Below are 142,448 nucleotides of genomic sequence, written 5' to 3'. Positions count from 1 at the left end.
ATACAAAATATTCTGGTACTGTTGTAGGAATGGCCCCCTGCCTCATCTGATTCATCAAAAAGCGTAAGTCCACATTTTATATAATCTATCTCTTCCATTAAAGATACTGAGGGAGGTTCTGAAGTGTGCATGTACAATTATCCTTAAATGGTATCGTAGGTTTTTAAACTGTATTACAGAAAGTGGCAGCCTATTGCAAATTGTGTAATACATTCTCTGGGAGGTGGTCCAGTGGTATGGTGTTTGTGGTTTTCGTTTTATTAAGCCTGTAGAAATCAACTGCCTGAAATATTCTAATGCTTGAGTCTATATAGCTACCACGTTTCCAATAAGCTTGGTGGTGGAAGAGCACAGTAATTTATGTTATATATTGACAAATCAGGTCCTCCCTTAAAGAGGGCACGTATTGCGGTGAGACCTGGAAAACCAACACCCTGTATTGTGGATGGGTACGATTGGTCAGCCACAACACCCGATTGATAGGTCCCTCATAGCTGGGTACAATCTGGCCAATGGGACGCAGTCAAAATGGTTCGAGGGACCTATTTATACCCACGTACGTGACCCAGAGCTTCCTCTTTCGGCACGTGCATTCGTAACACCCGCCCACCTCTCCCTACTTTTAGGGCTTTGCGCTTGACCTTGCTATGTCGTCGTGTGTCGTCTGTCCTTGGGACAGGGGCACGGCAGGAATTTTCCCCACTTGGCTGATTGGCTGTTGCCATTTGGGTTTCGCCTGCCACGTAGCAAATCGCCACAACTTGTAAGGTTGCGAATAGGCTCTGGTTCAGGTGATAGGGATGGGAGAATGCTCTTGCCATCCCTATGTGAAGGGTATTCCGTTAAAGGAATCCAGGGACTCGATGGTTTGGTCAACCCCTGAGAGGGGGTTGTGCCTGTGCCTGAGTCCAGGGGGACATTTGGGTGGCAGAGATAGCCTGTTCCCAGCTTTCCGCTTATCCAGGTGTTCACCCTTGGCTGACCTATGCTGGTGTCCTGGGTCACCGCTACCTGCATGGCAGGGAGCTAGTTGAACCAGAGCCTATGCAACCAGTCACTTTCTGTAATCAATAAAGTTGTGGCCTAAATTCTGCCAAAAACCAAAACCAAAATTTCAGTCAAGTGTGAATTTATTTAGGGGGGAAGTTTCTGGGTCTGAACATGCAAAAAAGCTGTGCCAGAGGCACTCAATAGAGCTTTGCCCACCCTGACTTTCTCCATATCTCATAATGTAACCAAGGGAAAATATATTGAACTGCTGCTTAGCCTCTTTATTTTAAACAATCACCTGATGAACAGGTAGGGGGGCACCTTGCAGAGTCTGATCCTACGAGGGATTCTTTCTGATGCAGACAATACAGCAATCCTTACACATGATGACTGAGATAGTCTTGGTATAGGGGAGCAGCTGTGTGAATCTACTGTGTGGGCATTAATAAACAGAGATGCCATCTATCTCTACTTACGTGTCTGCTTTTGAGAACCTCTTTTTTCTCTCTTCAACAGCTCTTCACAGAAGTTTCTCTTAGAAGCTGTATGCGAAGAAGGAACCTCTTGGAGGACTTCTCTGTTCCTGACTGTTCCTGACTTCCACCAATTGTAGGAGGCAGTGTTCTAGATGGGTTACAGTGGGGCTGTATTGATGTCTTATAAAACCACCTGACAATCAGGCCAGCCTACTATATCAGGATTAATGACCCCTCTGCCGCCACCTCCCGCTCCTCAATTTAGTCCAGGACATTTTTATGATGGGCATCGCTGTGCTCTTTATTATCCCGATGGCAGACCACTAAATCACCCAAAGGTTAAATAATCAGAGCACATTGCTTAACAAGGTTAGATAATATCTGCTTGTATATGCTCCAGCAATTTCTAGTCATCAGTTACATCAGATAAGAGGCAGATAATTTCTTCATTTGATAACAATTTGTGGCTCTTCTGAAGATGGACTGTTTACATCTCCAAAAGCTTAGATTATCCCTTAAAGTCAGATATCTGCTTGTATACTTTCCATTAACCTGCAGTGATCAATTATGTCTGATAAGCATTCCTACCATTAGCCAAATGAGGCAACAGATTTTGTATATCCTTAAGCACAGCTGAACAGGAAGCAGATCTGACCTATGGGGCGCAACCCACCATAAAGTTCTTCTATGTAAGCCCCACTGAAAAGAACAGAAACTGTGCCCATGGAGTTCCTGTGGAGTTCCAGAGTGAGCTAAGATAGGGTCACTTTTTTGATATGTCACTGCCCAGATTAAAACTCCATCTTGCCAGAGGGTGGTGATGTCACCCAGGTAAGATGGCGTCTTAGCTTGCTGCTCCAATTGCTCTGAAGGCATTTCAACACCCTGACTGCAAAAGAGATGCACCTCATTCGCCCTTTGGATTGCCCCAAATGAGCTATGATTAGCAGAACCTGTGGAGCACAAAACAACACACTAGATGGTTAGCTTCCTCAGAGCACTTGTGAAAAAGAAAGTATTCTTCAGGAATTCTCAGAATTGTGTGCCAAACTGTGCACACTAGGCTCCTCAGAGTGGCTGGGGAAATCCAGCCAGATGGGCGGGGTATAAATAAATTATCATTATTATCATTATTACAGGTGCTATGGAAGTACAGCACTATTTAAATAATCTCACTCTTCCAAAATTAACACCAGACCACCAAAAATATATGGATAGACCCTTTTCATCAGAAGACATCCAAGCTGGAATAAACAGAATGAAACTTCATAAACAGCCTGGTATTCTTTATAAGACCTTTTCTGAACAACTGGCTCCTTTTCTTTGAAAGCTTTTTTAAGACGTACAAAACAAGGGGCAAACCCCAGAAACATTAAAAACCTGCACTGTAAGAGTGTTGCCTAAACCATATCAAGACTGTGAACAAGGAGGTTCCTTCTCTGTTGTCCTGGACTCCCTCCGAAGCGAAGGGTTATGTGAGGATGTATGTGCTTGGGTAGAAAGATGAGAAGTCTGCCACTCTATTGGGCTAACATGTGTAATGTCTGCTCCCTGAAGGCCTTAGAACACAAACTGGGCAAACAGAAAGGGCGTGGAATCGTGAGAAGTAAGAGCAAAATCCACAAACTATTGACACGTGCTTTGGATAAGACCTGGAAGTGTGGGTAGAGAAAGTCCAAGCCATTTATTCTTCCATCTATAGACAGTTTAAACCATGGGTAGGCAAACTAAGGCCAGGGGGCCGGATCCAGCCCAATCGCCTTCTAAATCTGGCCCGCGCTGTCGGGGAATCAGCGTGTTTTACATGAGTAGAATATGTTATGTACTGAAGTTCTCACCCTGGGTCAGCAGGGGGATACTGTAGATAGTTATGCAAATAAAGGATCGAAAGTGACGTTCAGTGATTGGATAGTTTTAGAAAATTGTTACAGTTACGTTGTACTGGAGCTCTATATAAGCAGGCTGACTGAACCCTTCAGTTCAGTTCTGTCCTGGCCTGTGAATAAACAAGAGCTGTTTGAAGAATCGCTGTGTCGTCTGATATGTTCACCCACAACTTAACAGAATGTGTCCTTTTATTTAAAATGCATCTCTGGGTTAACTGTGGGGCCTGCCTGGTGTTTTTTACATGAGTAGAATGTGTGCTTTTATATAAAATGCATCTCTGGGTTATTTGTGGGGCATAGGAATTCATTCTTCTTTTTAAAAATATAGTCCGCCCCCCCCCACAAGGTCTGAGGGACAGTGGACAGGCCCCCTGCTGAAAAAGTTTGCTGACCCCTGATTTAAACTGACACACCAGTTTAAAGCAAAATCGTGGGCTGAATCCATGGGCTGAAAACCTGGCACAATGTTTCTTCACAATTTGGGGCTGCGTTACTGAGTGTTTAAACATTTCTGACAAACATTGTTGAGAAATTATGGATCTCTTTTGCCTGTTAGTATTAAGGAGTCAACTCAAATATATCAGAGTCATTCATTCTTATGAAAGTATGCTTGTTGGTTTAAAATAAAATAAAAAAAGTTATTGATTTATGCACATTTGCTTGCATGGAGAGCCTTGAATGTATTTTGGAAAATAAATCAATATATTTCTGCTCCCCATAAATATATGAAAATGCATTCCAGAGCTTGATAATTCACTTTAATCGACAACTCAGGGTTGCAGAGTTAATTTTTTAATAAATAACGTACTTTGCCGTGTATAAGACTAGGGTTTTGGGTTTTTTTACTAAAAAATAATGTTAAAAAGGGACGCGGGTGGCGCTGTGGGTTAAACCACAGAGCCTAGGACTTGACGATCAGAAGGTCAGCGGTTCAAATCCCTGCGACGGGGTGAGCTCCCGTTGCTCGGTTCCTGCTCCTGCCAACCTAGCAGTTCAAAAGCACCTCAAAGTGCAAGTGGATAAATAGGTACCACTCCGGCAGGAAGGTAAACGGCATTTCCGTGCACAGCTCTGGTTCGCCAGAAGCGGCTTAGTCATGCTGGCCACATGACCCGGAAGCTGTACACCGGCTCCCTCGGGAAATAAAGCGAGATGAGATCCGCAACCCCAGAGTCAGTCACGACTGGACCTAACGGTCAGGAGTCCCTTTACCTTTACCTTAATGTTAAAGGGGGGGTTGCCATATACACAGGGGCAATCTCCCCCCATTTTCTTAGTTTTGAGTCCCCCAAAATAGGGGGCATCTTATACATGGAAAAATACGGTAATTCAGGCATCTTATTCATTGCTTGGGTGAGACTTTGTGGGGAACTTTCTCCCTACATTGGGTCAATATGTGTAAAATAAACCATACTTCTTAAAGACCCGGCAGTCTCTAACCACATCACTGCAAGCCTCTTGCCACCGAATCATGACACAACAGCTTGAGCATTGAGTTTGCTTTATGATCCTGTTCCCTTTTCCCTTTTCCCTTATGGGCATAGCTGCCAACTTACAGATTTGAAAATAAGGGACCAGCAGCCTCAAAAATAAGGGATCAGCAGCCAAAATAAGGGATTTTCAGAACACAGCTAGGTTCAACTTCTGAGCCCCTCCCAGCCAAAGGCAGAAAGCCCAGCCAGCAGCCAAACGAAGCCTCAAGCGGTGGTTCCCACAGCACAGCAACCCGGCAAAGGGGATGCAGCAAGGAAAACCACCGTCACCTCTCCGCTGGGAAGCGCTGAGCAAAGGCGAGTCCCCAGGCAACGCGGCCGATTAGATCGGCACAAGGCATGCAAGCTCCACCCCCCAGTCGTTCTTAGACTCCTTATTGGCTGAGCAACGCAGCCAAGCAACACAGTTGGAGCCTCCCTGCTCCCTGGCCGGCAGGGAGGGAGGGAGAGGAGCTGCTTCCTTTGAAACCCGGGAAATTTAAGGGACATCATCAATAAGGGACAGCAGCGGGAAACGGCGCTGGGATAAGTTTCCCACCAAATAAGGAACGGTTGACAGCTATGCTTATGGGGTATCCAAGAGCCTGTATAGAGTCCTTAAGTGGGTTCCCTATCAGTAGGAGAAAATAACAGAGGCCAGCCAGAGAATATTGAGAAGCAAAGTGGCTAGTCAGCCTGATCTTTATTCAAGGAACTGTTGCAACAGGGTCCCCATTCCCCACACATAGGAGGAAGGAGAGAACCCAGAACAATGGTGTGCAAGCCCTTATATAGGCTTTTGAAACTGTCCGTCCTGTAGCCCCAGACCACCCCCCAAAACATCATACATACATCACAGAAGGAGGCGGTTCTACAGCAGAAATCCTGTCTGCCAAGTTACCTGATAATGGTCACTGATTGCGTAACCTGGGTAGCCTGGCCATGGTAAATACTTTAGTTCCTGAATTCAGGTCGCAGGCTCACCCTATTCATGCACAAATACGCCCTTAAGACAGGATTTGTAAGCAAAAAGACTATGGGAAGGCTTTCACCATTTGCCTCCCTTACTGCAGAGGAATACTTTTCCAGGTCACTGGGAGAGTCAAAATGGCTTCAGGATTGCTCTCCTGTACTATTTCAGACATGTATTTTATATAGTTATGTATGTGTTTGCCTTGTACATTTATGAACATTTATTTTATATTTGAGACCTTAGAATTCTTATAACAATCCAAATGAAGGTTCACGCTGACGTTTGTTGGTCGCGGACAAGCGGACCTCAAGGAGGCCAAGGCATGTCAAGGAGGTCTACTGATGAGTAAATTATTTATTCTGTCAATAGCTTCAGGGAAAGGATTGAAATTACCAGCTTTTCTGTATCACAAGTAGTTTTCATCCAGTAAATAAAGGACTGCTAAAGAAATGTGTTCTTGCACATCACACCACTGAGTTTATGGCTTCTGTAGCCTCAAATGTGCATTAGGCTATTCCAGGAGATCTGTTTCCGTGAACCGAAAAAACAAAGCCCAGAACAGTCTACAGGGAAGAAAGACCTTCAAATAGTGTAGGGTGGGGCTGAAAACTATTATTAATTATTATTAATAATAATAAGCTTGTGACTTCCCTCCTTCCATTCAGCTGGTTTTCTATTTTCGAGTCTATATATCACACTTTAAATTTTTGACTTCTGACCTGTAGGTATGATTGCGGGGTCCGGAGGGAGAAAACTCCCCAACCGCAGGCAGCCACAGTCTGCCTGCACGCGTGACCTTGGGGTGCGGGGCACACACCCCCTCAGAGACAAAGCCACAGCTGAACATCGTACCCTCTGTCTAACCTTTTGCGGTCTCAGTAGTCTGCAGTGTCCTGTCTGTGACCTTTGTTTCTGAGACCTTTTGTCTCCGTCATACACTGTGCAAGGGGAAAATGGCATGGTGGAAACAGGTGCCAAAATAACCTTCTACCACCCCACGATCTCGGAACTGGAAGATGTGTAAAGGTCACAGCCCAAAATCTATCTGCCTGGGTTTGCATATTTGTGTCAATAAAAGGAGGCTCCATAGAGCTGGCCGGCAGCTTGCATTCAGCCCACCTGTGCACAGCCCACCTGTATTGCGTGGACAGGCGGAGTCCCCAGATCCCCCGCGGTCCCCCCGTCATGCGGAATAACGACTCGAGACAACGTGCTATGGGATTAAATTGGCCACAACTTTATTGAATTTCAAATGTGGGTAGACCTTGGCTCAGGCATTGGGCGTTCTCCCTCCCCAGTCCCCAGCCGGGGATCTAGGGAGCATCAGGGTTATCCAGTGTGTGTGGGGGGGATGGGCCGGCTCTGGAGAACATATGTTCAAGCAGAGACAGCCGCCCCCGTTACGCCGCCGCCGCAGGGGAGAGCAATGACAACCTTTCGGCGCACGGCCAAAGCCTCCCTTCAGAAACCCCTTTAACGGGGAACCCTGGTATCGCCGCCGCAAAGAGGAAGATGGACTAAAGGATTCCGCCCAAGGCCTGATACTGCCAAAGTTGTGACGTTTTGCTACGGGAAAGGCGAAACCTGCCAATGCAGGGAAATTCCTTTCCGGCCCTTTAACAGCGACCTTACGTAGCAGCGCCCGCATACCTGTGAAGAAAAGTTAACCTGCGAAACCTGTGAAGAAAAGTTAACCTTCAAAATAAGACATTAACTGAGGGTGGGTAGGGTGGGAGAAGCTCTGGAGCCAAGTGAGGATTCCCAGGTAAGATCCTCCCTCTATTGTGTGGGCAGGTAATCCCTCCCCTACCTGGACTGGTCTCCTTGGCAACGCTTCCCCCAGGTGGGATTGGGCAAATGACTGAGGTAGGCGGAGACCTCCAGGTACCCCACCTGAGGGAAGGCAAGGCCAAGCCTAAGCTATTGGAGCCGCTCGAGATCCAGGGGCTGCACGCGTCCACGCAAAGGGCGCCCCCCGTTTTTAAGCGGGGAGCGGTCATTATCAACTCTTGCCTCATGTCCTTCACTTCACTGACCTTTGTATCCTTATAGGTAATCAACTCTGTCTCTTGGGTCTAAAAAGTTTTAAGATTTTTTCGTTGGATTTATTTCAATCCCGCTAGTGTCTTCACATTTTTACAGTAATTATTCATATACCAAAATAAATTTCCTCTAGTCCCTTTGAAATTTTTGGTCATCTTGGTTCCGGATTCTACAGGTCAGCTTGGCTAGTTCCGCACAGTCCATCATCTTCATCTGCCATTCCTCAATCGTTGGTAATTCCTGCAATTTCCACCTTTGGGCTAATAAAGTTCTTGCCGCCATCATGGCGTACATAAATAATCTTTGGTCTACCTTTGCAATTTCCTCTTCCATCAAACCCAGCAAAAACGCTTCTGGATTTTTGGGGAAGGTATATCTAAAAATTTGTTTTAACTCATTGTAGATCAGTTCCCAAAATGCTTTTGCTTTATCACAAGTGGGTGGGGCTGAAAAAGAAGTTTCTACAGGTTTGCCATCCCTAAAAGTTAAGTTCTTGAGCTGTATGTTTTTATAGGATTTATTCTACTGGATTTAGCTGCTGGAATACAATCCGATGTCCTTCTTATAGTATTAGCCAATGCTTTAGTAAATTAAATAAACAAATGGGTGGTGATTATCCTCTCCTAATCTTTTGTTTAAAAAACTTTGACACTTTGTCACTGGGGTGGAGATGCCTTGTCAGCTAAATAAGCCTCTCATACCTGACTAAACTCCTGGTTTTCTCAAGGCCTTCAGAACTGAAGGCAATGTTATGCCTCCCAAGTTGAAAAGGGGCTTCTGAGTCCTTAGGCAAACATCATTGTGGGAACCACAGCAGGCCTGTAGCAAAGCTCTTCTCAACAGGAGCTTAACAAGGCCAAGTGGGTGTGCGCATGCACACATTTGCAGATCTCCTCTAAAATACACTTGACACCTTCTTTAATACGATAAACGTTTTGTTTTGACAAGCCTATTTTTATTATCTGCTTACATGCAGCTTGCTGACAACAACTCTTGGAGTCGGAACAAAATTCCCTATCAAAATCTAAGCGGTGAAAACATTGACGTACATGTGCGAAGAAAGGCTGGCTCCTGTGCTACTCCCCTTCTTGTTTCTTGCAAATGCTGATCCATCATTCTTGGTAGCTCAGCTATGCGGGAAGGAGGTGGGGTGTAAAAGAGTTGAGGCAATAGCCTCCTTCTCGGAAGAAACTTGCCTCGAACATGCAAATGGGGCTGCATTGACCAGCGGCCCCTTTGGCATTGCCTAGGCCAGCTTGCCACTGCTTCTGGACACCTGCACAGAGAGGAAACCTTCCTAGAAATGCCAGAAATTGAACCTGACCTCTCTAGGAAATGTTGCTCCATGTGCAAGTGCCATGTGTGATGTCAAAGGTGGGGAGCACTAGTCAGTGCAGCCCTGCTCACTGTGGGAATGTTGAGGAGAGGACATTCCCCTGTATATTGCAGGAAGCTAGTTGGTAGATGTGGGAATGTTCAGGGATGCAGGAGAGGATATATTGTCTGATTATATCCTTATCCAACAAGTTATGTTAACAAGTTCCACAATTTCCGCAGAGTAACATTCCCCTTATTTTAAACTTTGCAACGGATGCGTTTGCTCAGGCTCGCTAAAGCCTCTATAATAACTGTTCTGGTAATTTCCCCTTATTCCCTCATAAAATATAAGAGACGACACCGTATTTTACAAAAGTATAAAAAGAGTTTACTCACGTTCTGTTCACAATCTGATCCCAGAAAGCAGACTTAGCTTAATGAAGTAACATACACTTGGAATCTATCTTATAACAAGACAGTCCCTTTGTCCTCTCTTGGCTGGAAGCCGAGAGGGCCTCTTTGGCTAAGCAGATGTTGCTTCTTTGACGAAAGTAGTCACAGAAAGAGAGATGGCTGCCCTGCCCTGCGCTTTTGTCCTTACCTGCACAGGTGAGGCCACACCCACCTCTAGTCACATACAGAGGAAGTCTGTCCCAGCCCAGAAGGAAACAGGAAGTTTACCTGCTGGCTGGACAAACCTTCCTCCCCATGCGTAAACATGTTCACTCTAGAAATGTTGTACTTGACTGTTCTTGTGTTTCACATCCTACAGTAGATTCGTTTGAATCTCTTGAGTTACGCAATCCAGTGTGGCTTGTCCAGATCGGATTTGTTCCTGGTAAATCCCCTTTATTCCCTCTTAAAAATAAATAAAGACACAACAGTCTTCTCTTAAAAGTAATAAGAAGTTTACTTACCATATGTGGTGGACATGTCCAGAGATCTGAAAGTTCTGGGACATGATCCACGAAGAAATAAAACAGTTACTAAGAACTTCACATAGCAAAAGACCAGAAACATACCTTTTGGGAATATTGAATAGTGATATTTCTAGAGAAAATACTAAATTCTTTCTGTACGCAACACCAGCAGTGAGAATACTGGTGGCTAAGTAATGGAAGGGTAACCAGGTACTGACCAAAGAGGAATGGTTATGTAAATTAAGTGAATATTTGGAACTGGTCAAATTGACAGATATAATAAGACTAAAGCCAGTCAAGAAGGAATGGAAGTGCTTAAATGATTATTTAGAAAGACAAGGTTCTAATGTAAAAATGTGTCTGTGTCTAGAATGACCTCCTGAATGGAAAAGGGGAAACATACATATATACATATCTATATATTAAGATGAAAATAATACTGAAATACAGATAAAACATGAAATGTGAAAGGAAGTGTTGTGAGAGTGATGGAAGTCTATTATTACTATTTTTTTGTAAAATAGTGTTTATTGTATTGAAATATTATACTTTTCTTTATTCTTTTACTGTCTACTTTTCTTTGCATTTTTTTCCTTTTTCTTCTTTATTTTTACCCCTTATATTATTCTTTATGTATGGTTTGGTATTGTTGTATTTACTTTGCAATAATATAGATGATAGATTAGATTGATAGATGAAGTTTACTTACATTCAGTTCACAGTTTGATCCTGAAGGCAGGCTTTAGCTTAGAGTTACAGAAGAGAGTGTGGGTTCATCCCATCATCATTTTATTTGTATGCCGCCTTTCCACAGTTAAAGCAATGCTCAAGGCGGCTTATAATATGAAAAGATTTACATAGTTACAAACATAGCAAGGTAGACATAAAAATAAATAAAACACACCAAAAACTACATAACCAAACTGAACAATTTCCACACAAAAGATACAAAAAATTAATATTTTTGTATAATAAAATTAATATTAAAGCGAATATTAAAATTAATATTAAATATTAAAATTTTAATTTTTAATTATTTTTAAATTTTTAATTAAGAATTAATTAAATTAAATTAAATTAAAATTAATTAAATTATTAATTATTAATTATTAATTAACATTAAAATTAATATTTGGGCAGCAGTAGCAGCAGTTCTTATGAAGCCTGTCAGGCCCCACTCTAGGCCAGGTGGAGAGAGGCAGGAATGGGGCCCTCCAGCTCCCAGCAGGTCAGACTTCCCAGATGGGGACTGAGCCCATTGGCTGCTAGCTGAGAGCCAGCAGACAGCAAAAGCATCAAGAGAGCAGCATCCAGAAAAAGGAATGGCATCAAGAGAAGATGGCTGCATGACCAGCCCTTTTATGGGGTCTCACAGGGTCACGCCCATCTACCCGGTCATACACAGGGGGAGGATGCTCCAGACAGGCGTGACAGGAAGTCCTCCTGGCTGGAGTAACATCCTCCTGTGTGTCCACTCTGGGCAAATAGGAAATGTTGTACTTGACTGCTACAGTGATGTTACATCCCACGCCCACATGTTGATTCAAGGCATGTACAGATTGCATGGATGTCTACCTGCATGGGTGATGCAAGCATGGATGCCGGGGGATGCAGCAAGCCAGCATGTGTGATGATGGAGACAGGGATTCTTTTACACACACTAATGGAGTCATTTGCTTCTTATAGGAGAGGCAAAAGAGGCTGGGAGGGCAAAGAGGGGTTGTTTGGGGTGGTTGCGAGCTCACCCACTGTGGGTCCTCTGCAGAAGATGCGCTAATGTTTCGTTGTTCTTGCCCCTGCGGTTTCTTTATTACCCCCTATCATAGCTGTCAACTTACAGATTTGAAAATAAGGGGCCAGCAGCCTCAAAAATAAGGGATCAGCAGCCAAAATAAGGGATTTTCAGAGCACAGCTAGGTTCAACTTCTGAGCCCCTCCCAGCCAAAGGCAGAAAGCCCAGCCAGCAGCCAAACGAAGCCTCAAGCGGTGGTTCCCACAGCACAGCAACCCGGCAAAGGGGATGCAGCAAGGAAAACCACCGTCACCTCTCTGCTGGGAAGCGCTGAGCAAAGGCGAGTCCCCAGGAAACACGGCCGATTTGATCGGCACAAGGCATGCAAGCTCCACCCCCCAGTCGTTCTTAGGCTCCTTATTGGGTGAGCAACGCAGCCAAGCAACACAGTTGGAGCCTTCCTCCTCCCTGGCCGGCAGGGAGGGAGGGAGAGGAGTTGCTTCCTTTGAAACCTGGGAAATTTAAGGGACATCATCAAAAAGGGACAGCAGCGGGACACAGAGCTGGGATAAGGGACTTTCCCGCCAAATAAGGGACGGTTGACAGCTATGCCCCCTGTTAAGGAGCAACGTTGTAAAAGAGCAGCATCTCTTGCTTGGCTCCCTCAGAGCAATCTTTATCTCCCTCCCCAGAAAGAGCAAGTGATTTATTTACACACCCCACTACATCAATGAATTACCGTATCTGGTTTGCCTCGAGTTCATGCTCTGAAGAACGTCGTTTGCAGGCCAGAAAAAATTAGGAGCTAATTTTGTGTACACAGCGATTCACTAAACCGAATGCATCCCTCTAGCCAAGTCAGATTCCTGACATATCCACCCACCTACTTTGTTTTTGCTGTCCCAGGCAAACAGCTAAAGCTAGGTGTTTATCAAACCCCTGATAGCTAGAATGCTGTGCTGAGTTCGTTGTACAATCTTAGATTGATGCGTCTTCATCCCCACCCAAGGGCCCAAATAGCATCCTCCTGTGCAGCTCTGTGAGGGCGTGGAAGGCAACGCCCCACTATATTTAAAGACACATGCTAAAAAAACACACATAATGGAAATCAGCAACAGCTAATCTGATGGAGAAGTCGTATTCTCAGATTTGCTTGTTGGCCTTTATCTTTGAATCTACTTGCCAAATGAGGGAATGGCAAACTCTGAGGAAAAGAGAGAAAATACGTTTTATGTGAAATAGTTTTGTTTTGTTAAATATGTTTTGGTAAAAGAGTACAACCGGCTTCCTCCATCAATTCATTCAGCTTTACGCGTGTGTAGGGATATTGAAGGGGTTGCCTGAGTTAATTTGCCCCCTCTTCTGTTTATATTTGGCAGCCTGGATACTTCTATGGTGGTTCCCTGATTGCTTCACTTAATGTTTATTTCTATAAGCACTAGCATTGTATATTTGTGGGAGGTCTTATGTTGTCTGCTTGTTTTGCTCCTACAATTGTTGTAGCCAAATGTGTAGGTACGTTCCGAGTTTTTGTTGTTTTTTTGCTTTTCCTTTTTTTACATGAAAAGTCTTAATAAACTGTTCTTAAATACCATTAAGTACTGGCTGAGAAATGCCTTTCCAAATAGAGGTACAGTGGTACCTCTAGTTACGAACTTAATTCATTCCGGAGGTCCGTTCTTAACCTGAAACTGTTCTTAACTAGAGACATGCTGTTATGTATTGAGCTTGGATCCTAGAGCAATAGGCAAGTAGGATCCTAGAAGGCAGCATTCTTATTGGTCGGCAGAAGCCACCCAATCCGGCTCCAGGAGGAAGTGAATCAGCAACCTGATTGGCTTGCAGCAGCAGCCCAATCAAGCTCCAGGAGGGGAGTTGAATCAGCCAATCACACAGGACCCATTGTGTAAATAATGTATTTATAGCCAGAGGTTTTTGGGAAGACGCACTCCCTGTTGGCCATGAGCTGAAATAAAGAGCGTAAAATCAACACTCAACTCCGAGTATATTTCACGTGCTTTCGCTAATGGGGCCTCTTGCTGCCGCTGCACTGCTGGCACACGATTTCTGTTCTCATCCTGGGGCAAAGTTCTCAACTCGAGGTAACTCTTCAGGTTAGCGGAGTTTGTAACCTGAAGCGTTTGTAACCTGAGGCGTTTGTAACTCGAGGTACCACTGTACTGATTTTTCAGATGCAACTCCATGAATGGCTGCCTGGAAGTGGAGGCACAACACATAGATGCTTGCGACTTTTTTTGCGGCCGTTTCCTTGGGAAGCAGCAAATATTTGAACCGTACTTACCATTTGGTTTCTAGTGCACTGGATAACTTTAATAATAATAATAATAATAATAATAATAATAATAATAATAGTAATAGTAATAAAGTTTATTTATACCTCACCCTCCCCAGCCAAGACCGGGCTCAGGGCGGCTAACAACCGATAATAAAAAGATTAAAATACAACATTAAAACATTAAAATTAAAATTAAACTTTAGCATATTCAGGAAGTTTTGCGTCTCTTTTGTAGGGCATGTTTGCTTTTGGTGCCTTCAACAATTTCCTGACTAGTAACTTGCATTGACACTAGAAGTTTGGAGATATTCCTTGTTATTATGCACTGTTCATTATTGTTCAGTGGGCTTGCAAACAGAACAAAATCTGGTGTAGCAACGACGACAGAAGAATGCCGCATCACTAAGGCATTGGTGTTGCTCCAAACCCCACAATCAGGTAATTCGGACCAGGGTCCCTGGAAGAAACGTCACATACTAAACACACCAACGTCTTTGCCTTTTTGAGACAGCCCAGTCCTGCACATATCCCAAGATGGAAAACAAATCTGAAAAGGATATATTTGTAAAGCCAATTTGCTTCAACAATGTCACAGAAAGAAAAATGTTTTCTTTCTTTGATTCCAACCTACTTAAGGACAAATCTGCTTTTCATAAGATCCATAACCGCAAGCAGAGAGGGCCTTCCCATTTGGAAGCAGACAGCGTGTGGGTACTGTATAATTCATATATACACTACACTACAACACACACACAAAATAATTAAAGAAATATGTGCTGGCATCATCAAATGCTGTTTTCAATTACAGCCGTGGCCAGGACATTAAGGAGAAATATTTTAAACAAGGCCACTGCAAAAATAGATTTTGTTTGTCATTAGCTTTGAAACAACGTTTGAGCTAAAGGGCTGAAATTTCCATATGCCAAGTTTCCTGATTGGCCATCAGGAGAATGTGGTTCGTTCTGGTACTGAAATTATGAGCAGATCTTCCTATATAAGGACTTATTTTTGAGACTTGCTCAGTCTTTCTGAGTCCAATGGGAATTAAATTATGGCCCTGTGATATTATTCTTAACTAAGCAGTTTGGCGTGCTAGTAATATAATAAAAGTGCGGGTGGGTTTTTGCCTCCCCCCCCCCAAAAAAAACCCACAGCCCTACCACAAGGCAACATGAAATGGCCTCACCTCTCAGGGAGCAAATTTGGGCTGTATTAAAGGTGAGTCAATGGGAGACAATGGATATTAAAGGCTGTATTAAAGGTGAGTCAATGGATATTCTTGTAAAGAAGCTGGTAAAATGCGGTCTTGACTTCGCTACCACTCAGTGGATTTGTAACTGGCTGACTGACCGAACCCAAAGGGTGCTCATCAATGGTTCCTCTTCATGCTGGAGAAGAGTGACTAGTGGGGTGCCACAGGGTTCTGTCTTGGGCCCGGTCTTATTCAACATCTTTATCAACGACTTGGATGATGGACTCAAGGGCATCCTGATCAAATTTGCAGATGACACCAAACTGGGAGGGATGGCTAACACCCCAGAGGACAGGATCACACTTCAAAACGACCTTGACAGATTGGAGAACTGGGCCAAAACAAACAAGATGAATTTTAACAGGGAGAAATGTAAAGTATTGCACTTGGGCAAAAAAAATGAGAGGCACAAATACAAGATGGGTGACACCTGGCTTGAGAGCAGTACATGTGAAAAGGATCTAGGAGTCTTGGTTGACCACAAACTTGACATGAGCCAACAGTGTGACGCGGCAGCTAAAAAAGCCAATGCAATTCTGGGCTGCATCAATAGGAGTATAACATCTAGATCAAGGGAAGTAATAGTGCCACTGTATTCTGCTCTGGTCAGACCTCACCTGGAGTACTGTGTCCAGTTCTGGACGCCACAGTTCAAGAAGGACACTGACAAACTGGAACGTGTCCAGAGGAGGGCAACCAAAATGGTCAAAGGCCTGGAAACGATGCCTTATGAGGAACGGCTAAGGGAGCTGGGCATGTTTAGCCTGGAGAAAAGGAGGTTAAGGGGTGATATGATAGCCATGTTCAAATATATAAAAGGATGTCACATAGAGGAGGGAGAAAGGTTGTTTTCTGCTGCTCCAGAGAAGCGGACACGGAGCAATGGATCCAAACTGCAGGAAAGAAGATTCCACCTAAACATTAGGAAGAACTTCCTGACAGTAAGAGCTGTTCGACAGTGGAATTTGCTGCCAAGGCGTGTGGTGGAGTCTCCTTCTTTGGAGGTCTTTAAGCAGAGGCTTGACAACCATATGTCAGGAGTGCTCTGATGGTGTTTCCTGCTTGGCAGGGGGTTGGACTCGATGGCCCTTGTGGTCTATTCCAACTCTATGATTCTATGAGACTGGTCTGACCCGCTAGGATGGCGGTCTACAGTGCAAGCCCCATTTAAGTGACAGGGTGCTATGCAAGAGCATGACTGGACTCTTGTAGAACATCACCCCAGGAGAGAGAACAAGTGGTGGTGGCAGTGGTTCCTCCTCCTCAGTGGCAGCAGGTCAAGGGATGGCAATGGATGTCCTCATTGTACAGGAGCCTCAGCTATTGCTTGAGAACCCCAGTCCCTGACTCCAAACCTGGGCCAGTTGTTTCCTCCTTCCCTAAGGATTTATGCCTAGAGGTTGTGGAACAAGCAGGAGAAGACCCTGTCAGACTCAGAGCCTCTAAGCAGTTACTTTACAATCCATTCGGCCTTTAGCCCCATGAGATCCTTGAGTTTATTGTGAACCATCTCATGTCCTTTACCAATGGGTTAGATTCCAAATTAGTGTAAATTTGATGTGATATGCCTTTTCTCCTCCTGGTGGAGCTCTGATAGGATTTCCTCAGCATTGTTGTAGTTGTTGTTTAGTCGTTTAGTTGTGTCCGACTCTTCGTGACCCCATGGACCAGAGCACGCCAGGCCCTCCTGTCTTCCACTGCCTCCCACAGTTTGGTCAAACTCATGCTAGTACCTTCGAGAACACTGTCCTACCATCTTGTCCTCTGTCGTCCCCTTCTCCTTGTGCCCTCCATCTTTCCCAACACCAGGGTCTTTTCCAGGGAGTCTTCTCTTCTCCTGAGGTGGCCAAAGTATTGGCACCTCAGTTTCAGGATCTGTCCTTCCAGTGAGCACTCAGGGCTGATTTCCTTCAGAATGGAGAAGTTTGATCTTCTTGCAGTCCATGGGACTCTCAAGAGTCTCCTCCAGCACCAGAATTCAAAAGCATCAATTCTTCGGCGATCAGTCTTCTTTATGGTCCATCTCTCACTTCCATACATCACTACTGGGAAAACCATAGCTTTAACTATACGGACCTTTGTTGGCTAGGTGATGTCCCTGATTTTTAAGATGCTGCCCAGGTTTGTCATCGCCTTTCTCCCAAGGAGCAGGCGTCTTTTGATTTCGTGACTGCAGTCACCATCTGCAGTGATCATGGAGCCCTCAGCATAGCTATGGCATTTCAGCACGCAGGCATCTCCATCCCGCTATTTTCTGGTTCTTTGTCCACAGGGTGGTGCTGCAGGCTGTCACTGCAACCTTGCAGAAAAAGGGGAGATCTAAGCACTTCCCTTGACGCTCATTCAAAAAGCAGTGCTCCCTCCACACAAGTATTAACTTCTGTAGGATATGCACATAGGATGTGTGATGTGTCAGATGCTTCTCTCTGAAAAGTCCACAGGCAGGGCGCAAAGGCAGCAGCTTTCATCTTCCACTTGCCTCCAGCACATGATATTCAGGGGTGCACAGCCTCTGAATGTGGAGGTTCTGGTTAGCTATTACATTATGGCTAATTGGCGTGGGTAGATCTACTTTGCTATACAGTGGTACCTCGGGTTACAGACGCTTCAGGTTACAGACGCTTCAGGTTACAGACTCCACTAACCCAGAAATAGTACCTTGGTTTAAGAACTTTGCTTCAGGATGAGAACAGAAATCGTGCTCTGGTGGTGTGGCGGCAGCAGGAGGCCCCATTAGCTAAAGTGGTGCTTCAGGTTAAGAACAGTTTCAGGTTAAGAACGGATCTCCAGAACAAATTAAGTTCTTAACCCGAGGTACCACTGTATTAATCTGCCTGTTTAAAGCCATCTAAGGCATTAACCTTCACCTCATCTTGCAGCCATGAGCACCAAACATTGGTCATATATTGTGCGAAGGAAACTATTTCATTTGTCCTTCTGCTAGTCAGTTTCCTTGACAGGGTGATTTCTGGTATGATGAAATCATACCAGAGTCTTAAAATTGTAGAGTCAGAAGGGACCCTGAGGGTCTTCTAGTGAGTGAGGGGGAAAAAATCCCTCTTTCTCTTCCTAAGGGATAGTTTTATACAGTGCCTTTTTTCTAAAAAAAAATGTACTCTCATTTTAACTCAAGAAAATCACCATTTTATAGTTCAGATCAGGGAAAATAAACACAGTAAATGGACAAAAGTACAAAGATTCACAAAATGTTTAGGGGTTTGCGTATCCCTGCATCTCCCCCCCAGAAAAAATAACCTGGTTTTCTAAACCTCTTATCAATTGACACCCTGATCTCAAAAATTCATAAACCTCTATTAATTCCAGAAGCTTTGATTCAGCACCAATGCTTCTGTATCTCATCTCCATGAAATGTAATGAAGAGAAGACAAACATTCTCCACTTTGGGGGGCGGGGGGGGCAGACCCAGACACGGAAGGTAAACTTGCTAAGAGATGGTAGTAAAATGCTGCTGAAATGTCTTTGCTACCGTGGTTGCCAGCTGGGTGGAACAACATGGATTCCCCCACATAAAAGAGTATTCATCCAGGATAAGAGTTTGTTTGTTTTTGAAGCAGGTATAAAGATGGGGAACAAACTCTGGTGCATCTGATCAAATGTGATCATGGAAGGTGGAATATAGCAGCTTAAGGTAAAGGGACCCCTGACCATTAGGTCCAGTCATGACCGACTCTGGGGTTCCGGCGCTCATCTCGCTTTATTGGCCGAGGGAGCCGGCATACAGCTTCTGGGTCATGTGGCCAGCATGACTAAGCCACTTCCGGCGAACCAGAGCAGTGCACGGAAACACCGTTTACCTTCCCACCAGAGCGGTACCTATTTATCTACTTGCACTTTGACTTGCTTTCAAACTGCTAGGTTGGCAGGAGCAGGGACCGAGCAACGGGAGCTCACCCCGCCGCGGGGATTCGAACCACCGACCTTCTGATCGGCAAGTCCTCGGCTCTGTGGTTTAACCCACAGCGCCACCCGCGTCCCTATATAGTAGCTTACATAACACAATTTGGTGCGTTTGTGACAATGGATAGGTTTGACCTATGGGTGTTGTGGTTGGCGGTCCTGTTTCTTGACTGCTACATTATAAGAGCTCTGTAACTAACATAGTTAATATAGCTCTCCCAATAGCAATCAAGCTACAGCGGAAAACACAGCAAATGAAACATATCGGTGTACAGAAACACCAGCGGTTCCTGCACTCAATGCGTCTGGAGACGGCATGATTTTCAATCAGCTCCAGGTCTCGCAACATCTCTCCCAGACGCTCGCTGTAACCCTGCCTCCCTTGGGCCAAAGAAACTTTTCTCAGATTGCCGTGGGACATAAATCTTTCTGAGGAACCACCTGACACTTAAGGAACATTATTGTATTATTAAGGCATAAATCCCATGTCATCGCAGCAAAAAGTCTCTGGCTGTTGGGTTAAATGAATCAAGATGGACACTTAACTATTCCCAAACATGATTGGAGGGAAGTTGCACATGATAAGCCAAAAGAAAGAAAGGTTCTGAACAGGCAGTTATCATGTTTCCTCACATCATAAACTGATCTGCTGAACTGTAAATCAGAAAGTTGAGAGTAGTCTCAAAGGTCGTCTAGTCAAACGATGCCCCCTCCAACTGTGGCATTATTTTCCAAATCAGAGGATTTTTTTTTCATTGCATTCTGTGGGAATATATTTAAGGGCTCAGCGATAGTTGACCACTTTCCTTGATATTCAGCTCCCCTTCCCTTCTCCCTGCCCTGCTATTGAGCCTCCCATTGGGATGAATGTGCACCTTCAAACATTTCCCAGAATTCTCTGCAGTACACTGTGGTTCTGTGGCAACTGTATAGGGGTTTCTTGGAAGATAATTTGACATTGAGTCTTTGGGGGCAGGATGTGGGTGGCACTGTGGGTTAAACCACAGAGCCGAGGACTTGCCAATCAGAAGGTCAGCAGTAGATAAATAGGTACCACTCCGGTGGGAAGGTAAACGGCGTTTCTGTGTGCTGCTCTGGTTCGCCAGAAGCGGCTTAGTCATGCTGGCCACATGACCCGGAAGCTGTACGCTGGCTCTCTCGGCCAATAAAGTGAGATGAGCGCCGCAACCCCAGAATCGGCCATGACTGGGCCTAACGGTCAGGGCTCCCTTTTACTTTGGGGGCAATCCAAATCCCTGGCTGGCAATGTTGGGGTGTAATGGAGAGGTGTAGCTGCCAAAATCCACATCCACAGCCCCACCATTCATGGCAGCCAGCACAGAATGGTTACAGGGAGAAGGTAACAAGGAAAAAAATCCCCTTTACTGTACCAGCTTCCCAACTGGGACAGAAAAGAGACCTGTATCTGCAGGCCCATTGCCATCAATAGACAATGGCAGCAGGGCTGGCTCAGGATCCTTAAGTTCCCTGATCCCAACCCACCTCAAAATGTCCCATTTTGGCAGTTTCTTGTGGCTACTGCTGTTTGTTGAGGCGCATTGAGGCGCTCTTCACCAGTGTTTTCCACCAAAACTGACAAAATGGCTCTCTCAAAGCAGGTCATGTGGCCTACTCATAGCACGACCACTTTCGCATCACAGAAATAAGAGAAGAAAGGATGCCGATTTTTAATAAACCTTTGCATATTCTCAGTTATATGCATAGGTGCAATTAGAAGCCATTGCTATTGTTTAAACAGAAATGCAATAAATCTCATCATAGTGGGGAAGTTGACCTGTGTACTTTTTCAATCTTGGTCAGTCTTTTCTTCTGTCCAGGTGCTAAACCTTGCTGAGAACTTCAAGGCTTTCAGTTTGAGAAAGCAAACTGTGCAATATAGAAAGAAGCACATTGCCAGCAGGGGGAAATGCAGGCATCTCTGTTCATACACAAACATGGGGGGGGGTGTCAAAGAACTATAACTCTATGTGTAATTAAGGTAAAGGTAAAGGGACCCCTGACCGTTAGGTCCAGTCGCAGACGACTCTGGGGTTGCGGTACTCATCTCGCTTTACTGGCCAAGGGAGCCGGCGTACAGTTTCCGGGTAATGTGGCCAGCATGACTAAGCCGCTTCTGGCGAACCAGAGCAACACACGGAAACGCCGTTTACCTTCCCACCGGAGCGGTACCTATTTATCTACTTGCACTTTGACGTGCTTTCGAACTGCTAGGTTGGCAGGAGGAGGGACTGAGCAACGGGAGCTCACCCCGTCACGGGGATTCGAACTGCTGACTTTCTGATCGTTAAGCCCTCGGCTCTAAAACAAGGCTTTGTGCGATAAACAGCCTCATATAACTAACATGCTTAAGTCTACTTAATGCATGAAGGGGTTAATGCCATAGAGTAAGCTGTCCTGCCAGGCTTAGCTAGGTCACTCCCCCTTAGCTTGGGAGGAAGGTAATCAAACCTATCGATCCCCTTCAGTCTACCTGAGAAGCTCAGTGTGTAAAGAAGTCTGAGCTGGTTGCTCTGTGCTGAGACCGCATGGCTTTTACAAGCCATTCTTGTGTTCCTATACCAAGCTGGCTGGGTTCCACCCCACATTGGGGTTGCCCAGTGTTTGTGTGTGTGTGTGTGACATCGCACACATCGCACGCATGACATCACACAGTGTGGTGCAGCCAGACGTGTCACGCGCATGATGTCTCACGGTGTGACGGACCCCATCAGACCCTCCCATGGCTGCAATGAGCCCCGTCAAGCCTCGGTGCATCATGTGACCTCATACACACGTGTTGTGTTGCCTAGCCAGGCACCCTCAATGAAAAATTTGTGGGTGCCTTGGTACCCAGGGCACCCCAGAGATGGCGCCTATATCCTATACCAATAATTTAGGAACCTTCACCACTGCAACCAAGCCAAGTTTTTCTGCTTGCACAACTTTTTCTGAATGCAGTATGGAAAAGCACATGAATCTGACCTTTGGAGAGTTTGTAAGTCAACCATTTTTAACTTGATCTTTTTCTATGCTAGGGGAAGAGGGAAATTTTGGAACTCACAATGGCATGTTTTAAAGGTCTAGCAGACTGTATTTCCACACTTTACTTTGCGCATGTTTTGTGATTTTAAATCTCTGCTGGGGTTCTCTCATCCAAGTGTACCTGCACCAAACTTGGATCTTGGCATCCAAGGAATTTCCTTTTAATACCTACCGTATTTTTCACTCCATAGGATGCAGTTTTTCCCTCTTAAAAACCAAGGGGGAAAGTCTGTGCGTGCTATGGAGCGAGTGCAGGGGGCGGGCAGGCAGGAAAAGCCCCTAAGAACCGCACACAAGCTTCGCGCGGCTCTTGAGGGCTTTTCCCCCAGGAGGGAGAAGGGACTAACACAGCCAGTCAGTTCCTTCTTCCTCCTTGTAGAAAAGCCTGCAGGAGCCGCGCGCTCCTTAAAGGGTGCGCGGCTCCTGTAGGCTTTTGCGGGAGGTGGGTGAATTGCCATAGCCACGCGCAGCCTCTCCAGCCGGGGGAGGCTGCACAAGGCTAAAGCAGCCAAGGCAGCGAGCACGATCCATCCCGCTCGCTGCCTTGGCTTCTTTAGCCACACTTCTGTAGGCACGCTAGAGAGGTTTAGCTCCCGGCTGGAGAGGTTGCGCGGCTATGGCAGAAGCCAAGACAGCCAGTGGGATGGATCCTGCTCACTGTCTTGGCTTCTTTGCTCTTTGGGGCTGGGGGGGGAATTTTTTTTTTTCTTGATTTCCCCCTCTAAAAACTAGGTGTGTCTTGTGGTCTGGTGCATCCTATAGAGCAAAAAATACGGTATTTTTCCCCTTCACACCAACCGGCTTGCCATGAAGCTCTCATTCCGTCGATTCCAGGCGATCGTACTGCGTTTCATCTGTTACATATTTAAGTGTACACTTAAAAACCATAAATATACGCTCCAGAAACAAAATGTAGAAAGTGATGCTCTTGTGTCCTGAGAACACTGTTTGGTCCATTACCTAACCCTGGTGTTAATGTCTTCATATTGTGATGGGAAGCATGTAGTTGCACTGTGGAGCCAATATAAACCAACATATTTTCACTAATACGAAAGTTCCTATTTTAATAACCTTTTCACATTTGTGGTGTTTGAAGAAGGTCCTTGGGGAAATGGCCTGCCAGTTGAAGCACAGTTACAGCTTCATGTTACACTTTACTTTTGGGCTCATAGAAGGTTACGGAACTGTGTGTGAGCTGTAGGGTCAGTCCTTGCCATTGTCGCAAGTGTCGTCTCCTCAATTTGTTCTTCCTTGTTTCCACATTAACATGCATTTTTTAAGAAATCCACATGAAATTTTGTATTTAAATGAGGGTCCTCAGCAGTGCCGCCTGCCCAGAATGAACAGCCAGTAGAGAAAACATGCATCCCAGACTACAATTCCTCTGGTGTGTTTCATTTTCGTTGGCTCATTAATATTCTGTGTCCTTTTAAATGTGTTGGGGGGGCGGGTACAGTGGTACCTCGGGTTACAGATGCTTCAGGTTACAGACGCTTCAGGTTACAGGCTCTGCTAACCCAGAAATAGTACCTCGGGTTAAGAACTTTACCTCAGGATGAGAACAGAAATCGCACGGTGGCAGCAGGAGGCCCCATTAGCTAAAGTGGTACCTCAGGTTGAGAACAGTTTCAGGTTAAGAACAGACCTCCGGAACGAATTAAGTTCTTAACCTGAGGTACCACTGCATTGGCTTGTTTTTGCTTTGTTCTTGTTTTTACGGGGGGGGGGGTGACCCATCCTGTGATCTTCAGATGAAGGGTGGTACAGTGGTACCTCAGGTTAAGTACTTAATTTGTTCCGGAGGTCCGTTCTTAACCTGAAACTGTTCGTAACCTGAAGCACCACTTTAGCTAATGGGGCCTCCTGCTGCCGCCGCACCACAGGAGCACAATTTCTGTTCTCGTCCTGAAGCAAAGTTCTTAACCTGAAGCACTATTTCTGGGTTAGCGGAGTCTGTAACCTGAAGCGTATGTAACCTGAAGCGTATGTAACCCGAGGTACCACTGTATACAATTTTAATTAATTCATTAATAATCCCATAATGCGCTGAGTGCAGGGCCAACACACCCTGTATCACTGCTTGAGGCAAAATAGGGAATGTGTTGCGCTAGATGACTAAAAATAATAATAATATATTATTTTGTACCCTGCCCATCTGGCTGGGTTTCCCCAGCCGCTCTGGGTGGCTCCCAACCAAATATTAAAAACACGATAAAACATCAGACATTAAAAACTTCCCTAAACAGTGCTGCCTTCAGATGTCTTTTAAAAGTCAGATAATTGTTTGTTTCCTTGACATCTGATGGGAGGGCGTTCCACAGGGCAGGCACCACTACTGAGAAGGCCATCTGCCTGGTTCCTTGTAACCTCACTTCTCGCAGTGAGGGAACCACCAGAAGACCCTCGGAGCTGGACCTCAGTGTCTGGGCTGAACGATGGGGGTGGAGACGCTCCTTCAGGTATACTGGGCCGAGGCCGTTTAGGGCTTTAGGTCCATTCCAACTCGATTCTTTGATTCAATGACTATATGAATCTTTCCCCTGATCCAACAGGGATCTTCTTGTGTTCTTTAAAATGTCGCATCTGGGTAACATCAGTGCTTTCTGTTTTCCAGAATGGGGATCTGCCATTGCTTCTTGGTGTAACCTGATACCTGCAAGGGGCTAATCCAGTCCGCAGTCTCCATCCTCATACTTAGGCCACTTTTAGATTGTTGCTCTTTTGCAGGTAGGGTTCAGTCTCATGCCGGCAAGTTCAGATTGTGCCATCAAAGTGGATTTGATACTGTTCCAAACAAGGTTTTCTATCCCCTGCTTCACTACACTTGAGCATGATTGTATTGTGATACTCTTCTGAACTCCTTTGAGAGACTCTTGGTGCTCTAAAGAGGGATGTCAAGAGTGTGTGTGTGTGTGTGTGTGTGTGTTGGGAATTGGGCAGCAGTGAGATCACAAGAGGAGAAACTACCGTATTTTTTGCTCTATAAGACTCACTTTTCCCCTCCTAAAAATTAAAGGGAAATATGTGCGCGTCTTATGGAGCGAATGCAGGCTGCGCAGCTATCCCAGAAGCCAGAACAGCAAGTAGGATCGCTGCTTTCGCTGCACAGCGATCCCTCTTGCTGTTCTGGCTTCTGAGATTCAGAATATTTTTTTCTTGTTTTGCTCCTCCAAAAACTAGGTACGTCTTATAGAGCGAAAAATACGGCATATTATATTTCAGAATGTCCTGAAGTCTAGAATATCTTATTATATTTCTAACCTTCTGGTTAGCTGGAATACTAAAAGGGCAAGAGAAAAATCACCACGATTCTCTAATTGTTACTTGGCATCCAATCTTCATCTTGTGTCATTATATGAAGAAAAACACATGGGCCTCTGATTCTGGGTAGGCTTCTGTTTCCCCGCTCCATATTATTTATACGGCTAGTTTTATATAAAATATAAATACACTTACTGAAACGTGAAGGCTCTTTTTCTCATATTCTGCCTGGGAACTTGTAGCTTTCAGAAGCTTTAGGGTATCATACCAATTCATTGGCTTCGGAAATTTTCCTCTATCGCTGCATCAGGGGAATGATGATTAAAATAGAAAGAGACAACCCTGTCGCAAGTCTGCAGTCCATTTAAGTATTCAGAAGGTAATGGAAGAAGCTTCTGGAAATTTAAGATTAGGATTTTGCCTTGGGCAGAGGATCTCAGGTTACATAGAAACATAATGGGATACATAAGCAAACGGAAAATCCCCTTCTGGAAACAAAACAAAACAAAATATCCATCACGTAGTCAAGCCAGTCTCCAGTGATCTTGGCTACCTGCTGGGGTTTAATTTCCAAAAGAAGATACAGGAGAGGTAGCCAGGACCAAGGTAAAAGATAAAGGTACCTCAGGTTACAAACACTTTGGGTTGCAAACACTTCGAGTTACAGGCTCCGCTAACCCAGAAGTAGTACCTCGGGTTAAGAACTTTACTTCAGGGTGAGAACAGAAAGCACACACCGGCAGAGTGGCAGCAGCGGGAGACCACATTAGCTAAAGTGGTACCTCAGGTTAAGAAAGGTTTCAGGTTAAGAACAGACCTCTGGAACGAATTACGTATTTTTTTGCTCTATAAGACTCACTTTTTCACTCCTAAAAAGTGAGGGGAAATGTGTGTGCATCTTATGGAGTGAATGCAGGCTGCGCAGCTATCCCAGAAACCAGAACAGCAAGAGGGATTGCTGCTTTCGCTGCGCAGCGATTCCTCTTGCTGTTCTGGCTTTCGAGATTCAGAATATTATTTTTCTTGTTTTCCTCCTCCAAAAACTAGGTGCGTCCTGTGGTCTGGTGCGTCTTATAGAGCGAAAAATACGGTAAGTTCATGACCAGAGGTACTACTGTAAAGGTAAAGGACCCCTGGACGGTTAAGTCCAGTCAAAGGCGACTATGGGGTGAGACGTTCATCTCGCTTTTCAGGCCAAGAAAGCCAACTTAAATGAAAGGCGTGTGTGTGAAGGTTTTATAGTCATATTTGCAGGGCTGGACTCGATGACCTTTGGGGTCCCTTCCAACTCTACTATTCTATGATTGGATGGTATTTTGGGAGGAGGGGATAATCCTGATGTATATTTTGCTCTGGGAGTTTGGTCAGAATTGAGCATACACATGGCGGCTGCCATGTTTTTCAGTTGTTATCATCATGTTGATTCAAAATGCTTTGGAACCGTGCTGCATCCAGTCCTTTTGGAGTGAAGAAAGAAAGAAAGAAAGAAAGAAAGAAAGAAAGAAGCCACCCCAGCCACTGGTGCAAAACATAAGGGGTAAATTTTTAGCCCCCAGCCTCAGAGAAATAGCCCCCCATTTTGGAGCCTGCAAAACAGGGCTGCAATATGTGTTGGCAATTGTAGCACAACCGTAATATTACAAAGACATTCTGTTCTTGCACCATTGTGACCCCAAGCCAGCAAAACCAGGGGAGGGGCTGAAAATCATATTTATGTTAATTAACCGTCCAGTTTGTTTGCTGCTGGCTTCTCGATTTGGGGTGTCTGTGGTTTTTAAGGGGTGTGTGTTTGTTTGTATTTGGCATGGGACATTCCCGGCATATGTGATAGAAGTTTCTATAAAACTTTAACATCATGGCTGTGCCCAGGATTCTGTAAATTTCTCCCAGGTCAAACCCATCCGAGCTTTGCATGGGGACCAAAAGTGTGCAGTACATCGCTGCTGCAGCAGCTGTGTACAAGAAAGGCCCAAATGTTTTTTTCTCTGTTCCAAAGCAGGTTGGAGAGGAAGCACTTTGCACTGGGGAAGGGGTGAGGAAGATGTTAACCCTTCCTTTGTCCACTCAAAGCGTTTTTCACACACACTTACACACCCACCAGTGTCCTGGACTCTCTCACCTCCCCCCCCCCCTCCGCCCCCTCGTTCCAATGCAAATCGCTCTCTCCCCTGGGCTGCATTCCAGGTATGGGATGTAATAATTTTTAAATGCATTGCTTTTCCTTCTTCTGGAATGTTTTCCCTCTTGTATTCCAAACAAAGTACTCTTCCAGTTCATTCCAGCAATAGATTTGATGAAGGATGTAGAGGCTGCAGCCCCGCCTATTCCTTCTTCCTTGTCAAACAATTGCCTTTCACACTCCGCTTTTCTCTCTGGTGAGAAGAAACGGAGCCTTTTGCAAATTCCTTCATGAAAGTGTTAGCTGAAAGCTTCTGCAGTCGCAGCAGCGAAAGGGAAATAGCTCAGGCTTTGATGTGAATGTCTGAAATGTCTGATGACAGAACAGATTGACCAAAAGTATTTCTTTCAACAATAAACTGTAGGAGTTTAGAAGAAACTATACATTTTAGAAGTATACCATTGCAACCTTTGGACACAAGGAACCTGTTGCAGATGTTGCCTGAATAATTCCAAATGACTTCCACTTGGAGCACTAGAAACTGGACGTCATGTGCCACAAATGCCTATGATTTTCCATTCCCAAACTAAAAATGACTGTTATGGACGAGTGTCCCAAACAAACTACAAATCTGTGAATAGTTTGCACAGATCACAGGGCAGAGGAAGGATTGGTGAGCGAGACACCAAGCAATGAAGGTAGGCCTGTGGTTTTTAAACTAAAGAATAATGTAAAAGCGAGACAACCGTGCCTTCGATGTACAACACAAATTCATAAGAAATTAGGAAATGACTTCATGATTTAATTCATATGTATTTATTTCATAAAAATTACACACCTATTGACTGTGAAACAACTCAAAGCAGTTTACAAAAGACAAAACAGTAAAATTGAGGGTGGAAATCACAAGTCTACTTTAAAGCATACAGAAGTTTAAATACTAAAATGGATTAAAACTACCTCAACTATCTAAGCATCTTAGCGGGCTTGTCTGAAAAGGAATGTTTTTGGCAGGTGCTGAAAGAGTACCATGAAGGCAGAGAGTTCCAAAGTGCAGACGCTGTCACACCAAACAATCGAGTTATGACAAATGTGGAACAGGTCTTATGTGGCACCTGCAGCAGTGCCAGTTTTGACAATCAAAGCAGTCAAGAGTGTGGGATGTGACCCATGAGAGGCAGTCAAGTACAACATTCCTTGTAATGCTAGAAAAGACATGCGAGGGAATGTTTGGTCCAGCCAGTCGAAAACTTCCTGTTCCTCCTGGCTGGAGCATACTTCCTTTTGCATGTGGGCGTGACCTAACCTGTCCAGGTAACAAAAGGACGAGTCATGCAGCACACCTCTCTTTTTGACTTCCTTCTTCATTTGACCAGCTTTGAGCTAGGACTGCTCTGCTAGCTCTCAGCTAGCAGAAGCACTGGGATTATTCCCCCATATGGGGTAGATCCACATGTACGTATTTGTAACTAAGTCTGCCTTCAGGAATCCAACTGTGAACTGATGTGAGTAAACTTCTTTTATTGACTTTGAATAAGATTGTTGTGTCTTTATTCTTTTAAGAGGGATTCAAGGGAACTTACCAGCAATGTACAATTCAGTCTGAGACAGATTGAATTGTATAATAGTGAGAGGCTCACACGAGCCTGAAACCAGCTATCTGCTGTGCATATAAAAAGGGGGAATGTCACTCTGCTACATAAAGGAACTTGCTAGCACAAGTTAGGAAGGATATTAATAAACAGTATATGCTCTCCTGTCTCCCTGAACATTCCCACAAAGAGGGTACAAGTTGGGTGAGACGATCTTGCAGGCAAACTGGACCCAAGTTGTTAATGGCTTTGTACAAATAGTAATACCTTGAGCCTGGTCTGGTAGCAAATCAGTGCAGATCTCTGAACCCAGGGATGGACCTACTGTACCCACATGTTTTTTAACATTAAGGAAGGGTATGGAATGGTTTTCATAACACAGATGGACACATGACGTCCTAAATCTAAAAACATTGGAGCAGTCCTTGTACTCAGCTACACAGGTCAATTTATAATGTTATAAATGTGTTATAAAAATGTGACACCAGATAGCACTGTAGAGCAGCAATCCGAAGTCAATGAAAATTTCCATTGGGTGCTGTGTTTTTTATAGCGTTTTCTTTCATGGCGGTTTTTTAATATCTGTGTAGATCCTTGTGGAAGCCGGTGTGACAACACTGGAAAACCAAACACCACAGGCAAAAATATAATAAAGGCAGAGAGATATGGTGGAGCAGTCCATGGACATAAATGGGAGCGTTCCACACATTTCTACCAGAAATGTTCTGTAAAAGACAAGCTAAGATTCTTGAGATGCTTTGTTCCATATCAGGGGGAGAAACGCACTTGGTTCACATTAAGCCAGCCAACTGATCATCCTCTAAATGTGTTGTAAAAGAAAAGCAGATAAAATAAGAGGACAGGACTCGATATGGCGGTCAAAGTTTCTTTTCATATTATGGTTTAGAGCTCTCCTGATGTGCTCCAGAGAGCAGCACTACTTCAGCCTAGCAGAGAATGTGCTCAGGAACTCAGCCAAGGTGGTAATTGGCAGTTTGGCAACATCTCAACATCTCCAGACCATGCTGAAGCAACGCTAGAGCCACATTTTGTTTCCTAATCTCCATTTGTATAAATGTTCTACACTTTTCCATTGGCCCCAGAGGTGAGGACAGATATACAGGCCCAGAGACCGGGGTTAGTTAAAAAATACACCCACCCCAGAGTCTCAAGTAGATGCCAAACCATGGCGCCTGGAATGGTTTCAGCCTCCTCCTTCCATTTCCCCCCAAAGCTTCTTCTCTTCTTCATTTCAACTCAGAGGCAACAAAGCCAACAGGAGAACAAACAAGTCTCTTTGTCACACTAGGCTGTGCCTATTATGTCCTGTGATTTTGGGTCCTGAACATAATTTCTCCCCAACTAAGAGGGGGTTCACGCATCTGATCTCTGAGCACCCTCCTCTTCGTGCTTTGTAAAGTCACAGTTTGGAGTCATTTTTTAGAGTCAATATTTTAGAAGTAATGCACATACAGTGGTACCTCGGGTTAAGAACTTAATTTGTTCTGGAGGTCCATTCTTAACCTGAAACTGTTCTTAACCTGAAACACCACTTTAGCTAATGGGGCCTCCTGCTGCCACCACGCCACCGGAGCACGATTTCTGTTCTCATCCTGAAGCAAAGTTCTTAACCCGAGGTACTATTTCTGGGTTAGTGAAGTCTGTAACCTGAAGCGTCTGTAACCTGAAGCGTCTGTAACCTGAGGTACCACTGTATATGATTCCCATTAAGTTTATACTCTGCCTATTTGAATGATACTAATCAGCTTTGTCATATTGCTCTCTCCTGCAGCCCCAGAAGACATTTAGGATACATATTCAACATCAGTTTTATACTGATTCGTCACCCTTTGGCTTAGCCCCATTTTATTTTTTTTAATATAAAAAAGGGAAGGGAAAGAAAGTAGATGGGGAGATTTTATAACAAGCAAACTCCAAATCTGCACTCAAGATAAATTAAAACAAATAACCATTCAAGGACTGATCGTGTGTTACAAACTATGCCAGAATGAGTGAAACTTGATGGTGGAATCTGCTCTCCAGAGAGGGAGCTTTTCATTACCGGGACTTGTAATTTAACAGGCATGGGAAAGTTATTCTGCGGCCTGGTCTGCACCAAGGGATTGGGGTGTCCCGTTTTGCCGCTTGAGGTGAAACGGGAAGTTCCACTGTACCCCACCACCAGAGAAGTGGTGTAGGCGCCGGTGCTGATTTCTGGTAAGAAGGCTGGGGTCTTCAGTCCTCACAACTGCTTCCCTGTGGCAAGACCAACTGGGAAGAGGTGCTGGAGTTACTAGGCCTGCACTGGTTTGGTTGTTTTGAATGAAGAGTTAACTTCACTGGCACCATGTTTTTATTGCTTATCTAAACTTAACTCCATGGGGACACAGGTGGCGCTGTGGGTTAAACCACAGAGCCTAGGACTTGCCAATCAGAAGGTTGGCGGTTCGAATCCCCGCAACGGGGTGAGCTCCCGTTGCTCGGTCCCAGCTCCTGCCAACCTAGCAGTTCAAAAGCACATCAAAGTGGAAGTAGATCAATAGGTACCGCTCAGGCGGGAAGGTAAATGGCATTTCTGTGCGCTGCTCTGGTTCACCAGAAGTGGCTTAGTCATGCTGGCCACATGACCCGGAAGCTGTACGCCGGCTCCCTCAGCCACTAAAGCGAGATGAGCACCGCAACCCCAGAGTCGGCCACAACTGGACCTAATGGTCAGGGGTCCCTTTACCTTTACCTTAAACTTAACTCCAGCTCCTGACCCTCCAACCGAATGAAAATCCATTTTCAATTTAGGACAGAGGAGAAGTAATCTCTTGATGTGGAGAAAATGAGGCGTTCTCTGTGTGCTCACTCAGCGTTTATCTCCACTTTCCAAACTTCATATTTCCATGCCAGGGCCTGGATTTTTAGGACAATTTACAAGAGGCTCCTCTCCAACAGCAACAGGAAGGCAAGGAGAATTTGGCATCTTCCCTCGCTTATCTTGGAGGCTGTCTGTGCTCACACAATGCGGTCACCCCGCCCCAGTTCACACATGCAGGGGGTTGAAAATGGGGTTGTGCCCTGGAGTCAGATCCAGCTCAGATCCTGCCTTGGTGCTTCACAAAGCAGGTCAGTTCAGTTTGGACTGCTTTGGAAAACATCCACTTTTAGACTTAGCTCCACAGTAGATCTGTGCTCTGGAAAATCTGAGGCTTTGTACGTCTCCTGTTAGCTTACATGGGAAAACGGAGAAATGGCTGTATGACTTATAAATTTCCAGAAGGAATTACATGGAATCTAGAGGCATCATGTGACCCTGTGGGTGAATGGAGGCTGCTAAATTTCAGATAGATAGGTGCAAGGAAGGCTGTTAACATTGTTTGTGTGGGAATGTTCAGGGAGGCAGGAGAGGATACATTGTTTAATAATATCCTTCCAAACTTGCATTAGAAGAAGCGTCTCCACCCCCATCGTTCAGCCCGGACACTGAGATCCAGCGCCGAGGGCCTTCTGGTGGTTCCCTCAATGTGAGAAGTGAGGCTACAGGGAACCAGACAGAGGGCCTTCTCAGTAGTGGCACCCGCCCTGTGGAACGCCCTCCCTTCAGACGTGAAGGAAATAAGCAGCTATCCTATCTTTAAAAGACATCTGAAGGCAGCCCTGTTCAGGGAAGTTTTTAATATGTAACGCTGTACTGTTTTTAACACTTGATTGGGAGCCGCCCAGAGTGGCTGGAGAAACTCAGCCAGATGGGCGGGGTATAAATATGTTGTTGTTGTTGTTGTTGTTGTTGTTGTTGTTGTTGTTGTTGTTGTTGCAAGTCCCTTTACTTAGCAGAGTGCATTCCCCTTTTAAACACACAGCGGTTAGCTTGTGGCAAGCTTGTTTAAGCTTCTCAATATAGGATTCCTGGTAATCCCCTTTTCTCCCCCTTAAAAAGAATAGACACTGCACCATCTTGTGTAAAGTATTATAAAAGACATTTACTCACACATTCAGTTCACGGATGGATCCCTGAAGACAGACTTAGGTTACAAAGTATATACACGTGGAACTACCCCATATGGGAGTTAGTCCCAGTGACTGCAGACAGGCAGTCACTGCTGCTCACACGGCGAAAGCAAAATGGAAAAGAGAGAGAGTGTGCTGCCTGCCTTGCCCCTTTTGTCACCTGGGCAGGTAAGCTCACGCCCACCTCTAGTCACATGCAGAGGAAGTTTGTCCCAGCTCAGAAGGAAACAGGAAGTTTTCTACTGACTGGAGCAAACATCCCCTTTCATGTCCACTCTAGGAATGTTGTACTTGTCACATCCCACAGTTTGTTTGTTTGTTTGTTCACTTATTTGCCTCATAAACTTTATGTATCACTTGAGTGTAGCCCTTTGGCCACCTGAACAGTCCAAGTTAGAGCTTAGTAAACAGAACACTTTGCTGTGCCTTGAACAGCCATTTGATCTGCAAGAATTACCATATTTTTTGCTCTACAAGACTCACTTTTTCCCTCCTAAAAAGTAAGGGGAAATGTGTGTGCGTCTTATGGAGCGAATGCAGGCTGCGCAGCTATCCCAGAAGCCAGAACAGGAAGAGGGATTGCTGCTTTCACTGCGCAGCGATCCCTCTTGCTGTTCTGGCTTCTGAGATTCAGAATATATATTTTCTTGTTTTCCTCCTCCAAAAACTAGGTGCGTCTTGTGGTCTGGTGCGTCTTATAGAGGGAAAAATATGGTAACAGCTGATGTGATGTTTGCCTTGATTTTATGGAAAGCTTCACCGATTGATTTGTGCATCTCATGTGGCTACTAAGAGTGGACCATGCAGGATTTATTTTCCTGATCAGCTGGCAATTCTACTGCCAAGTAATGTTGACCATGGATTAACAGGTCTCCGGAGGCTCAAACACTGAGAGGGTGGAGACTGGCAAGACAGGAGTGGGGCCGAGAGATACTTGATGACGGCAGAAGATGGTACAGGACCAATCAGAGGAAGATCTTAGCTTTGCCTGCTGCCTTGGGGGCTGACCCTGATTGTCATAGGCTGGTAGGAAACTGAATAGCAGCAAGTCAAGCAGAAAATACCCTGTGCCCCTAGGTTCTGACCCTGAGCTGTTACGTCTTCCTCTGGAAATCCCAAAAATAATGATGCTGAAACCCTGAAACTTCAGGTCCAGTCCTAACGCCTAGTCATTAGTCACCTTTTGACACCAACTGCAGGCACTTTTTATTGAGGCTTATGGGGCGTAGTAATGGAAGCCATCGCTGTGAAGTTTTTACGCCGTTCATTGCATATAATGTTTTGATTCTGCTCTAGATTTTATTGCTGTAGATTTTAAGAGTCCCTCCACATTGGTGTTTTTTTTTTATTGTGGGTGTATTCCTCAACATTCCTGAAAGTTGACACAATAACAGGGCATCAATGGTGGATTTATTTTGCTTTGATTTGTTCTGCAACACAACCCCACCATGACTGCCTAGAGGAGCTATGGCGCCACAAAGGCAGGAGAAAACAGGAGAAAACAGAACATTCATGATATAAAAAGTTACAGGATTTCAGGAGAACGTTACAGGATATGAACTGATTAGAAATGAAGCAGTGTGCTGGTCCCAAAACCTTTGTAGGCACATGCGTTATGAAAAGTGGGATGGCATCATGAACAAAAATCATCATGTGCATAAAAAAGGAGGGACCCTGTGCTATATTTTATGAAATGCATCTGAGGGATTGGTACTGTAAGCCTCAATGTGGTCTGGTGAAGCATAGCATAGAAAATACTGATGCCTCTGGCCCAGGTTGACACACATTTCCTGTCCTGCCCCACCTTTGACTCCCAGGACACTTCACCCAATAACCCATTAAGCTTTATGACATACATATTGGACCAGTTCCTCCACCCACCAGGACCAGATAGCTGCCCATGAAAGGTGAGTCTTCTTCACTTGTTGATCCTCATGCTGCTCATTCACCAACCTCTTGGTACACTGGGCCAATCATCTGGGGTTGCTGATTTTTTAATTATTATTATTTATTTTTGATATCCCGCTTTATCACTACCGTAAGGAGTCTCAAAGCGGCTAACAATCTCCTTTCCCTTCCTTCCCCACAACAAACACTCTGTGTGGTGAGTGAGGCTGAGAGACTTCAAAGAAGTGTGACTGACCCAAGGTCACCCAGCAGCTGCATGTGGAGGAGCGGGGAAGCGAACCCGGTTCACCAGATTACGAGTCCATTGCTCCTAACCACTACACCACACTGGCTCTCCTTTTTGATGGCATAAATATTTCCTTGCCCAGACAGGACACAAATCAGAGCCTGAGGGTCCAAGGCATAGCCATAATAGTACTTGATGGTCTGTAGGTATCTCAAAACGTGACTCGGCAGTCTCTAGTGATGCAAAGGAACCAATAAAGGGAACCCTATAAATCCTCAGAGATGCAGGTGGCGCTGTGGTCTAAATCACTGAGCCTAGGGCTTGCCAATCGGAAGGTTGGTGGTTCAAATCCCCGTGACAGGGTGAGCTCCCATTGCTGTGTCCCAGCTCCTGCCAACCTAGCAGTTTGAAAGCACCTCAAAGTGCAAGTAGATAAATAGGTACCACTCTGGAGGGAAGATGAACGGCGTTTCCATGCGCTGCTCTGGTTTCGCCAGAAGCAACTAAGTCAAGGGGCCACATGACCTGGAAAAACTGTCTGTGGACAAACGCTGGCTCCCTCGGCCAGTAAAGCAAGATGAGCGCCACAACCCCAGAGTCATTCGCGACTGGACTTAACTGTCAGGGGTCCTTTACCTTTACCTTTTTATAAATCCTCAACTTCTGGCCTGTTCTGGGCAATTCAGCTTTACTAACAAGAGCATGTTGCTGTCAGAACATATTTCCCGCTTACCTGCCAGAGATTAATCTACACTTCTTTGTCTACTAAGTGAAAACCTTAATGGGTCCTCTAGATACATGATAAATGTGGGGTCAAGGCTGATGATATCTGGCTTGTCATGCCTGAATCCTTGGGGATCTGAGGATGGGCCCAACAGCAAACAAACAACTTTGCTGAACCAGCTCTCAACTTTTGCGGGTTCTAAACTTGACCCCTATACTACATATATTTGCTGCACACAACTTACTAATAATAGTTAGCTAGCAGTTTTGCCATCTGTTTGTTTGATGCATATATTCTAAATATACACCCTCAGGTTATCTATTCCTGTTGTTTCTGAGCATCAAGTGCTTGTGTGCTAAAAGCTTGGCTGGAAGAGTCTCTTACATAAGCCACGCAGGAATAACCTTATGGCAAAACTGGTCTCGGGCTTATCAATACCTCTGTATTTAGCTGCTAGCATTCTCAAGCTCTGGTAAAATACCAGAAGGTACTTAGTATTTTATGAGATGAGAGAATCAGGTGATTACTAGGGAAGTATGGTATAGGCAGGGGACGTGGGTGGCGCTGTGGGTAAAAGCCTCAGCGCCTAGGACTTGTTGATCGCATGGTCGGCGGTTCGAATCCCCGCGGCGGGGTGCGCTCCCGTCGTTTGGTCCCAGCGCCTGCCAACCTAGTAGTTCGAAAGCACCCTCGGGTGCAAGTAGATAAATAGGGACCGCTTACCAGCGGGAAGGTAAACGGCATTCCGTGTGCTGCGCTGGCTTGCCAGATGCAGCTTGTCATGCTGGCCACGTGACCCGGAAGTGTCCTCGGACAGCGCTGGCCCCCCGGCCTCTTAAGTGAGATGGGCACACAACCCTAGAGTCTGGCAAGACTGGCCCATACGGGCAGGGGTACCTTTACCTTTTATGGTATAGGCTTTTTTCTCTTACTAGATTAATAATAATAATAATAATAATAATAATAATAATAATAATAATAATATCATTTCTACCCCGCCCATCTGGCTGGGTTTCCCCAGCCACTCTGGGCGGCTTACAACACATAAAAAATTGTAAAACATTAGACATTAAAAATTTCCCGATATAGGGTTGCCTTCAGATTTCTTATAAAATTCAGATAATTGTTTATTTCCTTGACATCTGGTGGGAGGGTATTCCATAGGGCGGGTGCCAGTACAAAGAAGGCCCTCTGCCTGATTCCGTGTAACCTCACTTCTCACAGTGAGGGAACTGCCAGAAGGCTCTCGGAGCTGGCCCTTCAGGTATACTGGGACGAGGCCGTTTCCCTTGAGTGGTCAAAATGACTGTCTTAGAATTTTAGAATCATAGAATTGTAAAGTTGGGAGGGATCATGAGAATTATCTAGCCCAACCCCCTGCAATGCAGGATTTTCTTGCCCAACGTGCACTCTAATCCACAACCTGGAAATTAGAGTCTCACGCTCTACTAACTGAGCATCCTTAGTGCTGGACTGGCATGTAGCTTAGTGCTCCTGTACACATGCTCTGCCATAAGGAAACACCGTGCTGGGGACACTGTGAACATCACAGACATGGGATAAATGTTGACCTCTACTTGGAAATCAAGTCAAGAGTAAACCAGCAGCCCTAAATGTTAATAAATGTGGCAGGGTTTCTGCCTACTAACTGAAAGTATAAGGGGAAAAGGAAGGCATTTCTTCCCTGGGAGATCTGATGTGATCTTCAATAATAAGGAACGTGCAATGTGACAGTGAAGATCTCTCAGGCAAGCTCCATTATAGTTGCAGTGAACTGAATGGCCCCAAAGGGGAGAGCATTTGTTTTGTCACCTTACACAGAGGGAAATTTGAGGTCCACAGAGGGACTGCAGGTGAGCGGGGGAAACGGAGGCCTGGTAGGAAAAGTCAGGAGATACAGAAAGACAGGCAAAGTACAGAACTGAGTAAGGCAGGGAGCAAAACCTTCTAAAGGAGGCAGGGGAGGATGGGAGGGCTGGTGAAGGCAGAGACATCAAAATATTATCTGAGCCACTGGCTCCTTCGTCAACATATGAAACTGAGTTAGACCATGTGGTCTGGATTGTGCCGTGTGCTAATATGGGTTGAACTAGTGGCATTGATTTAAAAAACAAAACAAAAACAGCAGCAGAGCAACAGAAGGAGTGGGAGAGATTGGGTGCAACGGAAGGCAATGTTGCTTTATATAACTAAAGGAGAACAGCTGATAGCTGCACCTGCCAAAATTCCCCCTTTGGAGAACCAATAGAGGTGAAAGGTGGCTGGCTGCTGTTCTCCCTTGAAGTTCATCACTCTAGAGCAGCGAATTCATTCACACCTCTTCATTCACAAGAAGCCTGTCTTTCCACCAGCAGAGGTGGAGAGGGAAGGGAGTTCCAGAAAGTTCGTGCTCCCACTCACTATTTGCTCTGGCCCTGCCCATCCCCAGCACGTGGCCCCTCGCAGATTATCCTGCAGGAAATGTAGCTACCCATAGAAAAAGGTTGCCCATAGCAAAGGATGGACTTAACCTGGAAGGTGGGTGGAATAAAAGTAGATCTCATGTTGCAAGATGGAGTGAAGGTTGGATCTGAGAAGGCTGAAAGGGAGACTCCCCAAGGTCTTGCACAAATGTGTCTTCCTTCCTGGTCCTTAAGAAGATCCTTCCTTGAAACAGATGCAAAAAAGGGACTCAGTATGGGGGTTCCTACATATAAAGCATGTTCTCGTCCACTGAACTACAGCCCTTTCACGGTGTGGAGCGATGCACTTTCAGGTAGGTGCTGAGAGGGCAGCTGGCCATCTCTCCTTTCTCCTTGAGGACACTTCAGCAGTGTCCTCACCTCCATCCAGGGCGAATATTCTTCCAAAATAGGCCTAAAAGGATGGGAGTGGAGTCCCAATGATCAGGGCCCTTGGGTAGAAGAAAAGTATCTGTTGATAGGAGCATGAGGGGGTCTTGGGGAGAGGGGGACAGTCTGCAGAACGCCCTGCTATGTTTTGCAGTTTGCTGCATGACCACTTACAACCAGAATGCTCTCTCAGTTCATTTTATTTTGTTTAATAAAAAAAAAGAAAACTCACAAAGCTTGCATGTATATTTTATATATATAAATATATACAGTATATATAAATCAAATGATTCTGGACAACACTGTTGAATGTGGCAAGAAACAGAAGTAGCAAGAAAGTTACGTGGGGCCACAATCCAACAGAGGTGCACACATTTAAGCCCACTGAAATCCAGGGATGTAAGCATGTGTAGCTCTGTGCCAGATTAGGCCTCCAATTTTTAAACAGAAAACTAATTCCCATGGACAGCACCTGCAAATCTGGACTCTGCTCTTCTTTGGGTTTTCCAAGAAGCTGGAAGCATACACAGGCTTTTGAGTGCCTCAAGTGCACACACTTACATTCTCATAAAATGAGTTCTGTGAGACTTGAAAACTTGCATATTCCTACATCAGTAAAAATGGGTTCAAAATAACATACTTTCGTATGTGGCGTTTTTAAATCTCCTGCAACCAACATAACAGTATCAAAGAGACTGTGGCAGAACAAACAGTGACACACACACACAGACACACACTTCTAAATCAAGATTGGCCTCAAATTACTAACAAGAAGAAGGAAAGAAGAAAAATAATTTCCAGGCAATGGATATAAAGACTTGAACACGAAGGCACCCAGTGTGTGCTGGCAGTCACAACTTTAAATGTGATCCACTATTGCTTTTGAGTGATGGAAGTGGTGATGAACAATGGGGTCTTTGGTTCCAGAAATCCATTTTTCCCCCAAAAGGCCTATGAACAAAAGGGGTGAGTGGCTGGCACAGAAACTAATGAATGGTCCATGGGGCAGGTGGGGGAAGGAAATGGATAAGTTTAAGTGCAGTCATAAGCCTTGCATCCTTCACTGAAGAAGCTCATGCTATATTGAGCTACAATAGACTTGCTGGTACTTTAAGTGGCAATATTTTCCAGGAGAGAGAAGAGTCACCTTTGAAGCTATTTCCTTTGAATTTGGATCCTGCTGTTATTCCCAATACTGAGTCCTAGTTTGGGCTGACTGGCTTTCTGGGCATGGACGAATTGCCAAGCAAGATGGCGGCCCTTTTGACCTGTTGCTTCCCTTTCGGCAACGGAGGCCACACTCCTCTGCTGTCTCTAATTCACTGTTGGCACCTGGTTCCTCTGTAAACTGTATTCCTTTGCCTTCAGTCTCAGGTTAGCAATGCTGTTGGCCATATTCATGCCCTGAGCAGGGCTGGCATTGGTACAGGAGGCAGAATAAGAAGCCATGGCACTGCTGGAAGAAGAAAAAGAGGGGAGAAAAAGAAAAAAAATGACATCAGAATATGGCCTTTGTAAGCCACCAGGTTGCATTAGATGTCTTCAGGTAAAGGAAAATGCACAGCTAGCCTGATCTTGTAATTTTTAACTGCAGTTCGATTTTCAGCAGGCCCAGCTTTGCGATGCAAATGGTCATAGATTAAGCTACCGTATTTTTCGCTCCATAAGACGCACTTTCCCCCTCTTAAAATCTAAGGGGAAATGTCTGTGCATCTTATGGAGCGAATGTGTGGTCCCTGGGGCTGGAGGGGGCCAGGCTTCCCCCACCAGCCCCGACCTGCTCTTTGGGGCTGGGGGGGGGAGCCGGGTTTCCCCCACCACCAGACCCGCAAGCCCTGGGGAGGCTTCGCGTGGCTATCCCTGGCTTTTGCAGGAGGTGGGATGCATACAGGCTCTGCTCAGCGCTCCCTTTAAATAATTTTTTTTTCTTGAATCCCCCCCCCCAAAAAAAAGCAGGTGCGCCTTGTGGTCAGGTGCGCCTTATGGAGCGAAAAATACGGTAATGTGAAAGGCTAAAGACCAGGGGCAGGTGGAAACGTTTGCAGATACTTGGCAATCGTATCTGCCAGTATTTGCAAAGCTCGGAGCGGGCTCATGATTTGAAGCATGGAAAGCAACCCTGGAAAAAAGTAAATATGGTTTCTGGGACACTTTACACACACACACACACACACACACACACACACACACACACCACTTTTCACCATGTCTGGATCTCAAGGCAACTACCTGAGAGCAGGAATAACCAAAGCGGTCCTCTACAGGTGTGGTGGACTATAGCTTCTATCATCCCTGGACCCTGGCCCTGTTGTCTGGGGCTGAAGGGAGTTGGGGTTCAAAGCATTTGGAGGGTGCCACAGTGACAACCTCTGCTTGAGAAGGTGGGGATTTCAGGAAGCCGGCTTCATATACTGGGCCTCTATCTTTCTGTGTTGGATAGTCAGACCAGTGTGGGTTAGAATAGGACCAATCACTTACAGGTGTGAGGCAGAGATTTGGGAGCACGGAGGAACACACTACCTGTGCACACCTGGAACGAGAGCTGCTGGGCAGCTTCTGTCTTCCCTTGCTGAAGATAAGGGGAGGGAAGTTGATTCATCTCTTTTAAGGGCTCTCTGATGCCATTGCTAGGACAACAGTAGGAACAGCACAACTCCTGAACAGGTAGGATCTAATTTAAATAACTACTGGGGAGAGATATCTCTGAGCCTAAACAGCTACCACTCCTTAGACTCAGTGACAGCCTTCTCCTCCCACAACACACTTCCATGTGGTAAGGAAATGCATATTATAACAGTTGACATGTTCCTACTGCACATTCAGAAGAATAACATGGCGTCATCTCTCTTGGGTCTGCCTGATTTGGGAATACACAATACAGGTGGTAGATTCTTCTTCCTTTTAAGCTGAGGTTAAAAGCATCTGACAGGGATGCTCTAGTTAAGATTCCTGAGTTGCAGGGAGCTGGACTACGTGACTCTTGTGTCGGGATTCACAGAATGCTGTGTGAGATAGTAAGTCTGCAAGCTGGAGTTTGCTAGCTGATGCAACGGGCTGATGCAATCAGCCTGCAATACTTTCTGTGAAAGTGCTGGGTCAGAAAGACTCAGCAGTAATGTGCTGTCAGTTGATTGGCTGTCATTGGTTTAAAGGGGAAACCTGTCCAGCAGTAAGTGGGTGGTATAGAAGAGTGTGGTCAGAGAGATAGATAGATAGAAAGGTCTTCCTATTTGCCTTAAGGTGCAGCAAGGTACTCTGTTTGACTGTATGAACTGCTCGTGTATTATAGCCTGTAGATTATTGTATATATATATTTTTGTGTGTGTGTGTATATAAAGTGCCGCAGAGAATTCACGACAAGGTTATGGGCCCATCTTGGGGTCCCTTTTAACTGTACAATTCTATGACTATGTTCTACTGTTGTGTGTTGACATTGAAAATCAAGTTCTAAAGCTCTATAAGTTGCATCCAACCATAAGACGCACCTAGTTTTTAGAGGAGGAAAACAAGAAAAGAAATATTCTGAATCAAACATTGTTGAAGTGGCTTTGCGTGGCTATCGCTAAAGCCAGAACAGCAAGAGGGATTGCTGCGCAGCAATCCCTCTTGCTGTTCTGGCTTCAGCGATAGCCGCGTAGCTTGCATTCGCTCCATAAGACGCACACACATTTTCCCTTACTTTTTAGGAGGGAAAAAGTGTGTCTTATAGAGCAAAAAATATGGTAATCTACCAATCAAAGAGAATAGAAGTTGCAAGTAAGTCACTGCTGAGTCAATGGATACTTATGGACTGCATTGTTTAATTCCCCCCCCCCTTGCTGATTCTGCTGCTATTAATTACTTTCTTTATTAAATACAAAGCATGTCACGGAATCCTTCGAAACAACACTTTTGAAAATGAAAGGATCAAGCCACTAACAACAACAACAAAATTAAACCAAGCACTAAGTATCACCTTTAATCATGGGCACTGATTATAGTTGTACCTTGGAAGTCGAACGGAATCCGTTCCGGAAGTCCGTTTGACTTCCAAAATGTTTGAAAACCAAAGTGCGGCTTCTGATTGGCTGCAGGAAGGTCCTGCAGCCAATCAGAAGCTGCGGAAGCCCCATCGGACATTCGGCTTCCAAAAATAGTTCGCAAACTGGAACAGTCACTTCTGGGTTTGCGGCGTTCGGAGGCCCAAACATTCGGGAACTAAGCTTTTCGACTTTCAAGGTACGACTGTACTAGGAAACTCACTTCTTTCAGTTTGTTCATGGAGTTTGGCTAAGTATTCTTCAAAATAGCCCTATTATTCAAATTTTATAGATCAGATAAGCTGAGTAATGATGACTTGCACCTGGCTATTATAAGACAGGAAGACAGATATCACATATTAGTAATATTCAGAGTTTCACTCAAGCACCTGTATGTTAATGCATAGTTCTTTAGAGCGCCCCCACCTGCTCAAAAAAAAAAGAAACGAAAGAAGGTGGGAGTTACATTCTTGGCTCATGATCAGGCATCCCCAACCTGCGTCCCTCCAGATATTTTGGCCTACAAATTCCATGATCCCTAGCTAACAGGACCAGTGGTCAGGGATGATGGGAATTGTAGTCCAAAACTTCTGGAGGGCCGAAGGTTGGGGGTGACTGCTCTAGGTTTTCCCCAATAAATTTATATCTACAGTGCATTTAGCCAGGGTAGCCCAAAGGAACAGGTGAGAGTTGATGAATTTGGGGTGGTATCAAAGACAGTTGATGAGGATATAGAGAGATTGTCCACATGGCAACAACCTGCAGTTTGGATTAATGATGTAATAAAACGTTTGGAACTAAATTGGAAGGTATTGGAAAAAGCAGGTGTCTTCCTTTTCCCCTGGAGCAGCCTTCATCAATGTTCTGCAAAGCGTACAGACCCATAACTGCTGTCTTCAAATGTGTGGGTTGGTATGTGTTACAAATCAACACTCGCTGCAAAGTTGGAGATGAACTAGGTGTGCACATCAGCTCTGTGCAGGTGTTGGAAGATAATTGTCTTATAACTGGATATCTGGTGGTGTTTCTAGAACCCTCTATATTTTAGACCAGGAATGAGGAATCTGTGCTTCCCACCCCCCAATGTTTTTGGACTCTGGTTCCCATCATCCCTGACCATTGTCCATGATGACTGGGGCTGATGGGAGCTGGAGTCAAACAATTTCAGAAGCTGTGCTTTTTTCTGGGGGGACGCATACCCCTAAACATTTTGTGAATCTTTGTACTTTTGTCCATTTACTGTATTTGTTTTTCCCAATTTGAACTTTAAAATGGTGATTTTCTTGAGTCAAAATGAGAGCACCCCTAAACATTTTTTTTAAAGAAAAAAAGCACTGATCAGATGGGTCTAAGGTTTGCCACCCCTGCTTTGGATGGTGGAAGGTTCTGATGGTATCTAACTCATTGCAAAACTATTTTTGGAATACACAACCTCTTTGGGTAAGAGTGGCCATTAAGCTGTGATGCTTTCTGAAGCCAATATGGAGCTGGCCCACACATTCATAATATAATCACTCAGTTGCTCTCCTCTGAATTCTACAATGACTGGCAAGTTGAACATGTCAGCTGTCTCCATTTTGAAAAGCACAGAGCCTTGAACTGATATAAAACTTCTATTGCCTGTTTGTTCTGTGATGACTCAAACACATGGACAAGAATCTTAACTCCACGAGTCTCTTATAATATTCTGGGAAGGCTTCAGTAACTGAGTAGCATTTTACAAGGCTGAATTTAGGCAGCCATCCTTGGAGCGAAGGGTTTTGACCAAGGTGTGGGTAGAGAACGCTTTGACTGCCACTGCTGCCATAATCTTTTCATATTCCACCAAGCAGGGGAATCAAAGTACGAAGAGGTGAAGGCTGCTTCTACAAAGTTCTCAGAAAACTGAGCTAAGCCTGCTGCCATTGGACCTATCTAGATAGGAACTTTGACGCAGTCTAAGGACTCAGCTAGATTGGTTTTATATGCATTGTACATGCATGTACACCACCAGATGGCACTGTGGAGTCCTGTCTTTCCCTACTGGATTTCCCTGTATGAGTTTACCATGCTTTTAACTGAATCACTTCTTTGACATGTCTAGATCCAGCCTAAGAGATTAGCAATTTGTAATGTAAACTGGAGTTAATGTCTTCACATGCATGCATGAAGGACCTAACTAGAAGCTTGCTGGTGGTCTGGGCAGGGCAAGGGGGGAATTATTGTTCACTAAACCCACCCTCAGGGGTCATTTTATTAGGCTTTTTCCTGCTTTTATCATTATTGTGCGTTCTGTTGCGGTGACTTCATTGGAGGCTAAGGCAAAGAGAAGTTAAGCTTGAGGCTTCTGTTACACACGTCTCTTTTGCATCTCCTCATTCTGTCTAGCACCTGACAGAGTCGAGAGACCCTACAAAATTGGCCTGGGAGTGGAGTTGGCACCCTTTTCCCAGAAGAACTCCAGGCGACTATGGACAGCCCCACAACCATGACACTTCTGCCCAGAAAGTTACCTTTGTAGAGTCTTCGCTTAGAATCCATTAGGGACCCCCTCGTGCAAACAACATCTTAGGAGGGATGAGGAGCTATTTTAGAAAGTGTGAAAGGAGGGAGAAATAATAAGGCAAGTGAGTTCATCAGATACCTTGTACTTGAGGGCTCACCCACCGTGACATTAAGGTGCCCTTGCAAGATGGTGGCACAGTCCAATGGCATTAAAGTATGATGATGTCACCCGCCAGTTCTCAGTATGACTTGGGAGCAGCCAACATGGCGCTCTTTAGATGTTGTTTCCCATCATCCTTGACTATTGACCATGCTGGCTGGGGAGGGTGGGAGTTTGGTATCCAGGAACTTCTGGGGGGCACCAAGTTGGCTGTTCCTGGTCTAGCAAGAGAGTGTTGGAACTATATGTGTTATGTACTGAGTTGAATAGGATCCAAAATGCAGCAGTCTGATTGGTCCTAGAACAATAGGATTCAGAATGCAGCAGTCTGATTGGTCCTGGAACAATAGGATTCAGAATGCAGCAGTCTGATTGGTCCTAGAACAATAGGATTCAGAATGCAGCAGTCTGATTGGTCCTAGAACAATAGGATTCAGAATGCAGCAGTCTGATTGGTCCACAGGAGCCACCCAATCCCGCTCCAGGGGGAAGTGAATCTGCAACCTGATTGGCCTACAGGAGAATCCCGGAATTAGCCAATCACGTGGGGCCCATTGTGTAAATAATGTGTATAAAGCAGGCATTCTGGGGGAACTTCCATTCCTCCTCACCACTATGAGCTGAATAAAGAGCATGAAATCCACTCTCAACTCCGAGTATATTTCAATATGGGAGGGAAGTACTGAACTGGGGCTCTGCAGAGGGTAGACTTTAAATGAATTGGCCGTGCTTCTCTCTTGGCCCAAATTAAGGCCAGGGCCGTTTCACACCAGCTTGCTATCAAGGGCTTCAAAGTTAGGACGTAGCTTGTTGAAAATAAGCAAAAGTGAGCGAAATCAACATAGCACACAGGAGCCTTTTGCTAGCAGAAGCAATGAGGAGAGCTGACAACAATTTAAATGAAATCAGATGAGTCTGTTTGAGCTGAATGACTGTTGAGTCATTCTGTCACTCTGTAATGCTAAGCAGGTCCCCAAGGCTTCCTCACTAGGAGCAAATGAGACCCTGCAGCCCACGGCCTCCCTTTGTTACTCACCCCGCTCACTTTTTCCTACATCAGCCCAAAGGTGGATGGAGGGCTCCTGTAACTGCCATTGAACATCAACAGAAACTCTACGTAGATCCACTCTTCTTTCCAATGCACAAGCTAAGCCACTAGCAAATGGAAGTGAGAAGCTGAGAGGCACAAAGGGAGAGCTTCGCTGAAGTCTCTTGTTGTGGTTCACACTTAGAAGAAGGAGGTTATTTCACCATCTTGGCTCATACAGAAGTGAGGGGATGGAGCCAATATTGATGGTTTTTCGGTCAGCTCTAATTATGGCCTCTCTCAGATATTAGTTGCTCACCAGGATAGTGTCTCTTTTGCAAAATGGCTATTCGCTATCTTACTATATAATATACAACATTATAAAGATCTTTGTGAAACATCCTGCCTGAATTTAGCTGCGGGGAAAATATTGTTACATCAAATGAGTGTATTTATTTTTTTTTTGCTCTTGAACCAGGAAAATTAGGTGTCTTTCTCTATTTGTGTTGGCTGCCAGGAAATTAAAAGCAAAATTTGAGGCTCAACTCTGGATGTTTTTAATCTTTGCTATGGCTTACAGCTAAACAAATGGAAGAATTACTACTACTAATGGTAACACTTCCTAAACTGCCCAACTCCAGCCACTCTTGCAGACCAGATTCTGGTCTGTGTGGACCATTGCTTGACTCATTAAAACATCCTTACATCCTAAGTCAGAAGCCACTATTCATATATTGAAGATATCCCCATCCTCTTTGACCTCAGTACCCCAAATTGGGAATTGGGAATTGTAGTCCCAAACATGTGGAGGGCCGGAGTGTGCCTATGCCTGGTTTAGATCAAGCTTATACATGTGATGTCTATGCATACGAAATATCTCTGGGAACTGGTGTACTGAACTTGAGTTTCAATGGTTCAGGGTACTTCTTTGAAGAGGAGTAGCCATTAAGTTTACAATGCCCTCAAAATAAACCATGTACTTCAAAGAGGCTGGTACAGGAGAACTGGTTTCTTTGTCTTTTTAAACATTTGGATCCTGTCATTCTCCAGTATAGAATACAAGAATAAATCTATGTGGTCTCTTAGCCAGTCACCCATCCTGGCACTGACAACAGCCCTGCTTCGCTTCTGCAAGGCAGTGGAACCCAATGAATTTAGCCCTCTGTGTGATTGGCCCAGCCAGTGCAACTTTGGGAACACATGCCTTGTCTTTCCCCATTCTTGCTGGAAATTAAAAAAAAAAAGGTAATTACGTACCAAGCAAAAGCTTTTGATTTCCCACACGGTCCACATTTGTTATGTTTCACTCAATTGTACAGGGTTTTGCCAAGAGAGTTTCCCACAAGTTTTGTGCAATTTTCCCATTGACTTTTTTTTTTGTGTTGTTTTTTTGGAAGAAATAAGAAAAAGTATTTCAAAGGATGACCTACAATGGTGGCTGCCAGTGATGTGGGAGGAAAAAACAACAATACTTAAGCCTGGGAACAATCTTCCTTTTGGCATGGGTTGCCCATTGCAGTGGACACAGGGAATTTGCTTATAATTTGGCAGTAATTAAAGGAGATTGTCAGATACAAATATGATACTGATGCTGGGACCAAAAGGAAGAAGGAGCCGTTTTGGGGAAAAAATATGTTGATGTGAAATGAAAGATTGTGCTCCTCATCTTTGCAATTTGCCAAGGGTTGTTGTAAAAGGACTGAGAAATCGATTCTTAAGAGTGAGCTCCAACTGGCTAAACTCTAAAAGGCTTCATTTACCCTCAGCAATGTCAGCACATGGCTAAATATTTTTAAGTGATTTATTGGTCTATCTTTTTTTTGTAAACCGCTTTGAGGTAGTCTACCATCCAGTGGCATATAAATTTTATGAAACCAATAAATCAATCTGACTGGCGGTGTTTGATTCAGGTTTTGAACTTCCCTTGGGCAAGCTGCTACAAGCTGCTTTTCCCACACTGAGTTAACCTTTACACGGCCATTATCACCAGTTACCTCTCCTCTTGTTCCTCATCACATCTACCACTGATTGCTTGCTAGCTCAATGCAGCCAGATGATCACGAACTACAACTCCCATAATCCCTTGCCAGTGGCCATGCTCACTAGGGAGGATGGGAGTTGTAGTCCAACAACATCTAGGACTCAAACATTTAGAAAGGCTGAGCTAGAGAGTCAACAGCCAGCCAGACCGTGATGTGATCCCCTGCTTCTGCTTCTCGCCACCACTGTCGTCTGGGCCAGAGCAAATGGCGGGTGAACAAGCAAGCAGGCTCCAAAGGTCCAGGAAGCTCTTGCCTGTGGCCCCCAGCAGATACTCAACCATGCCACCCTTTGACAGCAGCTCTGCTGATCGTCTACAGGGCAATGTGGTCTAGTATGAAATTCCTAACTGGCTCGGATGAATTGAGGACGGATAAAATTGTGGGAATCTTCAGGGAGGCAAGAGAGGGTATATTGTTTATTAATATCCTTCCTAACTTGGCACTAGGAAGTTCCTTTACTTTGAGTTTCACATTCCCCTTTTAAACACACAGCAGGTAGCTGGTTGCAGGCTTATGTAAGCCTCTCACTATTAGGTTCCTGGTAAGTTCCCTTATATCCCTCTTAAAAGAATAAACATGCCACCATCTTGTGTAAAGTATATAAAAGTAGTTTACTCACATTCTCTTCACAGTTGGATCCCTGAAGGCAGACTTAGTTACAAAGTATATACATGTGGAGCTATCCCATTTGGGGATAATTCCAGTGTCCTCTATTGGCTGAAACCCAATAGAGAGCATCTCTAGATAAGAGCTGCTTCAACGACAGAGGAAGTCAAAAAGAGAGAGGGTGCTGCGTACCTTGTCCCTTTTGTTACCTGGACAGGTAAGGACACATGAAAAGGAAGTATGTCCCAGCCAGGAGAAAACAGAAAGTTTTCAACTGGCTGGATCAAACATTTTCCTGCATGTCCACTCTAGGAAAACAAGGAATGTTGTACTTGACTGCTACTTACGTATCACATTCCACAAAAACAGGGAAATGGCTGCCAAAGCAGCAATGGGGAAATGAGTGACTGTGAACAGCATTCCAAATCCCCCCCCAAAAAAGTATGATCAGGTGTTTTTCAGAAGATGGCCCCCCATTTCCCCAAACCACTACTTCTAGAGGGGGCAGAAATAAAATGTGGAGCATGTGTCTTAGTATATGGCAAAGTGACACTCATAGGAGATTATATCTGTGAATAAATGTTTTTCAGCCTCTGTTATTCATCTCTAGCAGCTTCACCCTCCTCCCTTGGTGGCTCCAATGTCTGAGGTGAAAGGCAGGATTAGCCACCTTTCCACTCTCTCCTGGATGGTAGACGCTTGACTTTGTCTCAGATGGGATTCACTGAAAACAAACCTGTCCATTTTGGCTTCTCTCCATTTCTCATTTTTCCAACATTGCATTTCTGCACTGGTTTGTGATATACATTTTTAACAAGTCCTCACAAACCATCGGCAGTTTAGCACACATTTCTCCCAATATTCACGATTCGTTCCTAATATTTCCTAATATAATAATAATAATAATAATAATAATAATAATAATAATAATAATATTTATACCCCGCCCATCTGGCTGAGTTTCCCCAGCCACTCTGGGCGGCTCCCAATCAGTGTTAAAAACAGTACAGCGTTACATATTAAAAACTTCCCTGAACAGGGCTGACTTAAGATGTCTTCTGAATGTCAGGTAATTATTTATCTCTTTGACATCTGATGGGATGCGTTTTTGCTCATTCTTTTCCCAAATACATGCATTTTTATGGATAAAGGTAAAGGGACCCCCGAACCATTAGGTCCAGTCATGGCCGACTCTGGGGTTGCGGCGCTCATCTCGCTTTATTGGCCGAGGGAGCCGGCGTACAGCTTCCGGGTCATGTGGCCAGCATGACTAAGCCGCTTCCGGCGAACCAGAGCAGCACACGGAAACGCCGTTTACCTTCCCGCAGGAGCAGTACCTATTTATCTACTTGCACTGCGTGCTTTTGAACTGCTAGGTTGGCAGGAGCAGGGACCGAGCAATGGGAGCCCACCCCGTTGCGGGGATTCGAACCACCAGCCTTCTGATCGGCAAGTCCTAGGCTCTGTGGTTTAACCCACAGCGCCACCTATTTTGTATATACTTTTTTCTAGAATTGCATTTCAAAATTCAGATAAGTACAAATTTTGAAGGATAGCTGTGATTTCGGTTCACATGTTAGTTTGGGAAGTGTGAATTAGATTGCACTGAAGTGTGGACTGAACCTGCACGACCCTGTTCTTTGATGTTCTCTCTCTCTTTCTGTGTGTGAGAGACAGAGTGAGTCATGATGATGTATGATCCTTTCTGAAGAAAAAGTCTCATCATCAGGAATGTGTTTATTTCATCCACAAGTAGTAAGAATGGATTAAAACAAAGTAATTTACTTAAGCAAATGCACATCGTGTCAAGTGTTCTGCCTGAAGCTCCAGCTCTGCCACCATCTTGTCTCTGCCTTCTTGGTTTTCCAGAAAAGGCTACCAAAGCTCCTTAGAACCACATTTCTTCAGGGGTGATTCTTTCACATGCACAGAGCAGATTTGGTATCTAGGATACCATCTTTTTCTAGCTGCCCCAGCTGTATTGGGTGGCGCTAACCCGGAAGTCCAAACATATGTTGCTTTGAAGCTAGTTTGTTAGCCATTGCTTTCTCCAAAGAATCCTGGGAATTGTAGTTTGGCGAGGGTGCCGAGAAGTCTGTGAAAGATCCATCTTCCCCCTTCCCCATGAACATACAAAGAACAACAGGTCCCAGGGCTCCCTGGAGAGAGAAGGAATGGCTTGAACACCAGGTTGACAATGCAATCCTATTCACACTTCAAGAAGTAAATCCAACTGTCTTAAATAGGGCTTACTCCTGTGAGCAAGCATGGATAGGATTGCAACTTTGGTGTGTCCCTGCGTCTGCATTGCCTACTTGCTCACAGAAGAGTAAAGGAGATCAGAATAGATCCGAATAGTTTTCTTCTTAATAGATGAGAGGCAGTGGAGAGTCTTGGCTCAGGCCTTTGTTCCATTCCCTTTCCTCCCCAGAGGAAACTGGCCGGACACAGCAAGAGAAAAACTGGCAGTGTAATATGGATGTGTTAAGGTCACCTGTAAGGAGAGGCAGTCCCCCAGGAGAGATAGTCGGTGGGCCTTGGAGCGGGTCGAGGTACAATCGGCTGCTCCACTGCGGTCACATCCCCAGAGTAGGACTTGAGGAGGGATGCGTTCTTGTTGGCCAGCATGGCTCTCTCATTCCTGCGAAACTTTGCCCGTCTGTTTTGAAACCACACCTAAGACAGGAGGACAAACACAGCAGTGTCAGCACCGCAGTCAGTGTCAGGCGGCAGGGGGACCCGACCCCCACGGCAGGTTGCCAGGAACGGATAAGACAAGGAAAAGTCCTTACTGTTATATACTGAAGTTCTCACCCTGGGCCAGCAGGGGGATACTGTAGATAGTTATGCAAATAAGGGATCGAAAGTGACGTTCAGTGATTGGATAGTTTTAGAAAATTGTTACAGTTACGTTGTACTGGAGCTCTATATAAGCAGGCTGACTGAACCCTTCAGTTCAGTTCTGTTCTGGCCTGTGAATAAACAAGAGCTGTTTGAGGAATCGCTGTGTCGTCTGATATGTTCACCCACAACCTAACACTTACCACCTGCTTTTTATTCAATATCTACAGAGAGAGAGGCTTGAGAATGCAGCCGCTTGGATTAATGACGTTGTCCCGAGTAAATCTCCACCCTTCTTTTCTCCCGCTTCCTCATTCGTCAGCAGCACGCACCCACCCCTACGGTTGCCTCTTAGGACCATCTGTCTCCGAGCTCTTTGCTCTCCTACTTGTATTTTATATATATATAATTTTTATTAATTTCTTTTTAAAACATAAAATATACGAACATTGCAATAACAATTCATACAGGTTTTGCTCCGCCGAGCTTGTGACTTCCCTCCATCCCTTCAACTGGTTTTTTATTTCCACATAGATTCCACTTTGACTGTAAGTTCCTGACCTTCTTTACACTTGAAGATACTATTTTCACATTTCGTTGCAAGGTTTATTTCAATCCCGCTAGTGTCTTCACGTTTTTACAATCATTATTCAAAGACCAAATAAATCTACTCCAGTCTCTTTGGAATTTCTGATCGCTTTGGTTCCGGATCCTACCAGTCAGCTTGGCCAACTCTGCATAGAACATCATCTTCGTCTGCCACTCCTGCTCTCCTACTTTCAAGGCTCGCCAGGTTCTGGGAAATGGAGGGACTGGAAGGCTTTCTAGTGATAAAGTGTCAGCCAGCTGCTCCAGCTCTGCCTCCTCCTCCGCTCCCATTCTTTCCCAACTTTCCCCCTCATCTTCCCCTGAGCTGTGACCTCCCTCAAAACCCTGTTGTAATTCTGAACCATCTTCCTCTTCTCTGGAAGGGTCAGGCTGGGAAGGCCGATCCATCATTCCTCCTCTGCCCAGTCCCTGACATGGGACTGTCCCCACATGGGTGGGCTTCTTGAACAGCCAGTTATTTTAATTATTTCACCCATTAGTCACAAGCAAGAGATAACAGACCAAGGCAACAATTAAAAGGCAAATAATGGCAGAACAAGAACTAATTACAGTGGTAAAAAGGTAAAGGTAAAGGGACCCCTGACCATTAGGTCCAGTCATAGCCGACTCTGGGGTTGCGGTTCTCATCTCGATTTATTGGCCGAGGGAGCCAGTGTACAGCTTCCGGGTCATGTGGCCAGCATGACTAAGCCACTTCTGGTGAACCAGAGCAGCACACGGAAACGCCGTTTACCTTCCTGCTGGAGTGGTACCTATTTATCTACTTGCTCTCTGACATGCTTTCGAACTGCTAGGTTGGCAGGAGCAGGGACCAAGAAACAGGAGCTCACCCCATCGTGGGGATTTGAACTGCTGACCTTCTGATCGGCAAGCCCTAGGCTCTGTGGTTTAACCCACAGCGCCACCTGCGTCCCTTCAATTACAGTGGTACCTCGGGTTAAGAACTTAATCGTTCGTTCTTAACCTGAAACTGTTCTTAACCTGAAGCACCACTTTAGCTAATGGGGCCTCCCGCTGCCGCTGTGCCGCTGGAGCACGATTTCTGTTCTTATCCTGAAGCAAAGTTCTTAACCCGAGGAACTATTTCTGGGTCTGTAACCTGAAGTGTATGTAACCTGAAGCGTATGTAATCCAAGGTACCACCGTAAAACAAAAACCCTGCCTAGAGACAGCAGCATAGGTAGCCACTCAGGTGCCTGGTGCGGGGGGGGGTCCTGCAGCCGGGGGCGGGGCTAGCTGTCTGTGGGGGCGGGGCAAGACATTCTGGTGCTTCGAGCCTCTTCGCCGCCTCCCCCTCAAGCTGCAGGGTGGCTGAGGGAGAGGCAGTAGCAGACGCAAGTCCCACGCTGCCGTTTCAGGCACCTAAGCCACCACGTCACTCGTAAAAAGTTTTGTGAGGCCAACTTTAAAAAAAAATAATAATTTTGTCACCCCCTTCAGTGATGACACCTGGGGCGGTCCGCACCCCCCCCCCCGCACCCCCTTCCTCCGCCACTGCCTAGAGAAGCACATCCTGCATCTGTAACTCAACCTGAATTCAGTTAGCATCTAGCCACAAACGCCCAGATTGCTCTCCGCTACACACAAATCAAAACAGATCTGTTATCGCTTTGAAAGTCAGCAAGGCAAAGGTAGCTTTGGTTCAAGTGGCCTCTTTGTTTTCAATGGCCACAAGAAAATGCTTAATGTCATATCTGACTAGAGGTGATGATTATTAAATGATGAGTAAAGGGATCCTGTACATTCATTGGGCGAAATTAGATGGGCATGTGCTGGCCCATGAGGCTATAAATCAGAGATGTGGCTTTGCTCCTTATATTGCACTGAGCACACAGGAGAAGGGAATGAAGCCCAGCTCCTCCCATCCTCTTCAGCAGGTCTACTCTGAATAGGGCTAGAGATGAATACAACCCAACATGGAAAAATATACCAGAGGGCATGTCTTGTTTATTATGCAGGTATGCTTCTTGTCAGGGAATTGAGAGTTTGCAACACCTCGCTGTTTAATAATAATAATAATAATAATAATAATAATAATAATAATAATAATAATTTATTTATACCCCATCCATCTGGCTGGGCCTCCCCAGCCACTCTGGGCAGCTTCCAACAAAATATTAAAATACAGTGTTTGTCCATCAAACATTAAAAGCTTCCCTAAACAGGGCTGCCTTCAAATGTCTTCTAAAAGTCTGGTAGTTGTTGTTTTCTTTGACATCTGTTGGGAGGGCGTTCCACAGGGAGGGCGCCACTACTGAGAAGGCCCTCTGCCTGGTTCCCTGTAACTTGGCTTCTCGCAGCGAGGGAACCGCCAGAAGGCCCTCGGCGCTGGACCTCAGTGTCCGGGTAGAACGATGGGGGTGGAGACACTCCTTCAGATATACTTGAAGTGTGTGCTAAGAGCTTAGCTACACATTGCATACAGCTGGACTCACACACAGCTGCTTATACAAAGGTCTCCCTTGTACAACTACCCTTGTACAAAACAAGGGGGCTCATCCAGACTTCCTTTTGTGTTACGTTTCTAGGCACAGGTCCGGATTTTAAAGCTCCATGCCGAAGCAGCTTCGTTGTTTGTTTTTGTCTGGGGAAACTCGCATTTTGCTGCTGAATTGGAGCAAATGGCAATCAAGTTTCCTGCAGATTGCTGTTTGATCCGATTCAGTAATAGAATGAGGATTTTCCCGGGGAAAGTGCCAAGCCAAAATAAAAACTCTCTCTCAAGCAGAGAGCTCATCCATGCTTTTCTGCAGGTCTTGTTGGGTTTTCTGCTCCTCTCGTGTTGTCTAGACACAGGTCCAAGCCTTTCCCCTGGAAACCCTGCTTTGTGCCCGCTAAATCAGAACCAGCAGCAATCTGCAGAAAACCCAATTGTTTTGTTTTTTTCTGATTCAGCACTTAAACTGCAAGTTTTCCCTGGGGGAAAGTGTTGGGACAAAAGGAAGTGTGGACCTGGAAAAGGTAAAGGTAAAGGGACCCCTGACCATTAGGTCCAGTCGTGACCAACTGTGGGGTTGCGGCATTCATCTTGCTTTACTGGCCGAGGGAGCCGGTGTACAGCTTCCAGGTCATGTCGCCAGCATGATTAAGCCGCTTCTGGCGAACCGGAGCAGCACACGGAAATGCCGTTTTGCTTCCCGCTGGAGTGGTACCTATTTATCTACTTGCACTTTGACATGCTTTCGAACTTCTAGGTGGGCAGGAGCAGGGACCGAGCAACGGGAGCTCACCCCATCAGGGGATTCGAACCGCCGACCTTATGATCGGCAAGTCCTAGGCTCTGTGGTTTAACCCACAGCGCCACCCGCGTCCCTGGACCTGGAAAGCACGGTGCAAAAAAGAAGTCTGCATGAGCCCAGGCAGGGAAGGCTAGAGTGTTTTGAAGTCTCACTCTTCATGAAGGAGAAATAGTCTTGGTTAATCAAAGGAATAATAGCTCATGGCCCAAGGATTAAAGGAACTATGCAATGATATGGTTGCTTGTGATTGAGAGTTAACCACTCCTTCTCTACCAAGTTGTGGAAAGCTTGACTCCTTCCCTCAAGCAAGTGTCTATTTCTGCTCTCTTTAGTTGCTGGGGCTTTTCCTGGAAAGAGAAGGAGACAGGAAAAGGATCACTGGTGAGCCAGCACTTCAAGCCTCTCCAGTCTCCCCTGACTGTCAGGTTAGCAGTAGGAAAGAGACTCTTGGATAAACAGTCAACCCTGTCTGCTTTATACATGAGCAGCTGCAATGTGTAGCTAACTTTTGGCATACACTCCATCCACAAGGAGGCACCGCTAATACCTGCTCCCAGACAACTTGGACTTCCCTGCTCTCCCATTGTCATGTGAGACTTCGAACATCAGAACAGGGTTGAAGTGTGAAGTAGTCAAAAATACCGATCTATGATGGGTGAGGGGTTCTGTCTCTCTCTCCATCCTCCCTGCCCAGGGTAGTTAGGAAAACGTAGCTCTTACCCCAGTGCATCAGTTGCTATTTTGACTGCTGTATGGATTGTTCCTCTCGGCCCCTGTCCCAATTTCCTAGCAGTTCCAGAAGGTTTTCCTGCTCCTCAAAGACAACCGGTATACCATTTCTCCAGCACATTCAAGAGCCATAGCTGTCAACTGTCCCTTATTTGGCGGGAAAGTCCCTTATCCCAGGGCCGTGTCCTGCTGCTGTCCCTTATTGATGATGTCCCTTAAATTTCCAGGGTTTCAAAGGAAGCAGCTCCTCTCCCTCCCTCCCTGCCAGCCAGGGAGGAGGGAGGCTCCAACTGTGTTGTTTGGCTGCGTTGCTCACCCAATAAGGAGTCTTAGAATGACTGGGGGGTGGAGCTTGCATGCCTTGTGCCGATCAAATCGGCCGCGTTGCCTGGGGACTCGCCTTTGCTCAGCGCTTCCCAGCGGAGAGGTGACGGTGGTTTTCCTTGCTGCATCCCCTTTGCCGGGTTGCTGCGCTGTGGGAACCACCGCTTGAGGCTTCATTTGGCTGCTGGCTGGGCTTTCTGCCTTTGGCTTGGAGGGGCTCAGAAGTTGAACCTACCTGTGCTGGGAAAATCCCTTATTTTGGCTGCTGATCCCTTATTTTCGAGGCGGCGGGTCCCTTATTTTCAAATCTGTAAGTTGACAGCTATGTCAAGAGCCTCTTCTACCTACTGCTACTCAGTTGAAATCTCCTAGATGAGAAGCCAGCTGTGATCCGTTCAAGTCCATGTTAACACTGCATTGACTTGGGAAGCAATTGCAATCAGGAATTATAAAGCCTTGAACGGTGCAGGGGCACAATATCTCAAGGACCCCTCACTTCAGATGAACCTCCCCAGACTCTGAGAACATCCTCAGAGACCCTTCTTCGTATGCCTCCTCCACAAGAGGCTCAGAAGGTGGCAATACAACAGTGGGGCCTTTTCTGTGGTGGCTCCCCGCTTGTGGAATAGGCCTAATATACATACTAAAGGACCCCTGACCATTAGGTCCAGTCGTGGCCGACTCTGGGGTTGCAGTGCTCATCTCGCTTTACTGGCCGAGGGAGCCGGCATACAGCTTCCGGGTAATGTGGCCCGCATGACTAAGCCGCTTCTGGCGAACCAGAGCAGCGCACGGAAATGCCATTTACCTTTCCGCCAGAGTGGTACCTATTTATCTACTTGCACTTTGACGTGCTTTCAAACTGCTAGGTTGGCAGGAGCAGGGACCGAGCAACGGGAGCTCACCCCGTCGCGAGATTCGAACCGCCAATCTTATGATCGGCAAGTCCTAGGTTCTGTGGTTTAACCCACAGCGCCACCCACGTCCCTAATATACCAGTACATACTATACCATTTTAAATGTGTTTGTAGGAGGGGGTGGGGGTTATTGGATTGTTTTTAAAAAATTATGTATTTTTATGTTTTGAACTGCCCTGAGATATACGGATGAAGGGTGGTGTATTATTATTATCATGGAATAGGACATCCCTATTTTCATTGGAGAAATGTTGGAGGGCGTGCAGTTATAAAATGATGGCTGCTGGGTCAGGGTTCGTTCTGCAGTGGCAATCTACAGGAAATAACTCCTGTAACCCACAGAGATGCTTGCTTGCCTGCCCACACCTGCAGGCCACCTTTGTCCCCCTTCTTTAAAATATAGTTGACAGTCTAGGGAGGCCCCTGGCTCTCACCTTTGCAAGCATATGTTTCTATGATTAAAAATAGATAGGGCACCTCTATGGGAACTTCAGGAAAGTCCATGGCCCTACAAGATTTGTTTTGGCAGCCCTACTTGGCTTAGAACTTTGCCTATGCCGTAAATTCAACTCAAAAAAAAGGCATAAATTTCCTATGCATTTTTCCTATTTCCACAGAGTTTCTTCTGATTGTTAAAGCAGAGAAAACCCACAGCTGCTTCTAGACTTTAATAGCTATCCCCGCCCCCACAACTCTAGAATTTCATATGTTAGATTTAAGTCTGCTGCAAAAAGAACACACCTCTCTGAAAAAACATCAGGATTGTCAGTTCCCGAGAACAAAGACTTGGAGCGCAATTCAGCCCAAACTAAAGCCCTTTCCATTTCCAGTGGGACTGATCTAAGCATTGTTTGATTTTGCCTCACTAAAATCACAGAGGACTTTGGTTGGACTGCAAGCCTTGCCCATTTACGCATGAGACCTCCCTCCTAAATGGGTTGCCTTAATTGTTATACAAATTCTTTTTTATTATTATTAAAACAATTCTTTATTACAAAACAATTTACATATAACATAGACAACAACAACACATAAACAAACATAGACACTGACAACGTATCATTAAGTTCCGATTCACCTAACTGTACTTTTTACACCTTATGAATCTATACGCACTTCATTATTATTATTTTTTCTGTTACTTATCACAAGAATTTTTACTTTTATGGTTTCCTTATACTTTAAGATTCAATCTAAATCTGTCAGGAGATTTGCATTATCATAATACTTTCTAAGGTATTCTTTAAATATTATCCAGTCTTTGTTGACTTTCTGGTTTGAGTTTCCTCTTATTCTCCCAGTCATTTTCGCGAGTTCTAAATATTCTATCATCTTCGCTTGCCAGTCAGTTTTTGTGGGGATTAAGTCTCCTTTCCAATTTTCTGGGTTCATGGCATTTGTAAACCGAAATATTAGTCAACGGAGACATTAAAAAACCGAGGTACCACTGTAAATGGATGGCTTTCAGTCTCACTCAGCTATACAGCTGCAAATAAACCGTTTGAACGTGTTTCAAACTGCAATATACAGTTGTGACCCTCAGTGGTGAAGGTGAGCTATGGAAAATTCAATGCATTTTTTCAAAACCATTAAAACAAACAAAAAAGCATTTTCATAACGTTTTTAACATGCCTGTAGATTCTACCTCAGGCCCATTCCTGACTGACAAAGAGTTCCAAAGCCAAGAAGAATGGAGACAAAAACTTATGGAATATGCAGAAATGGTGAAACTTACCAGAAAAATAAGAAATTGAGATAACAAACTTTTTATAAAACAATGGAAATGGTTTATTGAATATTTACAAATAAGCTGTAAACAGATAAGAACATTGGCAGGATTGTTGTAATAACCTGCAGTTTTGTAAGAGTATGTATTTAAAGGAGATGAATAAATGAGCAAATTAAGTTAATTTGGATATGCAGAAAATTAAAAAAAACAAATTTAAGGAACCACAGAAAGAGGGGGAAGGAAGTCAAGTTTTGAATTGCTAAAATGATTGTGAAATTATTGAAATGTATAAAATTGAAAATAATGAGAAGAAGAAGAAGAAGAAGAAGAAGAAGAAGAAGAAGAAGAAGAAGAAGAGGAGGAGGAAGAAGAAGAATAATTTTCAAAAAGACAAAGAGTTCCAAAGTTAAGGGTCCTTTTGAAAGAGTGGCTTTTCATCTGTGACAGAGGGAGGGAGGGAGGGAGGGAGGGAGGGAGGGAGGGAGGGAGGGAGGGAGAAAGAAAGAAAGAAAGAAAGAAAGAAAGAAAGAAAGAAAGAAAGACTGGGAAGAATAAGATCCATCAGATATGTTACTTTCCAGCCTCACAGTCCAGTTTTAAAGCAAACCCAGAAAATTACCATCAATAGCAACCTTGAGCAGAGAAACTAGAATTATTTTTATCCTTTCTTTTCTAAATTGCCGTATCTGCAGCTCAGGGCTTGTCCACACTTCCCCTTCCCCTGGGGAAAGCCGCTTTTTGCCGCTGAATCAGAGCAAATGTCCATTGGGTTTCCAGTGAACTGGCATTTTCTCAAATTCAGCGGTAACTAGCAGGTTTCCCGGGGGGGAACAGAAAACCTCTCAGCTGTGGTGGAGGAACCCTCTCCGGCACCTGGGGCGGGACACCGAGGGGCGGGGCAAACTGCCCAGTGATACATGCGCGGCGTCCGTACAGACTGTGCATGTGTGGCATCCCATACAGTCGCCATGCGAGAAGCAGCCCATACAGACGCCGCGAGAGCAGCGCCCATACTGACTGTGTGTGCCCTCAGTCGCTCTACAGCTGGGGGGTGGCAGGGGCCACCTTGTCACCCCCAGAGTGGCACCCAGTACATACCACCCCCTCCGCCCCCCACTTCGTATTCTACTTTCTAGGCTGTGCTTTCTAGGCATGGGACAAGTGATGATGACCCCTCAGTTGCCAGTAGAAGAGCCCTATTAGAACGGATCAAAGGCACACACAGTCCAGCATCTTGTTCTTCCAGCGGCCAATCAGATGCCTCTAGGAAGCCCCAAAGCAGGACCTGGGTACCACATCCTCTCTTCTCTCTTCTGATTCTCAGAAACTGGTATTTGGAGACACAGTGCTTCCAAGAGTGGAGGCATTGCAGCTGGTACCAATGGACAGCCTTATCCTCTCATTAACACATATATGAGATTGTTCAAATACGGTACTAAATTAAATGCAAAGCATTTGCAGTTATTAACAGCATCCTCATGAGGGTTCTTTATCTATGTCACCACAACGGTTCCTATAGCCTATCGCCCTGATAAGCTATCTCTTGGGTCATGTGTGTTGCAATCAAGGCTAGATTCATTACCTGGACCCTGGCTTCAGTGAGGTTGACCCGGCGTGCAAGGTCTTCTCGTACAAAGGCATCTGGATAGTGTGTCCGCTCAAAAACTCTCTCCAGGGCCTGCAGCTGACTGCTGTTGAAGGTAGTTCGGTTCCTTCTCTGCTTTCTCTTCTTCTTCTCTTCAGAATTTAGCTGGTCACCTGGCAAAAGCAGAGAGCAGAGAAGATGGTTATCCTGGAGGGGATTTTACAGGTCAAGAGGTCTGTCTTCATTGGGAGAAGATGATTCATCATCCCTCTTAATTACTTCTATTTAAATACATTCACCTGTGGCTTGAATAGAGACAACAGCTCTTTATTTCTCTACAGCTTTCTTTATTTCTGGTATCTGAAGATGTGTGCATGCACACAAAAGCTCATACCAATAACTAACTTAGTTGGTCTCTAAGGTGCTACTGGAAGGAATTTTTTAATTATTATTTTATTTTATTTCGTCTACGGCAGACCAACACGGCTACCTACCTGTAACTTTCTCTACATTTGTTAAGTATCCTAGCATTGGGAAGGCAATTGCATATTGAATGGACACTGCAGCAATGGCATTAATAATAATAATAATTATTATTATTATTATTATTATTATTATTATTATTATTATTTTATTTATACCCCGCCCTCCCCAGCCAAGACCGGGCTTAGGGCGGCTAACAACCAATTATAAAAACAAGTTGATTAAAATACAATTTAAAATATTAAGATGCAACATTAAAACATTAGGGGGCAATCTCTTCATAGGAGGAGAAAGGAAAAAGAAAGAGGGGGAGTGAATCAAACTGATTCTAAGCCAAAGGCCAGGTGGAACAACTCTGTCTTACAGGCCCTGTGGAAAGAGATCAGATCCCGCAGGGCCCTGGTCTCATGAGGCAGAGCATTCCACCAGGCCGGAGCCAGAGTTGAAAAGGCCCTGGCTCTGGTTGAGGCTAATCTAACTTCCTTAGGGCCCGGGACCTCTAGGGTGTTGCTATATATGGACCTTAAGGTCCTCTGTGGGGCGTAGCAGGAGAAGCGGTCCCATAGGTACGAGAGTCCTAGGCCTCTCCTATTACAGGCTGGACTTTTTGCATTGCCCTCTAACCTCACTGCTTTCAATGTTCTGCCCCCACAACCTTGTATAGCTATTTCTACCAACTTGGGGCAACACATGTTTCTCATGAAGCAGACTGTTCTCCACCCAGCTGCAGGGGAAGCCTCTCGGGCACCTAGGGTGGCGCGAACCGCCCATGGCACCCATAGGGACAGCCCATCCCTATGGGCACCGCGCGCCCCATCCCATCCGCTGTCCACCCGCTGCCTCCCCCCCCAGCTGTAGGGCGGCTGAGGCCCCACGGCGCACCCCATCTCTATGGGAGTCACATTTCCCATTGCTATGGGCATCCCTATTGCCCAGCAGCGATATGCCCGGGGGGTTGTCAAACCCCCCCTCAGGAATGACACCCGAGGCGGCCCGCCCCCTCCACACACCCCTTTCTCCGCCACTGTCTCCACCAAAGCTGACATCATTAAAAAATGGTTAGACTTCAACCACGCTCCTCTGGAACGTGTCCAGAGGAGGGCAACCAAAATGGTCAAAGGCTGGAAACGATGCCTTATGAGGAATGGCTAAGGGAGCTGGGCATGTTTAGCTTGGAGAAGAGGAGATTAAGGGGTGATATGATAGCCATGTTCAAATATATAAAAGGATGTCACATAGAGGAGGGAGAAAGGTTGTTTTCTGCTGCTCCAGAGAAGCGGACACAGAGCAATGAATCCAAACTACAAGAAAGAAGATTCCACCTAAACATTAGGAAGAACTTCCTGACAGTAAGAGCTGTTCAACAGTGGAATTTGCTGCCAAGGGGTGTGGTGGAGTCTCCTTCTTTGGAGGTCTTTAAGCAGAGGCTTGACAACCATATGTCAGGAGTGCTCTGATGGTGTTTCCTGCTTGGCAGGGGGTTGGACTCGATGGCCCTTGTGGTCTATTCCAACTCTATGATTCTATGTACTGCAGAACTTTTTGCTCTCTGCTTTTTGCATGTTCCCTGACTGCAGCCAAGCTGGTGCCAAACGTCTTGCTCTGCTTTCCTTTGGACCACATCAGCCAGGCCAAGAGTCTTGTCATCTGGGCAGCCCAGGATCTCCATACATATTGGCAAAACCTATTGATGTTTTGCAACTTTCTGACTAGTTGCAGGACCTTAGCCAGACCTAGCAGAGTACACGCCGAATCCACGGAAGCAATTGGCGACTTGGCTGCAGACAGGATAGATGAAGCAGGAACCAGGAACTTGTAGTTAGGTGTTTATTATATACAGTGGACTATTTACAGGAACAGAACATGAATATTTAGCTTACTCTCCTATACACGACTCACAACTCCTACACTGACACAAAACTCTGAACACTGAACTCCAAACACTGAACTAACACATTCCAGTTAGTAGGCCATTAATTATCACTCCCTTGAGAGAGCTTGACCAATCAGGGAGCTGTCTCCATGCCTCTGTTATCACCAGGCAGACTAACTCCTTCACATGACCTTCTGGCTGTCTGCCAAACCTTAATTGCCTCTGTGTGAGTAGCTGCTTGTACACAGTTTCCCAACAATACATACTGCCCAGGCTTGTGCCCCAGGGAGGTCACTTCAGTGCTGATAGCCCAATGGTTTGACATCACCCTTGGAGGTGCACTCCATTGTCTTTTGAGATAGATGGATGCCAACAACTCAACAGGCCAGTAATGCAGCCTAAGATTTGGCTGATTTTTCACGTCATTGTGTCAGCTTGAACCTTCTGTCGGCATGCAGAGGTCCGGGAGGCGAGCTGGCTAGCCCTGGCTGGGCCGTCTCCTTCCAGCAGCCCTGTGAGAAGACCATCACCTCTGCTCCGACATAAATCAGCGACCCGGGCTTACTCAGCCAGGGCACACTATCAGCAGATCCAACTGCGCACACAGAATAGGCGTGAGGCTTATGGAAGGATACTACAACTACAGATTTATTAATCATAAATCAGGCCAAATAAACATGTCATCTCTCTCTCATGTCGTCTCAGAGAGAACAGTGAAAGCAAAAGCTATACACACAACAGAAGTTCCCAGCATACTGTGCTGGAATGTAAACAGACATGTGATACATTTATGACAGGGGAGAATGTCTAGAGAGGGCAAGAATTAAGACACGAAAAGTTAGTGATAAAAATATATATGTGATGCTTATTTGGGGTGAGCTCCCATTGCTCAGTCCCTGCTCCTGCCAACCTAGCAGTTCGAAAGCATGTCAAAGTGCAAGTAGATAAATAGGTACCGCTCCAGTGGGAAGGTAAATGGCATTTCCGTGCGCTGCTCTGGTTTCGCCAGAAGTGGCTTAGTTATGTTGGCCACATGACCCAGAAGCTGTCTGCGGACAAACGCCTGTGTGGCGATCACACAGGGTCCCCGGACAATTCATCGTATATTGATCCCTGTGCCACCACTTTATTTCTCGCTGCCACCACCCAGGCCCTACCTGGTACAATACTAAGTCCAGTCAGGGTTAAACTGGAACATAAACTTCTGTTTATTTATTGCAGTCTAACAAGCGTGTGGTTTCATAAACAGTATTGGTCAATTACAATCATGGTGTGCCTATCCAGACCTATAACTTCCACTACCTGCTCTCACTCACTAAACCACCTCTCAGATATTTACTTGTCTTCCTAGTTCCTAACTGTTCCTGACTCAGCTTATTTCGCTACACTAACTCAACCTACCCACAGCCTCTATCCCAATTCACTCCCACTCCAACCAACCACCCAACACCCAACGAACTCTTCCCTTTGCCCCTCCCAGAGCTGGTTTTATAGTCCCTCTGACTCCACCCCTCTCGGTTCTGATTGGGTAACCTGTTTAACTATTTCACCTCCAGCCCTCTCATATGTTAACGTCACAGCCGGCTCCCTCGGCCTGTAAAGCGAGATGAGTGCCGCAATCCCAGAGTCATTTGCAAGTGGACCTAACGGTCAGGGGTCCTTTACTTTACCTTTGAAAGGAAAAAAAGGCTCTCTGATACAGAAACCAGCTGATCTCAGTGGGAAAGCAGAATCCCATTGCTCATTCATTCTTCTGTTTGCCAGTCAACTGAGAGCAGATATCAAAGCACGTCGTTGTGGGTTATCAGTCTCAAATAGCATTTCCTGGCTCGTAGCTATACTGTACATCTTGCTCTAACACCTGGGAATTTTGATGCATGCAACATGTGAAATAGTCTTATATAAATGCAACTGGTTCTTTCTTGTTCAGTACTGTGTACTCAGACTGGCTGTGACTTTCCTTCCCAGTCTTATCATGGAAGATCCTTTAATTGGAAAATATGGGTTCAACCCAAGGCTTTTGACTTGGAAAGTTTCCTAACCAATGCAAATACAGTGGTACCTCTGGTTAAGAACTTAATTCGTTCCAGAGGTCCGTTCTTAACCTGAAACTGTTCTTAACTTGAGATACCACTTTAGCTAGTGGGGCCTCCTGCTGCCACCGCGCTGCCGGAGCACGATTTCTGTTCTCATCCTGAAGCAAAGTTCTTAACCCGAGGTATTATTTCTTGGTTAGCGGAGTCTGTAACCTGAAACGTCTGTAACCTGAGGTACCACTGTACTAGCTTCAGAGGAAGAATTTTCTTCAGGACCAAAGCAGAGGAGGAAGGGGTTAAATTTATTCTCCATCCCTGTTCTCATCCTGCTATCAGCCACCCAGCCAGATTCTGCCACTGATGAAATTTGCAGTTTTAAAAAACGAAACAAGAAAGAACACCTGCATGTTAAATGCAAAAATGCAGCATTTGGTGTCATGTCTAGTTTGGTCTTGAATCATACTCTGTAAGTCTCAGGTTGTCTTTTGCTGAATTGAGTTTTCAAATTCTTCCTAAGAGGAAGACAGCAGAGGGATGAAAATAAATTTAAAAAACACAGAGAATGCTTGCCTTGGAAGAGTTGCCCAAATTCTCCAGCTGTTAATAAACTTTGGTTTTTTTAAAAAAAAATTAAAATCAACTGCAGCTTCTGGGGAAAGTATCATGTTAAAAAGGCACAGATCCCTGAACTGATCAAAGCCTTATGCGACTGAAAGAAATTACTAAGAAGCAAAATATAGTCAATTGGCCCCACATTTGCTAGCAAAGAGGTGTCTCATCTATTAGGCAAATGGGACATTTGTCCTTGGCATCCGTTTCATACCCGCAAGTCAAATCCAAGTTTCAAACTGCAGTGACATGTTCTGCAAGCTGCTAAATAAAATACAAAAATTATACAGTTCATGCAAGTGTTTGGTCTTTTAATCTAATAAAACTACCACAGTTGATTTTTCCAGACATTTTTTTTTTTTTTACTTTCATCGTCAACATTGCTGGAGTGAATGGAAGTGTTTGAAAATCGTTTGGGTGGCTTTCCTTTCCTTTCCTGTTAGAATTTTTCACATGGATACTCTCTCTGGGAGGGGAATAGCTCTAAGGGAGAAAGTCTGACTAAGAAGGCAAGCAACTAGGCACATTATGTAAGCCAGCTTCTTGTTTCCCTGTACATCGGACACTGGGACACGGGTGGCGCTGTGGGTTAAACCACAGACCCTAGGACTTGCCGATCAGAAGGTCGGCGGTTCGAATCCCCGCAAAAGGGTGAGCTCCTGTTGCTCTGTCCCAGCTCCTGCCAACCTAGCAGTTTGAAAGCACATCAAGGTGCAAGTAGATAAATAGGTACCACTCTGGCGGGAAGGTAAACGGTGTTTCCGTGCACTGCTCTGGTTCGCCAGAAGTGGCTTGGTCATGCTGGCCATATGACCTGGAAGCTGTACGCTGGCTCCCTCAGCCAATAAAGCGAGATGAGCGCCGCAACCCATCTCCACGACTGGACCTAATGGTCAGTACCTTTACCTTACATCTGACACTGCCTATGCCGCTCAGCTCCACTGTAGAGTAAACCCACTCAGCTAGAATAATTGGAAGAAAAATATGAACTATTTGAAGAGCAACTGTAATCAACCAATTGCACTAGTAGGACTACAAGAAGTTTTGTAAGGAGAAATATATGAAATATTGCAAGGTAGAGAAAGAATAGAGATATTAGTTATGAGACTTAAAGGTAATAGTGAAAGTAAGAAATGTATATTAAGTGAATAGTTTGGAAAGTTTTCAGATGTGATTGATGGAAGTCAAAAAATTGTATAAGATGTAACAGTATGTTTAACTATTGTTGAAAATGATATGTTAAAAAAATAATGAAAATTTATATTTTAAAAAAGAATAATTTCATTGAAATGGTGGCTTTCACATGCTAAGGGACTTGAATCCGACCACCACACAACGTTATCACTTCCCAAGACATGCCAACAAACCTTTGATAGATCTTCCCATTCACCCCCCCATCCTCACCCCTGCTGCCCGCTGTGTCCCAGACACACATTTATTTGCGGATTTCTTAAACTTTGATTGGATTTTATTTTATTTTGAAAATGATCATTTCAAAATCTGACTTTATCAGGTAGGGCAGAACGTGACTTGTGAGATGGGAGGATAAATACAGAAAACGTTTGAGAATACTGGAACATTTCCAGCTAGGTGTAACAGAACCTTTTGACGTTGCTAAGACTTGCGTGTCACCATACCAGCAAAGAGGGTAATAAAGATTATCCCAGGAAAAATTATACAGGTATCCGGAAGTTGGGGAGTGAAACAGCAATTCAAGGACTGATTTATAGATGAGTCTAACTTCCAAATCAAGGGTGGGAAAACTTCATTTCTGAACTACAGGTCCCATCATCTCTGGCCATTGGCTATGCCTGCTGGGGCTGATGGGAGTTGTAGTTCAACAGCATTGAGAAGGCCAAAGCTCCCCACAAACCTGTACTAGAACAGGCTTTGCTGGAACTTCTGGTTTCCATCTGGTGATGCTATTTGCGGACCCCTCTGTTGATTTGTGTATTTTGTCAGAAGCACTGACATTCACTTTTCTTACTGTCAATTCAGGATATTTTTTCACGGATTAGGAACAGTGATCATATGCATATACAGTCATACCTCTTGTTACGTTCGGTTCAGGTTACGTCTTTTCAGGTTGAGTCCCGCGGCAACCCGGAAGTAACTGAACAGGTTACTTCCGGGTTTTGCTGCTTGCGCAGGCGCTCAAAATGACGTCATGTGCAAAAGCGGCGAATCACAACCCACGCATGTGCAGAGGCGCAGATGTGGGTTGCATTCTGCTCATGATGCGAACAGGGCTCCGGAACGGTACCACTGTAATTTGCTCTGAAAAAAATCTCAAGTACACTTTTTCACAAGATTAACTTTTTTAAAAGTTCTGTCAGAAAAAGGGAGGCGGAGATGGGTGAATCTTTCAAAATGGGATGAATGCTGGGGGAGCAGTGGATGGTTTGTTTTTTGTGGATACAGATGTTGCTCTTTTCCAACTTACGGAACACAGTGGTACCTCAGGTTACAAATGTTTTGGGTTACAAATACTTCGGGTTACAAACTCTGCTAACCCAGAAGTAGTGCCTCAGGTTGAGAACTTTGCCCCAGGATGAGAACAGAAATTGCGTGCCAGCGGCACAGCAGCAGCAAGAGGCCCCATTAGCAAAAGCGTGCCTCAGGTTAAGAACAGTTGCAGGTTAAGAACGGACCTCCAGAACAAATTAAGTTCATAACCCGAGGCACCACTGTATGCAGAAATGGCTAAACTTACCGGAAAAATAAGAAATCAAGATAAGAAACTTTTTATAAAACAATGGAAATGGTTCATGGAATATTTACAGATAAGAACATTGGCAGGATTATTGTAATAACCTGTGGTTTTATAAGCGTATATATTTAAAGTAGATGAATAAATGGTCAAATTAAGTCAACTTGGATATGAAGAAAACATTAAAAATAAATTTAAGGAACCGCAGAAAGAGGGGGAAGGAAGTCGAGCTTTGAAATGTTAAAATGATTGTAAAATTATTGAAATGTATAAAACTGAAAATCATAAATAAAATATTAAAAGGACCTTGCTCTTTCCCTGTAAAATCGCCTGCCCCCCAGCAGTCATTACAAAATGAATGTGCTTCCTTTGCCCCAGAAAATGAAAAAAAAAAGACTCTGTAACTACTAGAAACAGCTGGCTATAAACCTAGTTTTTCTTTGTGTGTTCCTTGATCATTATAATTCAGTTTCCCTGTTTTCCAAAATCTTGCATGCTTTATTCAGGTTGCAACAAAGTCATTTGTAACATTTAGGCTGATATCGATCTATTCAGTATCTCTGCTTTTTCTAAACTCAACATCAACGTTTTTGATAGCCATATTGATTAGTCCTCCAGATTTTTTCGCCTCCGAGTAATGGGTTATGTCTTTAGCACTTGGATTTTTAGTTCTCCAGGCATCATAGAAATTAAAATTCTCAATTAAGTGGAAAAAGGCGTGTGGTAATCTACCTGAACTTGACATTTTGTCTCTTTGTGTTCTGTCCATTTCTATCGATGTCACCCCATTAAAATCTCCCATAATTACTATATTCTCGTCCACATTATCCCATAATCTCTCTTCCAATTTTCTAAAAAATTCATCTTTTTTTACTATTCAGAGCATATATTCCCACCACTATGATTTTCCCTTCTTTTGTTTGTATTTCTACTCCAAGTACTCTACCTTCATCATCTTGGAATAACATTTGAGATTTCAACACTGTATTTACATAGATGACCACTCCCCTCTTTCTTCCGGTCCAGATGCTATATATTCCTGTCCTAGTCTCGTATTTTTTAACACCCTTACATGTGTTTTGGATATATGTGTTTCTTGTCTACATATGACATCCCATTTTTTCTTCTTTAATATACATTCTAACTTAGGCTAGAGGGACGTGGGTGGCGCTGTGGGTTAAACCACAGAGCCTAGGACCTGCCGATCAGAAGGTCGGCGGTTCGAATCCCTGCGACGGGGTGAGCTCCCGTCGCTCGGTCTCTGCTCCTGCCCACCTAGCAGTTCGAAAGCACGTCAAAGTGCAAGTAGATAAATAGGTACCGCTCCAGCGGGAAGGTAAACGGCGTTTCCATGCGCTGCTCTGGTTTGCCAGAAGCGGCTTAGTCATGCCGGCCACATGACCCGGAAGCTGTACGCCAGCTCCGTCGGCAAGTAAAGCGAGATGAGCGCCGCAACCCCAGAGTCGGTCACGACTGGACCTAACGGTCAGAGGACCTAACTTAGGCTGATTTGGGCAAATGAGGTTTGGTTCACAGGCAGTGATAGACGGACAGATGGAGAGACTAGCGAGTGCATGGAACATGCCACCATGGGCGTCTAAGGGCTGTTCACAAAGCCCCATTGTGGCATCCCATATGTTCACTACAGCTGCCTACCTCTGCTGGCCCATCACTCTGCACCAGATGATCCACATGGCTGATCCCACATCACAGGACTGAACACGGTGCTCCTGCTTCCAGAAAGATGCCCTTGATTTACTGGCGGTTTTAACGCTAGGGCAAGCTGCTGTGACAGAGATATGATAAAAGCAGCAATATGAGAGCGGAGTGGGGACGAACTGAGAGGAATCTGGCAGTCGGTCATGGTCAAAGTCCACATGTGCAACGCTGTGCCTGAAAAGATTCACTCACAAACTACAGAAAGATCTGTTAAATTCCTTCACCCAGCGAGTTTCCTCCCATAGCTTCCTCCTTTGCGGCAATTGTTGTGGTCGTCACAATTTTCTATGGGACAGCATCCCATTCCTATTAAAGCCGTTATAAAACGTGAAGTATAGAGCATATAAAGAATTCTGGCGAATACCGCACACATGATTTTACAATCTGCAAGATGCGCGCAAATAAATTATGACATTCTGGGAACATGGTGACCTCATAACCCAGAAGGAAATCTCTGTAGAAAAGCAGGGCTTAAGATGTAGGATGGAAGCAAAGTCGAGGGACACATAATGCTAATCAAGCTTCGGCTGAGGGGGGGGGCAACCACGTCAAGTCATAATTTCAAATCATAATGGGTGGAAATGATTAATTGCCAAGCAAAATTCTCCAGCTGAGCTGCCAACTTTTTTCTGGCAGGGCTCCTGTGCTTTTAATAACTACAAGACTGACAGTAACTGGAACAGGTCCCTATATTCAGGTTTTGGTAATATGTACATTTATTTAATCAATCAGTTAACTGATTAATTAGTTAAAAGGCTTAAAAATCTTAAGATGAGAGCCCTGTCTTGTATATAGGTTTTCTATCCAGTCATCTTATGACAGGTACTACCAGATTTTGCGGCTACATCTGACAGGCACATGACTAAATTAGTCCATGGAAACCAAAATGCTTTTTTACAAAGCTATTGTACTACCAACCTTACTATATGCTTGTGAAACTTGGACCACTTATAAACGACATCTCCAACTCCTCGAAAGATTCCATCAACGGTGTCTCCGAAAAATTTTACACATCACTTGGGAAGACAGGCAAACTAATATCAGTTTACTGGAAGAAGCAAAGATCACCAGTGTTGAAGCAATGATTCTTCAACATCAACTTCGTTGGACTGGTCATGTTGTGTGGATGCCTGATGATCGTCTTCCAAAGCAACTACTCTATTCCGAACTTAAAAATGGAAAGTGTAATGCTGGTGGTCAACAAAAGAGGTTTAAAGACTGTCCCAAGGCAAATCTAAAAAATGTAGTATAAACACTGACAACTGGGAAACACTGGTCTGCGAGTGCTCCAATTGAAGAACAGCCTTTACCAAAGGAGTCATGGGCTTTGAAGACACTCGAACTCAGGACGCAAGGGAGAAACGTGCTAAGAGGAAGGCACGTTTGGCGAATCCACACCGTGATCAACTCCTGCCTGGAAACCAATGTCCCCACTGTGGAAGGACGTGTGGATACAGAATTGGCCTCCACAGTCACTTACGGACTCATTGGTAAAACCGTGTTTATGGAAGACAATCTTACTTGGCTACGAGTGATCGCCAAAGAAGAAGAAATGCCTTTGGTCATTTCATCCTAGATCTGCTTTTGGGATGTTCCTTTATTACTTAGACCTGGGTTAACTGTAGCTGGAATTTCATTTTGACTTGTTTTGTAGGAACCACCAGGGACTTGCATGTGTCATACAGAAAGCAGCCTTTGGGATGCCATTGCCAGCTGGATTCGCAGATAAACACAAAAACAAAATCTCATTTTAATAAAGATTCCATCTGTATGTCATTCAAATGCTCAGTTCACAAATGCAAGAATGTTTGGCTACAGATCACCTTCCTTGCCAACTCTGCAAATAGCCAGGGAGAGAGCAGCAATGCTGTAATTCACCAGCACTGATTGGGTGTTACAGGGTAATGAAAGACATAAATATGAGCTGGAGCAAAGGGTCAGGCCACCAAAGGCAACACTCTTATTATATAAAAGAACAGAAATGAATCTTATTTGCTTAAATGAGGCAAGTTCCCAGGATAATACCAAGATCTTGTTGGAACCGTAAGCGGATTTTCATTTAGAAAGTGAGCTCTGAACCACTAATATGCTTTATGGGTCCCTTTGGCAAAATCTGTCTTGACTAGGACTCAAGAAATGAAGGCACCAGATCCAATAACAACACAACCTGAGACTGCTTATTGCATTCCAGGCTCCATTAGTCTTTCAATGCAGACAAGCAGCTCAACACATTCCACGGATGAAGAATAAAGACTCTTTCATCTCGTGCTGGTATGGTGGATCTCTTTGGTTTCTTTGAAATTAGAGCGTTCAGGGCAAAATCCTATTTGTTGCTTTCCTGCAGCTTAATGGCCTTGCCATTTTCAGATAAATAGTTCTGAGACTAGATGGAGACCGTTCTGCTTCTTGGCCCTTTGCTGCCAAGGTCTCCTGTTCCCCCCTCCCACATCTGCAGATCTGGAGTCAAGGACACTTGGAAATCGTTTGACTAGTCCCAAAATAGCTCTCTGAAATTTGTAGGGTGAATGAGCTATGAGGAGATTATTAGCCTGGTATCAATGGGTATGACCAGTGGTGTTTTTTTCTGGGGGTACGCAGGGGTACCCAAACCCCTAAACATTTTGTGAATCTTTGTACAGGCATACCTTGCTTCCCAAACGCCCTGGAACTCGGACATTTTGGCTCCTGAACGCCGCAAACCAGGAAGTGATTGTTCTGGTTTGCAAACGTTCGTTTGGAACCCGAACGTCCGACGGGGCTTCCACAGCCTCTGATTGGCTGCAGGAGCTTCCTGCAGCCAATCAGAAGCCGCGATTTGGTTTCCGAACGTTTTGGAAGTCAAATGGACTTCCGGAACGGATTCCGTTTGACTTCCAAGGTACGGCTGTACTTTTGTCAATTTGCTATATTTATTTTCCCCGATCTGAACTATAAAATTGTGGTTTTCTTGAGTCAAAATGAGAGTACCCCTAAACATTTTTTTAGGGAAAAAAGCACTGGATATGACTACACTGAAGGCTGCAATCTTACATACATTTCAGTACACTAACTCAGACATAATAAGCCCCACGGAACTGGACAGGCTTCCTTCTGAACAAAATCACTCAGCTTTATCAGCTGATATTTGGAGGGGAGGGAAACTTCTAACATAATAGTGTCATGACCTGGAAGACCAGGGTTCAAATCACTACTTGACCCTGAAGCTCATTGGGTGACCTTGGTCTAGTCCCTCGCTCTCATCTTAACCTACCTCACAGGGTGGTTGTGGCGATTAAGAGAGGAGGGGGTCAAACCATGTAAACCACCTTGAACTCCGTGGAGAAAAATGAGGGAAATAAATGAAATCAATCAATCACATTGAGGAGAGGTGGAAGTCAAATGGCAGCTGGTAAAGGGATGATTCAGAGACCTCAATATTGATCGAATACTGAGTGAATTTGGGAAGTGTAAGTTCCAGAAAGAAAGAAAAACACAGAGAAATGATATACGTAGATATGAAAATTAATCATGTCAGCTAGTGGCGAAAGCCAAGCCAAACCTGAATATGAAGCCCTCCACAGATATGAAAGTCGTTTTTCAATCTGAGGCAGGAATTAATGACAGTCCAAGGTCAAGACCACAACTAATCCTGGCTTATTTGAGTCAAATGCCACTGCCACCGCCAACACACCAGATAGTGGTTGGTCTAGTGGTTGTAGACTGAGCAGATCAAATGGCAAGTGAGGCTATCAGAATACAGTGGTACCTTGTGTTAAGAACTTAATTCATTCTGGAGGTCCGTTCTTAACCTGAAACTGTTCTTAACCTGAAGCACCACTTTAGCTAATGGGGCCTCCCACTGCCACCGCTGCGCCACCGCCGTGCAATTTATGAAGCAAAGTTCTTAATCCGAGGTACTATTTCTGGGTTAGCGGAGTCTGTAACCTGAAGCGTCTGTAACCTGAAGCGTCTGTAGCCCGAGGTACCACTGTATACCACAACCATTGGTTTATTGATGTGTGCGCCAGCAAGTAAGTTCCCCACCCAAAACCATGTGCACACTAATTTTGGGAAAGGCAGGCTGAGGCTGCCATGTGGAGTGCATCAGCTTGGCCCCACAGAGCCGTGGCATTGTTTGGGTTCCCATCAACACATGCGCTCCCACTTACGCACGTGTCAAAAATGGCGCTGAAAAAGGGGCAGGGCAAAATGGGGCAGGGGCAGAACGGGCAAATCCTCACTTGCGGATGTCCTTTACTGGAAGTCCAGGGTAAGTGGTTTCCACAGGGCAGCCGCAGAAAGAATGTGGTCGGTCGAGGGAGCTGTGGACTTGGAAAAGTTGAAAACCACTGGGAGAGAGCACAGCAACTGCTGTGTCCAAATAACATGGCACATTATTGTGGCGCGGCAAACATTCATTACTCCAGCATTGCAATCTAAGAAGTTCTGTACAGATGAGTAAGACTGGAGTGAAACTTAACATCTTTTTGAAGTCAATGTAATTCCTTGGGAGTAAGCAAACAGAGGCTTTGCAAAGCACTTTCTCTGGAATGTTACCCCAGAGATGGAAACTTTAACCCATCATGAACAACAAATGGATTTCACATTTAGCTAATACACTCACATCTCACATCTCTTAACCTTTTGGTATGACGAATATTTGGAACGTATTGTTCCTGGGTTCCTGCCAGAAATCTAATGACCATCTTGAGATTCGAAATCTCAAGGATGAGTAATATACATTTCCAAGGACTGCTGTTTAAAACATAATTCCCTGTAGAAAAATAGATGGAGTAATTATTATTTGTATTAATTTAATTTAATTTGTATGTTTCATTTATTTCATAGATTTATATGCTCCCCTTCAGTATGACTATTTCCAGAATGTCTCATAATATTAGTACTGTTGAGAATGGTCTGTGCTTTATCTATGCAATTCCACAAACAACTGAGGAATAATTTCAGAGTAAAAAGTGTGGGCATCATCCAGTCAAAGCAGAGCACATTCTGAATCCCATTAATCTCAATAGCACAAGTTGGCATGCACACATCTCTTCCTCTGGAATTCGTGGCACCTCAAAGTTGGATAGTGCCCTCTTTGATATAACTGCATGTTGCCACCTTGCAGAAGGGCCAAACATCACCACAGATTGAGCGGATTAAGAAGGTGGCACTGAATTTATATCTGCTTTTCATCTACCATTTCCACACAAGGGCTTCAAATTCTTGCACTCTACATACAGATCTCCCTCTCTGTTTGAGTGATCCATACCATTAAAAAATAAATAAACCAACCTTAGGTGACCAATTCATTAGTAAAAGCAATCGTCTTCTAATCTGTTCCCTGGATATCTTTCCATTGAATCACATGTATACTGCAGAATTGTGTGGGTTTTTATGCCTGTGTACTGCCTTTTCTGTGGAAGAATAAAAGCATTAGCCCTGATAAGAGTGCTGGTAGCTTGAGAACTGAGAAATAAATGAGGGGTGATGAAGAAACTCGTAGCTCCTTATTGCAGCAGTTTCTCCTAGCTTACCATACAATTCAGAGGGAGTGAGGGGAGAAACAAGCACGCAAAAAGATTTTTCAGTGCGCTGGAGTCAGGGAGCACACGTTATTCTTAAAGGAAAAATGTATTTTAAAAAAGTAAATGGGGTCTATAAGAATTCTGATGGGAACCACCAATTGCAGGGGTTGGAGTTGAGAGATGCAATATTAACGCAGAAAGGAGACCTGGAAGAATAAGGACAGAATAAAGAGATCATTTTGACACTAACTGCAAGTCCACACTATACATTTAAAACATATTCAATAGATATTTAAAATACATTACATCCCCCAAAGCATCCTGGGAACTGTAATTTTCCCCTCACAGAACTACCATTTGCAGCAGCCTTAGCAAACTGCAGTTGCCACCACCGTTCAGGCAAAGTTGTGTGCTTTAAATGCGCATCATGAATTGTCTAGGTCTGCTCCTGAGTGGGTCAAGGGACGAGACCAGCCATGCCTGGTGCCTCTGGGGCAAGGCTGGCCCAATACATTTTGGCACCAGTGGCAAACCACAAAATGGCGCCCCTCTCTGCCAGGGAAGAAGAGGTGAGTGAAGATCTACATTGGGAATGAGGGGGAAATAAAGATCTACCGCACATCAGCAACAAGGATGTGGAGGAAAGCAGTGACTCCTATTCTCCAGGAGGCCACTGAAGAGGTGGCATTGAGGGGGGAGCTACAGCAGATCCAGTCTCCAAGAAGCGAGCCTCAGCTCTCAGTGGGCAATGCATTCATTGGAGGCCAGATCTGCTGCTCATGTGGATCCTGCCGCCCAAGGCAGTTGCCTCACCTCGCCTCATGGGTGGGCCAGCCCTGCCTCACGGAGAACATGAGGGACACTGCAAAGGCAGGAGAGAGAGAGAAGCAAAATATTTCCAGCCCAAGCAGAACATAGCCTGCACCCTCACATTTCTGACTCCTTGTTTACTCCTTTCCCTGGATTACCCTGAGGAGGAGACTGAAAACCCGAAACTTCAATTCACACATCCCAAGGCCTGGCAGCCCCAGCCCCCTACTCTGTGCCCATTGGCATGTAGCCCATCCTTCTGCACCAAAAGATCAGCACTAGTGGAAGTAGTGGCAGCAGCAGGGAGAACAGAACTGGATGGTATTTGGGGTGTATCTTGTTGGTATCAGGAAAGTTCCCTTCTCTGATGTACAAGCACAATAAAACTATAAATCTGTGATGAAAATTTCAAGCTTCTGCTTTCCTCTCAGATTCATGAGTATCCTGGGTGTTCTCAACTAGCTGGGAACGTCCATCAAACTTATCCCCACACTCTAGTATTCCCCGGCCAAGAACACAGAGGTCCAGATTCTGGCTGAAACAATAACCAATATTCTCACTTGAAACTTGTTGCAATCCCAATTCTCTCTCTCTCTTAATTCTCTTCCTTCTCACGTTGTTTTTGGCTAAGGGTTTCAAAGTCATAAAACGAAATTACTCTTGTCTACATATTCCTGTCTCCTGCCAACCTAGTAGTTCGAAAGCACGAAGTGCAAGTAGATAAATAGGTACCGTTCCAGCGGGAAGGTAAACGGCATTTCCTTGCACTGTTCTGGTTCGCCAGAAGTGGCTTAGTCATGCTGGCCACATGATCCGGAAGCTGTACGCCGCCTCCCTCGGCCCATAAAGCGAGATGAGCGCCGCAACCCCAGAGTCGTCCGCAACTGGACCCACTGGTCAGGGGTCCCTTTACCTTACATATTCCTGTAGCATATTTCTAAACTTAGGGGGGGACATATTTCTAAACTTAGGGGGTGTCGCATTTAACCTAGAACAAGATGACCAAACTTGTTTGCCCTAAGTTCATGTACCACACTGGCCCCAGATCAAGATGATACTGGTCCTAGAAATTAAAGGATTTACAGGGTTTCCAGTTAATTGCCTAAAATTAAAAGTATTGTTTTGAAAGGAAAGATATTAGAGGATGAAGAGGGAAAGGACTTCTTGTGTAACAGCTCACTCACACACCGGAAAACTGTACAAATATAGATGCTTTTGCATAATAATTTATGCCCTCCCAATCTAGATCTCCCTACGTTTGCGTCAGGAAAACTCCTTACTGGTGTATCTCATCTTCCTCCCTTCTCTACTGGGACAGCTCAGAGAGACTATTTGGGCAGGACAACTTAAAGCAAAACAACACACCTTGTGAAATTCTAAGAAAGTTTTTGAAACATGTCTCGGCCTAGTACATGGGTAGGCAAACTAAGGCCTGGGAGCCAGATGCAGCCCAATCGCCTTCTCAACCTGTCCCACGGACGGTCCAGGAATCAGCATGTTTTTACACGAGTAGAACGTGTCCTTTTATTTAAAATGCATCTATGGGTTATTTGTGGGGCCTGCCTGGTGTTTTGACATGAGTAGAATGTGCCATTTTATTTAAAATGCATCTCTGGGTTATTTGTGGGGCATAGGATTTCGTTCATTTTTTTTTCAAAATATAGTCCGGCCCCCCCTCAAGGTCTGAGGGACAGTGGACCGGCCCCCTGCTGAAAAAGTTTGCAGACCCCTGGCCTAGTGCAACCATCTCTAATGCGGTTTTGCCCTTGTTCTCTGCTTTCATACTGTATCTTGTTATTACATAAATATTGTTTGATATTACCTTTTTAAATAAATTAGTTGATAACCTAGCAGGGGTGCCTTGGATAAAATATTGGGGGGCAGATAAGCCCTGCCCTGCATAATTGATCACATGACAATGCGATCAATTGATGGGCAATGTGTACACCGTTTGAATGGCAATGCCTATCAGCTTTGGCAAGGCCTGGCTCTCTCAAATATTTGGGGGGGGGCGAATGGACCTCAGCCCCTAGAAGTTGGCTCCTATGTAACCTAGAGTTATCAAAATACTGGGGATATGAAGCATTCCTCAGAGGAATGGCACTGTGACAAAGCAAAATGTGATCTGCTGCAGTTGCTGTTGTTGTTATCCTAAACTTTTATGGTCATTTTACAGCTGTGTTGCAGAAACAAAACAAATAAGTGTGGATATATTCTTTACCCTTGTGATACTATCAATTCCTGCACAACAATGGCAGATGTGTCTATAAATAGGAAATGTTGTGGGGGGTGGGGATCTAACACATGTAGAGCTTTTTAGTTAAAAAAAAAATCACATGGCAATGGAATAAACATGTACAAAATGCCACATGGAGTGGCAATGGTTTCTGGCTCTGCTGGTTTTTAAGGGAGCTATTAGATCAGTCTATCATTGGTTACTGGACATGACAGTCAATAATAATAATAATAATAATAATAATAATAATAATAATAATATATTATTTATACCCCGCCCATCTGGCTGGGCTACCCCAGCCACTCTGGGCGGCTTCCAACAAAATATTAAAATACCGTAATACATCAAACATTAAAAGCTTCCCTTAACAAGGCTGCCTTCAGATGTCTTCTAAAAGTCTGGTAGTTGTTGTTCTCTTTGGTGGAGGGCGTTCCAAAGGCCGGGTGCCACTACCGAGAAGGCCCTCTGCCTGGTTCCCTGTAACTTGGCTTCTCGCAGTGAGGGAACCTCCAGAAGGCCCTCGGCGCTGGACCTCAGTGTCCAGGTAGAACGATGGGGGTGGAGATGCTCCTTCAGGTATACTGGGCCAAGGCCGTTTCGGGCTTTAAGGGTCAGCACCAACACTTTGAATTGTGCTTGGAAACGTACTGGGAGCCAAGACCAGTGTTATGTGGTCTCAGCGGCCGCTCCCAGTCACCAGTCTAGCTGCCGCATTCTGGATTAGTTGCAGTTTCCGGGTCACCTTCAAAGGTAGCCCCACGTAGAGCGCATTGCAGTAGTCCAAGTCAAGCAGAGCCTCAATGTTCAGTGACAATATAGCACTGAATGCCCGGTGCTGAGTGCAAACAACAGCTTGGCTTCATGTTCTCCTTACAGACTTCCTGCAAGCATCCAAATGACTAGATCAGGGGTCAGCAAGATTTACCTCGCCTGGGCCGGTTCACTCCAGCAGAGATCACTCCATGGGCCAGATCATGTGCATACCTGAGCAAGCATGCCCACGATTTCCGGCATCTATGCACATGTGATTTCCTGCGTTTGCGCATGTGCAGACACCATTTCCTGTGCCATGGAAGGAAGTCCCCATGCCGCGCTGTGCCAGCTTAGCACAGTGCACTGGGACTCGCCAAGTGGGCAGCTTGGTTCGGGGGTGGCTCATGGGCCGGTTAAACGACCCCCGTGGACCACTTGTGGCCCATGGACCTTAGACTGCTTACCCCTGGACTAGATGGACCTTCAGTCTAACCCGGCCCTGCTGCTCTTACGGTCTGTAATAGCCAGATGTTGCTTACACTCTCCCTGTGAAAAATGTATCATTTTCAATAGTTTGTGACATAGATCAGGACAGAAAGAGAGATGTTTCAAATGCCTTAGGGCCAGTTAATACAGCCCTTCTAATAGGTTTGTAAAACACAGCTCATTAAATGTTTGCTGGGGGAATGAAAACAGGAAAGATTTTTCCACCCTGAAAAGAATGTCGAAGAAAAGGCCCTTTTCAGTGAACTTGGCAGGCAACTTGGAGACATTTATCTTCCCTGCCGAATGCTTTCTGTCACTCAGCCTGTAACTAACAATATGCTGACAACTGCACCACAGACTTACTCTGTATTTTATTTGGCATGGAGGGATTATTCCTTAGCACCAAGTACTTGCAACTGGCATTGGTTAAATGAGGAATTACAGCCTTTCAAAAGCTCTGCGTATTATTGGCAGCAAATTTGCCTTTGACTTCAAAAAATGGTATTATGTACCTTCACACACTCATAAGCTATAATGTGTTTGGCATCAGGCAGTTAATTTAGGATGGAAAATTGAATGTCTCATGGTTAGTCTCTCCTCCAGAGAGATTTTAATTTGTTACATGTTATACAACTAGTGTTCTCTTTCATCTTTCAAACCAAAGGAGCTCTTAAGCACTCTAAATGAAACAAATAATGGGATAAGTTCATTAGTTACACATGCTGTACATTTGTCATTCCCACGTTGATTTATGTGAGAATAACATGTACAGCCTGCGAAATGAGTGGCCTTATACTAATACACGCTCAACATTTATACAGCAGTTAAGAATGCTCAGAGTGCTTCAGATATATTATCTCAGCAGCTCGCGGATCCACAACAACCCTTTGAGGTTGTATGTCATATTGCATATAGTCATATACTGCAGAGGCTGAGGTGGAAAGACGATGGCTCACCTAAAGCCACCTGGTGAATTCATGACTGGGGTGAGTTTTTGAGCTGCGAACACCTTGGTACAAAAGCTCAGTCTCTTAGTCACTAGCAACACAGGTATTTGATAACAGGATGGTCATGTGAGGGTAACGAGTTTAAGAGTTGTTGCAAGTCCACGAACCAATTGCTGAGATGGGTTTCAGTCATCTGGGAAGCTCTGCAATTTAAATTTGAAAGGAACCAGTGGCAAGAGTCTTACAGCAGACCATGACCTTAGTGAAACCTGGCCTCAAAGAAACTGCAACACCATGTCCCGTTTCTGAAGGCCAAGTTCAAGCAGCAGAATAATTTGTCTCTGTTCATTTCTATGGGAGACTTGGATCTACACAAGCGCCTGTTGGATGTCAGTGTGATATCTTTTGGCTTGCTACCACAAATGGAGGTTGTAGAACTCCGCAAGATTTTTATTAGGGAGGCATAAGGCAGGAAAGGGACACAAGCACAGGAATTAAAAAACAATGACTAAAGCATAGAGAATTGTTGAATTAATCCAAGAGAACAATACAAAATGTACTCTGATATCTCCTGCTTGATCAGCGGATACTTGACTGGGTAACACAAAAGTCTTACTGGGTAGGTTTCCAGCAACAACAACAACTTTGCAACTCAATAGCTTGCCTTCTCTTACACCAACCTTTCTATTTCCGAAACCTTCCTACGCTCCAACCAGGAACTTGGAATCCAATTTTATTTTTTTAATCAGATACTATACATTTTGCTCCATCTATCTTTCTGTCTGTGTAGATTCATCTTTTTCCCCTTTCGATTTGTCTTCTTTTTTGTTGTTATGCTTTCTCTATCTCCTTCAGTCTCCAGAAGATTAACCTAGTATCACCAGCACAACTCAAATTAAGTAAATTGTGGGTCAAAGACCATCACTTGCAGGCCAACATCTTACACCTACTAACGAAACATCACCTGAACCACAACTCAAAAGCATGTATCATTTTTTTAGTGTTATGTGCACATCAATGCAAGATTTCAGTTACATGCCTTTTCTGTTACGATAAAAAACAGTCACTATTTGTACTAAGTGAAGAGTTGTGAGAAGGCAGAAATAGTATAAAATCTGAGCTAAAATAGGGATCCCTCTGGCTTGGTGTGAACTTGGCTTTCACCATGTTAACAGACCTTGCAGCTTGAGTGAATTAGATCAGAATAATCACTTACAATTTATAGAGTTCAAAGGCTTTATTCATGCAGGAAATATTTACAGGGTGAATAGTAATGAAAGCAACAGCAGACATCTTATCTCAACAAGTTGGAAGAGAACAATAAACAAAATGGCTCAGCTTCTAGGGGTGGAGTTAACTTAGACAGATGCTTACAAACAAGTGTTGACTCAATTGCTACACAAGGATTGCCCTCTGGTGGTTTAAAGTAACACATGCATTTACTAGAAGCTTCAGAGAAGGAAATATATTTGCTTTTCTCCAACACTCCAAACTTCACAGTTGAAATGTCAGATGTGCATACCAGTGAATCAAATGCTAACTCGGCCAACAAACTTGCATTAGTGAAGACTAATAGCTGAACCTGCATTCTCATTCTTTGTTGTTGATGTTGTGTGTTTTTAAATGTCATATGTTTGTGAACAACTTATTTGCTTGTCTTGATGGTGCTGATTATGACAATAATAAATGGAAACTTTCTTTTTTAGGAGGAGATTTTGTGATGGCAACAGGGTTGCCAGTCAACCAGAACTCACTCTTTCTTTCTTTCTTTCTTTCTTTCTTTCTTTCTTTCTTTCTTTCCTCAATCCTGGAGAGGAAACATTGGAGTAAAAACAACGATAATTATTCCAAAACACCCTGCTGCTGTGAATATATTGTGTCTGTTTTCAGCCTTGTTTTCTAATAGACTTTGAAGGCTGGGGTGACTACCTCCAAGCTAAATGAAATGGTCATGCTCAGAGAATTTGGAGATGATTATGTATCAAAGGGCAGGAGAGAAGAAAAAGTGGAAGGGCTGAGTATTGTGTTTGCTTCAGATCCTAGAAACCTGTGGAGACAGGCAAGAAGGGAAGAGCCAAGTTCCCTCTCTCTTCCAGCACTTTTTACTATAAAAGGTTTTATTGAAGAGTCCAGAAACAGCTCACCATGGAGATCCTGCTTCCTGTATTTCCATGGGGTACCCGTACAACTGTTGAACATCTGTAGATGTACTTGTGAGTGGCTTGAGGTTGCCATTTCTCACTATCCATGACGGACAGAAATAGCAAAGCTACTTAAGGCCTGGAGGGTGTGAATCTGTTTAATTGGAAAACAAAACCCTGACATTCCTTGCCAAGAAGGCCAAAAATAGCTTTGAAAAAGCAGCAAGATGGAGTGAAATCAATGAAATGCTTGAATGGGGGAAGACTATAAATATGTCCTCTTCTCTGTCTCTCTCTCTCTCTCTTTCCTGTGTGTGAGAGAGAGAACTTTATGATTTTCCTCCTCTGCTGGAGTTTGCCCTGAGATGTAGAGAAAGCAGCTCATAGCCAAACTGGAGCAACTAGTTTCATTGGACAGCTCCTTTTTGTTTTACCTCCTTCCTTGGTGGGATACTGAAATCTCCACAGGGTTCCTTCACTAAGCAGTAAAGATCATTGTGCGACATTCCATCCCCAACCCCACACACTTAGGACCTAAGTACACGTTACACGATCGTGTGATTTCCAATCATATTGAGGATTTTTTATAAAGAAAAACAACACCAAGTTTTTTAGGAGGGATAAATATCCTAAGCAATGCATCACATGGAACAAGGAGATTCACAGCTTCCCTCCCAAGTTGAAATACTTGCGAAAATCATCCCAGTTCTCCCCCCCCCCATGGCAATTAGCGCGTGGGGGGGGAGAGAGGCAGGCAGGCAGTATTTAAATCCTACGACATGGAAACAGCCCTACTAGAAAAATTAACTAATAAACTGAAACTGACACGGGGACAAACAGAAGAAGACGCCTTCACCCCGGTATGGCTCCCCTTTATCACATACACAACCCAACGGGACAATGACAATAATCCACCAACAGCATACAAATCAATATGGCTAACCTGATCCAAAACACACACACACCTCACTCACACACGAAAACAAAGATCACCACAGCCAATCACAAGCAAACAATCACACCCTAGGCCAACCCCAACCTCTCTCACCACCAAAGGAACACAAGTGAACAACACAAGCAACGCTGACACCAAACTCTACATACATTAAACATAATAGAAACACCGCCACCCGACCCCACCCCCATCCATCTTCCCTCTCTCCACCTCCCCTTTCTTTTTTCTTTCTTTTTTCTTCTCCCCCTAATGCCTCAACAAATGAAACGGATTTGTAAAAATGTTACATGGAAGAAGAAGAAAAAATACGAGGCACTACACTTCTGTAAAACAAGAAAATCCTTAATAAAAAATATTAAAAATTTAAAAAAAACAAATCATGTTGTTAACTACAGCAGAAAATCCTTTTTCTGGCAGTAGGAAGTGGCTTCATAGAGGGAGGTAGTTCAGGGAAACACTGGCAGAAAATTGAAATTTAGGGCAGCTGTCATGCTCGGTACAATTGTAGTAAGAGGTCCACAGTTTTGTGTAAAGGTCAGTTCCTGTTTCATCATTTTATAAAGTTTGCAATAGCAAATGTTTCAACTCTAAACACTCCTGTGATGACCAGAAACAACTTATTTAATTAGACTGAGAGATGGATGGAAGGATTTGTGTGGTGGTAAAGGACCCTGGACAGTTAAGTCGAATTAGACCCTAACTACCTCTGGCTCCATCTACCACTGGCAGGGCCCCCCTGACATGGCACTGCTGAGTGTATGTGGTCCTGGGAAGTGGGATGTTCCAAACCCCTAGTAGAACTTGGTGGGTCGTAAATCTCCTTGACTGCAGCAGGAGTCATTTATGAGTAGACATGTGCAGGATGCTACAGCGTAAATTACTTTCCGTTTATTTATTTATTTTTAAGCGCCAAGAGCACAAGTACTTCTCGCCCCTTCTGCCGCCAGTCTGGGGTGGCACAAGAGGTTTTGCTGCCTGAGGCGAAAAACAAAATGGCGCCCTCTCATAGGTCCAGGTGGAGAAGCTGACCTAGCTGGTAGTCGAATGTGTCACACCGAAAAAACAGCATTCTCCACCCCCAGACAGAAGTTGGCTAGTGCACAGAACTGGTGGCATGGTGCCCCCAGTTCTGTCCTCCAGTGGAGAGGAATGGCAGGAGGGGGCTGCTACTGCTGGCCCTCAGTGCTGCCGCTTGAGGTATCTGTTACGATATGAGTACAACGCAGCTGCAAACTAGCAGCCCGGTGTTTACATCACATGATGTGGCTAGCTGTGGGAAAGAATATTCCCGGAAGCTCACAGGATTCACAAAGCTTTGTTCTGTGTGTAATATGAGACCTTCCTGTTGCGTATGTGAAGGAAGTCTGAGTCACTTGCTCGGAGGAGACTGAACTGATCGGACATGTTTTTTTGTAGAGTTGTACAGTCAGAAATAAACGAGATGTAAAAGGCTTTCTGACTATCTTCTTTCCCCTGCTGGTATGCAAGGAAGAAGGGGGTGTGCATCTTTCACGCTGGGAGATGTCGCCTATCAAGATCCTCCCTGGACTGCGGGGATGTCAGCCAGGGAAGATCACCGGTAAACAAGCCCCTGGAGCAGGGAGAGGGGGGGGCATGTTTTCCAACAGTATCTACCTCACTCTGCTCAATGATAGAGCCAGCCTTGTTGCACTGGCATTCATTGCCCCCAAACTTGGAAGGTGTAAATGTTCTGTTTCCTGGGAAATCGGGCTGAATGCTGGCTGTATGTTTCCCCTTATATTCCCATCTGTAAAGGGACTGAAAACCTTATTTTAAAAAATAAAAGAAATTGGAATATTCAAGGAAGAGGCCTGGCCCAACTTAGGGCAGGTTAGGCCCTGCAGACAATTCTCCTGAATGGCTTATACAGCCCCCTGGCTCCGTTCAGCTGCATCCTACTCTCTCCTTTTCTATTGCCTTGAGGATATTTTTCTCCATCCTTGTTAGGCAAGGAAGGAGAGGGGCTGGAGGAAACCAAAGCTAACCATTCCTACAAGAAACTGTTACACAGGAACAGCACATAATTGCTTAGGGAGTTGTTGCAAAGGACCATTCCTGTATAAACTGGAGCTGCTTTGAAAGGTTCGCAAGAACGCGGACAATGTATCCTTTCTCTGGTATGTTCAGTTTAAAAGATCTGTCAAAAACTCAACTTAGGCAAACACTCTGGTTGTTTTGCTAAGCTTCGCCACTTCCGTTTTCCTGCAATGATCCCACTCTCTTCCATATTGCCCATTTAGCAACAACTTCTGATATCCAAGCCCCAGCCCTGTTCTCTTTTCAGAACATATCAGTTGAGAGACAGGCTGCGGACTTTTCCCACTCACCTTTCACTCAAAAACCCTGACATTGTTTTTGCTCAGTCTTTTCCCCAATGTTCATCTTTAAACCAGGCAACGGGGGTCTGGGAAATTTCAGTGTAATTGGTAGATAAATGTTTCAGAAAGGCAAGAAGCTGAAAACACTAGGTATTAAACGGAACCCTTCGCATTAGGGTGACGGGTATGTAACAGCTCCTTCCTATTGGGAAGAAATAAATTCTCTATTTAAAGGGGGGAATATTTCAAGAGTGTACTGAGCAAATACTGAGCAATGCAAAAAAGTTATCTATTTCTCCTTTCTACTGTACACCCTTGTGCAAATTAATTGAGACAAAGCATGTTTTCTATCTTACTCGTAATCCTGTACTCAAAACAAACACGGAAAGTCAGTTGACCATTATGGTGTCGGAAGCCTGCAGCCAATAGAAGGAATGATGCGCTTTCAACAATATATTGAGGTTCTATGAAAGAGAGTTATTCCAGAGCTGGAAAAGAGGTATCCTGACGGTGTTGGGATATTGCAGCAGGACCTAGCCCCCTGTCACACATCGAAAGTGGTGAAGAAATTCATGACAGAGCAGCAAATACAGGTACTTGATTGTCCAGGGAATTCCCAGCACAATTCAATTCCGAGCACAATTCAAAGTGTTGGTGCTGACCTTTAAAGGCCTAAATGGCCTCGGTCCAGTATACCTGAAGGAGCGTCTCCACCCCCATCATTCTGCCCGGACGCTGAGGTCCAGCGCTGAGGGCCTTCTGGCGGTTCCCTCATTGCGAGAAGAGAAGTTACAGGGAACCAAGCAGAGGGCCTTCTCAGTAGTGGCCCCCGCCCTGTGGAACGCCCTCCCACCAGATGTCAAAGAGAACAACAACTACCAGACTTTTAGAAGACATCTGAAGGCAGCCCTGTTTAGGGAAGCTTTTAATGTTTGATGCATTACTGTATTTTAATATTTTGTTGGAAGCCACCCAGAGTGGCTGGGGAAGCCAAGCTAGATGAGCGGGGTATTAATAATAATAATAATAATAATAATATGTGAGAGCTTTTCTGCATTCAGCCTTGCTTTGGCAATATTTTTGTTCTGACCCCTAAGATTTTACGCACTGCACTAAGCAGGGATGTTTGAGCACTCACAGTGGCAAACTAAAAGTCAATTATACACTGAGTGCGCCTTATCCTGCATACTATTTTGTTTGCAGCATCAGTGGATAGAACTCAGCACAGGGACATCCTGCCACCCTAGAGTCAGATTCTGCAGAAAGAGGCTTAGCAGAGTGCAAACAAAACGTTCTCCATTTATGCCCAGGATAGAAAACGCTAGGGTTTTAAATTAGATCAAAACAAGAAGAAAGGGAAAAAATCATTGTGAGCTTGTTTAATACTATATCGCTGTAATGGAAATTAGTGTTGTTCGTGCGTAAGTTGCCGCCACTCTTGGCAATGTTGCCTGGATAAACCTTTCCCTGGCTGGACATCCCTGACTCCGCGTCTGTCTCAGTCACTGGCAGAATCCGTCAGTGGGCGTTTCCTGAACTTCTTCCAACATAAAAGTTCCTTGACGGATAGTCTCCGCCTAGCCTCCCTGCGCAGAAGTCTTCTGCGCAGGGTGGGTGTGGGCAGTGGAGGACCCGTGCTCTCCCCGCTGGTCTCTGGCAAAGAGTCCTGGAGCCATCTCTCCGAAGCCCGCCTCTGCCCGCCTTTCTCCCTGGTGTCACGCTGATTTCCTTCCCCGGCCGATGAGTCCCCTCTCTCCCTGCTGGGCCCTTCTCCGGCATCATTTGGGAGCCTTGCCTCCACTCCTGGCTCCGATGGCAGTTCCCTGACAATCACTGTAATATCTGTACTTGTTAATATCTATACTTGTAATAAAAGGCCAAGTTTCTCTATCCAGCACATTGAATTAAAACCTGTATTTTATATGAGACAGGAGCAACAAACGTTGCTTTGGAGTCCAACAATGCTATGATCAAAATCTCTGCAGCTACTTTAAGTGGTTTTTAAATTATTGTTCTATCTTCTTCCCGACCCCCCGACCCAATGTTTTTAGCTGTTCTTATATTTATCTGTGATCTGCCTTGAGTCCCTGTCAGGGAAAAAGGAGGGTATAAATAAATATGTAATAATAATTTAAAGTGAAGAGGGGGGTGGAATCTAGAGAGCCAGTCACTGAACCTTCATATCATATCTGTTTTAGCCCTCCATTGAGTCCAGAAAAGAATTGCTTTAAGGGCCAGATCAGACTTCTAGTCTAGGAGATTAGCTGCCCCTTATTTAAAGCATCTGCAGGGACTCTGGTATTGTTTGGAGCTATGATGTTGACGTATAATGTCTGTTTCAGCTCTCGGTGTTAACAAAACAATATGGGCATTTCCTTTCTCCATCACAGAGAAGCACTCTTGTGCTCTGCAACTACCAGTCTTTGCTTCTACAAAGTTCTGGGTAATTAGTCTTCAAACAAGTGATATTGTCTCCTGCCTTGCGTGCCTTTATAGACAGGCAAACAGATATGCTGAATTTCACAATTGCTCCCCTAGGAACAATATACAGATTATACAGAGCGGATGTTATTCAGGTCTCATGACCAGAGTTTTAGTTCTATGGTCCTGTGTCCTGGAATAGCTCTGTATAGTTGCAAAGAGACATGGTTTCGTTATTAATGCAATCAATTAGCTTGTTCAGGAAAATACGAACTAGAAAGCTGAGAAACATGCTGAGAAGCAAACCCAACAGTGATGAAAGAAGTCATCTGAGAATGTGGCAAGCACTTTGCAACAGGGCATAGGATGTAAATCAGATCAACCGAAGGCTTGGTTAAAAAGGAACGTTTTTTGCCTGACACCTAAAGGTGTATAATGCAGGCGCCAGGTGAACTTCCCTGGGGAGATCATTCCACAGACAGGGAGCCACTGCAAAGAAGGCCCCATTCTCATGTTGCCACTCTCCGGACCTCTCAAGGAGGAGGCACATGAAGGAGGGCCTCAGAAGATGATCTCAGGGTCCAGATAGGTTCATATGGAAAGAGGTATTGCTGTCCTGAGCCATTTAAGGATTGATAGGTCAAAACCAGAATTAGGCCCGGAACTAATTGGTAGCCAGTGCAGTCGAACCAGGATCGGTGTAATATGCTCAAACCGTCTTGCTCCAGTGAGCAAGCTGGCTGCTGAATATTGTACCAGCTAAAGTTTCGGAACCATCTTCAGAGGCAGCCCTACATATGACCCATTGCAGTAATCATAACCTTGACAGATTATGCAGAAGAGACAGGAACAGATGCACTGTGGCAAGCCTCTAAAGAGTTGCATCACCTATTGGCCCACTTCTTTGTGGGGTGATCATATTCAAGGTTTTGAGTTATGTAGAATGCTTCATTCTATATATGTGAGCCAGTGTGGTATAGTGGTTAAGAGCGGTAGACTCGTAATCTGGGGAACCGGGTTCGCATCTCCGCTCCTCCACATGCAGCTGCTGGGTGACCTTGGGCCAGTCACACTTCTCTGAAGTCTCTCAGCCCCACTCACCTCACAGAGTGTTTGTTGTGGAGGAGGAAGGGAAAAGGAGATGGTTAGCCGCTTTGAGACTCCTTAGGGTAGTGATAAAGCGGGATATCAAATCCAAACTCTTCTGTTCTTCATCTGGATTGACAGGTGACTGAGGGGACTCAAGAAAGCCACTTTTTTTCAGCCTCACCCCACCTTGCAATATGAAGATAATAAAAGCGATCTACACGAGAAGGATGCTGTAGTGTAAAAGACTACTAACACAGGATAGCTGGATAGCTCAGTTTGTTAGAGCGTGGCGCTGACAACATCACAGTTGCAAGTCCAATCCCCATAAGGGACTGCTGTATATTCCTGCATTGCAAAGGGTTGGACTAGATGGTCCAACTCTGTGATTCCATCTGAAGTGCACTGGACACTCTGAGCACTGTCTGAATGCTGAACATCACTCCCGCAGCAACAGTAGTGAACCCAGTGAAAGAAAAAGCTGGACTTTTTCTGCATCCCTTGTTTCCTGGGATCCAGCTGAAAATGAGCACAAATGTTTTGCATGCAGACTGTTTTGGATCCAGCTGCTGCCGCTCTATTCCTCTTCTCCGCCTCTTCCCCGAATTTTGTCTTCTTCTTCTTCTCTCTCTCCTCCTCCTCCCCCCCCCCCCCCGCTTTCCTTATGCTTCATTGTGTTCCATCATGACATCATGCAACCCTGGAGCCTCCTGGGCGCCTTGCTTCATGCCACATCGCAGCCTCTGCTGTGTCCAAAAGGGAAAGAAAAATATTCCATGCTGGGAAAAGAGCTCTGAGGTTTTGCTGGAGAGAGCACTTGGAGGCAAACAGTTTGTGCAATTTGCTTGCTAAGGAGGAATCCGATCACAGGCCTCAGCGCAAACATGGGAAACCGCAGAGATCAGGGAGCTGCTCTGTCACCACTCCCTGAGATATGGTCTCTCAGCTCTAGCAAATCCCCTTAATAACCCCACCGTCTCTGCCCAGTGCTAAATAAACAGGCTTTGGGCCAGGGCTGGAGGCCAAAAGGGCATGACCCACCATTCCCAGACAGGAAAGAGCTCCAGGGGAGCTCAGGAACTTCAGCAGTGGGTTAGACTAGCCCCAGACATGGACTCAGACCCCTTCCACCAAATATTCAGTAGCTGCAGCTCATAATTTTATTTCATTATCCTGTGAACTGCCCAGAGACCTGTGGGTATTGGACAGTATATTTATTATTATTATTATTATTATTATTATTATTATTATTATTATTATTGGTAAAAGGTAAAGGTAAAGGGACCCCTGACGGTTAGGTCCAGTCACGGACAACTCTGGGGTTGCGGCGCTCATCTCGCTTTATTGGCCGAGGGAGCCGGCATACAGCTTCCGGGTCATGTGGCCAGCATGACTAAGCCGCTTCTGGCGTACCAGAGCAGTGTACAGAAATGCCGTTTACCTTCCTGCCAGAGTGGTACCTATTTATCTACTTGCACTTTGACGTGCTTTCGAACTGCTAGGTTGGCAGGAGCAGGGACCGAGCAATGGGAGCTCACCCCATGGCGGGGATTCGAACCGCCAATCAGCAAGCCCTAGGCTCTGTGGTTTAGACCACAGCACCACCCACGTCCCTATTATTATTGGTAGCTCTCACTTTGTTTCTATCATGTAACATGAATCATTTTGCCCCAGCTTTGCTACTGGATTCCCAGGTGGCAGCTGTGGCTATGAGCTACTGTGGCCTGCCCAACCATACGTCTGCATGTTGGCATTGCTATTGCTGTGGCACACCTTAGATCAGGCCATGACCAGGTAGCAGGTCCTGACGCTACAGCTGGTAAGGTAAAGGTAAAGGACCCCTGCACGGTTAAGCCCAGTCAAAGCAACTATGGGGTTGCGGCACTCATCTCGCTTTCAGGCCAAGGTAGCTGGCGTTTGTCCACAGACAGCTTTCCAAGTCATGTGGCAGGCAGGACTAAACTGCCTCTGGCGCTACGGGACACCATGATAGAAGCCAGAGCACACGGAAATGCCATTTACCTTCTTGCCTCAGTGGTACCTATTCATCTAAACTGCTAGGTTGGCAGGAGCTGGGACAGAGAAATGGGAGCTCACGCCATCATGCAGATTCGAACCGCCGACCTTCTGATCGGCAAGCCCAAGAGGCGCGGTGGTTTAGACCTCAGTGCCACCCGTGCTGCTAGACTTTGCTCCAGAGAATGTCATCTTATTGGTGGTTCCAGCTGAACGGTTTCAAGGATCAGTTCAAAGTTTTAAATCATTTTTTTAAAAAGGAAGGTTTTCTTGTTTTTCATTTTGATGCTAGCCACCTTGAATGTATTTGCAGAAATGGAAAGGTGGGATAAAAGTACTCTTGCAAATATAAATAAATATTTTCATAGAATCATAGAATCATAGAGTTGGAATAGACCACAAGGGCCATCGAGTCCAACCCCCTGACAAGTCCAACTGCCTGCCAAGTCCAACCCCCTGCCCGTTACTTTATTAGCATAGTTGTTGGATAATAGTATCCCGGAATGATAAATGAAGGTTTCAGCAGGAGATGTTCTCCTGATCAGTGGAGAATTTATTTCCAGCTTTTGGAATGCAATGCCCACCCAACTTGAGCAAGTTGATAACCCTCTGGCTGAGGAAAGGGTGCAGAAAGACTTCATAGAGCACGTATGTTCTCTGTATTCATCTGGGTTTGTCAGGATTCAACAGATGATTTTTTTTAGAATACAGTATGGATGAAAGCAAGACAGATGGACAGAATGTTTAGCTGGACTTGGCTAGATAAAGGTGGCATCCATGAGTAGATGAGACAAGGTCCCTTCCAAGAATCTGAGGCAGGCAGACATACCATCTGCTTAGAAAAGGCTTGGTTTGTTCCTTCTCTGCTTGCAAATTGCAAAGCAAAGCAAATATTACAAAGGTACACAAGACTCTTGTCCGAAAATCAACTTAGGCCACACTTGCAGGGCAATCCTAAACCACCTACTCATAATTAAGCACTATTGAATTCAGATAAGAAGGGCCAGGATTGCTGCCTTGGCCAGGAGTAAGCCCCATTGAATGCAATGGAATTTATGTCTTACGATGTCAGGCGGCAGAGGAACCAACCCCCACGGCAGGTCGCCAGGAACAGATGAGACATGGAAAAGTCTTTACCATCTGCTTTTTATTCAATATTCACAGAGAAAGGCTTGGGAATGCAGCTTCTTGGAATAATGGCATTTCCCCAAGTGAGTCTCCACCCCCTTCCAATCCCTCATGCGTCATCACTATGCATGCTGTAAAGCGCCCTCTGCCTTTGAGCTCTTCGCTCTCCTACTTTCAATGCTCACCAGGTTCTGGTTCCGGGGAGGTCTGGAATGCTTTCTAAAAACACTGTGTCTGTCAGCTGTTACCCTCCTGGTGCTTCTTCCTCCTCCTCCTCTCCCATTATTTCCCAGCTTTCCCCATCTGCCTCTGAGCTGTGATCTCCCTCAAACCCCTGTTGTAATTCTGAACTGTCTTCTTCTCTGCCCAGTCCCTGACATATTAATAATAATAATAATAATTTTTATTTATACCCTGCCCTCCCCAGCCAAGGCCGGGCTCAGGGCGGCTAACAAGCAATAATAAAAACAAGTTGATTGAAATACAACTTAAAAACAAGATTAAAATACAACATTAAAATATTAAAATGCAGCCTCATCACAGGAGGAGAAAGGAAAAAGGAAAAAGAAAGAGGGGGAGGGAATCAAATTGGCTCCAAGCCAAAGGCCAGGCGGAACAACTCCGTCTTACAGGCCCTGCGGAAAGAAATCAGATCCTGCAGGGCCCTGGTCTTATGAGACAGAGCGTTCCACCAGGCAGGGGCCAGTGTTGAAAAGGCCCTGGCTCTGGTTGAAGCCAATCTAACTTCCTTAGGGCCCGGGACCACTAGGGTGTTGCTATTTATGGACCTTGAGGCTCTCCATGGGGCATACCAGGAGAGGCGGTCCCGTAGGTACGAGGGTCCTAGGCCGTGAAGGAGCCATATTGTGCTGTTAACCTACTAATGTTGTCTCTGGAACTTCCCAGTACCCGAGGAAGCAGGGAGCACAGAACAATATGATGCCAGCTTTTTAAACCAGACATTCGTGCATATGACCAAAAAAAATGCTATCTATGGGAGATGAATAATACTGGTAATATTTTCTCCCATTGTTAGAATATATCACATTCACCCGGTGCTATACCAGCTGCACTGGCTCCCGGTGGAGTACAGGATCAGGTTTAAGGTGCTGGTTTTAACCTTTAAAGCCCTTCACGGCCTAGGACCCTTGCACCTACAGGACCGCCTCTCCTGGTATGCCCCATGGAGGACCTTACGGTCTTCAAATAAAAACATCTTGGAGATCCCGGGCCACAGGGAGGTTAGGCAGACCTCAACCAGAGCCAGGGCCTTTTCGGTACTGGCCCCGACTTGGTGGAACACTCTGTCACAAGAGACTAGGGCCCTGTGGGACTTGACATCTTTCTTCAGGGCCTGAAAGACAGAACTGTTCCGCCAGGCCTTTGGCCAAGGCACAGTCTGACCCCCTCCTTCTGTAAATCTCATAGAACTCTAGCCCAATGGTTGCCATTAATTTGATTCTGAATTGATTTTAGAATGAATTGATTTTAGAATGTATTTTAATTAATTGACTGTGATTTTATGTAAACTGTGCTATTTTTACTGTTGTTAGCCGCTCTGAGCCTGGCTTTGGCTGGGGAGGGCGGGATATAAATTTTAAAAAATTATTATTATATGTTATAATGATTTGCATGAAATTTGGTGAATGTTTACATTCACCTGTGACTCCTTCCAATCCCAGATGAATGCTGATGAAGGTCAAAAGTAGGTGTATATTTTCCCACATTTTGGACTTGTACATCAGTGATGAAGCTCTAGGTGGCTGTTCAGCAGGCATTGCTGGATCTCAGAGCCTGAGATTGTCATTATTTGTTTGAAATCAAATTCAGGCATGCACTGTAAGGCACGCACTTCAGGTGGAGTAAGTGAAGAGAATAAGAATTCACACCAAATAATATTCCGCCAGAGGCACATCGCCACAGTAATAAACCAGATGTCTATATCTGACTCCTTCATTACATAAGATAAGCTCACTTCTAAACAAATTTATCTGAAAGCAAATTCCAGGGGGTTTTAAACGAATTCACTTCTGAGCAAGTGTATTAAAAACTGTAGTAATAATTCCAAATGCTTCACTCGGAGGTCAATAGCCTGAGGTCAGGGCTGCAATTTCCTCTCCCTTTCGCCACTCCTAAACCATTTGTATAGTTCTTGCTGCTGTTGAAAAAAAGAAACCATTAGGCCCAGATTTGATGAAGTGAAGGGCCGTTTTTTTTAGGATTGAATTTGCTGAGCTTTTTTTTTAGATTGAAGTTGTTGAGGTTTTTTAAGGATTTTACCCCAGGAAATAAACTGCCACAGGGACCGGATTAGGCCCCCAAAATGGACTTTGGACATGCCTGGTGTTTGGCAGAGCAACACAAGCAAAGGAATACCTGAAGAACTTAGGAAATTTAGATTTTGACAGTAAGAAAAGTAGATGGTGAACATAAGCCCAGATTTGGCTAAATATCAGTTGGGAGAAGAAGACATCCCGGCCAAAAAATCCACAGAAAATACAAACGCTGAAAAGGTAAGGTGAGTCATTGGGACAGTGGACCCGTGACTTACCTATCCAAACGCTTTCTGCCTCTTAACTAACAAGTTGCTTTGGTGCCTTTGCTTCTCTGCAGTCAATATCTGCCTCTGAAACCTACTATGTATTTCAGAAAAAGGAAAATGCCTGGTTTGTTGACTGAGTAATGGTTACACAACTTAGCTTTTTTAAAAGGACATTCCCATGGGCTCCAATCAGGGTTTCATACCTCATTAAATTACACCATTTGGAATGAAAATTCAGTGCAAATGACAGACTGTTGATGGTCGTGAAAGGCAATCTGTCAAGTCACGTCGACCCAAAGTTTTATCTTCCAAAACCTGATGTGTTAACAGACATTTGTTCATTTGCGCTCTTATTTTAAATAGCGATGGTACAGTCTACTTGATGCCACACTAAAGGCAAGTAAAGTAGACTTAAGAATCCTACAGTTTGCAAAACTAAAAAGACCATCAAATTCTCTCTGTGTGTTTCTCTCTGTCTCTCCCCATCATATGTTGAAGCAAAAAGATGGAAATGGGGAAATTTTAAGACAAAGTATAGCAGTATAAATATTTATAAGTAATATAAACAATCTTTTAGAGCAAAAAAAAAGGCTTCTCTATCTCACTAAATATAGTGATGAAGGAAAATTTATTCAGGTCAGGAGTGCCAACTTGTCCCCACAACTGGGTCCCCAGAGCCATGGGTGCCAAGCAGCATACATGACCCTGGCACCAAAATTTGAGGGTGCCCAACCCCTTCATGGGGAATTTTGTGGGTGCTCAGGCACCAGTTGGCAGGTTATGTTTCAGGTTATGTACCAATAATATTAAATCCCTTCACCTCTTTTTTTTTTTAAAGATGAGCTGACATTCAACTGCTCCTTACTCAGAGTAGACCCATTGGAATCTATAGGCTTAAATTACTGAGGTTGATTGGTTTTAATGGCTCTACTCTGGGTGTGATTGACATTGGATATCAGCCTTTGTCAAGAATATTTCTATTGCTGGAGATGTAAATCTTTTACATCAGATTTTATACATATTTGGTGGACAAAATAGAAAATGGTGCAATGGTTAGGAACAGAGATTTCGATTTCCTGCCCATGGGAGAATGGAAAATTCAATTTGCCAATGCTATACCACTGTAGTTGTCTTTGTTGTGGAGAAAGAGGAGGACGAGCCAGTGGTTGGATACATGAGAGGTAGATAGAAAGTTCTTCCTGGAAACTAATTGGCAGGCCCCAAAAATATATCAGATTAAATTATGGGGAGGGGGGTGGGATAAAAGGCATTCTGGGGAATCCAAGAGCCAGACAATTAGATACAGTGGTACCTTGGGTTACAGACGCTTCAGGTTACAGACACTTCAGGTTACAGACTCCGCTAACCCAGAAATATTACCCCAGGTTAAGAACGGTTTCAGGTTAAGAACGGACCTCCGGAACGAATTAAGTTCTTAACCCGAGTTACCACTGTAAATGGTGTTACTGGTCTACTGCTGGCACTGGTCTCTCAGATTGGCTATGGCACTTGGAAGACCACATCCAAGTTTGAGTCTGGAGCCTCACATATGCTAAATATGTGGTGTGTCTCCATATTCAGGTCCCACAGTCCTGGTCTATATGCCTGGATCTATTGGCTGGACCCTTAAAACTGAATGTGCCTTTTTTTGTCGTTATGCAATGGGTCATTTCCATTCTGTCCAACACAACCACCCCAAGATCTCTTTCTTGGTTGCCCCGGCCATTCCAGACCCTGTCACTTTATCAAGTGAAGTAAGAAAGAACATTAAATTAGAGAGCTACATGGTACCTTTAATGGAGCTCAGCCATACGTAAACATGTGTATTCAAAGATACACGCTTTCAGCAGTGGGGCTGCTTTGGGAATGCAATCACTGGATTTTGTCCGTACATATAGAATTGGCCCGAGCAGTGAGCTTAAGGAAAACTGATGTGGGGGTTGGGGTGCGGACAGAGGCCAGCCCCCTCTCTCACTGGCCCTTTTGAAATTTGGTGGTGGGGGTGTTAAATAGGATAAACTTGCAATCAGAGTTCCTTTTTAATTTAAAAGATGGTCAGAGCACAGGGATAGTGGGATATGTGACTCAATAACTGTTTGATCGGCTGATAAAAACACTGAAAAGGTGAAGACGCTGGGCCTGCTCAGTGGATGAAAAGTCATGGTTTGTCTTCTTTTTAAGGCATTTCTTTTAGGGGAAGGGCTGTCCCTCGGTAGGAGAGCACCTATTTTGCATGCAGATGCTTTAAGGCAGGGACGCAGGTGGCGCTGTGGTCTAAACCACAGAGCCTAGGGCTTGCCGATCAGAAGGTCGGCGGTTCGAATCCCCATGACGGGGTGAGCTCCCATTGTTCGGTCCCAGCTCCTGCCAACCTAGCAGTTTGAAAGCACATAAAGTGCAAGAAGATAAATAGGTACTGCTGCGGTTGGAAGATAAATGGCATTTCCGTGCGCTGCTCTGGTTCGCCAGAAGCAGCTTAGTCATGCTGGCCACATGACCCGGAAGTTGTACGCCAGCTCCCTCGGCCAATAAATCAAGATGAACGCCGCAACCCCAGAGTCGGCCACGACTGGACCTAACGGTCAGGGGTCCCTTTACCTAGGCAACCTAAGGCCCAGGGGCTGGATGCGGCCCAATCACCTTCTCAATCCAGCCCGCGAACGGTCCGGAAATCAGCGTGTTTTTACATGAGTAGAATGTGTTCTTTTATTTAAAATGCATCTCTGGGTTATTTGTGGGGCATAGGAATCTGTTCATTTCCCCCAAAAAAAATATATTCTGGCCCCCCACATAGTCTGAGGGACGGTGGACCGGCCCCCTGCTGAAAAAGGTTGCTGACCCCTGCTTTAAGTTTTGCTCCCTGACATCTGCAGGAAAGAATGAGAACAGCCATAGGCAAACTCGGACCTGCAGATGTTTTGGGACTACAACTCCCTTCATCCATAGCTAACAAGACCAGTGGTCAGGGATGATGGGAATTGTAGTCTCAAAACGTCTGGAGGGCCGAGTTTGCCTATGGCTGAATGGGAATGTCCCCTACCTGGACCAAAGTCAAGTTCCTGTGTTCTTCCTGTGTATCTATGCAAATAGTAACATTATTACAGGTGAGAGCTTGCTGATCAACCCCTCCCAGTGTGGTGCCAGTGTGGTGTAGTGGTTAAGAGCGGTAGTCACGTAATCTGGGTAACCGGGTTCGCGTCTCCGCTCCTCCACATGCAGCTGCTGGGTGACCTTGGGCCAGTCACACTTCTTTGAAGTCTCTCAGCCCCACTCACCTCACAGAGTGTTTGTTGTGGGGGAGGAAGGGAAAGGAGATTGTTAGCCGCTTTGAGACTCCTGAAGGGGAGCGAAAGGCGGGATATCAAATCCAAACTCTTCTTCTTCTTCCCAGGAAGCCTGCTCAAAGCCCAGTGTAAGAGGAAGATGCAAATTGAACCAATGTTTTAAAAAGAAAGGGAACTTGCTGTACAACCAATGCACCTCTGTTTCATAAAGCTGGCCAATAAACATTTGTCCTTTCTACACCGTTCCAATTTAGAACCACAGTTTTACCTTTAAAGCGTATTTCATTATAAGGGATCTCACCATCAACACCCAATAAAATTTTACTACAATCTGAAGTAACAGATTTCAATTACCATATTTTACAAAGAGACTCCAGGAAAACAAATCAGGCACTAACAGCATTGATACCTGCAATTATTTGCCAAAGTCTCCACTGGTCTTAAGATAATGCCTTTAAAAGCCCAGCCATGGATTTTTACAAAACTTTCGCTGATAAATGAGCTTCCTCGAGCCGTTATAAATGAATCTGGATTTTATGAGTTTGTTTACAAGATGCATAAAGCATTTTCTGATTAAGTTCCTGTAACAGCAGCTTTCCTTCAACTGCTTTTGGGCATGGCTCCCACTTCTTATCAAGTTCATCAATCCAATTCAATAATTTCATAAAAGATGTTTCCTGTTGGTAAGTCCTGCATCTAACTCTACTATCTGTACTTTGTCAAAGCGATTAAATTTGGCTTCTAAATGTCTAGCTTGCTGTCAACATTTTCTCCTCCCGTCTCCTGCTTTCCTGTCCAAAATGTCAATTTTTTAAATCTATGATGCGCAACCCTTTTCACTTTGGAAATAAATGTTATACTATGCAGGAGTTTAATAACGCTGATCTTAATCCGCCAGTGTTTTCATAAGCTAAAAGAGGAACTGAATTTTGGGAATAATCTTTTTTATGATTCTGAGCTACGTCAAATAGTAGCTAAGACTGAAATCTTTTGGGTGCAAACTTGAGAATTAAGACTCGTGTGATCAGTAAGATTTACTTCTGAGTAAACATGCATAAGAACTGACTGAACACCGTGAACTAGGAGGTGCCTGGTTCAAATCTTAGCCTTAACTCACTTAGAGACCTTAGGTACAGCGCTATCTTGCAGACTCAGCTCCCGTTCTTATCTGCATTATATAAATACTCTGGTCTGAACCTAATTGGATACTATACATTTAATTTATATATTTAGAAATGTATACGGCACTTTTCACCCAAAGGCCACGGGGCAGTTTACAGCATGCATGCATAGACAGATAGACAGATAGATAGATGATAGATAGATAGCTAGATGATAGATATAGATAGATAGATAGATGATAGATAGATAGATAGATAGATAGATAGATAGATAGATAGATATAGATGATGATAGATAGATAGATAGATAGATAGATAGATAGATGATAGATAGATAGATGATAGATGATAGATGATAGATGATAGATAGATAGATAGATAGATAGATGATAGATAGATAGATAGATAGATAGATAGATAGATAGATGATAGATAGATAGATGATAGATAGATAGATAGATAGATAGATGATAGATAGATAGATAGATAGATAGATAGATAGATAGATAGATGATAGATAGATAGATATAGATAGATAGATAGATGATTGATAGATAGATAGATGATAGATAGATAGATAGATAGATAGATAGATAGATAGATAGAGATAGATAGATAGATAGATAGATAGATAGATAGATAGATAGATAGATGATAGAGATAGATTTTATATACCGCCCCATACCCGAAGGTCTCAGGGCAGTTCACACAACAAAATCAAAACATAAAACCACAAAATACATAATCAAAATAGCCAGACACTGGAGAGACCTGTCAGGAGTAAACATGGACCAATGGTATCAAATAGTATGGGAAACAGCCTTATTAGAAAACTAACCAATAAACTGAAACTGACACAGGGCAAATAGAAGAAGACTTCTTCACCCCGGTATGGCTCCTCTTTATCACATACACAGCCCAACAAGACAAGAACAAGAATCCTCCGACAGCATATGAATCAATCTGGTTAACCTGATTCAAAAATGCATGCACACACACAAAACAAATCTCACTACAGCCAAGCACAGTCTAGGCCACCCCCCAACCTCTCTCACCACCAAAGGAACACAAGCGAATAGTGAAGAGAACCCGCACAAGCGACACTGACACAAAACCCCACACATACACTAAGTAGAATAGAAGGATTGCCACCCCACCCCACCCCACCCCACTCACCATTCCCCCTCCACCTCTTTCCCCCATTTTCTTCCTAATGTAACACCAATGTCTCAACACATGAAACTCATCTGTAGAACATGTAACTTGAAAAAAGAGACATTGCACATACTTTTGTAAACCAAGAAATTTTTAATAAAAATATGTTAAACAAATAAAAATGAAAACAACGACCCAATAATGGCCACCCCCCAAAAAAAACACACATCAGAAATATAAATCAACATAAGAAATAGTCATAATATAATACGCATGCCCTACAAAAAAACCCATTTATTTCAGTGCAGTTAATAATAAGCAACAGAGTCTAATTATTCGTAAATTATTTCAGACCCTGAAAACCTGGCAGAAGAGGCAGAGGCAGATATTAAGAGCTTTGTGTGCTATTCAAATGCTAAGTGTGTGCGCGCGCACATGTTTATGGGGGCATGCATGTGTGTGCATCAGAAAAAGAAATAGGCTGGAGGCTTGTGGTGGTTTTAGAGAGAGCCAGAACATCATAGAGAAGCATCAATGGTTAGAGTGTAGCAGAAATGTCCGGTGTGATCTATTATCATCAACATGCCCACCCTTCTATCGGATGTCACCAACAGATAAACAACTAGATTCGGATAGGTAGCCGTGTTGGTCTGACACAGTCGAAATAAAATAAAAAAATTGTCCAGTAGCACCTTAGAGACCAACTAAGTTTGTTCTGGATATAAGCTTTCTGGTATACCCAGAACAAACTTAGTTGGTCTCTAAGGTGCTATGGACAATTTTTTAATTTTTTTGTTTATTTAGATATGACTTTTAGAAGACCTCCGAAGAAAGTCCCGTAGAGGGAAGTGTTTAATGATGCTGTTTTTATATTTTGCTGGAAGCCTCCCAGAGGGCCAGAGGCAACTTAGTCAGATGGGTGGCATACAAATAATAAAAGTATTATTATTATTATTATTATTATTATTATTATTATTATTATTATTATTAACATTCTCCAACTGCAGAATTCCTTACTCAAAAGCACTATGAGGAATGTAAGGATTAACCCAACCAAGCCTGTGAAAACAGTTAGAAGATGTAGAGTATTGAATGCTGGCCAAACATTGTGGATAATAATTCAGGCAACATTAGACATTTTGGAGTCCCATTGATTTCAATGGCAGAATTATGCATGTGCGGCTTAAAATCTCTCACAAAGAACAAAGGGAATCTAAACTTTTGCTGGATGGGGTGGGTGGGTGCACTCCACTGTCATTACCGAGATGAAGCCCTAATGATAATCAGATGCAAATACACAGTTTGCTCCCCAGCTATGGCTCTTAGCAGATGTAAATGGTAACAGTACTGAATGAAACTGAATGGGCCTTCTATCTCAGAATCCTCTGGAAGTTCTCCCACTCAAGCAGCCATATTGGAATTAAAAGAAGTCCTGCAAGTACACACCTATGGGTTCCTGCCTGTGGTCGCATCTCTGGTCAGAGAGGAAAGAGCTGGATGGAAAAGTGAACTCCTAGGCACAGAGTTCTGCTTTGGCCAAGGAGGGCCAGTTCAGGCAAATGAATGGGTGCTCACCTTCATGTAAGCATGTATAGTATGCTGAATACCTAAGACGTAGTCACCAAGTCATACTCGGAACCAATGGATTTTGAAATGGGCTTCAGTTGGCCACGAATAACCCGGTCCATTGATTATGACTTCGCTGAATACCATTGAGAATGACAAATTACTATACACACATCTGAATTCTAATCATATTTGCTGGAAGTAAACCCCTCTGGCAACTGCCAGATGTTAAATAACAGGTCCACTGTTGTGCCAGTTCAGATAGAGTAAAATGTAAAATACAATATAAAATTAATTTGGATATCAAACTTTATATCCCACCTAGCAAATACTATCAAAAACTGCACTTCCAAACAAAGCAAAAAACTGTTGAATTCAATTGAAGCGTTCAGCGAATACTTGAATATGTCCCTTTTGAATCAATATAACTTTTAATTTGTTTAACTTTTGGCTGTATAGTACACAAAAATGTTGAATCAGAAATCAAGGTAACATTTTACTCATCAAATCAAATAGAAAGTAAATATCCAGAAAATATCCAGTGGGTATTCAGCCGCCAAGTTCACACAGGAGACTTTTACAAAGCAAATTCATTTTAGCTGTAAAATACTGTAGTTTGGCTTCCGTTGTGGAAAGCTGTTTGGGCTCTAATACTGATGATGATTATGATGATATACTGCATGCAACACTAATGTCTCACCCCAAATGAAACTGATCAGTCAAAAACACAACATGATGATATTCATTATTTATGTAGCATCATCAGTGTGCATGTTTACATTAACTTTTTAAGAGTTTAAACCTATGGCATATTTGGGATGCAAGAATGGAATAATTAAAGACTTTTTCTCCAGTGTATGGAAGAAATGGAATGTGCCATAAGTGGGTGATTTTCAACTGAGAGATAAAGGCCTCTTTCAAGAGACACATTAATTTTTATACAGCAAAATGCATCATAATTAATTCTTCATGAATATATGATTCTTAAATATTCTGTCTTAACTGGCAGTGACCTTTTCTGGGAATAAAATCTTTCTGTGCTTGCAGGCATGCTACAGACAGGCACACACATTTGCCTTGATTATTCCTGAGACTTGCTTTCGAGATAGAAAACCCCACAGGTCTAAGGCTACAGGAGATTTCACACTTACTGCCTCGGTTTAGGAAGCAAAGCCCAAGTCATTATTCGAGCAAAAGCTCTCTTTTTGTCGCGGCAGAAGGACAGGAAATTATTTCCAAAACTCCACACATTTGCAAATACTGCCTGCCAGAACTCTGGAGGGAAACAAACTGCAGCTCCGCGAAGGCTTCGCTGCAAACCCTGAGCAATGAGTAGATTAAAGGCAAGCAGTGGTCCTTTTCAACATAATATCGACGCCGTATGTAGCATCGTTGTGGATCTTTCTGGATATTTACCAAATATTGTAAAGCAGTACATTCTTATTTATTTATTTTTTTGAGGAAAAGGTATCCAAATGGAGGCGACCTGCTCTCCAGATTAAGAGTCGGACCACAAACGAAGGCATGAGCTTGGGGAGTAAATAAATCAAGGACATAAATAAAAATACTTAACTAACTGACCAACTGAGTCGCGGATACTTTTGTTCTGCCGGGGGGCCCCCAACATAAAGCCCCCCCCCAAAAAAAATCCTGGCTATGCCCATGGTCGAGGGGTTGACGTCGTCAGGCTAGCGGGGAGCCCTGCTGCCACTGGCTTTCAACGAATGGGACTCTCGCACAGCTCTCCTTCGGGTCCGCGAGGGCTTCTCGTGTGCCCTACAGTTACGCATATACTGATTGCGTCAATGGCACTGCCTCCTTAAACAGGGATTGTCGATTGTCGGATTGCAAAAATGCAGGATTGTCTCACGCCCTAATCCTTTCCGGCACACCTCCACGCCCTTGGGGGATTTCCCAGCGTAGGTCGTTCTATGATTTAGCATTTTAAATCGGTTTAATGAAGCAATCCTATTAAGCCGCCCGCTCCTACGCGTGCTTGCTCACGGAGCTCAACGAGGTCTACTTTCAAGTAAATGTGCGCAGAACTTCAGCCTTACTTGGAAGTAAGTTGGTTCTACTAAAATCACACTTATTTCTCAGCAGTGCCGCGAATGCTGTGGTGCTAAACAAAGTTTACTTGTAAGTAAACTTATTAGGGAACAGAGCTGTACCGGGAAGCAGATTTCACTGACTGATTTCCAGGAAACGTGATTCTAAAAATGATGAGCCCGACTTGGTCGGACTAATTTTTTAATTTTAAAAAAACGTGCAAACATTCCAATGTAAATAAATTCCCCTACTCTCTTCTTTAGAATTACCCAGCTCATTTTAAAGTTTCTTAAAACCGGTTGCCTTTATTGGGGTGGAGGTGCGCGCTTGACTCTCCCACTGAAACAGGTGATACTTTCATGTCCTTTGCGGTTGGTCCTGTGTGGTTCAGATAAATCATAGGTGCCAACTCCCTGGGTGCCCGAGCACCCACAAAATTCGCCATGAAGGGGCCGAGCACCCACAAATTTGGGGGCCAAGACCACACACGCTGCATGACACCCACAGCCTCGGGCCGGGCAGCCACGGTCGCGAGGCCAAGGTGCCACTCCTGTAGAAAATTCACATTGGCTGTCCAACTGATATGATCTTTATGACCGTGGAACCCGATGAAGTCAATTCTGGAAGCGCCTAAGGGCATTTATCTGGTGGGACTTACTCCCTGGTAAGTGCGCTTAGGACTGCAACCTTGTAGCTCTAGGATTTTGCTTCCAGATACTTAAAACTCCTGCAATATATCGGCAAATTTGCAAGAGACACGGAGGGAACCTGGAAAAGCCCAGATAACGACCTCGCTTTTTAAGCCACCCTAGGAAACTAAGTGGAGACGGTGGTTGGTGGTCCCGGCAAAGAGGCTTCCGATCTTGCGTTTGAACTAGTCCCTTTTGCTAAAGAGATGCTAATGTATCCAGGTGATGACCTTGATGCGCCACAAGAAGCCAAAAGGATGCGAATTTGGGGGACGGCGCCACCCACGTGAAACGAATGGGATTTCCAAATGGAATGGGATGAAAAAATGGTTTGCGCTTTGAGCGAAGCACAGACTCACAGACCGTCGAGTTCATTTTGCGTTCATTTCCATTAACAGGCTTGTGGCGAGGCCACGGTGTGAAAATCGAATTGCAAATAAATTATCTCTCTTTGAACAGCAACAACAGCGCTCGAGCCTTACGCAGGAATCTCTTGCTGTCATCTTCTGACTGACATGGCATCGGTTTATATAACCATTACATTATAGTGGTTTCGTTGGATTTCACTCGATTTAAAAAAAAAAAAAAACAATTTCTAGGACGACCTGTTCGCGTTTCTTTTAAAAAATTTTAAAAGAGCACTGGCGAAACACCGCCTTTCGAAATTCTCCTAGGAAAGACGACTTGTAAAAATTATCCAGATTTTATTTTATATTTTAAGAAGGGCTGGAGCCGCTGCGTTTTAACCGGCTTCCCTTGCTTGGGCTGAGAAGCCAACACAGTCAGCTTTCAGGAGATGGCCTGTTGAGGAAGTTCCAGTGAAGAGGAACTTCTCTTTCTACTGCAGGCATAGGCAAACTCCAGCCCTCCAGGTGTTTGGGACTACAATTCCCATCATCCCTGACCACTGGTCCTGTTAGCTAGGGATGATGGGAATTGTAGTCCCAAACATCTGGAGGGCCGGAGTTTGGCTATGCCTGTTCTACTGGGTCTTGCAAGTCCTCCTGCGGACACTTCCCTGGGAGTGAGGGAGGTCCAGTCCACTGAGCCCCGTGGCACTTCCTGGCCAGGCGAGCGTGCCCGAGATCAGGCGGCCGGTCCTCGAGGTACAGAACAAGGACGCGTCTTGACGGTGCGCAGCACGTTCTCGTGCTTCTTCTCCATTTCTGGAGAGCAGCGGAGAGGCAGGATATGACTCTCTTAACTGAGAGCTTCCCATGGCTGCTAGCTTTCCCTTAAGCACGCTTCACAGACTCATAACAGATTTGTAAGAGATGGAAAGAATTCAAATCCTAGCCTCGTCTCTTCAGAAGTACAGTGGAACGAACTTAATTCGTTCTGGAGGTCCGTTCTTAACCTGAAACTGTTCTTAACCTGAGGTACCACTTTAGCTAATGGGGCCTCCCACTGCCGCCGCTGTGCGATTTCTGTTCTCACCCTGAAGCAAAGTTCTTAGCCCGAGGTACTATTTTTGGGTTAGCGGAGTCTGTAACCTGAAGCGTCTGTAGCCTGAGGTACCACTGTAAGTGCTATTGAATTCCACGGGACTTACAGGTAAGCGGGGTTTGAGGACTGCAGCCTAACTTTGATGGATTGTAGCCCTGCAAGTAGAGACCTGACGCAGAGGCTTTTAAGCAGAGGTTGTATGCTATATGTCATGGATGCTTTTGTTGAGATTTCTGCAGGGGGTTGGACTGGAGAACCCTGGGGATCCCTTCCAACTGCGCAATTCTGTGATTCCACCGGCCTCACATTTATTCCAGCCTATTTAGGAATCTCTGAGGTGACAACAACCCACCCACACACACACAGAGCGGATGAAGTCCCTTTATTGCCAAGATTCTAGGTGTGTAGCCTATGGCCGTCATGGAGCTGGGACTAAAACCGCTTTAAATCCCTCGGCTGAGAGATCCTTCTTGGCCATCCATTCTCAGAAGCTTCCCCCACTCGTTTTCAGCGGGCCGTCCCCACATCAGAATTCTTTGGGCGAGTGGTGGGTGGGTGCGCTCTTTATTTGTTAACCTCGATTTACCTGTCCAGCTTCGCCAACGTTGCTCTTTGACGCCATCCACACCCTGAGCCCCCTCACCGCATTCGTTTTTGACGCACCTGTCCGGAGGAAGTGGGCTGGAGAGCGCGTTTCCTTTGCCCGCAGCGCTTCGCGCGGCCAAGTCTATTTTGTCCGGCAAACGACAAGGTGGAAAGCGGGAGAGGGGATCCACCGGCAAAAACCTCTTCTCCCAGGCTTTTGGCTAATTAAACCGTCTACGACCTTTTTAATTGTAGGGTGTGTTTTTTATTGCTTTTGTTATGTTATTTTTTGTGCTTCTGTATTTTGAACCTGCAGAATGGGCTGTTCTCCTGCGCAAAACGCCGTTGCGCGGAAGGGAGATGCGCAAGAGCAGGATCAGGCTTCGGCGAGCCGAGCTGGTTCGAGGATTTAGCTCTCTTAAAGGAGCGAAAGATCCGCAGAGTCACAGAGCCGTGGAGTGGGCAGTGGATCGAGGGAAGGAGAGCGCTTGAATGCCCAGAGACCATTCTGACCCTGCGATTATTCCGAACCTGTTGACAATAATAATGTTGGAACATCCAGAGTTGGCCCGTTGCGTTTTCAAAGGAATAATGCTTAGGGCTCATAAGACGTCGGCGATCTTGCGTCAGACCACATTTGGTATCAATCGAGGCCCTGGAAAATCCCAGATTCAACGTCACCTCAGCTCAGACCTCTTCCCTCCACCCCCGTCCAGGCTGTAGCGCGAGGAGAATAATACTGGCCTGGGTGTTTTATGGATTGTTGAGGTCTTTGAGCCCGGAAGTACTTGTTTTGTGTCTCTGTTTTTCTTTTAAAAAGCGCTTTAATCCTTCCTTCCCAAAGTTGCCCAAAGTTCACAATGCGCTGTGCGCACATGCCCTCCTAGTCTGCATTCAGTGCGCTTCCATCGCTGGTTTGGGAAACGGGTGGGCACGAAGCCAACCACGATCGTTATCTATCTTGTCCTTTCTGAGGACATCCTGCCTTCCCATGCGTTCTCCCCAAAGCCAGTTTAGCTCCGAATTGGGGGGGGGGGAGGCCGCATTTTTAAGCCGGGAATGGAAACACGCCCTAAGACTGCCGCCCTAAATAAGCTTACTAAACTAGAGAGAATTCCCATTGAACACAATAGAATTTACTGCTAGGTATATAAGGTATATAATACGTGCGCCACATGATAAGATATTACGATCCAACACAGGATTTCAAGGGAATTTCGTTTTTAAAAGATTTCCATGGTCACTATATTTGGGATTCAGTACTATTCCATCGGGACTGCTAAACATAGGGTTTAGAAAAGGGGTAGAGAACCTCTAGTTCCCACCTGTCCCAGGGTCCATACAAGGCACGCGCACACACACCTTTTTTTTTACCGCGCCATCGCGACAATCTTTGCTAGGCAAGCTATCTGTGAAGTTCTACAACTCCTGCTTTCAGTTCTGCTTCCGCCTGCAAACGTTTCCAATCAGAGCATATCCTTTTCCAAGACCACAAATGGTGTTTTTTTTGGGGGGGCGTTGTGTGCGTCCCACTTTTGTTGCGGGGCAGCCTCTCCGCACAGCTGAAACATGGTAGTACAGTGGTACCTCAGGTTAAGTACTTAATTCGTTCCGGAGGTCCGTACTTAACCTGAAACTGTTCTTAACCTGAAGCACCACTTTAGCTAATAGGGCCTCCTGCTGCTGCCGCGCCACGGGAGCCCGATTTCTCTTCTTATCCTGAAGCAAAGTTCTTAACCTTAAGCACTATTTCTGGGTTAGCGGAGTCTTTAACCTGAAGCGTATGTAACCTGAGGCACCACTGTATTGGGGAAGCATCGCAGAACAACTAATAAAGCGGAATAAATCCACCACCAGCCGGGGGTGCTGCTTCCAGACGACCTATTTATGGCGCGTTTACGCCGATTTGTCTGGGAGGGGAATGTGAGATGGTGCTGGCTCAGTGTTCTCCCACACTCTTCACACCGTTTTCCTGCTCCTTTCCATATCATAAAACGTCTGGTTTGGGGTGAGGAGCGGTTTGTTGTGCAAGAGCCCCAAATCAGCCTGTGAAGTGGATCCCACCCGAAAATAGCATCAGTCTGGAATGACCCGGCCCTGCAATGCAATACCGGCCATCATAGCCAATGGTCAGGAATGAGGTGAACTGGAGCCCAACATCACGTGGGGGCTAGTGGTCAGCAAAGTCCAGGGCCCCACAGCCAAAGACTCACCCCAAGTCACCACCTAGAGGGACCCCGCTTCAGTATTGGGGTTCACCAGGATGGACGCTGGGACCCCGCCTCACTCTTCCTACTTGCTTGCTTGCTTTTATACAGTGGTACTTCGGGTTACATACGCTTCAGGTTACAGACTCCGCTAACCCAGAAATAGTGCTTCAGGTTAAGAACTTTGCTTCAGGATAAGAAGAGAAATCGTGCCGCGGCGGCAGCAGGAGGCCCCATTAGCTAAAGTGGTGCTTCAGGTTAAGAACAGTTTCAGGTTAAGAACAGACCTCTGGAACGAATTAAGTACTTAACCCGAGGTACCACTGTATTTAAAAACTATTTTTAAAGCAAGGGCCCACAAGCCAGCGTGTAGGAGGTTAGAGATACTCATGTTGTTATTATTATTTTTATTATCACTCTAGTTTTACTTTAAAACGTGTGATCCTTTTAAAAAACAAAACAAAACACTGTTTTTATACCCCAAAAAAAGTGTTTCGCAGCAGAGCGGCAGAAGCAAACCCCGGTTTATTGCTGTAGTCGTGGTAGTGTCATAATTAAAGTAATTTAAATTATGTAATCTGAGTAATTTTAAATAATTATCTACCCTGTTTAAAAGATCCCATGCACTCTCTTCCCCCCTCCCTCCCTCCTTCCTCCCGCCCCACCCCGAGTTATCGGGATTCTAGAAGCAGAGAAAAGAAACGTGTTAATTAGCGTGTTAATTGTGTGCTTCACAACGGAAACGATACCTCTTCCATCAGAAGGCGGGGACCCGACATATGAGGAAGACAATGGCCTAGCCACATAGGAGCCAACTGCTAGGGACCGAGGGGTCTGTGCCCTCGGTGCCCCCCCAAATATTTAAGGGGGCAAGGCCCTCCAAAAGTTGGTGGGCATTGCCATTCAAACAGTGTGCGCGCCGCATCATGTGATCGATTATGCGGGGCAGGGCTTACCTCCCCCCCAAAAAAAATATTTTATTCAAGATCGCACCCCTGCCTGCCACGCCACCACATTCTGCCGCAAATGCTCTTACTGACAGCCCAATCCAATGCACGGATCATCTCAAATGGAAATCTCCCTTGAGGCAACGAGTCCGAAGGGCGCGCAGTTAGATCCTGCCCATGTCTACTTGCCCACAAACGAGGCAAGCAGTCAGAAACCCACAGGTTTCCGCGCAGCATGCGCGCCTTCAGCGGCAACCATTGGTTAAGGGTTAACTCGAGAGTAGTAGATCCCTCGCAACCCTTTTGGGCAATAATTCACAAGATCGGGCTGGATCTCTCTTATACAGTGGTACCTCGGGTTACAGACGCTTCAGGTTACAGACTCCGCTAACCCAGAAATAGTACCTCGGGTTAAGAACTTTGCTTCAGGATGAGAACAGAAATCGTGCTCTGGTGGTGCGGCAGCAGCAGGAGGCCCCATTAGCTAAAGTGGTGCTTCAGGATAAGAACAGTTTCAGGTTAAGAACGGACCTCCGGAACGAATTAAGTTCTTAACCCGAGGTACCACTATATTTAAATAAAGCGGAGCTTTGTAGGGTCTATTATTCTCTGCAACAGCTTCTCCTGCTGACGCACGTAAGTCCTCGTTCATACATTTCCAGGAGGGAGGCCTTTGAGAGCACACAGATGGAGAGGTTGGCATGACCTCCACCATCATGGGGCAAGACCCCAAGCAGGGAGTTTCTCCTCCCTCCCCCCTTTTGGACAGCGAACCCGTGCCAATTCACTTTTCCGGATCCCAGCACCCATGCTAACTGCATTGTGAATCGGACTCTAGATCCCCGCCCCCATTAAAAAACTAAAAAAGAAGCCAGAGTCACAATTACTTTTTGGACAATTAAAAAAACAAAACAAATAAAAAACGAGCGGGTAAGGCTGCGTCCCCGATTTGGAAAAATTATGCGGCGCCGGGACCCTTTCACGCCTGAAAGCGCACGTTGTTCGCAATCCAAGGCTGTCGGAATCAAAGGAGGCGAGTCCCCATTGATCCGCCTTTCGAAAAGGAAGAACATGCGTAGACGTGGAGCGCTTGCCTTCCTGTGCTTGAGTGCGAAATGCGCGGTTGCGGAGCGCACACGTGCGCCTGTCCGGGGGCTCTGCGGCGTCTCCCGCTGTCCCTCCGCTCCCGGAGGCTCAACAAAAACGCCCCGGCCTTGGAGGGGCCTCTGGAAGGAGAAGGCGCCTCTTGGACCACTGGAAACCTCCCGAGGAAGGGACCGCCGCAATGCCAAGCGAAACGAAGCCATTCATAAATTTTCAGGTGGGATTGGCTTTGTAGACAGCTCCACTGATGAATGAATGGCACTGGCTTTCAAGGAACTACGTAGTTTTAACGGGAAGGAAGCCCCGTACAAATGGATGCCGTTGTCAAACAAATTTAGGATAGCATAGTCAAGTTTTATTCGAAGCCTAACTGAGCGACCCAAGCCAGGCTTAAGCAGTTTTAAGGCGCGCTCATTTTAAAAGAACTGTGCAGATGCTTAAGGCAAAAATCTTATCCGTTTTTCCTTTGGGAGAAGCCCAATCGGAACTCCTTTATTTACCTTGCTTCGCAAGGAAGCAGGCATCGGCTGCAACTGTCCCCTGCTGGAATCTACGGAATTTCGAGGTGCTTAATTCAGACTACGTTTATGTTTCAATCTAGGTGCTGATGCGTTAGGGGTTAGTTATGTCAGCTGCAGAGGCATTCAGAAAAGAGAAGAAAAGGCGGGAAATCCTCTCTAAATTTAACCAGACAGCAAAGAAACTTTCGAAGCATCCGTGACGGCATGCCAGCTGGTAACCAAACATTCGTGGGCCTCAAGGAGACATTTTGGAATCAAATGATTTCGCTTCGTGCCCTAACTGCTTGCGGGGACCCTAACCCACCCCCCAAAAATATCACGGGACTTGCTGCAGTTCCAGTTCCCCTTTACTAAGCTCACTTCAGAACAAAATTCACAGTAGAATAACAAGGTGAGGCGCAAACTTTCGAGTTACACAGAACTCTTCTTCAAATCGGATGCTCAATAACGTTTCGATTTCTGAGGGAGGAAAAGAGACTAGCGTTTGGACAAAGAGTGAGAAGTCTTGCTGATCTTTGTCTGCAGACTGTTAGACTCTTAAGATGGGAAAAGAAGAAGCTCTTACGAATTGCAGTATCCTCCTGGCCCATTTCCTATTGTGGATAGATTTATGGAGATCGCCCTTGAGTTGCCTTTTATATTTCGAGGGTTCCCTCTAAATGTGTTTTCTTCCTTTGGATTTGTACCCAAGGTGTATCCTCATCTCATTGTAGTCTCACAATTATGCCAATACAGGCAAGCTTTCGAACTAGACAGAATTTTTCATCAGGCACCACCGAAAAAGCAAGTTATTTCCTTCACTTCTGTATGCCTTGCCCAAAGCCCCCCAGCGAGCGCTGAGACGCAGTGGGGGCTTACTTGCCCCCCTCCCAGCACTCCCAGCCCCCCAACTGCATCGCAGCGTAGTTGCACCAGGGTTCTCTACCCCCACCCACCCGAGGGACATAAAATAAGCTCGGATAAATTGATTATCTGTCAGTCCCGAAACTTATATGCCTGGGCGTTCTCTTTTATCCGACCAAGGGTGAGAGAGCAGGCAAGCTTTGGGGCAAGACAGAATTCTTCGTCAGACAAAATAGGAAGGGAAGGTCCTTCCGCAAGCAGAGTTATTATTGAGAACTGAACGGATGTTTGCCACAAAACCATGCAGTTTCTTTAAGAGGAAGGCGTCGTTTGTCAACAACTTCTTTTTCACCACAGTTGGGAACTCAGCCTCGTGACGAATTCTGTGCAAGTGGAAAACTTGCAGCCCAAAGTGCTTAATGAAACCGAACAGCTTGGGGAGGGGGGTCCCCGCATCTTATGTTTGGGGACAACCAGTTGTGCATTTTCCCAGTGAGTAAGTCTTCCGGAAATGTCTCCCGGACTTCTACATGAAAGTAAGTCACAGTGAAATGGACAGGTCGTCTTCTTCCCAGGCACTTGTGCTTGTGGTGCAAATCTTTGCTCGGGCCTACCTCTCATTACCTTCGCTGTCTCTCCCTTCCCCGCCCTCTCCACAACTTTTCAGGGTGGAGGGAGCGACGAAGCTCAGCCCGACACCCGTTCATATTATCTTTATGCTCTTCGCCAAGGCGGACAGAGTCAGCTTTCGCTAGCCGGCTAACCCACCTACAGAGGCACCTGGAGCAAAGGCACATTTCAGAAAGAACCAAACGCTTTAAAGACATACGCACGCAGCACCGTCTCCTCCCTGCCCTCGGCAGCTCTTGGAGGAGCTCTGTGGATTAGTTCCGAGCCCGGCGCCCCCTTCTGCATTGCCGGGGGGGGCGTCATTGTGATGAACGGAGAGAATCGCCTGCCCGGGACTTGGACGGGCGCAAGAAGTGCGCGCGTGTTAACGGCTCCCCTGTGCAAAGCAGAATCCGTTTTAGAAAAACTGCCCGAACGAGGGAACGGGGGAAGCGCGCGAGAGTTTCCTGTTCACCGCGCGCTTGAACGCAAGGAAAAGACGCGGAGGATAAACCCACACCCACCTACTGAATTCAGCAGAGCTTAGTAGACGTGGCTAGGATGGCCTGTAAACGCGATCCCTCCATTTCTTTCTGCCAGACAACTGCTCACTTTAAATTTCTCGCCTCCCCAAAGCGGCCTGGTTCACAGTTGCAATTGCAAAGTCATTTGATTTTTCTTGGGGGGGGGGGGTAAAAGTGTGGCCAAGGTGGCTGTTGTTGTTTTAAAAACAAGGACAACCACGCCCTTATTTCCCTACAAAAAACACACCCATGTGGTTATTTTTTTGTAGGTGGACCGGCACAGCTATAGGGGAACACGGAATGCGTAAATATTGCGCGCCTTGTCTCCCGCCTCGGAGCCACTTCTCCGCTCCAGCAGCACTAGCGAACATCCAAGAGACGCCTGCATCGCAGAGGGTTGGACTATATGGCCCTCTTGGTCCCTTCCAACTCTACAAGGGCCCTCGTGATGCTCCGAAGAGGGTTCAGGGGCCCGGGAATAGACTCCCGGCGACCCTGACTCTCCCGCACGCACCCTTTCTTCCTCGGCGGGTACAGGAAGGAGTCGGGTCCCGAGGAGAAGGCTCCCCTTCGCCTTCAAGGGACCCCCTTCAAAATGCCCCCCGCTCCTACCCGAGACGGCTCTGCTCCTTGTCGCAAAGAGGAAAGCTCTAAGCAGGAAGCTGTGTCTCCCCAGCCATTCGGGCCCGATTTCCACGCCACATCGGATGGCAGGGGGAGAGAGTAGAAGCCCGCCCATGTGGAAGGGAGCAGCGAACCAAAGCGGAGGAGTTGAGGAACTTGAACCTGCATTCCTCCTGCAGGACATAATGGTCAGGGTGATGGGAGTTGTAGTCCAGCAACGGCTGGGGAATCAGGGTTGAGAAACATTGGAACCCGTTGATACCCAGCCTGGTGAAATCCCGCAGGCTGCCCTTCTCAAGGACAATACGGGCCTGGCTAGTTTTACGGAGGGCCCTCGGGGAAGGATGAGTTGCTATTTCGCCCCTTTTAGCCGCGACGCTGTGCTTAAAAGGCTACCGGGCTAAGCGCGCTTCCTTGGAAGTCAGTCCCACAAGCGCATTGACTTCCTAGGGGTTAGACCCCAAAAGAGGACGAGAGGGCGCGACATGGGAGAAATCTGAATTTGAGCTCGCCTGCAGCCAGACCCCGAGGCAGGCCTCTGGCCGAGCAGCTCCACGCCAGGAGCAGGGAACTCGGGGCCAACGCCATGGCCCTTGGAGAGCGCGCCCCAAATGCTCGCCAAGGTCTGCGCCCTTTCCGCGACAGAAGCATTATTTCCCCGGGTAAGATGCTCAGGATGCAGCTGGAGGTCCTGCCCTCGGCGCTTTTCTCTTTCTCAGGAGTCCTGTGCACGCACTCGCGGGATTTCTTTAGCTCTTCCGGCAACTTCTGGCGTGAAAGGAGCGGGGCAGGCGAGGGAGGTTTGGCTACGGATGGAGCCAAGAAGGGACCCCGCAGCTTCAATGGCTTGCTGGTGCGACGGCCGATTTCACACGTGCAGATGAAAGGCAGGCCGACTCGGAAGTCCGTCCCGCTGTCTCCAAATGGGTTTTGTTTTCAAGGAAGCGGATACATGACTCGTCGGGCCTAAACTGCAAAGCAATGGATCCGGGCTTCCTCGGAAGGTGCTTAGAACCTGGGCGAAATGCTTTGGAAACCGGTTAGAGGTAGCAAGTCGGAGGGCCTTTACTTCTGGGCTGAGCGTGGGCTCCAATAGCCCGAGATAAAGTGGTTTGGAGAGGTCAATGAGCAACACCAGTCCAATGCAGAAAACCCTTAACGCATCCATGGGCGTAGCCAGGATTGGGGTGCAGGCTTTTGTTAGGGGGGGCAGAACCTCAGATTTGTATTGATTTTTATTGATTAAGGGGGCAGCTGCCCCCTGCCCCCCCTTTGCTACGCCCATGAACGCATCTTTCTTCCTCGACAAGCTGGGGAAAAGGGGAGACTTAACTTCTGAGTTCGTGTTTCAAGGCTGCACTCCCAAAAGCAGTCTTAATCGGATGGTGTCCTTTGGCTTGAGTGATTGAAGGCTCTCTTCGATCGTGATTCCGATCCACGACGTATTTACTCACCAGTAAACCCAACCGACTTGCTCCTAGCCCTAAACCGCTGTAAAACAGACTGGCTATAAATTGGTGGTCCCGAGAAATTTCGGGACGATTTTGATACGTGAGCAATTCTGATCAAATATGAGCCAATGTGTCTTGGATCGGAATCGAAGAGAGCGAGGCGATCCTAAATCCAGTGAATGACATCGGAATGCGTCTGCATTGTGGAGGCGGCTTGTTGCGGCCCTGTTTTTCTTGTTTGTATTATACTGGAATAGCTCGTTTGATTTCCTAGGCAAAGTGAGAGTCTGGGTCCGAAGGAAACGGGCGCTTTTTCGCCCTGCGTGAATTCTGCATAGGCCGGCGGAGACCGGGGGTGGGAAGGGGGGGGGTCTACAGCGTCGATCCTCGCTCGGCTCCTACAGTTCGCAATCCGGAGCGAATTATTTCACGTGAAGCTGGACTCCTAAATAATCAGGCTTTGGCTAGCAGCTCGAAGCAAAGTCCAAAAGCTTTTAGTAAAAAAAAGCTTCGGGGAAATTGCATGAGATGCAACAGCCACCAACAAACCAACCAACCAAACAAACAACCAACGGGCACACTCTAGTCCAAGCCAAGCAATTGAGAGTCCCATTGCCTCCATTGCAATGAATGAGACGGGAAGCCTCTGAAAGCCGGCTGGATCTCGCAGACCAAGTCTCCCACATCCCTAGGAACGGGCTGCAACCTCCAGCCTATGGGGAGTCAGGCCGCGTCGGAAGGATGGGGGAGAAAATGCGCACCTGAGAATCTGTACCTGGTGCAAAGGTTTCAAGCAAAGGGGGTCCAGCTAAGTTCTATGGGACTTGCTTCGGAGCAAGCCTGCCTAGCGCGCCTCCCTACAGAGCCCCTGGGTGTGGCTGGCCCAACACTTGTTCCCAGACTGACCCAGCAATCCTTCCCCAAGACTCATTCCTGGAGACAGGCTTAAGCAGTTGCTGTTGTTATTTATCGATCCCAATATTAGAAAAATTATGCAAGGCCCTCTTTCTTTGGGAAAGATGCGCAACCTGCTACCTCGCCCCCCCCCGTCCCCGCGCGGCCCCCACAACAGATGAGGAGAGCCTGGGTCTGGGCTGTACCACTTCAAACTGCAGGAGGGGCCCCACGTGACTGACTGTCCCTCTTTTATAAAATAACTTACCATCCCTAGAGAACTAGGAGAATTCCCTGCGGAAGGAGTAATCAATCCGGTGGCATTCTGAAGCCCGACGCAGCTTAGCTATTGTTTGTGAGAATTAGGCCTAGGGTTTTGTGGTGTTTAAACGTGTTTGACCCGTGAGGGACCGAAGGATAAAAGGAGCTTAATGCAGAAGGATTCCTAGATGACGCTACTTTCAGTTATCTTTAAAACGAGTGTCTGTATTTAGCTTAAAATAAACCAGACTTCCAAGTATCTTCTTGGCTCAGATACCGGCATCACCGGCTTGTTCTTCTGCAGTTATGGAAGGACCTCCAGAGCTAACTCTTCCAACCCGGGGGTGGGGGAACTGAAAAGCATTTATACTATTATAATGTGCATTTTATACAGACGCCCTTAAAACGCACACACACAACAGAAATCTGGGCTCTTTCTGAACTGAAAATAATCACAGCAGTGACGCTGGTAAGTTTGGAACAACCCGGACTGCGGAAAATTAAAATCCAAATCGCAGAAACCTCTCCGGGAGGGAAGACGCCGGCTGGGGATTGCGATGCTCCCAGTTTTGCTTGCGTGCGCGTCTCTGTGTTGGAAAGTCGCTTAGAGAATTAGACGCGAGGGCTAGAGGCTTTGATCGACGGACGGCTCAACAACCCACGCCTGCTTTCTCAGAAGCCGATGATGACATCAACAGGACCTCTTCTCCAAAAAGTGCCCGCAGGATTTCAGCTCTGGAGCAGGTCTAGGGAGTTCTCCTGCGTAAGTAAGCCCCGGGGAAACCGCGCGTATCTGCCCTGCTGTTCGTTTCAACGAGACGCGCGCAGCTGAACTTTGTGGTGGATCCTGCGCGGAGCAGCGACGCTTTTTCCCCTGCTACCCTACGATGGCAGCAGAGATGCTCGCAGAGATACACCACCTAGACACAGCTCAACCGGAGGCATCGCCAGGTCCTGGGACCCGCTTCCCGGTCTCTGGCAGTGCTCGCTCCCTTTGCCGGACGCAACTCATTAACCCGGGCATCCGAAGACGACCCGCCTCAACCGCGCGTGTTGACCTTCCCTGCTCTTTACACAAAATGTAGTAAAAGGAGGCGGTGGGGATTCTAATTTGCACCGACAATTCGTCTACGGGAGGCTGATAATATGAATTAAACTGATCTGGATTAGTGGGTCCGGAACTAAGCCGAGTAGGACCGATTCGACAAATGTTAAACTTGGTTCTGGGTGTGATGCGACCATGCCTTGACTACTGGCACAGATCTTCCCCTTCATTAACATACATTATTCCTCCGCCGTGTGTTTTACTTATTATTTTACCCATGTTTATCTTTGCACATGACTCTCAGAAACCGAGAGCCCACGGGGTTGTTTATTTAAAAAGCGCTGGGTGTGTTTAGAAGGCGCCTAAGTCTTCTAAACTAGCCCCCTTGAACGGGGCTATTTCACACCCGTCCTAGTTCCCCACTCCGACTTACTTTCCGGGAAGGCGAGGGCGGACCCTTCAGAAAAGACCAGTCCAAGTCTCGGCGACTCGCAAAGCGAAAGCCTGGGCAGGAGGAAGCCGCTGCTTCGCGGCGCGCCACTTACCGTCCTGCTGCTGCGTGTCGCTGCCGCTGGTCAGGCCCGGCGATTCCAGGAGGCTGCGGCCGCTCTCCCCGACGCCCTCGTCGGTCTGCGCTGCCACCAAGTCTCCGGCTTCCTCCAGATCCAACAGGTGGCTGACAGAGAAGTTCTTTTTCGCCTGGAGGCTGTCGAGGTTCGCGGGGCTCTCCAGACGCGTGGGCAGGACGGCCGGTTGCCTCTCCAGAACGTGCACGTAGCTGGAAGTCATGGCTTTGGGCCCCCAGGCCAAAGACGGGGTGGGGTGGGATGGGGGAGAGAAAGGAGGAAGGGAGCCAAGGAAGAAGAGCAGAGCCTGAAGGGGGTCCCCGGCTACGCACGTTCCCCCAAACCCCGCAGCAGCTGCCGCCTGTTCTCCGAAGTGCCGTCGAGTAAAACTCCAGAGGGGAAAATCCACACCAAGCGCGCAAAGCGGCCCAAACCCGGGAGGCGGCAGGACCTGGCCGGGGATCCAAAGGGTGCCTTCTCTTGCCGAATCGCAGGGCGCCTCCAATGGGACTGCCGATGGCTCTCGCGACCCTCCCGCGTCTCCCTGACTGGGCGCGCTCCTTCGACGGCGCGCTTAGCAGTGAAGGCGGGCCGTCGGGAGGGGCTTAGGTCTTGCAGATGGAGTGCTCCGACCGGCCGACAGACGGACGCAGGAGCGCCACTCCAGATCCCCTCTCTCTCTGCTGCCTGCCTGGTGAAGGAGGAGGAGGCTGGTTGGGGAGCTCGAGCGGGTTTCTTTTTCGCTTGCTGCGCACCCGCCCCTCCCTCTCCCGATCGAGCGGCTCTCTGGCACTTCAAAAGGCTCAGCCTGGCATGTGGGTGGGTGGGGCTGGGGGAGCTGGAGGGACCCTGGGGAGGGCAGACCCAGACTTAATAGGAGCCTCTAATTACGTGGCAAAGGCTTTGTGCTGTTTCTGACGTTTTACAGACCTCCTTCCTCCACCCACCCCGGGCAGGCTCTCTCTCCCCCCCCCACCCCCACTTTCCCCTACCAATCCAGACTCACCAAACCCACACTCGGATTTAGAGACCCACTTCCCCACCCGCTCGCAAGCATCTGATCCCAGAGAGCGCACGCGAGAGGCTTTTTCTTCAATAAAGATTGAAGCTTTGCGCGCGCGCCCCTCCAAACGTCGGGTCGAAAGTTGGGAAGCCCAGGCGGACGCAGGCGGTGACTCCCAACACGGTCTGCTTATTTGTTTTTCCAATTAACTGCTGCGGATTAGTTTAAGGTCCTGCTGGAGAATCTCATTTGCATGGGGGGGGGGGGGAAGGTTGCAGAAGCACTTTAGGAAACGGGGCACTTCCAGCCTCATCAGCTCAGCTTCTGCTGAACGTTACCAAACAAAAAGAGAAGTTTCCTGCAGTTGCAAGAGTTCTGGTTCAGACGCGCACATCATATGTATTATTCCTATTGCTGTGCATCAATTTGAATAAAACACGGCTGATTAAGCTCTCTGTCCATCACTTGGTCACTCAGCAATCGATGAATGAACCAGCTGGTTAGGAAAGCTTTATGGTGGGATTGTTGCACCCGCAATGGTTCATTGAGATATGCAAGCCTCACTAGACGATGATGAACCTACACCCACGAGCCAGGTCTTGTGTTTGTTTGCTTTGCATATTTTCTTCTTGCTGCTTCCATATTTCAGTATGCACATATTTCAATAGTTACATAAGGTAGACAATAAAATACCGTATTTTCGCTCTATAACACGCACCAGACCATAACACGCACGTAGTTTTTACAGGAGGAAAACAAGAAAAAAAATATTCTAAACGAAATAGTGGATATATGATTTTTGTGGTTCATGCTGTGGCCACAGACATGTGATCTGATAGTGAGTTTGGAGTAGCCCAATGCAAAAATCCTGAGGATCCATGTGGATCCATGCTTTGTAACCACGGAGGAGGGAAGGAAGGAGAACCATGGATCCTCTGCTCACGACTGCAGCAGATCCCCCCGCCACCCGCAGGCATTCCCTCCATAACACGCACAGACATTTCCCCTTACTTTCTAGGAGGAAAAAAGTGAGTGTTATGGTGCAAAAAATACGGTATTTATTTATGCTGCGTTTATGATTTAGGTGGGGGGGGGCTGGTGTCAGAGAGAGAAGGGAGCCACACTACAGCTCCTGTGCTTCTCCAAAGGGTTGGCCAAGAGTGGATGCAGTCTTTCGGATCAGAAAGAGGTAGCCGCCTCCAAATTAAGAGAATCAGCATGAGCATTTTAAAGCCCTGTAAATATCAGTGGGAGGGTGAAGTGTGCTTTAAATCTCCCATGGAAACCAATTGGACATCACCATTCTTAACCATTGCTGGATCAACCATAAAAAACCCCTATTTTTCTGTCCACCTAGAAAGCTAAGAGGCAGTGGACAACCTATTTAAGGCTCGTTGTTTCCAGTATGAGAAAGTGAAGGAAATGGTTAACTCGGGCTTCCTCCAGGTGTTTTTGGCCTACAACTCCCATGATCCCTAGCTAGCAGGACCAGTGCTCAGGGATGATGGGAATTGTAGTCTCAGAACATCTGGAGGGCCAAGGTTGAGGAAGCCTGGTTTAACTCTTCCATTAGAATCAACGGAAGTAAAAATCTCCCAACTTTGGCTGGATCATAAGCTGATGCGAGGTACCATTTCAGGCACTGTGATTTCCTAGCTGTTTGACTTCACCTCCAGAGGCACACTCCATTGTCTGCAAAGACAGACATCCATGTGTGGTGTGTGTGAATTTTCTCTCACTGCTTTGAACACATACAATATATAAATGCAAAGATACATCGTGCATGCACCTTACACAATACAACATTGGATGATGGCTTGCTTACTACTTCTTCCTTCTCAGGAGACCTTCAGAGGGAAAACTTGGGAAGGTTTGCTCAGGAGTGAGGAGCGGATGTTGTTGTATTCATCAGCCCAGTCAGCATGGCCAAAGGCCAGGGGCGACGGGGATGTAGTTAACCACTTCTGATCTAGACCATGGGTAGGCAAACTAAGGCCCAGGGGGCGGATCCGGCCCAATTGCCTTCTAAATCTGGCCTGCGGATGGTCCAGGAATCAGCGTGTTTTGACATGAGTAGAATTTTATTAAAAATGCATCTCTGGGTTATTTGTGGGACCTGCCTGGTGTTTTGACATGAGTAGAATGCGTCCTTTTATGAAAAATGCATCTCTGGGTTATTTGTGAGGCATAGGAATTCGTTCATTCCCCCCCCCAAAAAAAATATAGTCCGGCCCCCCACAAGGTCTGAGGGACAGTGGACCAGCCCCCTGCTGAAAAAGTTTGCTGACCCCTGATAGACATTTGCCCAAAGCCGTTCAAAGAGAGTTGGGTTCAGCCTCAGTAATACAAGCTAAAAGAAGTCACTAAAACGAAAACAAAGACATTTGCACAGTTTGAGGAAACTGTTTATCAAAGAAAACTTCATAAATGAGACACGTTTTTCTGCTGTGGAAATCCAAAAGTTAGGAACGTCACAGTCCTTTGGATCCCATTCCATCACAGAGATGTCTGTTCTCCCATAGTGTCTGACTGGGCCATCATAAATGTAACACCACAGGCAGGGAGAACTTGACATTTCAGCTTCCAGCACTTCAAACTCCTCTTGCACGTTTAGCTGCCAGTTATCACCTGAATGACAAAGGTGAATGTTTCCATCGGGTTACATTTTACATTTTAAGGTTTGAACACTTTTTAGTGCGGATGAAGAAAATGTTCCATTTAACATTTGTTAAAAAACCCGAGGCATTTTTGTTGGGCATTGTAGGGAAAGACCTGCCAAAAAAATTAAAAAACATTTTCATGTATGCGACAACGGCCACGAGAGTTCTGGTTGCACAAGGATGGAAGACTGAAGAAACCCCAACTAAAGAATCCTGGCAAGAAAAATTGACGGACTATGCAGAACTGGCAAAACTGACATATAAGTTACGGGACAAGGATAACTGTGACTTTAAGGATGAATGGGAACCTTTCACAAAGTATCTGAAGACGCAACAAAGCGAACTGGACTCCTTGGCAGGTTTTGAATAAACAGTCACAATTTTTTTTACTGATAATAATCAGCTAAACAGTTTGAGGATCTATACAACTTTGTAACGTGCAGAAAACAGCATTACTGGAGAAACCAAAGACTGGAACTGAGGGAAGTCGGGTTGGGTTCTGTGGGGGGGAGGGGGAGGGAGGAAAAATGGGGGGGGGGAATAAGGATATGTTTTTGGATAATATGTCTTGTTATAACTTTGAATAATTTTTTTTTTAAAAAAAGAACACTTTTTAGTGTGGCTGAAAAAGTTTGTGTGAATTGTCCCATAGCCTCGCTGGAGAGAAAAGAGTGGAGGAGAAGCAGGCAAAACATGAAGCCCTTGTTCACAAGACCTGTGTGCCTCTCTGAGCGGGCGAAATAACAGGACTGAAGCGGGGGTGGGGCTGAGTGTGGTGCAGGGGTCAGCCGACAGCAGGGAAGGAGAAGGGCCCCTGGGGTTCAGTGACAGGAGCCAGCCTGGGCTCCAAGCTGCCACAGACAGGCCAGAATTTCCACACACCCTCCGTTAGGGAAAAGAACATCTGATGCCATCAAAGGGCCCGTGCAGATTGAAACCAGATGTGCTTCTCCCGGTTCTTGCCATGCATTTAATTAAGGAGCTGGGACTTGGGAGGAGGCCGTTTTATCCTGACTTCTCCTTCTCTCGCACACAAGCAGCTGTGCGGGATGGTGCCAGGGTATTTTACCATGCTGGAGACAAAAGTTCTGGAGACCAAGCAAAAGCAAGAGCTTCGCAACTCTCTTGTCTGCCAGAGTGTTCGGCAGAAGAATGTTCTTGCAGGCAGGCCCGCCCACTGAGCCCTGCACCCTCTGACCATGAACCTTCTTTGAAAACACCAACCCAACCCAGAAAAGATAAACATGGGTGTGCATGGGGTGTCTTGTCCTCGCGCCTCCACACATAGTAGTCAAACAAAAGCTTCTTTCCAGAGCAGATACAGAGCTTTCCACACAACCGGTTAAGGGTGAGTGTAGAATTTCAGAGCATGCCTGCTTGATTCCATCCAGCAAGGATCATCCTAGTTCATGCTCCTTAATTTGTAAAGGTAAAGAGACCCCTGACCATTAGGTCCAGTCACAGACGACTCTGGAGTTGCAGCACTCACCTTGCTTTACTGGCCAAGGGAGCCGGCGTACAACTTCTGGGCCGTGTGGCCAGCACAACTAAACCGCTTCTGGCGAACCAGAGCAGCACACGGAAATGCTGTTTACCTTCCCGCCTGAGTGGTACCTATTTATCTACTTGCGCTTTGACGTGCTTTCAAACTGCTAGGTTGGAGCTGGGACTGAGCAACGGGAGCTCACCACGTCGTGGGGATTCGAACCGCTGACTTTCTGATCGGCAAGTCCTAGGCTCTGTGGTTTAACCCACAGTGCCACCCGCGTCCCCCTAAATTTGTATCTTCTCCTTATTGCTGGATTAGGTGGGACTTGGTATGGTCCCACATGGCCCTTATTGTGTTCTTAAACATCCAAGTGTCATCAAGATCACTTAACACAGGTTCAGTCTGAGGAGAAGAGTGACTGTTCATCTGTCCAACCATTCAGGAAGTTTCTGGACTGATTCCTGTCTCTTGTCCTAAATCCAAGCCTTACCCTTCTGTCTGCAACATGGAGGTGATAATCACATTGACCTACCTGAGAGGGTTTTTGTAAGGAGTACAGCAAAATAATGCATGCTGGCGATTCAAAATTGTTATATAAAATGCTAAGCGTTTATAATCTGCCATAAGAGCCATCAATGGCTTGGGGCCAGTTTACTTTTCCACAGGCACCCCTCTTGGAATATTTTGATCTGTGGATCTATTGCTTTTATAAGTGCCACATCCTGTTGACTCTAGGTTTGCAAGGAGTTGATCTTTTAGTGTGGTAGGATACGTCCTTTGGAAGGTGCTCTCGTTACGTTTTAGATGACTGCTGAAAACTTGTTTTATTCCAGCAAGCTTACCCAGGCATTTAGTTTGCTGTATTTTTTTGAAATGTTTTGCTGTTTCCATATGTGGTTTAAAGATAATTATTTGATGTATATTCGTTTTTTAAAGAGTTTTGTGGATTTCAGCTTGTGTTTTATCTACAATTTTTTAATGTGCATTGTGTGGAGAACTCTTTGACTGGCTTCTAAATATTCTAAATCTAAATCTTCTACATCTAAATAGAGAGAGCAATACCAGGCATTTGCTATTGCTTTGTACATTTCCAACCACACAGCCCTTCACTTTTAAAGAAATTAACTACAACTTATGCCTCCCGTGACCCGTATTCTGAGAACTGCCAGAATGTTAAAAGAGGCTAGTATCTCGCACCAGCGCTCTGACTGCTCTTGTTTGTTGTCATCCCTGGGTGCCAAAGACACAGCAGACTCCTGGCACTCTATGCCAACCCTTACCTTTTTAAAGGTATTAGCAGGGCACTGGCACACAGTTCCATAAGCCCTTCAAAAGGATGTGCACATATGTGCACATATAAACAGACACAGATAAACGTACAGAGAGAGGCCCGGTCTCATAAACACAGACATGACGGATGTGTCTTTGCACATTACATTCAAGATAAGGATAACCATAGCTAGATCAAGGGAAACCCGGTGGTTTCTGCCACAATTGGGGGTGACTCACACATTACTGATAGCCATGCGAGAGCTTTTTCCTGCAGCGTGCCAATTCTATTTGGAATATACCATTTTAGACTGTAGGTGAGGTTTGTGCGATTGAACTCTTGCCCACAAACACCTAGGCTCCTGAAACCAGTGCATTCAGAAGAAGGTTAAGCTAGCACCCTTCTTCCTGGTACCCTGGATTTTCAAAGCATGGAGTATTTGATGTGCCATAGCATTTAATAATTTGATTCTTCCCAAAGCTGGTTTAAGGGATGCGGGTGGCGCTCTGGTCTAAACCACAGAGCCTAGGGCTTGCCGATCGGAAGGTCGGCGGTTCGAATCCCCGCGAAGGAGTGAGCTCCTGTTGCTCAGTCCCAGCTCCTGCCAACCTAGCAGTTTGAAAGTATGTCAAAGTGCAAGCAGATACTAGCAGTAGTAGGTACTGCTTCAGCGGGAAGGTAAACGGCATTTCCATGCACTGCTCTGGTTTTGCAGAAGCGGCTTAGTCATGCTGGCCACATGACCCAGAAAAACTGACTGTGGACAAACGCCGGCTCCGTCGGCCAGTAAAGCGAGATGAGTGCCGCAACCCCAGAGTGGTCCGCAACTGGACTTAATGGTCAGGGGTCCTTTACCTTTACAGATGGTTTAACCACAAGGTGGCCACTTAGGGCAGCTCAATTCTAGGGGTGGCAAAATTAGAAGGGCAGAATAATTCAAAAGGCACCCCCAAAATGTGACCTTCTCAAAGGCCTCTCCCCACTCATCACTCATGTGCAATGTATCCTGCATTTGTCACAAGTGCCTTCCTCATTTTGTCAGCTTCAAAGAGCTACAAAAAGCGGCAAAAAATGTTTGTATACTGAGGCCAGGAATCAATGCCCTCACTCTAAATCGACTTCATGATTTCATCATGGAACCAAGGCATCATGGCTATGACTTGAGTTGTGATTGGCTGGGATTGCTTACTGGGGAAAAGGAAGTCTGAAAGCCTTCTGCAGCCAATCAGAATCCGCAGAAGCCTTTTTGGATGTTCGGGTCCCCAAAGAACGTTCGCAAACCAGAACAATCACTTCCAGATTTGCAGCGTTCAGGAGCCAAAACATCCGAATTCCAGGACATTTGACTTCCAAGGTACAACTGTATTTGGTACAGCTCCATAAAATTCTATATTTCCCACAGTTGATAGAACTGCTTACTCTATTTTTTTCACATTATTATTATTATTCCCCCAGAGCAGACCCTATGAACACGATCGCATGTGAACTATCTCCTGCAGTTACATTTTAAACATGTAGAGTCAAGCATGTGTTTACACGGAAATAAGGCACCAAGGCTAAAGCAGACTTCTTCCATCTTGCCCTTATTTGAAGGTTCTTTGGGGCTTAGGTAGCCTACATTAACTTTCCACTGTAAATTCAACTTTAAAAAAAACACACGAAAAATCCAAACATCTTGATATCATCTAGAAATGCCACAAGCAGTTTAGAATTAGGCTTTAGAGCACTGAATACCTCAGGAGCTTTAGGGTGAGCAGACCATCAGAGTCCAATCAAGTCTGCAACAGGGCAGCAACTTGAAACCAAAGTTTATTCTCTCTCTCCAAAACATTAAAAACTCATGTTTGAGTTCATGTCTCATGCAGTCATGTCAGTTTTAGCATTCAGCACTCACTGCATCTTATTACAAGACTGATTGAGAACATGAGAGTAAGTCGGCAATGTTAATTAAAATATTGCTTTTGGAAGATTGGTATATGGAGGGTTGTTCCAGACAAAGAGATTATGTATTCTGGACCCAGGCTAATATGGGTGGTTCTGCACTGGACTTTTCTCTATCTTACTTATTGCTCAGAATCTACAGGACCCAGTTCCCAACCTGTTGCCTTCTCATGGTTTCCCCCTCTTTATTTTGTGTCTTTTTAAAAATCTGATTTATGTCAGTAGTTATTTCTGGTGCAATCGTGGCATGAGCTTTGTCAGGTTTGGGGGAAGGATTGTAGCTCAGAGGTAGTATGTCTGTCCTGTGTGGAGCAGGTTTTGTCCCTGGTTTCTCCACAGAGGGCTGGGAAAGAGTCTGGCCTGAAACTCTGGAGACCTAGTACCAGTTACAAGTAGAGAATAGTGAGGCAGATGTACCTCAGTACAGTCATACCTTGGCTTACAGACACTTCAGGTTGCGTTGTTTCAGGTTACAGACGCGCCGAAACCTGGAAGTACCGGAACAGGTTCCTTCCGGGTTTCGGGAGTTGTACATGCGCAGAAGCACTAAATTGTGCTTTGCGCATGCGCAGAAGCACTAAATTGTGCTTTACACATGCGCAGACGCAGCACTGTGGGTTGCGAACGCTGCGGGTTGCGAATGTGCATCCCGCATGGATCACATTCGCAACCCGAGCGTCCACTGTATATATATATATACCACTCATTATAAAAGCTGCTTCCTATGTCACTGTTTTGGCAACTTCACACTATTGTCACTTGTCAGGTGTGATTCTGTCATTCAGCCGCTGGCCTCAAGAAACCACAGAAAGCCCTCTTGCTCCCCTCCCATTAACCGAAACCTGAAATAGTGCTGTTCCATGGATTAGGCAGCCTTTGTGCAGCTAGTGATATTTGGCACCAGCCATACGGACAGTCAGGGATCATTCCAGCATGGATACTGTATGACTTGTGGGGACTGGATCTGAACATGGCTAGATTATAACAGAACAACTGGAGCACTGGTACCAGGGCCCATGCTGGCAAGGGGTCCCAGACTCTATCGTTTTAAAAAGTAAGTTTATTAGCCTCCTTTAAAGAAAGTTAGGAAGCAAAATGTGCAGGCAGGTAAGCTCAGAGGTTTGTGTGTTGTTGTTTTTGTAGCCTGCAAAAGCTCATGCCATAATGAAAGTGTTGGTCTTTAAGATGCCATAAGACTTATTTTGTGGTCCTTTGTTTCATTTGGTTCCTTCTGGGAGGAAAGAGGCTCTATTTTGGGAATTGCACCCACAACCACCTTAACCAGACCTTGGCTAGGACGAATTCATTACCTGGCAAACACTCCTCCACTCCTCTCCACAAGCCTTTAGACAGTGAGATGCTATTCTGTGGGTTAAGAGGAAGAACCATATTCCAAGTTAGCATTTTCTCTTTCCAGCTCATCTGCTCTTCAACATAGTCCTCCCTGCCTGGGAACTGAACAGTCTCAGACTCTGCACAGCAAAAGCCCGGAGTTTGGCTGAAGCAGTAGTTAAAACAACTTTTATAACCAGCCAGCGCAAGGAAAGCTCTTTGGGGTCATCTTGAAACTTTAATCAGTGCCAGGGGTCATTGGATAGCACTTCTAGACAGGAGACAGGGGCAGTCAGGAGGGAGAATAAGTAAATAAATAAATACACATTAACCCCCTCCTTTTCTTAAAGTATCAATATTTTTTCATCCCTGAAAGGGGGAATCGGTGTTTTGAATCCAAAATGCTAAAAACAGACATAATTGCCCATCGGAAATAACAGATCTCCTGCTAAGTTTGCAACAAATATTTTTTTTTGAAAAAACAAACAAACCCATTGACCATTCTCCCCACACCCACCCACCCTTCTCTGCAGTCTGAGACAAAACTTTGTCCTTCTGGCTGCACTTAGAATGGATATCAGATATCTCTAGCCCTGAAGGGAGAAACCTTCCCCCCACAGCCTCTCTCCTTTACAAAAAAAAAGCATCCAATAATCAGAACAGGGGCAGACAAATTGGCACCACTGATCTCCCCCTTCACCCCTGCAAAAGGGGGGCGGGGAGAGACTTCAATGTTTAGTCACAACTTACAAATATTTGGGGTATTATATTGCAGCAGGAAAAAGCACCGTAAGGTAACTCTTAAAAGCTCAAGCTCCACCTCATGGAAACCAAGTTTATGTGTTTCCATAAATCTCTCTAGTAAGTACCCATTAAAGTGCCATTTAATTTAATTAAAATCTCATTGACTTCTAAACTCGTCTTTAATCTTTAAAAAAGAATTCTGTCATTTGCATACCCTTCGCTCATTTAAGCATCTTTTTAAGTGCACGTTGTGTTGTTTTTTGGGGGGAAACTGTAATAAATGAGAATGTTTGGAATGGCTGTTATAGAATTTGCAGTTTGGACATTGGCTGTGCAAAACGTTGCATTTGTGAATAAAGTTATATGAATCCCACCCCCCGCCAAAAAAAAAAAGGTCAGCAGGAAAATCAGCATCAAGTCCACAATTTATCTGGGCCAAAATATTTTTATTTTTTAAAACACTTTCCCTGGACTACTGTTAAATGTTTCTATTAAAATGGAAACATGAATCTACATGAGTTTTCAGAAAGCAATGGTTATGTCTCTTGCTACAGAGTATATGCATCCTTCTTCTTCTTTGGTGATCACTCATAGCTAAGTAAGATTGTCTCCCGTGAACATGGTCTCAGCAGAGTGTCCATAAGTGACTGTGGAGGCTAATTCTGGATCCACACATCCTTCCACAGTGGGTACATAGGTTTCTGGGCAGGAGGTTATCACGGTGAGGGTTTGCCAAGTGTACCTTCCTCTTAGCACGTTTCTCCCTTGCGTCCTGAGTTCGAGTGTCTTCAAAGCCCATGACACCTTTGGTAAAGGCTGTTCTCCAATTGGAGCACTCGCAGGCCAGTGTTTCCCAGTTGTCGGTGTTTATACTACATTTTTTTTAGATTTTCCTTGAGAACATCTTTCACAACCTCTTTTTTTGTCCACCAGTATTTTGCTTTCCATTCTTAAGTTGGGAATAGAGTAGTTGCTTTGGAAGACAATAATCAGCCATCTGCACAACATGACCAGACCAACAAAGTTGATGTTGAAGAATCATTGCTTCGACGTTGGTGATCTTTGCTTCTTCCAGTACACTGGCATTAGTTCACCTGTCTTCCCAAGTGATGTGTAAAATTTTTCAGAGATAACATTGATGGAATCCTTCAAGGAGTTGGAGATGGCATTTGTAAGTGGTCCACATTTCACAAACATGCAGTAAGGTTGGTAGTACAATAGCTTTGTAAACAAGCATTTTGGTTTCCCTGTGTCCTGGTCCTCAAACACTCTGCACTTCAATTGGGAGACAGCTGCACTCGCAGAGCTCAGGTGATGCTGAATTTCAGCATCAATGTCTGCCCTTGTGGAAAGATAACTGCCAAGGAAGGAGAAGTGACCAACATTTTCCAGCGTTACACCATTGAGTTGGATTTGTGACACTGCAGGGGGGTTGTTTTGTGCTTGTTGGTGCAGCACTTTGGTTTTTTGGATCTTGAGTGATAGACTAAGCTTTCCATAAGCTTCTGCAAAGATATTTAGGATGGTTTGGAAGTTGTCCTCTGAGTGTGCACACACTACGTTGTCATCAGCATACTGAAGCTCCATGACAGAAGTTATGGTAACCTTACTCCTTGTTTTCAGCCTACCCAGGTTAAAGAGCTTTCCATCTGTTTGATATATGATTTCTACCCCAGTGGGGAGTTTCCCTTCAACAATGTGTAGGATCATGGCGATGAAGATAATAACTAGAGTTGGGGTGATAACACATCCCTGTTTAATATTTGATTCCACTGTGAATGGTTCACTTTGAGAGCCATTGTTATCTGCGATTGTTGCCATATTTTTGTCATATTATCATGGAGGAGCAGAAAGATGTTCACAAATTTATCTGGGAAGCTGATTTTCAGCAGGGCAGTGCAATTTACAGTGTCGAAGGCCTTAGTCAGGTCAATAAACACCATATATAGGGGCTGGTTTTTCTCCCTGCATTTTTCTTGAAGATGTTGAGTGGTGAAAATCATGTCCACTGTCCCCCTAAAAGGTCAAAAACCATTTTGGGATTCAGGAAGGGTATCCTAGGATATAGTTAGGAGATGGTTTGCTAAGATCTTTGCAATAATTTTGCCAGCTGCAGCTAATAGAGAGATGCCTCTATAGTTTCCACAGCCTGTTCTATCGCCTTTTTTAAAAAGATTGATAATTGTGGCACCCCAAAAGTCTGCTGGGAGGAGGAGAAGGGAGGGATATACGTATATTTATTTGTGAAATAAGTAAACCCCACTGAATTCATTCAGACCGGTGAGGTTACAGTTGAAGATATACAGATCATTAAGCAAACAGTCTGTGAGCACCTAGAAAGGAATGCTGTGATCACCAATAGTCAGCATGGATTTCTGAAAAATAAGTCATGTCAGACTAACCTGATCTCGTTTTTTGACAGAACACAGTGGATGTAGCCTACCTTGATTTCAGCAAGGCATTCGACAAGGTGCCCCATGATATTCTTGTAAAGAAGCTGGTAAAATGCAGTCTTGACTATGCTACCACTCAGTGGATTTGTAACTGGCTGACTGACCGAACCCAAAGGGTGCTCATCAATGGTTCCTCTTCATCCTGGAGAAGAGTGACTAGTGGGGTGCCACAGGGTTCTGTCTTGGGCCCGGTCTTATTCAACATCTTTATCAACGACTTGGATGATGGACTCAAGGGCATCCTGATCAAATTTGCAGATGACACCAAACTGGGAGGGGTGGCTAACACCCCAGAGGACAGGATCACACTACAAAACGACCTTGACAGATTAGAGAACTGGGCCAAAACAAACAAGATGAACTTTAACAGGGAGAAATGTAAAGTATTGCACTTGGGCAAAAAAAAAATGAGAGGCACAAATACAAGATGGGTGACACCTGGCTTGAGAGCAGTACATGTGAAAAGGATCTAGGAATCTTGGTTGACCACAAACTTGACATGAGCAACAGTGTGACATGGCAGCTAAAAAAGCCAATGCAATTCTGGGCTGCATCAATAGGAGTATACCATCTAGATCAAGGGAAGTAATAGTGCCACTGTATTCTGCTCTGGTCAGACCTCACCTGGAGTACTGTGTCCAGTTCTGGGCACCACAGTTCAAGAAGGACACTGACAAACTGGAACCTGTCCAGAGGAGGGCAACCAAAATGGTCAAAGGCCTGGAAACGATGCCTTATGAGGAACGGCTAAGGGAGCTGGGCATGTTTAGCCTGGAGAAGAGGAGGTTAAGGGGTGATATGATAACCATGTTCAAATATATAAAAGGATGTCATATAGAGGAGGGAGAAAGGTTGTTTTCTGCTGCTCCAGAGAAGCGGACACGGAGCAATGGATCCAAACTACAAGAAAGAAGATTCCACCTAAACATTAGGAAGAACTTCCTGACAGTAAGAGCTGTTCAGCAGTGGAATTTGCTGCCAAGGAGTGTGGTGGAGTCTCCTCCTTTGGAGGTCTTTAAGCAGAGGCTTGACAACCATATGTCAGGAGTGCTCTGATGGTGTTTCCTGCTTGGCAGGGGGTTGGACTCGATGGCCCTTGTGGTCTATTCCAACTCTATGATTCTAGGACTGGGCTGTACAACTGATAAAATAATGTAACCAACTGCATTGCTGGTGATTCTAGGCATCAGAGTAAAACAGGACTGCATTCTTGTGAGGATTAATGAGATGATAGAGGTGACACAATTGTATGAATATGGAGTATGGCAATTGTGCATGGCCCAGGGGTTGCCTGACAAAGGGGCTTCCACTTAGCACGAGTAGATTTCTGAACAGAAGTCACAGACATGTCTTTCTTTGGTTTCAAAGTGCTAGAAAAATGACAGTGCAGACTTTGGGTGCAGAATAAGCTTGATGTCTAAACCACCTGCCAATCAGAAGGTCAGAGGTTCGAATCACCATGACAGGGTGAGCTCCCGTTGCTCTGTCCCAGCTCCTGCCAACCTAGCAGTTCGAAAGCACGTCAAAGTGCAAGTAGATAAATAGGTACCGCTCCAGCGGGAAGGTAAACGGCGTTTCTGTGCACTGCTCTGGTTTCGCCAGAAGCGGCTTTGTCATGCTGGCCACATGACCCGGAAAAACTGTCTGCGGACAAACGTTGGCTCCCTCGAGCAGTAAAGCGAGATGAGCGCTGCAACCCCAGAGTCGTCTGTGACTGGAAAACAGTGCTAGGCTGCTACAAAGCACAGCAGACACACTCAGGCAGTTCAGGGGGAAACAAGAATCGGTGAACTGCTCTTTTTTTAAAAAATTTTATTGGCTTTTCAACATATATTATAAGACACTACAAACAACAAACACAAACAAACAAACATAAAAACATGTATAATTTCATAAATTTTTTCATATACCCAATTTCAGCGACTTCCCCATGCCTCCCTTTTCTGCATCCCTATTTTAAACTTTTTCAGCAACCCCTGATCTAAATTACTTATAAATTCCTTTCTTTAAACCCTTTTCTTTCCTCTTATCCAATCATTTATCTCTGCAAATCTGCTATGCTTTACTCATGACATTTTAACACTCACTAATTTTACAAGAATTTTTAAGATAAAATTTAAATTTCTTCCAATCTTCTTCCATCGTCTCTCTCCCTTGGTCACAGATTCTGCCCGTCATTTCTGCCAGTCCCATGTAGTCGATCACCTTCGCCTGCCACTCTTCCAGTGTGGGTAGTTCTTGTGTCTTCCAATACTTTGCTAGTAGAACTCTTGCTGCTGTTGTAGCATACATAAAAAACGTCCTATCTTTCTTTGACACCAATTGGCCCACCATGCCCAGGAGAAAAGCCTCTGGTTTTTTATAAAAGGTACACTTAAGCACCTTCTTAATTTCATTATAAATCATTTCCCAGAAGGCCTTAATCCTTGGGCACGTCCAAGAATCGGTGAACTGCTCTTGAACAGTACTTGTGGTCACTATGGAAGCAAAGTTGAAGCTGACATCAGCACATGGGAGAATAAGTATTCCAAACCAAATGAATGTGTAAGCACATCCTGGAAGGGAATGTTTGGTTGACCTAATTGTTGACCACTTTTGAAACAAATCGCAAGGAATCATGCAGCACCTTCAAGAGTGACATCTTTATTGTGGCATAAACATTTATGGAGGTCTAGAACCTACTGCCACAGATGCCACAAGAAATCTGTTCATTCCTTTAAACGTCTACACAGTGCTTAGCAGGTTTTGCCACAGCAAACTATCATAGCTATCCTTCTGAAATTTGTTTCAACTTTTGATCTCGGAAGCTCTACCCCATGGGTAGGCAAACTAAGGCCCGGGGCCGGATCCGGCCCAATAGCCTTCTAAATCTGGCCCGTGGACGGTCCAGGAATCAGTGTGTTTTTACATGAGTAGAATGCGTCCTTTTATTTAAAATGCATCTCTGGGTTATTTGCGGGGCCTGCCTGGTGTTTTGACATGAGTAGAATGTGTAGGCCTCCCCTTGTGTTCTTTTATGCTAATACCATTCTTTATTTCTAAGATAAACTATGTTACTGCAAAGTTTAAGGCAACAGGCCCTAACAGTGGTATAAGTTGTATGTTTCAGACCACTGCTTCTTCCAGGATGAGCTAGTGAAAACTTGCTTGCAATACAGTGGTACCTCAGGTTACAGACGCTTCAGGTTACATACGCTTCAGGTTATATACGCTTCAGGTTACAGACTCTGCTAACCCAGAAATATTGCTTCAGGTTAAGAACTTTACTTCAGGATGAGAACAGAAATCATGCGGTGGCAGTGCAGCAGCAGCAGGAGGCCCTATTAGCTAAAGTGGTGCTTCTGGTTAAGAATAGTTTCAGGTTAAGAATGGACCTCCAGAAGGAATTAAGTACTTAACACGAGGTACCACTATACAGTCATACCTCGGATTACAGACGCTTCAGGTTAAAGATGCTTCAGGTTACAGACTCCGCTAACCCAGAAATAGTACCTCGGGTTAAGAACTTTGCTTCAGGATGAGAACAGAAATCATGCGGTGACGGCGGCAGAAGGAGGCCCCATTAGCTAATGTGGTACCTCAGGTTAAGAACAGTTTCAGGTTAAGAATGGACCTCCGGAACGAATTAAGTTCTTAACCCGAGGTACCACTGTACAGCCAAACCCAGGTTATTTGTGAGCAGTTTGTTTGTTTTTAAAGAAGAGAGCTTTTATTGCATTTCCCCTGCTAGAAATATTCCCAGGGACCCATAGTTCACGAACAGGTTCTTGGAAATAAACTAAGCCACTTACCAAAGAAAAAAGGGGTTTCTGCTCAAATTAGCAAGCACAACACACCTTTAATTATGCTACAAGCATCTTTGCAGGAGAACATCTAACCACACACGGCAGAAACAGATAGAGACCTTCAAGATGGAAACCATGCCCTGAGAGGACACAAGTCAGTTTGCTGAGGTGATCAAAGCTGTGCTGACTGAGAAGATCCAGATGCTTGCAGATAACATTCCCATCCAACTTCAGCAGCAGTTCAAAGAGGAGGTGGCAGTTATCTGATTTGTAGGCAATCACTTGGAATCAGCCGTCCATCCCTGTTGATACATCTCCCATGGAGCCAGTACTTCTCCCCGCCCCCCCCCCCCAGAGCAAGATGGATTTCGTATGGCTTGCGAGGGCCAGAGGTGGAGGCACATGATCATATCATCAAAGTTGGCCATCCTCATAGAATTCTAGCCCAATGGTTGCCATTCATTTGACTCTGAAATGATTTTAGAATGTATTTCAATTAATTGATTGTGATTTCATGTAAACTGTGTTATTTTTACTGTTGTTAGCCGCTCTGAGCCCGGCTTCGGCTGGGGAGGGCGGGATATAAATAAATTATTATTATTATTATTATTATTATTATTATTATTATCATCATCATCATCATCATCACCATGGGCATTATCACCCATGATACTTAGAGCCCTTTACTAATCTCTCAGGTCTGCTGTTGAAGCAGGAGTGCACATTGTACATTAGGCAGAATGTAGCAAAGGTTTCGATCTGGATTTCCAACCAGAGACATATTTGCTCATTTGTAAGACTTTGCATTTTATTTTATTTTATTTTATTTTATTTTATTTTATTTTATTTTATTTAAATGCACCTTGTCGGGGACAGTGGTTAATGCTTAATGTGTCATGCTTAATAACATGCCACTCCCATGGCATCATCAGGTCTCAGGTTTGGACCCTGAAATCTCAGGGTCTGGGACGCTCCTGACCTAGCAATCCATCTCCAGCAGTGGAATGAGAACATAGCTATCGTGCATAATTGCCATCTCCTGGAAAGCTGCCTGTGGGCAAACGCCTGTCAGGAGTGTGTGCAGGAGCCAGGCCCTGTGACCAGTAGGGCTTCGCAGGACTGGGGCCTTCCTAAGATGGTTCTGGAGAGGCAAGGCGCGGCCGCACAGGTGAGGCTGATTGGTAACTCACAGCACCTGGTGGCAAGAGCCGGGAAGGGATATAAGGTCAGCATTTCCCTTTGGCTCTTTGCCACAGCAACACATTCCCTGCCTTGCTGCATTTGGCTTCTTACTTCCTGATCCTTGGACCTTGACTTCGTGACTCCTTTCTTCTCGACTCTCGGACCCTTGACTTCGTGACTCCTTTCTTCTCGACTCTCGGACGCTTGACTTCGTGACTCCTTTCTTCTCGACTCTCGGACCCTTGACTTCGTGACTCCTTTCTTCTCGACTCTCGGACCCTTGACTTCGTGACTCCTTGCTTCTTGACCCTCGGACCCTTGACTTCGTGACTCCTTGCTTCTTGACCCTTGGACCCTTGACTTCTTGACTCCTTGCTTCTTGACCCTTGGACCCTTGACTTCGTGACTCCTTGCTTCTTGACCCTCGGACCCTTGACTTCGTGACTCCTTGCTTCTCGACCCTCGGACCCTTGACTTCGTGACTCCTTGCTTCTTGACCCTCGGACGCTTGACTTCGTGACTCCTTGCTTCTTGACCCTCGGACCCTTGACTTCGTGACTCCTTTCTTCTCGACTCTCGGACCCTTGACTTCGTGACTCCTTGCTTCTTGACCCTCGGACGCTTGACTTCGTGACTCCTTGCTTCTTGACCCTTGGACCCTTGACTTCGTGACTCCTTTCTTCTCGACTCTCGGATCCTTGACTTCGTGACTCCTTTCTTCTCGACTCTCGGAGCCTTGACTTCGTGACTCCTTTCTTCTCGACTCTCGGACCCTTGACTTCGTGACTCCTTGCTTCTTGACCCTCGGACCCTTGACTTCGTGAATCCCTGATTCCTGACCCTCGGACCCCTGGCTTCTGGACTCTACCCTACCATCTTGCCCCTGGTCCCGACATCCTCAGCCGGGACTTCGATCGCCCATAGACCAGACCATGACAACGCCGGGTACCTCAGCCTGAAAAGCAAGATGAGCGCTGCAACCCCATAGTCACCTTTGACTGGACTTAACCGTCCAAAGGGTCCTTTACCTTTTTTTTTTTTACCTTTACTATCAACCTGTTCCCACTTTCCACTATCACATCTCTTTGGTGTCCTGTTCTTTTAGTCCTCTGACAAGCCCCCAGAGCTCCACTTTCTCTATTCCACCATCATTTATCTGTTGATATGCTCCCCATCTCTTCCCATTTGTGTATCTCTCATCAAACTCTATCGCACATTTTAATATAATAATTTATTTATAATTATAATAATTACAATTATAATTTAATATAATTTTAATATAATACATTTTAATAAAGTCAAACATGCGCTTTGACCCAACAAGGAAGAAGGCACATGATCCGCACAGCAAATATAAATGGTTTTAATTTTTTAAAACTGCTGATTTGTACATAACTGCTCTTGAGCAAAACGGCTGCATTTGAAATAAAAATAAAATTGGCCCTTGCAGGTACAGGAGGCAGGAAAGGAAAAGGAAAAGCCCTGTCTCCACGTCCCTTTCCCCCATCCTGCTATGCTTGGTTCCCCAAGCTGCACCTTGGTTTTATGGTTTCAGGGTGGGGTCTGGCACCTGAAGGTACCTGGGCTTCCACCTGCTTGGCCATTCTTTGTTCTGACAAGGTGCTCTGTGGTGGACTGATTCTCTAACTGATGGGGCTGGCTGTATTACACAAATCACTTTTTATTGTTGAAACAGTTGTTTTGTGCAAATTTGGTAAATCAGGAAAACATGTATTTAATGTTCTTCTGGAAAATGACTTTTTTCTACAAGTACCTTTGATGAAGTGACCTTGGTATAGGTGTGAGTTAATCTATAGGGGTGAAATATACTCGGAGTCGAGTGTGAATTTCATGCTTTTTATTCAACTCGTAGTAGCAATGAATGAAACTTTCCCCAAAACGTCTAGCTAATATATACATTAACTACGCAATGGGCCCCACGTGATTGGCTAATTCCAGGCTGCTCCTGTAGGCCAATCAGGTTGTGGATTCACCTCCTCCAGAAGCCTGATTGGCTGTTCCTGCAGGCCAATCAGGTCGCTGACTCACTTCATCCAGGAGCTGGATTGGGTGGCTCCTGCAGACCAATCAGACTGCTGCATTCTGGATCCTATTGTTCTAGGATTCAGCTCAGTACATAACAAGGGGGATGATGATGACTCACTGCATGGTAGAGATGAGAGGGTGGTGCCAACTATAGGGGGTCCTGGAGGCCCGAGTGAGGGGCAGATGGGGCTCATCAACCTTGGAAGGTAGTCCATCTCAGAGAAGGAAAACTCTGATTCTAAACCTCAGCTGCCTTGGGAAAATAAGCAGCTAAGGAGTAAACCCTACACAAATATTGAGTGGATTCCTGAAGATAGTTGGGTGGCACCTTGCACATCTCTTTCTGGCAACTCCTGGAGCCCAGCTGGTGCCAAGTGTATAGGCCTTCCTTCCTTTGGGCCACACATCAGTGAAGCTAAGAGGTGGGCTTTGTCATCTGGGCAGCCCAGGATCTCCATACACACTGCCTAGGCTTGCACCCTGCAGAGGTCACTTGAGTGCTGCTAAAGCAGTGGTTTGACTTTGTGGGAATGTTCAGGGATACAGGAGAGGATATATTGTTGATTATAGCTTTTCCAACTTGTGTTAACAAGTTCACAATTTTAGCAGAGTAACATCCCCCTTTTTAAACTCAGCGGATGTGTTTGCCCAGGCTCGCTAAAACCTCTATAATAACTCTTCTGGTATTTCCCCCTTATTTCCTCATAAAAGATAAGACATGACACAGTCTTCTATAAAAGTATTAAAAAAGTTTACTCACATTCTGTTCACAATCAGATCCCAGAAGGCAGACTTAGCTTAGAAAAGTAACATATACCTGGAAACTATCTCATAAGGAGACAGTCCCTTTGTCCTCTCTTGGCTTCCAGCATCTTTGGCTAAGCAGATGTTGCTTCTTCGATGCATGTAGTCAAAAAGAGAGAGATGGCTGCCCTGCCCTGTGCTTTTGGCGTTACCTGCACAGGTGAGGTCACGCCCACCTCTAGTCACATGCAGAGGAAGTCTGTCCCAGCCCAGAAGGAAACAGGAAGTTTACCTGCTGGCTGGACAAACATTCCTCCCCATGTGTAAACATGTTCACTCTAGGAAGGTTGTACTTGACTGCTCTTGTGTTTCACATCCCACAGACTTCAGCTCCAGAGGCGCACTTCATTGTCTCTCGAGACAGATGGATGCCACCAAAATAGATGAGAGATGTGAGGGATCCTTCTTTAGTTGGACTGAATGATCCTCAGAATGCTCCCAGCCTTTCTATTCTGCGGTCTGGATGTTCTCTGTGTCGGGTAGTGCTAATTACACACTAATGCTTGCACTTGCACAGATGGAAAAAATGGAAAAATCAAAGCTTGGTATGTTAACAGAACTTTGGGACGGATCTGGGGCTTTTGCAGGGCTGAGGCTATTCAATCTGTCCCATACCAGTTAAGCAGCTCATTACTGCAGATTTATGTTCAGTTAATTGAGAAAATGACTGTAGCTACACAATCTGCTCCCTAATTCACATAAGCTTTAGTGCTTTAAATAACTTTTTAAAATATGATTTGTTTTATACCCTTTAACAAGTAGACTGTGAAATACAAAGAGGGGAACCAACAAGAATTACTCCAGTGCCCCCCGCTAGGTGTATAAATGCTGCCTCCCTTCTCTCGTTACAGTCCCTCCCAAACTGTTTAGTTAGGGTGCTCTTGGGGAATAAATCAGAGGGGATATGCACTGAAAACCTGCAGCCAACTTGATGGAGTTAGAAGAACCCGATACTTAACAGTTCACTGAGGCACTTTAAAAGCCATTAGGCCAAGAAAGATGGCTACAAAACCCTTTCCTGGTTGGAGAGGCAGTGAGAAGGGTTGGGCAAGGCTCATAAACTTAAGATACTTCCGTAACTTTCTTTTTACTAAGTCAAGAGAAGAGTCCACATGGATCAGACCTTTTACCTAAAACTTGACGGTTGATGAAAGTCTGACTCAGCCGTTGTTCAGAATGAATTTATTGATCACAGTTCATTTTTAGTTAAAGCTGTTCTCTGCGAAAGGGTGTGTGAGAATATGGCAACAGAAAAGAGACACTGAGCAGAATGATTTTGCAAAGCAAACTCTTCTGTGGTTATTACTCAAAATAGGATTTGCAGTGAAATGCTTTCAGTTATTTTAAAGGGGAGTGCCAGCCCCAGTGGCTGAGGGGGCTGCACCTCTCTGCACAGTCTTTTCTGTCTTTTAACAGCCTAATTAAGCAGAAGGCCATAGCATGCTTAGCCAGTAGGAACTGTATCACCTAGCCTAGCCCCCCCAAAAGCAAATAATGGAGAAGATTCCTATTTAAGTGCTAGGGCACATCGTTCTCACACCAAAGGTACCAAACTCAATCCCCTGTTTGTCTAATGAAACAGCTGGCAAAAGCCCTCTGCTGAGGCCCTTGGAGAGAGCCCACTTGAGAGAATATACAGTACTCTGCGATATAAACCAATGATCTAACTCAGCTATGTGGCAGCAGCATGTCTTCACAATTCACAGAATTCTCTCAGACACATTACATCAACGGTTGTGTAACACCATCACGAGTAAGTCAAGCAACACAGCCATTGGTAAAATAAATTAGTTGTAGCACCTTGTGCGATTAAGGGGATCATGAACCACACAGCGCTTGTTATATAACCTAACAGCTGTTAGGGACTCAAGTAAGTCAACTCACCCTTCCCATTTCAACCCATTTTATTTTCAAACACCAAAGCACCACAATTCAAGGAGGATATTGGCAAGCTGGAATGTGCAGAGGAGGGGGACCAAAATCATTAAGGTTCTGGAAACCAAAGCCTTATGAGGAAAGGTTGAAGGAACTGGGTATGTTTAGCATAGAGAAGAGGAGACTCAGAGGAGATAGGGTAAAAAAGGTAAAGGTACCCCAACCGTTAGGTCCAGTCGTGGACGACTCTGGGGTTGTGGCGCTCATCTCGCTCTATAGGACAAGGGAGCCAGC

At 45.3% G+C, this 142,448-nt stretch overlaps 1 protein-coding gene across 4 annotated transcripts; it reads right to left on the bottom strand.

Annotated features, from left to right (window-relative positions):
- Nucleotides 1-39,914: 39,914 nt before the first annotated feature.
- On the bottom strand, nucleotides 39,915-120,334 carry PRRX1 (paired related homeobox 1). 4 transcript variants are annotated; one of them, XM_053391384.1, is made up of 5 exons: nucleotides 119,550-120,331; nucleotides 61,280-61,455; nucleotides 51,804-51,985; nucleotides 45,483-45,554; nucleotides 40,325-40,427 (listed from the first exon to the last, which is right to left on the bottom strand). In XM_053391384.1, exons 1-4 carry the CDS (start codon nucleotides 119,791-119,793, stop codon nucleotides 45,500-45,502), a joined length of 657 nt encoding a protein of 218 aa, XP_053247359.1. In that variant the 5' UTR covers nucleotides 119,794-120,331; the 3' UTR covers nucleotides 40,325-40,427; nucleotides 45,483-45,499. The 4 variants fall into 4 exon arrangements, with proteins under 4 accessions (XP_053247358.1, XP_053247356.1, XP_053247359.1 ...); XM_053391385.1 differs by having other exon boundaries at nucleotides 40,338-40,424; nucleotides 119,550-120,334; XM_053391383.1 differs by lacking the exon at nucleotides 45,483-45,554 and having other exon boundaries at nucleotides 39,915-40,424; nucleotides 119,550-120,334.
- Nucleotides 120,335-142,448: the final 22,114 nt, after the last annotated feature.

Source organism: Podarcis raffonei, chromosome 6 (genome assembly GCF_027172205.1).
Source record: "Podarcis raffonei isolate rPodRaf1 chromosome 6, rPodRaf1.pri, whole genome shotgun sequence".
Classification (NCBI taxonomy): Eukaryota; Metazoa; Chordata; class Lepidosauria; order Squamata; family Lacertidae; genus Podarcis; species Podarcis raffonei.
This window is presented reverse-complemented; position numbering and strand designations above follow the sequence as displayed.

Excerpts from the sequence above, each read along its gene's own strand:
- PRRX1 (XM_053391381.1), bottom strand. The coding sequence starts at position 119,793 with ATGACTTCCAGCTACGTGCACGTTCTGGAGAGGCAACCGGCCGTCCTG. Across the intron at positions 61,456-119,549 it reads CGACACGCAGCAGCAGGACG|GTGACCAGCTAAATTCTGAA; the intron begins GTAAGTGGCGCG and ends TGCTTTTGCCAG. Across the intron at positions 40,428-51,803 it reads GGGACTGCCTCTCCTTACAG|CAGTGCCATGGCTTCTTATT; the intron begins GTGACCTTAACA and ends TTCTTCTTCCAG.